Consider the following 121896-nt stretch of genomic DNA (forward strand, 5'->3'; position numbering starts at 1 on the left):
CAAGTGCATTCTTATTTTGCAACACTTCACTTAAGCTAATGGATGTTTGCTCTCAATTTGCCAGAGACAACTTATGCTGGGCTGTCAGTGCACGGTGGATTTTTGGCTCCACAAACCACTGACTGCTTCATTTTTGAAATCTGTAAAATTACAGTACTTAATTCCCCCTGCACTTTTTCTTTTCTCCTCCTCTTCTTTTTTTGCTGACAATGAGTCCACATCCACCCCATACATTTAAAACACTGTTGTACCCCTTTAACAGTCACTTCTTTCCCCAAGGAATCATGGGAACTGTAGTTTGTTAAGGGTTTTGAGAGTTTTTAGGAGACCCCCTGTTTCCCTCCCAGAGCTACAGTTTCCTGAGAAGAACGATTGATTGTTAAATCACTTCGTTGTTTTTTGATATGACTTTGTAGTTTCCTATGTCCCTGTGTTTCTAGGGCGGCTGAGTGGTCCAGTGGACTAGAAACCTGTTGTTGTTTTTAAAAGGGAAACTGAAATCCTTGGCAATTCAAATTCTCTAGCCCATACCCCTTTTGTGAGCTTCTGTGCATTTTTAAGCAACCACTGCCCACATATTTTCAAGCATATTTTTATATCCATAAGCCAGGAACCTTCCTTTAAAAGAAAGCAAACCAACACCCTTAATTATACAAATTCTTTGCCAGGGGCTCCTCTGCAGTCCTATAGAATCATGTGAATCTTCTGGGTTTATTTTTTTATTTTATTTTAAGGAGCACAAAATTATTCAGAAAATGAAATTGCTAAGCATGCCAATTTCAAGTTTAATGCTTTTCAAAAAAAATTTGTTTTTGTTTTTTTGTTTGTTTAGACAACTTATGGCCAAAGAACCATTGGCAAAATTGGGATTTAAAGACCTAATAGAAGAAAAATCAGAAACCCAACAGGAGACATTGTGATGAAGAGAAAGAGAAAGAGAATCCTGACCTTCTCCTATAGAAAGGAGCAAATCTGCTGTGGTACATATTGTACGTTTCAGATCCTATCTTGATATGAAGTGCTCCTTGGAAGAAGCTGTTGCCAAGTAGAAGATTTACAGTGCAATCTTGTACACTTACCTACTCAGCAGTAAATCTCACTGAGTTTAATAGGGCTTACTCCCAAGTAAAGGGATCGGATTGTTTCAATGCTATCCCCACCCAGTTAGTCCCAGTGAAGTCAGTGAGTTTTTCTTCTAAGGACATGTATGTGCTGTTAGTGTGGGGAAGGAAATATTCCTTGGATATTCAAATTTGGACTACAAGCTCCCAGTACTTGCTTTGCAAAAAGCTTTGTTTTGAAGATTCTGGCAGAACTCATTGCACTGTGCATTGGGTTCAGCTTCTCTTCTTACAATTGGTATAAATAATAAATTATTATTATAAATTATTATTATTTGAGAGAAATGTTTCCTAGGATCTTAAGTGTACTTGCTTAGAAATACGGTGTGCTGAAATTATTCACCGGGACTTTTGCATCCAAGTGAAGCCTTAGGATAGGTATGTAAATAAATAATGTTTTTGAATCAGATTGTTTCTGATCATTTCATTCCTAAATCCAGTCCTCCTCTCCATCTCTTTCAGTTTCAGTTATGAAAATAGTTCTCATCAGAAGTGAGAATATTTGGCTGCCCTTTTGTCCTAGACCTCAATCTTTTGGCAACACAGAATTAATTCAGTAAAAAGGAACTCTGTTGCCGCTTTCAGAAATGCATGTACCTGTTTTGAGATTTTTTGTTGTTGCTGTCTTAAAACAGAAAGAAAATGCAGTGTGTTCTAGTACATTGGTAAATGAGGCAATGAGAAATACAGGCCCCAATCCAGGGCAAAGTGAGGCACACTTAAGCCCGTAATGCGCAGAAATGTAACTAATTGTGTGCTGAAATGTGTGCTGATATGCATGACTTTGGATGGGGTGTGTGTATGTGTGATTGTTTTTAAGAGTTTGTTTGAGGAACGGCATACCCTTTGATTTGAAGGTGATTCTCCTGCGTTCAAATTCTGCGTGGGGTGGGGAGACAGGAAGGACCTTAACTGAAACCTACAACTCACACATTGCCCTTTCCTTTCCAACTTGAAGCTGCCTTCGCAAGAGAGGGAGGATGTCTTCTTGTCCCACCCACTCTGGCACCTCAGCTGATGCTGTCTGGGTTAACCCTAAGAACGCCTTAAGTAGGACCCGGCTGGATCAGGCCAATGGCCCATCTAGTCCAGCATCCTGTCCTCACAGTGGCCAACCAAGCTTGTTCAAGAAGCAGGATTTGGTCCCCCTCCCCTCCTGCAGTTTCCAGCAACCAGTATTCCAATGCACTTTCCCCACCAACCACGATAATCTCAACAGCCCTTACTAAGATTGCCAGAGAACCATGGAGTTGGAGAGGGGTGTCAGATAGTCTAACCCTCTGCTCAATGCAGGAACGCCAGAGGCAGAAGAGCATCCTTGACAGATGGCCTCCAACCAGGGAGAGTCCATTGCCACCTTTGGGGCCACCTGGTACCACTGTCAAAGTGTTCTTGGGACAGGCTGTAGTGATGCAGGGTCTGCTTTTCATGCAAAGGGTCCCAGCTTCAAAGACCAGCAATTGCCAAGGAAGGCTGGGAGAGACCCCTCTCTGAAACCCTGGAGAGCCACTGCGATCAGTGTAGCTGATAACTACACTGCTAATGGCCTGGTTCCATAAAAAGCAGCTTCCTATTCTTCTTCAGGTTACAGTGGTACCTCGGGTTACAGACGCTTCAGGTTACAGACTCTGATAACCCAGATATAGTACTTTGGGTTAAGAAATTTACCTCAGGATGACAACAGAAATTGTGCGGCGGTGGTGGGAGGCCCCATGAGCTAAAGTGGTACCTCAGGTCAAGAACAGTTTGAGGTTAAGAATGGACCGCCGGAACGAATTAAGTTCATAACCCGAGGTACCACTGTACCTTATTTTACAAGGCGTATTATACTGTGTATAAACTGCATTATACTGATTTACTGTAAATTTTGTTCCATTTAATCCCTGCAAGATGGCCACAAATATAGCTTGGCTTATACAGCGGCCAATAAATAAATACAGTGGTACCTCAGGTTACAGACACTTCAGGTTACAAACTCTGCTAACCCAGAAATAGTACCTCGGGTTAGGAACTTTGCTTCAGGATGAGAACAGAAATCACACAGCAGCAGTGGGAGGCCCCATTACCTAAAGTGGTACCTCAGGTTAAGAACAGTTTCAGGTTGAGAACGGACCTCCAGAACGAATTAAGTTCTTAACCTGAGGTACACTGTATAGTCAACTCAGCTTCATTCAGTGGTAAGAACTAAAATGAATGGACCTAAGGTTCCTTCTGTACCATATATTTAAAGCAGTATCATATCACTTTCACTTCACCCCAAAGAATCGTGGGAAGCATAATTGGTTAAGAATGCTGAGAACTGTCATGTGAGTTAGCAAAAGCTTTCTGTGAAATGATTTATAATGAGTTGTGTGTGTGTGGGGGTAAATGTTGAATATCACTTTTGTGAAAAAACCAGAAGTTTTTCTTCTAGGTATAATTTTCGGAGAAGTACGCAATGAACAGGAAAAAAACTTTATGTATGCTACCACAGCTTCCCAGATGATTTACACCCAAAGATGGAAAGAAGAAGCAGTCCCAACAAAACAGGACTGGCAGTTTTAATTGATGGAGTACGCAGAAATGGCGAAACTTACCGGAAGAATTAGAAATCAAGATGACAGATTATTTAAAACCACAATAGGGGAAAATTATTGATTATTTGAAGATACATTGTAAATAAATTAAAATGTTAGCAGCATTGATATAAACATATGCAGCAAGAGATAATTAAAGGGGAAGATAAAAGAAATTTGGTAAATAGGTTTGAATTGGATATACAGTAATAAAAAGATATGAACTAAATAACTGCAGAAAGGAGGGGAGTTGAGGGAAATGCAAATTAAATTTGTAAAGATTTTGTTTTTCTCGTTAAAAATGCTTGTAAAATGTGAAAATGGAAAATATATTTTAATTCTGAAAAAGAGTGCTGAAGGAGACCCCATTCCCCTCACACAGCTACAGTCCCCATAGTTCTCTGGGAAATGGGGTGGATTACTGAGCTGTTCTGGGACTTGTAGCTCTGTGAGGGGAAAGAGGGACGACTCTCAGCATCTTTAACAAACTATACTTCCCAGGATTCTTTGGCTGCGACACTGCTCTAAATTTATAGTGCAGATGGGCCTAACTGGTCTGCTCTATAAGAAGCACAGCATTGGGTACAGCCTCGTGTTCCTGTTGGCACCAATTGTCAAACTGCTCTTGCTGTTAGGAAGTTAACCCTCATGTTTCCCTTCTGTAACTTGAGCCTCTTTGTGCTAGTTCTGCCCTCTGGGGCAGCAGGCAACAAATCTTGCAGGAGGTCATGTGATGGCCCTTCAGTTATTTAAAGAATGCGTGAAAACACAAGAAGAGGCTGCTGGATCAGGCCATTGGCCCATCTAGTCCTGCATCCTGGTCTCACAGTGGCCAACCAAATGCCTTGGGGGTGGGGGAAAGCCCGCAAGCAGGACCTGAACTCAGCACTCTCCCCTCCTATGGCTTCCAGCAACTGGTATTCAGAAGCATGACTGCATTGCAACAGTGGAGACTGAGCATAGCCATCATGGTTAGTAGCCATTGATAGTCTATACCTCCATGAAATTGTCCGATCCTCTTTTGAAGCCCTTGAAGTTAGTGGCTATACCTGTCTATTGTGGGTGCTAATTCCATAGTTTGGTGCTGGAGGAGACTCTTGAGAGTCTATGGACTGCAAGAAGATCAAACATATCCATTCTTAAGGAAATCAGCCCTGAGTGCTCACTGGAAGGACAGATCCTGAAGCTGAGGCTCCAATACTTTGGCCACCTCATGAGAAGAGAAGACTCCCTGGAAAAGACCGTGATGCTGGGAAAGATGGAGGGCACAAGGAGAAGGGGACGACAGAAGACGAGATGGTTGGACAGTGTTCTCGAAGCTACCAGCATGAGTTTGACCAAACGGCGGGAGGCAGTGGAAGACAGGAGTGCCTGGCATGCTCTGGTCCATGGGGTCACGAAGAGTCGGACACGACTAAACAACAACAACAACAATTCCATATCTGAAGAAGTGTGCATGCACACGAAAGCTCATACCAAGAACTGACTTAGTTGGTCTTTAAGGTGCTACTGGAAGGAATTTGTTTTGTTTTAACAATTCCATAGTTCAACTTTTATCTATCCTGAACCTCTCAATGTTCAGCTTCATTGGGTGCCCACTGCTACGAGAGAGGGAGAAAATATGTTCTCCACTTTCTGCTTGCCATAAATGATTTTTATGAATTTATGCACCTCCTTCTTGCCTTTTCTCTAAACTAAGAAGTCCCATCATTCCATTCTTATGGTCATTTTGGTTGCTGTTTTTTTCCTGAACCTTTTCTAACCCTACCATTTTTGAGGGGAGCGTGATCGTTTCAGATTAATAACGTAATGAAAGCGATAATGTGGTTTCATTGCCAAAACAGGTTTTGTGCCAAAACAGAGGAAGGGACATCCCTCCCTTCTCCGAAGAACGCTGTGAAAGTATGAAAACAATCTCCAGTTCCTTCCAAGAAGATAAATGGCATTTCTTGCCTCTGTGCTGTCTGGGTATTATGAAGAGAATCTGCTCAAGGCTATGAATAGAAGCCACTTACTGGCACTGCCTGCAATTGACAAACAATGGTGGCCTTTCTGAAATGGGTGTCTGCTAGATTTTTATCCTGTGTGTTAAATGGAAAGAAGCAGCTAATCTGAGGGCCCAGGTAAATCACTGGGGTGGGGAAGAGGTACATTAGTTCCAGCATTCCTAAGATAAAGCCCAAGGACAAATGTGGAGAAAAATGTTTCGTGGAAGGATCAATGTTTGCTTCTTGAAGGGCTGGTGTGGTGCTTTGCTGCTTGGGCAGTGATGGCCCATTTTGCACATCCTGCAAACCATTTGTGCAGTGCCAGCTCCCCCAAGCTGGAGCCCCTCTAAATGTTGTGGTGTTACAACTCCAGTTATCCCGGACCATTGTCCTTGCTGGCTGGGTCCGAGAAGAGGAGTGTGCTGGATCAGGACAATGGCCCGTCTAGCCTGATCTCACAGTGGCCGCCCAGATGCCTGCAGGAAACCCACAAGCAGGACCCCAACACAAGACCCCTCTCCCAGTGTGCCAGTGTGGTGTAGTGGTTAGGAGTGGTGGACTCGTAATCTGGGGAACCGGGTTCGCTTCCCCGCTCCTCCACATGCAGCTGCTGGGTGACCTTGGGCTAGTCACACTTCTCTGAAGTCTCTCAGCCCCACTCACCTCACAGAGTGTTTGTTGTGGGGGAGGAAGGGAAAGGAGAATGTTAGCCGCTTTGAGACTCCTTCGGGTAGTGATAAAGCGGGATATCAAATCCAAACTCCTCTTCTTCTTCCCCACTTGGGACTCTGGGTCATATTCAGAGCCATGCTGCCTCTGACAGTGGAGACAGAACGTAGCCATGGTGGCTCTTAGCCTTTGATAGCCTTTACCTCTAGGAATTTGGCCAATCTTCTTTCAACGTCATCCAAGATGGCAGCCATAACTGCTTCCTTTGGGGAGCAAATTCCATCATTTTTAACTACACCCTCAAGACCGCTATTTATATTTTCTTTAAAACTTTCACACACAACCCTTTATTGCCTCTAATGAGCAAAGAGAGCCTCCTAATAGGATTACGATTGTGCTGCAAAAGAGGCATGAGCAAATCTGTCCATTTTTATTTCTCTCTTTCTCCCCTGCCCTACAAAAAAATCTTAAGTTTGGTTCTGCACTTTTCTGCATCAGTCTGCATAGAGAGAAGAGAGAGAGTCCTCATGAAAATCCATCAGCATTTTAGCGCAAATTTCTTCTAAAACATTCTTAATGCCACTTTGCCCAATTTCCCCTCTCTTTGGTAAGAAAATGTTCCATTTTGTATTTTTATGTTGTGAACTGCCCTGCGGTCTTCAAGTGAAGGGCGGTATGCAAATTTAATAAATAAATAAAATAAAAATACTATAAGCAAATCTTTGTATGCTATTTCCAACAACTTGCACACATTTCATTCTTGTATATGCATTTTTCGTACACTTGGCTGGGGAACTGCAAACATTCAGGAAAGTGAAAATTTCTAAGGAGAGCTGTGATTTGGTTTGCTACTGTTTTGCCTATAACATGCATCGAAGCAAATTTCTCCCTTGCTACTTGCTGCAAAGGTAGTGGTTTCTAATTTTCCTGCAAAAACGGTATGAAAACTCCCCCTTGTGGGGAAGTTATGGAAGAGTTGGGGGGGGAATGAGGGTGCTTTTTTAAATGTTTCCCTTCCTTGAGATCCATTGAAGATCACTACGTAATTAATCAAGTAATTAATTACTTGCAAGATCACCTTACCCTATATACACCCACTGGAACACTTTGATGTGCAGAACTGGCAATGTTGCAGGAAAATTGAACACAGGAGGTGGGAGATGGAATGGAGAATTCTGAAAGGGCATGGCTGGCTGGGACCATGAACCAGGAGCACTTTGCAACTTTTTGTTGCAGGTCCTGCTTTTAAGAATGGCCTCATGCTTTGTTTTGCTCACCTTTCTTGATAGTGGGGAAGCAGTTTTGTTTACCGTGGGCTTTCGTAGATCTTGCTGGCCTGTTTCCGCCCTCTCTCATGCGCTCTCCCTGCTGCACGAGCCCACTAGATAGCGCATGATTAATCTTCCACTTTGGGAAGATGTTCTCACTGGCAGTAGAACTGGAGCAAGGGTACACGGTGCGCTCATGTGCAGATCGCTTTCCATTTGCTCATCAGCTCCCACACTGGTTCAGTGGAATGGATGACGTAATCCAAAATGAGCCAGATCAGCTGCTGGTCACGGCTAATGTCTTTTGGCTTTTCCATGCGCTGTCGTCTCTGGCAATTCAGAGAGAGCCTCTCTCTGCCCTGTGAATGGGTCAGTATTCAAACCCTCCATGTGAAATATTAAAGCGACATAGCTGGGGTTTAAGGAGTAAGAAGAGGGTGTTTTGGCAGTCACTCAGTCCTGTTTGGAAGTCAGACTCCCTAATCTGAAAATACTTCATCAGAGAAATTGACTCACCAACTTGGGGTTTCTGAGGCTGGCTTGGGTTTTTTTTAGTACACCTTATTCAACAACACATTCATACAGATGGCAAGTTCCATCCAAATATGATTTCATCTGTCACTGTTTTTGATTACATGAGTATTTTATCTGTTGTTTCTGTCTTGTCTTTAAATACTGCCATATTGCCTCTTTTGCACAAGTTTCATTTATTTATTTAATCTTTCATCTGCTTTCCTGACCATGCTCAATTGTTTGTCTTTTTTGTCTGTGAATAATTGGACATTTAACTGGGGTGGGGAAACCCCATTCTTGTCCACCACCACGTTACGTGATATGTCTGTGTTTGTTGCCTTTCCTGACTGGAGTACAAAATGCATTCTGTGCTTGTTTAGGGAAGTTTTTTAATGTTTGTTGCTTCATCACTTTATTATTATTAATATTCTGTTGGGGGCTGCCCAGAGTGGCTGGGGAAACCCCACCAGATGGGTGGGTTATAAATAAATAATAATTAATAATAATAATAATAATAATAATAATAATAATAATAATAATATTACCACTGCAATCCTCGCCCAGTTGGCAATATGCATAAATCACAAAGCTAAAGAACAAGAAAGTAAGTTAACCGCTAGATTCAGTTAATACAGAGTTTATTCATTTTCCTGACATCCTGGTTACCTTGAGATGGCATAGATCCTCCCCCTTTTTTAAAAACCTCAAAACAACCCTGGCAAGACTCAGCAAACAGTGACTTGTCTGTGACTATCCTGTGAGCTTCATGGCTGAGCAGGAATTTGAACCATGGACTGTAATGTCATGTCCTGGTCTGATGCTGGAGCCTGGAAAGGGAAAAGCATTGGTTGGGTTTCAGAACCATGGATAGCTCCAAGAGCACCTCTCTCTCTCTCTCTCTCTCTGTGTGTGTGTGTGTGTGTGTGTGTGTGTGTGTCTTGTTGAATGGTCTCTTTAAATTTGAAGGTTCATTATTGTTCCACAAGATGTGTATTTCTTTAAGGGCCAGAGCAAACAACATTACCTAGTTTTACAGCTGTGAAGCAGTATAGCAGGTGCTGTTAAGTTGTGTTGATTAAGCTGTGTCAGCAATTGGGATAGTATAGAGAGCAGCACATAGCTCTCTCAGTACCTTGGTGAATGGGTTGCTGGTTGGATCATGCTTATTCATATATTATAATTAATGTAAAAGGAGTTTTTGTTATTGTTATTAAAACCTAGCTAAAGTTATTTTGCGTTCCTTGTAATGTGTGGTCTCCCCAGCAAGCTCTCCTCAGCGCAACTAATCTGCAAATAGCCAACATCTTTATCTGTCTGTCTTTCTCTCCACCTCCTGGGGCAGGCATTTGGTTCCTCAAGCTCAGGGGAAAGTGCCAATGAGGGTCCAGGTTCTGACCTGACATTTCCAGGAGGTACCCATGTTTCTATGTTATTGTGTGTTGCTGCCGTTTTTCTTAAAAATGGGCTGCATCCAACAAAGCTTTACTTAGAACAAACCCATTGAAATTAATGGACCTCATTTGGTCATACTGAAGGAGGACTAGCTTTGGGTACAACCCAATCTTTTTAAAAAAACAACAACAATGTAGGTTTAACAGGAAGAAAAGATGGAAGCATCATCAGTTGACATTTAAGAATGTCTGATCAATGTCCCATCAATGCTGACTTCAACATATAAGTTACTATAAGCAGACTATATGTGGTGTAGAGTGGTTAGAAGATTGTTGGGCCAGGGTTCAAATCTCCACTCAGCTATGAAGCTCACTTGGGGGTGGGGAGCATTCACTGCTTGTATGCCTGACCTACCTCACAGGGTTGTTGTGGGGGTTAAATGTGGATCGGAAGAGCCATGTATACCTCCTTGAGCTCCTTGAAGAAGAGGCGGGATATAGATGCAATAAAATAAAAATAACAGGCTTCTAAATGAGATGGTTGAGTATATGCTGTATCTTCAGACATAGGATGAGCAGTGAGACATAAGATGAGCAGACCACTGAGTAAGTCATAGATGGTGGGTGTTTCTTTGCCACCAAAAGGACCGGTAGGGTCCACTTTCCTTGCCCATCTGTTAGTCCCCACATCACAGGAAAGTAATTTCAAAGTGCATGAACATGAAGGATTTTCTTTCCAGAACTAAGTTAATGCCCGCATCATATGCCTCAGAGAGGCGTTTTCAGCATGACATTGCCAGCATCTATCCAAACAAGCCAATTCCAATATAATATGCCTGAAAGAGAATGCTGTTCTCAATATTCTCTATCTTTTTAATATATATATATACTTTTTATTTATTTTCCTTTTTAATAATATACATTCACATCATTATTATCCACTTTACCACCCTGGCTCTTTAGAGCCTATCAACTTCCCTCCCACCTCCCACTTTCAAAACTAACCTTTGTATCATTGCATTTTGACCATTTTCAAATTCTAGTTGCATTCATTACAAAATAGCTCAAATTTTAAATAAACATAGAAAGGTAGAAAAATTCTCCTTACAAGACTCCAGGCAAGCCTGCTAGTGATGTTAATCGCTTACACTAACCTTTCAGATATCATATAAATTTACTCCAGTCCTTTTGGAATATTTGGTCATGCTGGTTTCAGATTTTTCCTGTCAGCTTTGCCAGTTCTGCAAAGTCGATCGTCTTCATCTGCCACTCTTCTTTTGTTGGTACTTGTTTCCATTTTGGGGCTAAAAGAATTCTTGCCTCTGTTCTCAATACTCTCAATACTGTATTCACTTAACAGTGACCACAAATAATGCAGACATCCTCATAGAGAATCTGAGGATGAGGGATGTGTTGAGCAGGATGCAGAATGCCATCAATAATGCAGGATAATGAGGCAGGAGGAAAAACACCCATAATTCATGACTGAAGACTGAGGTCATCGTTAATCGATCGCAATAGGAGATGTTGCGGAAATGAATTAGGGAACATAATGGAGCTTTTACCTGCTGGCTGCTTCCATTTACCTGTGTTAATAATATATATATATATATATTATTTGGAACTGCACAGGGGTCCAGTTCAGATATCCATGGTAAATGCAACATCTACATCAAGCAAATTAAAACGAAAAGGCTTCACCACAGTAGTAAAGCCATGAAGCTCACTGCCTTTCAGCCTAACCTACCTCATGGGGTTGTTGTGGGGATTATATGAAGAGGGGGAAGAGAGATGTGTGTCACCTTGAACTCCTTCAGAGAAAAAAATGGTGTGATATAAATGCAACAACAAAATAAACAATAGGCAAGCCTCTCTAGAAATGCAGAATGTTGACGTGCGTTTTGATTTCTTTTTAATGGAAAGTGCATGTTGTCACTTGGAAGGGGAACAATGTTGTATGGGCGATGTGAAGAATTTGGAAACATGGGACGTGCCAAATCCCCTTTAAGCTGCTGCAGATACACAGCCTCTGTGACTTACTGGCCAACTCAGGCTACATTATTTTCATTGATTGGGAAAGTCTTGCATTTCCTTCAAAAGACTGAATGTTTTGAAATAAAGAAAGTGGTCCTACAATGCTCTGGAAGGAGTGCAACAGCACTCGTCCCCCCCCCCCTTAAAATTATTTTTTATTGATTTTTCAATAAATACATCCTTTATGAAATACCTCTCTAACAATTTTCCATTTTTTCCTGCCACCCTCCCTTGGACTTCCCTCATGCTTCCACTTTGTTTTACTTTCAATATATTCATCCTGCATATTATTTCCCCAATTAAATCCTAATACATTTACATCTATTTATTATTATTATATACATTTGTGAATGTTTACTCAAACTTTGCCAATGAGTCCAACTCCTCATGTTGTCTCTTCATGTATATTGTAAGTGGTTCCCATTCTCTTTTGAAGTCTTTGTTGTCCCTTTCATGTAATTTATCTGTTAATTTTGCTAATTCTGCATATTCCATAAGTTTCTGCTGCATTGTTCTTTCGTTGGGATTTCTTCTGTCTTCCATGCTTGTGCTAGTACAATTCTTGCCGCTGTTGTTGCATACATAAATAATTTCCAGTTGTCTTTTCTTATTTCTTGATCTAAAATACCTAGGAGGAATGCTTCTGGTTTCTTAACCATTATATATCATTTCCCAATAGTTTCTGACCTTTTTGTATTCCCAGGAACCACAGTCGTTCTAACACAATGCCATCTCATCTCCCTGTGAGGGAAACAGAATGAATTCAAAGTGTTGGTGCTGACCTTTAAAGCCCTAAACGGCCTCAGTCCAGTATACCTGATAGAGCATCTCCACCCCCATCGTTCTGCAGGGACACTGAGGTCCAGTACCGAGGGCCTTCTGGCGGTTCCCTCACTGCGAGAAGCCAAGTTACAGGGAACCAGGCAGAGGGCCTTCTCAGTAGTGGCACCCACCCTGGGGAATGCCCTCCCACCAGATGTCAAAGAGAACAACAACTACCAGACTTTTAGAAGACATCTGAAGGCAGCCCTGTTTATGGAAGCTTTTAATGTTTGAGGCATTACTGTATTTTAATATTGTGTTGGAAGCTGTGCAGAATGGCTGGGGAAGCCCAGCCAGTTGGGCAGGGTATAAATAATAAATTATTATTATTATTATTATTATTATTATTATTATTATTTAGCCAGCATCATCTGATTCCTTGCAAAACAAATCAAGCTGAATGCTCCATCAACAGGTCATCTGGCAATGCCCCCTGCCTCCACCCACTGACAATTATGACTTTGCCAATCACCAGCAAATGACCCCGACAGACTACCCCCAAGGGAATCCGTTCCTCAGCAGAAGAAAAGGCTGCTCATCCCTAGTAACAGACTGACCCCGTGTTGTTCACAACTTTTGCAAGTTGATGGCTCCATTTCCTTGCTTTTCAGTGAGTTGGCAAGCTGTTGCCGCAGATGGCACAGGCCATTCTAGACCCCTTGGCACTTGTTTTCGCTCCGGTTCCCTGACACAAAGCCATGACGCCACGCAGCGGGATCGATCTGCTTGAATGACTCCGGGAGCGGTTCCTGGAAGGATCCACCTCAGAACGGGAAAAGTTCAAATGACTGGAAACGGAGCAAAATGAGAAAGTGATTTCCAGGACAAAGGGCTGATTTGCCGCTGTGCTTTGTGCAGCTTGTCTCTTATCTGGCTCTGTCACATGCAAGAAAGTGTGTGTGTGGCAGAGAGAGAAGTAGGGGGAAGAGGAGGAGGAGGAGAGGCAGCCTCGTCTGTGGGTCACCTTTAGCAGCAGCGGCACAAGTATCACAAGGAGAATAATTCAGTCGTCGCTGTTATCAATAGTGTTTGCTTCTAAGTAGGGATGGGGAAGATGGGCAAGAGATTCAATTCATTTCACCCTACTTAATTCACACTTTCAAGAATGATACATGGACCATAATACAGCCATCCTTCTAAACTCCTACTTCTCTGAATTTTGCAATGCACTTCTCTGGCCAAGTGGCATGGACAGAAATGCACATCCTAGGGTAAATGTGCATAAAAATGCACACATTAGAGAAAATAACATACAGTAAGCAATTGTATTAGGGAAGCTTGCTTTGCAAAAATTTGTATATTAGCAAAATAGCATAAAAAGAAGTATATTAGTGCTAAATATGTAGTGACAAATGTTTATGGGCTTTTTAAAAAATAAAAAAAATGCTAACTGATGAGGAAATGTGGAGGACTGAATTTAAGAAATGAAAAACGAAAAACTCAGAGAAACTGGAACTGACGGATTCTCCTAGCACTACAATAGAGTAGTCCTGTGTTGGATTGCACTGCTAACAAATGAAGGAACTTTTACAGGGCAATCGTTTGACTGTCTTAAGTCTTATGAAGTTCAATAGGACTTACTACCAGCGAAGTGTGTATGGTCTTGAAGCCTTAATTGAGTAACTACAACAATAGTTTTATTGAATTTAAAAATGAATATATATCATTTTAAAGAAAGAAATACAAGAGCAAAACACAAACTCTTAAAAGATTACAATGCAGTTGGCTACACAGGGTAAAGTATATTGCAAATCACACTTTAAGCTACAAAATGAATTCTTCATCTTCCGCTTTCATATAGGTACAGGGTATACAGGACCAAGAACAAAGAAAACTTGGAGATTTCAGAAAAGCAAACAACCCATTTTACACTATCTGCAAAGGCTCATAGGCAGGAGTCAAAGGACAGCCATGTTTTCATTTCATTTCATTTATTCAAACTATTTACTCACAACTTCATTGCGACTGTCCCTGAATGGTATACAAGAAATGCAATGCAATCAGTGCCGGATTTGCCTACTGTATTTTTCGTCCCATAGGACACACCGGCCCATAGGACACACCTAGTTTTTTTGGGGGGGAAATAAAGGGGGGGAAATTCCCTTTATTCCGCCCCCAAAACCAGGTCGGGGAATCCAAACCAGGTCGCGGAACAGCGGGATGGCGGTGCTGCGCCTCCCCGCTGTCCCCCAAGCTTGTGGGGCTGCCCGATGTCTGCCTGAAGTGCGGGGCGCTCTGCTTCAGCGCTCCCCGCGCTCCATGCAGCAGGCTGCTATCCGCAGCCTAGGGAGAGCTGCGGGAACTCCCGTGGGCTCCCCAGGCTTGCTGATAGCTTCCTGAAGCCCGGAGAGTGAGAGGGGTCGGTGCGTACCGACCCCTCTTGCTCTCCAAGCTTCAGCGAAAGCCTGCATTCGCCCCATAGGACGCACACAGATTTCCCCTTCATTTTTGGAGGGGGGAAAGTGCATCCTATAGGACGAAAAATACGGTATAAGCTAAACAAGCTATAGCTTAGGGCCCCACTCTCTTGGGGGCCCCCAAAAAAATTTAAAGAGAAAAAAACTGGATGTACATTTCAACAACAGTATTTTGTGTTGTGTAGGCTCCTATGATGTAAGTAATGGGCCCCGCCTGCTAGCCTGCTCCCTAAAACATCACTGGTTTGCTCATTTCTATATATAGGGTGCCTACATTCTGCATGGACTGGTTGCAGGGCAACATGTGCAAATGGCTTTAGATACCTATTAGGCCTATAAATTACCATATAGCATATATTCAACAGGAAAAAACAGCGACTATTTGTTGTTGACAAAGTACAGCTGAACACATAAAGGGCCCCATTACCTTCAGTAGCTTAGGGCCTCATCAAACCTAAATCTGGCCCTGAATACAATAAAAATCAGTTAAAGCAGGATTCAGTTTAAATTGGCTGCTGGAACAAAACGAAACACAACAAAAAGTCTTCGGTAGGCACCAGAAGTGCAACAGGGAGGGGGCCTGTCTGGCATCAACTGGAAGGGAATTCAATAAAATGGGGCCCATGATACTGAGGTCCACTAACAGTGACTTCTCCCAAAGACCTCAATGATTGGGCAGGGATGGAAAGGATCAGGTGGTCCTTGCAGTATCATAGACTAGTTAGGGCTTTGTAAATTAATGTTATAACCTTGAACCTGGCCTGGGAGTGTGCCGGCAGCCAATGCAGACTTTTGAGCATCAGAGTTATGTGCTAGCGATAGCCTGCCCCCATCAGCCATCTTGTTGCGACCATTTGCACCACACCAGGCCCAAAGAGAGCACCCCACATACCCCCCAACATTTCTCCGACGAAAATATGGACGTCCGAATTTTACTATTTGTACCCCTCCGATCTGACTGGGTTGCCCCAGCCACTCTGGGCTGCTTCCAACATATATGAAAACATAATAAAATGTTACACATTAAAATACTTCCCTATATAAGGCTGCCGTCAGGCAGCTCTGGGGACAGAGAACTCCACAGCTTCCAACATTTCTCCGATGAAAATAGGAGAAGCGGGACATTCTGGGGTCAAATCAGAAACCGAGACGGCTTCTGCACCTGGGACTGTCCCTGGAAAATAGGGACACTTGGAGGGTCTGACCCCATCTTGTTTGTGTGATCATTAAAACCCCACCCAATAGCTGTAGAAGAATCACACCTGTACTGCTCCCTTGGATAATTATTTCAGCGTCTGTGTGAATTTCTTGTAGGAGTCCGACATACCATACCCTCCCGTCCCCCAGATCAAAATTGACTTCTGATTTCTTCTGTGCATATGGCACAAATGACAATGAGAACATAAGAGCATAATCTGAGCCTGCGGGATCTGGCCAATGATCCACCTAGTCCAACACCCTGTTTTCACAGTGGCCCACTGGATACCTGTGGGAAGCCACCAAGCTGGATGTGAGCATAGCAGCATTCTGCTCCTTTATGTTTCCTGATGGTGGAGGTGGAACATTGCTCTTGTGGCCAGCAGCTGCTGATTGCCTTCTCTCCCGTGAATTTGATCAGACTTGAAAGACTCATTATCCCCACATTCATTTGCTAGAGCCATCAATTACCCTGACACTCAGGCATCATTGCACCTGAAAACGTCTCCAAGCCACACTCCTTTAGTATCCTTCCATTCTGTCACCAGGTTCTGCTGACTTCAATCCTATTTCCTGCAACTGAAGCAATCCTTTGGGTCCCCACCCCCATTTTAATTTTTTTGGACATCCTTCATTTTGTGAAATCTGCTTTGATCTCTCTCCATCTGCTATTCCTGACAACAGGCAAATAGATTTCTGGTTTTTAAAATAACTTCATTGAGCTGTCGATGGCTGCAGACGGAAGGAGAGGTATTTTTTATGGCCATTCTGAGCCAGAAAGCAGTCTTTCAGGGTGGAAAATGCCGCTACCATCAGCTTTAGCTATAAGGACTAAAAAATAATTTGCCCATCATCTAACGCAAGCAATTTTAAAAGCAGAAGGCGTTGTGGCTGGAAGAAAAAGACATCAGGATCTGCCTTGTCATCTTTTGATATACCTTCTTAAAGTCGTGTCTACAATCTGCTAGGAGGAAGAGTTGCCAGTTCTGCACATCTCCACATCAACTTTTCATGATTTTTTTTTTAAATAAAAAGGGTCTTTATGAAAAGTCATCAGCATTTTTAGTGTGGATTTCTTCTAATGCACATTTTTGTGTGTGATTTTTGCCTAACTGAATGCATTTCTGCAAGGCAGATTTCCCCCAAAGGATGCATTTTGGTGTATCATTTTAATAAATCAATGCATTATTATGCACCCTTTAACACAGTAACTGCATTTGGACATCCAAGCGGTATAAAAAATTAATAAATGCTGTAACAGCAACAATAGCAGCAATGTGTTTTCTGCACATGACTTGACTGGAGAACCTCATTGCAAATCTATATTCAGAAAGTGCAAATTTTGAAGGAAAGTGCAAATTTTGAACTATATTCAGAAAGTGCAAATGTTTTTCAGTAGACATATTACATTGGTACATAGCAAGAGGCCTTATGCTGTGTCATCATACCGGTGGTCCATCTAGGCAAATATTGTCTACACTGGCTGGCAGCAGCTCTCTGGGAAGATTTGTTTCAGAAAGTGTGAATGAAGTAAGGTAAAGGTAAAGGGACCCCTGATCATTAGGTCCAGTCATGACCGACTCTGGGGTTGCGGCACTCATCTCGCTTTATTGGCCGAGGGAGCCGGCGTACAGCTTCCGGGTCATGTGGCCAGCATGACTAAGCCGCTTCTGGCGAACCAGAGCAGCTCACGGAAACGCCATTTACCTTCCCGCCAGAATGGTACCTATTTATCTACTTGCACTTTGACGTGCTTTCGAACTGCTAGGTTGGCAGGAGCTGGACCGAGCAACGGGAGCTCACCCCATCGTGGGGATTTGAACCGCCGACCTTCTAATCGGCAAGTCCTAGGCTCTGTGGTTTAACCCACAGCGCCACCCGTGTCCCTTTGTGAATGAAGTAGGTTTGCCTTTAAATGAGAAATGAATCAAATTCCATCCCTTTTAATGAGACCCTGGCCTCCTACCTAACTTGATTGCCTTCTATGCCTCACCTTTGCCAACCTGGGACCCTCCAGATTTTTCGGACTACAACTCCCATCAGCCCCTGCCACCACACGCTGATGGGAGTTGTAGTCCAAAGTGTCTGGACAGGCACCAGGTTGGCAAAGGCCAGGTTAGACTTTGGTTAGGCGGAAGCAGAGCTTCTAACTTTGCTTTATCTGAGCTGCCCTGCTGGTTCTGGGCCTGGCGATAGCAGCCGCCGAGTGAATCATTGCTGCCATGTAAGGACAATGCTGTCTTTAAACCGAACTGTTCTTTTCGCTGAAATGATGCTTGTTAATATTGACTGATCTTCGCGTCCTCCCCGCCCCCTCCATGTCAGGTTTCCGAAGGTAGGAAATGTTCCCATCTCCTTATTTGATTTTATTGCAAGATATAAATTTCTCCTTGGGCCCCCCCCCTTCCCCTGTTCCCGTTGCGGAGGGAGGAGAGAGGGATTGCTTAGCAACCAGATTTAAAATAAAATAAAGAAAATCGATAAACTTCCACAGAAAAGCAACAAGCCAAAATTTGATTTGTGTGCTTATTTATTAATTTAATATTAAAAAGCCCTTTCCTCTTCGTTGCCCTCCCTGACGAGAACTCGGCACATCACATTCTTATGAGACTGCAACCGTTTCACAGGACCGAGAACATTTTGATGTAGTGTGTTTTTAATCAGGGTTACCATATATTCACACGTGCGAAGCTATGCTGATTTAAACTGACTTGCATTTTAAAACCCCAGGGCTGCATTATGACGAAACAGGTATAGCCATTCCAGCAAACATCAGCAGGCTTAGGAGCCGTTCTAACAACAGTGGTTTTCTCTGCCCATCAGTTGAACCTGGACCATTCGGGTGAGTGTGGCCCCAGCAACATCAGCTCTGCCCTTAGCCACTCCCCACCTACTTCCCTACTTACAACCAGTCAAGCAGGCTGGCACTGGCTGCCAGCTTCCACCTCCTAAGACCTGGAGGAGATGGGCATCTATTTATGCTTTAAGTGAGATTCTTGCATTGCAGAGGGTTGGACTAGAATCTAGATGACCCTCAGGGTGCCTTCCAACTCTGCAACTCTAGGATTCTAGGAGCTGGCTCTGCCTTTCACTGCTTCTGGCGCCACCTAGTGTTGACCTCCCTGCCTTCCATCCCACCAAAGGAACCCAGCCGACACCGGGTTGTGATCCCCTTTTATTCTCCCAAGGAAGTGTGAATTACAGTGGTACCTTGGGTTACAGATGCTTCAGGTTACATACGCTTCAGGTTACAGACTCCACTAACCCAGAAATAGTACCTCGGGTTAAGAACTTTGCTTCAGGATGAGAACAGAAATTGTGCGGCGGCAGCAGGAGTCCCCATTAGCTAAAGTGGCTCTTCAGGTTAAGAACAGTTTCAGGTTAAGAACGGACCTCCAGAACGAATTAAGTTCTTAACCAGAGGTACCACTGTATTGCATAATTCTGTGTGTGTGTGTGTGTGTGTGTGTGTGTGTTAAAAAAAAAACACAATTAACCAGGGCTTAATTATATCCATTTTTTTAAATTAAAAAAGTCATACAGTGGTACCTCGGGTTATAGATGCTTCAGGTTACAGACTCTGCTAACCCAGAAATAGTACCCCGGGTTAAGAACTTTGCTTCAGGATGAGAACAGAAATCTCGTGGTGGCAGTGGGAGGCCCCATTAGCTAAAGTGGTACCTCAGGTTAAGAAGAGTTTCAGGTTAAGAACGGACCTCCAGAACGAATTAAGTTCTTAACCCAAGGTACCACTGTACTAGAATAAAAGACTGGGAAGGGACCCAAGGGTCATCTAGTCCCACCCCCTGCGACGCCCGCATCCCAGCTCAAGTCACCATGCAGCAGCCTTGCCCGAAGAGAAAGAAACAAAGAAAACTAGTCTGAGCAACCTTAAGCCTAAAACTCCTTGCTATATCGGGGACCCCCATCTCTCTCTCTCTCAGGGTCAGGGTGTAGGAAGGCGCCGCGGCCGCGAGGGGTCGCCGTCGGGCAACGCTCTGTCCTTGCGGGAGGTGGGGTGGAGCGCGGGGTGGGGTAGAGGGGGGGGGGAAGAGTTGGATTAATTTTCTCTTTTCCCTCCCTTATTAAAGGCAGAATGCTCTCTCCGGCTGGAGGAATGCGGAACCTTCTCCCGTGCAAAGCAGACGGGCTGCTACTGCTTGCAGAAGAGATGCTGAAAGGGCAGGAAGGACGGGGAGGGACGCCGCGCTCCCCTCGCCCCCACCCCTAAGGGCTGCTGCCAGCCGCGCAGGGGGGGGGGTCCTACATGAAGCAGCCCCCTCCCCGAAATCGACAACCCTGCCCTCTCCTCCCCCTCCCTCCCTCCTTCCCGCCACCCCCCACCCCGGCTTGCAAGCCTCTCCCTCGCTGGCAGCTGAGCTCTATGAAGATCGCTTAGGGCAGAGTGGGCGCTGCTTATCTCTCCCCCCCCCCACAACACCTGCCCCCCACCCGCAACGAGCGCCCCCATGGCGAAGGAAAAATATAAGAAGGCTCTGCTGGAACTGCTCCGGAGGGAGGGCAACGACGTGTGTGCGGACTGCGATGCGCCCGGTAAGGCGGAAAGGTGGGGTGGTGATGGGGGGGGGTCCTTTCTTGGGCTGAGCTGCGAGGTGGGAGACAAGGGAGGGACACCCCGGAGGGAGGTGGTTTTTGGGGGGCACGCACCTGCTCCTCGCAGCAGTCCAGCCCCTACCCCTCCCGCACCCCAACTTTCCTTTAACCGCCCCCCCTCCAGCCTCCCAATCAAATTGCTCCCGGGGCTAAGGGTGGGGCGCTAAATGGGTCTCCCTCCCGGACCCTGTTCCTCAGCCTTATCTTGGAGGGTGGTAGATGACTGGGTGAAGCGCCTTCCTATCTTTCTTAACCCGCCCCCCCCACCCCGGTTTCCCCATCCTCTTTCTCCTCCTCTTCTCGGTCTCTGCTAGGCTGTTGCAAGACTCAGGAAAGAGGAACCGGTAGCCGGTGGAAGGGAAGAGCATCCTCGTTCTGCTGAGAAAGCGGGGGGGGGGGGGATGGATATCTGTAAGCTGAGTATATGGGAAACCCCCCTCCCCAAAAAAATAAACTTCCAGAGAGGAACCTTAAGTCATCCCATTATTCATTCTTAGAGAAAGTGTGTGCTCTGTCCAAGACTAGTCCTACTCCGAGTAGACCTATTGAGATGAATGACCCTGAGCCAGTTACAGCAATTGAAACACAATATGAAAAGCAGTTTGACTTACTATTGCAGAAATAAGGTTAGCCATGCCCTTTTCATTTCAGTGAGTAGGATTTGCACTGGAGATATAGATGATAGATACAGCTTTGGTGTGAGTGTGATCCAATGCCAACTTAAATGACAAAGGGAATCGAAGCATTGGGTGGAGAGATGAATCTCTGAAATATGCTGGGAGTCCTACATAACCATCTCTTTCTCTCTGGTTTTGTTGGGAGTCAATAGCCACCTTTCTTGGGGTGGGAGGTGCAGTCTGTTTTCCCACCTAAAGAGGGTGTTTGGTGTCAGCTAAGGATGCCAAATTATCTGGGCTATCCTGTGCCTGTCATTGATCTGAATGTGCCGAAATCAGCAGGTTAGGCATCTCACAGCACAGAAAGGTTGCCCTTATTGGCTGTGGAGGACTGACAGCAAAGTCTGCATGGAAGCTGCAGGAGTGTGTGTGTGTGTTTTGGTGGCAACCTTACAGCCCGTGGAAGAGATCAGGCACTCCCCCCCCCCCCGCCCAACATAGTATGAGAAGAGGCAGGGAGATGTCTCTCTTGACTCAGGCGACCCCTCCCCATCCTCTCTCGCTTTCTCCCTGGCTTGAGTTGGAAGTGTTGATGTCATACCAAATGCTACTTTGGGACTCAAGCTGTACGTCTGCTTCGAACTGCAGTGCAGACTGCAATTCCTAAAAGAAGCAGGAGGCAAGCATGCCTGTTTAAACGGGCAGTGACAAGGCAGGAGCTGATAGGCTGGAGGGGTGGAAAGTTGCACAAAAGACAGGAGGGGGGTTACAGAAATGGACCCGAGTAAAACTAATAAGCTTATTTTATATCTTCCAATCTGTGGAGTCTGGTTGACGGGACGCTGCCCCAGCAACCTCAGACTGACCTTAGGGTGTGTTTGAATTAACACCTTAGAGTGTAGTGAAGTTGCTGGTTCCCTCTGCCCCTTGGTTGTTCACATCAGCATGGCTTTGTTAGTGTCAGATTCATATGCAGTGGTACCTCGGGTTACAGATGCTTCAGGTTACAGACTCCGCTAACCCAGAAATAGTACCTTGGGTTAAGAACTTTGCTTCAGGATGAAAACAGAAATCGAGCTCCGGTGGGGCAGTGGCAGTGGGAGGTCCCATTAGCTAAAGTGGTACCTCAGGTTAAGAACAGTTTCAGGTTAAGAACGGACCTCCAAAATGAATTAAGTTCTCAACCCGAGGTACCACTGTATGTTTGCATACAAACTAGGGGGGCGTAGATGGGCGGGGATGACTTCACCCTACACAGAATTGCTCATGCCTTGGCAGGAAACAAATCAAGGCTTCCCAATCATTGTAAAGCTGGTTTGAGAAACGACACATCCAACAGTAGTCACAGAATCATGGAGCTTGAAGGGAGCCCGGGGCCATCTAGTCCAGCCCCCTGCAATGCAGGAATCGTGGCCATCCAGTCTCTGTTTACATACCTCCGATGAAGGAGAGTCCACCTCCTTTGCTAATCTTTTATTGCAAGGATCCGTAGGCCCTTTTGGAGAACGGTTGTGTGTCAGCATGGATTGGAACTCGGTGCTTGAAACTCAGTGAGTGCACAATAAACAGGAGGGTGCACAGGAGGGGCAGATGGGGGCCTGTCAATTTGGAAGGGGAGCCCGTCCAGGAGAAGGAAAACTGGTCCTAAGTCTTGCAGCCATCCTCATTCATGAGAAAGGCTTGGGAAGTAAACCCCGAGGCGCAATCTGTACCCGCTATCTTTCAGGACACCTTTGGGAGAAGAAAAGGCTTAATAATAATAATAATAATAATAATAATAATAATAATAATAATATTTGTACCCCACCCATCTGGCTTCCAACAAGCTTCCAACAAGATTAAAAATACATTAAAATGTCACACATTAAAAACTTCCCTGAACAGGGCTGCCTTCAGATGTCTTCTAAATTTCAGGTAGGTGTTTATAATAATAAAAATAATAATTTATTATTTATACCCTGCCCATCTGACTGGGTCTCCCCAGCCACTCCGGGTGCTTTCCAACCAAATATTAAAAACAATACAGCGTCAGACAGTAAAAGCTTCCCTACACAGGGTGTCTTTTAAAAGTAAAATAGTTGTTTATCTCTTTGACATCTGATGGGAGGGCACTCTACAGGGCGGGTGCCACTACCGAGAAGGCCCTCTGCCTGGTTCCATGTAACCTCACTTCTCACAATGAGGGAACTGCCAGAAGGCCCTCAGCACTGGACCTCAGCGTCCTGGCTGAACAATGGGGGTGGAGACGCTCCTTCAGGTATACTGGACCGAGGCTGTTTAGGGCTTTAAAGGTCAGCACCAACACTTTGAATTGTGCTCAGAAATGTACTGGGAGCCAGTGTAGGTGCAAACCCTACACAAATTTGGAGTGGAGTCCCTAAGACATCTTGTATACCTCCTTCTGGCAACTCCTGCAGCTAAGCTGGTGCCCAGCATATTGCCCTGCTTTCCTTTGGACCATAACTGCGAGGCTGAGAGGGGTGGTCTTGACATCTGGGCAGCCCAGGATCTCCAGACGCTCTGCCCAGGACTGTGCTCCAAGGAGGTCACTTCAGTGCTGCCAACACTGCAAAAATAGCATGGGAGGCAGCAGAGAACACAGCCTTAGCCAGTCCTCAGCTGTCTGCCTTCCTACTTAAACCCAGTCCAGGGGGTGACACTGGTTTTCAGCTTCCTCCTCCTTAGTCTCAGTGTTGCCAGCACAGAACTCAGCAGAGAGGAGGTGGATGGGGACCGAACTGCAGTTAGATTGCTCTGCCTGTCGTTGGTTTTTGTTGTTGTCCTCCCTGCCTTCTGCCCTCTTGGCACCAGCCTCCACTGGGTTAAATCCCTGGCATCTCCATATACGGCTCCATATACTTTTGACTAAAACCCAGGAGAGCCCTTGCAAGCCTGCATAGGCAATAGATGGGTCTGACTCAGTAGAAGGCATTTTTCAGTGCCCGCTCTGACTGGCAGAGGCATCTGCAGGGTTTCATGCAGAGATGGGCCCTTTCCAGCTCAGCTGCCTTGCCCTTTTAGCTGGAAGTCTGGGGAACTGAACCTAGGAGCCCTTTTTACTGGTCCTTCACTGTGTGGCTGCTCCCGTCTTTTCATTGCCGTGCCTTGCCTAGGAGAAGGCCTCCTGCCCTTCCAACTTTGCTGCCAGGCACTCCTTCTCCAGCAAAGAAAAGATAATAAACACACAACACTGCTCTGCGACTGTTGGCAGTGACCTCCGAGAGGCACATGGCACGCTGCACTTTGCTCCACAACTTGAATGTGTACCTGTGTTTTTTTAAAAAATAAAGGCAAACAAGAACCCATCTGCTCCTGACTGCATTGCCGGGTTGCCTTTTTTAAATAAGAAAAAAATCTGCAACTCACTAATTTTAAAAACAACAACACAATTTGTTAAAAAAAAATTGTGGATTACAGTGGTACCTCGGGTTACATGCGCTTCAGGTTACAGACTCCGCTAACCCAGAAATAGCGCTTCAGGTTAAGAACTTTGCTTCAGGATAAGAACAGAAATCGTGCTCCGGTGGCGAGGCGGCAGCAGGAGGCCCCATTAGCTAAAGTGGTGCTGCAGGTTAAGAACAGTTTCAGGTTAAGAACGGACCTCTGGAACGAATTAAGTACTTAACCTGAGGTACCACTGTATACAGTCTGATGAACAGTAGAATAACACAAACTTGTTTCTTTAGGGCAAGGAGTAGGGGATGCTTTGAGTCGAAGGGCCACTTTTTGTTCTGGGCAACCTCCTGAGGGCCACCTCTCAGTGGTGGGCGGGGCCAGGGCAAAAGTGGGTAGAGCAACCAGATTAACTGTATAGGCTAGTTCCTACCCATACCCAATGCACCTGGCTTTTTCCTCCATCCAGGCAAACAAGAGCCATTCTCAGAGTTCAAGGACACATTCTAGGCAGGCAAAAGTCGTGGAGGAAGGTGTGAAGCAAGGCTAGTGAGAGACATGGGCTTGGGAGGGTCCCAAGGGCCTGGTAAGGATGCCTGGAGGGCTACATTTGATCCTAGGGCCTGAGGCTCCTCCATGCCAACCAAGGGAAAGGACTGATCTCAATGGCTGAGCAAATGTTCTGTGTTCAGAAGGTTCTTTGCTCCCTGGCATCTCCAGGGACAGCTGCAAAAGTCGTCCTTCTCAAAAACCTGGTGAGTCGCTGTCAGTCTGTGTAGATAGCATGGACCTAAATGGGCCAATGCGCTAACTTTTTATAAGGCAGTCTGTCCATCCTTAGAGAAAAGGAGGGATAAAAACATGGCCAGCCCTATCATTAGGCAGAGTGAGGTAACGTCCTCAGACACCACATGCCTGAGGAAGAGCAAGGAGCTACAAACACCTAACTCATAAAACACGTGCCACTAGGGGAATGTGGACTCCTCCGCCTTTGCTTCTGATTAGGGGCGTTTTGTGATTTCGATGACTGAACAATCTCATGTTTGGCACAATCCCACTAAATATGACTTTATTTGGCAATGCTCGTGATCATTTGGCATGTTTGCTGCAAATATGGACGTTGTGGGATATATTTTACGCCACTCATTCTTTTTAAAGATGGTGATGATTTTATTCTTCCTGCTTTTATGGCTGTTGTTTTTTTTTAATTACTTTTAGCTTGATGTTTTGTTTGTTTGAATAAATTGGGGCAACCCAGCAGTGGTGTAATGTGGTTTGCCGGCGCCCGGGGAAGCTTGGCTGAATGACATGGCCCTTGTGGGCAAATACCCCTGAGGAGGATGCAGCAGCCATGTGCCCTTTGACCCCAGCCTTGCAAAGTGAGGCCGATGCTGGGTTTGCATCCTTCCCACACTGCCCTGCCAGCCCTGCACCACTTTGCAAGGCTGGGAGCTGATCTGAATGATTTACCTGGGGAGATGGAGAGTGTTGTGTTCATCCTGGACCCCTTAGAGGAAAGGAGTAATGAAAATGAAAAAGCAATTGAGAATACATATGTGTGTGAACCAGATCTCTGGGACCACTCTCAACTGTGGATCCCTGACATTGACATGTTGCATTCTCAGTTGGACAATTGTAGACTTCTCTAGATTTCCCTAGATTGATAGGACCTGTGTGATGCAGTGGCAAAGGTCCCAGGAGACCAGGGTTCAAATCCTGACTCAGTTTTGAAACTCAATGGGTGACCTTAGGCCAGTCTCATTGTTTCTCTGCCTAGCCTACCTCACAGGGTTGTTGTGAGCGTAAAATGGTGTTTGAGAGAACTGTGTGCCGCTTTGAATTCCTGGGAAGAAAAGCAGGATATGAATGTAGCAGTAATACTTGGCATACTCCCAAATGTGGTCAGGCTCATTCTGTGGCATTTGCTGCCCATTCTGCTGAGTGGGATCCTGGGCTTCTGCTTTTGATGGCACTGCTGGCCAGCTCCGATGAGCCCTGGCAAATACGTCCAGCCACTTTCCCTGAATTCTTGCATTGCGGCTCTATAAGCCTGCTGCCTCCCTCTGCTTCTGCCAGCTGATGCTTCCATGTAACCTTATTAACCTGACACGAATGACATCTTGCTGGGCCCGGCTTGAATCTGACTGCAGTGATGACCTTGTTGAGCTTTGCCTTGCCTTTCTTGATCAAGAACTTGTGCAATTCCCAAACCATGTGCTGTGAAAGAACTGGGAGCGTGCCGTGAAAATGTGATGTGGCTCCAGGTTTAGAAGGCTCCCCTGAGCCCCAAAGGCCTGCCAACAGAGGGGCCTGTCTCTGTGACTACCTGCTCTTGCCCTGCCTCCTTCCAGCTACGTAGCTGTTCCTGGGGGACAGGCTCCTTCTGTTGCATCTCTGTTGTGGGCGATTGGCTTGCTCTGAATGTGGAGGTGCAGCAGAATGGGTGCTCCTGCTTGTTTTCCATCCTGTAGTAACCTTGGGGAAGCATCACAGAACAACTAAGAAAGCACAACATTGTGTGGATGGCCTCAAATGCACTATTATTGTATCAGTAACATTGTGCAGAATACTCACATGTCTGCACCCCATATTTAACCATATTTCCCCCGGGTGCAAAATTGTTAGGGGTACAAAATTTCAGCACCCGATGCTGCCTCAATACAACTGCACGCTTCTGTCACTGGGCTCCGATGAAAACAGCTTCTCCAAGTGAACCAGGAAGTGACCTCTCCAGACAATGGAACGACTCTCCTTTTCTTATCTCTGCAGCTGTGATCTCCTGGGTGGTGCAGATGCCATTAGGGAGTTGAATGCACATGTGTACTCCTTCTGTTTCCCTCCCTCCCATCCCACATCCGCCCGGCCACCCGGGCACTGGCAACCTATGCTACACCACTGATCCTGGGAACTGTAGGTTGCTGAGGGTGTTGACCTCACAGAGCTGCAGTTCCCAGCTCCCTAAACAAAGTACAGTTCCCAGGATTCTCCATGACTGTAAAAGCAATATCATAGTGCTTTATTTGGGTGTTGTGGGTGTGGCCATATATCCACAAAAAGCAAACGAACGAAACCCACCCATCCAGAGGGGCCCTAAATAGTAAATGCCTTCTCTGATGTAGTTGCTTATGTAGCCAAAAGGACACCACATGTTCTCTCTCTCTCTCTCTCTCTCTCTCACACACACACACACACACTGGGGGGGGGGGTACCAGCAGCCTTGGAGGAAGCCCAAGAAGTACCAAAAAGGGGATTCTAAAAACAGTCCAGTGAAAAGTGCACGTGCTTAGTGGGGATTGAATGCTAGCTGGCAGATTTGCTAGGAAAGAAATGGGAAAACTGGGGAGGGGTGAAATGGAGTACTCTGCCAAAGGGCATCAGGATGGCTGGCTGGAATCCTGGACAAGAGCACACCCCACACTACAATAGTAGTAGTAGTAGTTGACATTCGGGTAGAATGGGATATTAGAGCAGATCTCTCCTGTTGTGTTTTGTGGTTTCAGGAGTGGAACGGACTCCTGGAACAGATTAAGTTCAAGAACCAAGGTACCACTGTCTCTCTTTTGCAACACTCTGAAATTCCAGTCCAAAACAGGGATTCAAGGTCCACGAAATCAACGTTTGTGTATGCACGATGCATTTAAAGAACATCATGCCCCGCCCCAAGAATCCTGAGAACTTTAGTTTGCTAAGGGTGCTGGGAATTGTAGCTCTGAGGGGTAAACTCCAGTTCCCAAGATTCTTTGGGGGAGAAACTATGTGCTTTAATTGTATGCTGTGTATACAGCAAAAATGGCACTTGTCCAGACAGGTATTTGTAAGCTCTGAAGTTGGAATTCTGTTCAGTGGTGGGAACTAACCTGGTTCAGATGCCTGTTCTTCTGAGTTAATTACCTCCATTGGTGATTCCTCTTGCATTGGCTTATTAGCATTTTTCTAGGGATAATAATGTTTTATGGCGTATTAATTATCTTCTGTGTTCTGAAACTGCTTGAATTCTGCCAGGGGAGGTGGTGGCACCCATTAACCCATGAGCCTCAAGAGCTGAGTGCCTCCTTTTCATAAACAGTCACTGGAAAATTGGGGTCTTGAACTTGAAAATGTTTTAGGCACATAGATACATGATCATGTTGGCATGGTGATCTTGAGGTGGAAGAAGGGCCATTAAGCTGATTAACCGCGTGTAGAAGTGACAAGGACCAGCAATTTCCATGCACACTCTTGACAACTTGGAAATGCAATAGGATGGCCTTTTTGATAGGTCTATCAAAAACCCACAGTGGCGCTGTGGGTTAAACCACAGAGCCTAGGACTTGCCGATCAGAAGGTGGGCAGTTTGAATCCCCGCGACAGGGTGAGCTCCCATTGCTCGGTCCCTGCTCCTGCCAACCTAGCCGTTCGATAGCATGTCAAAGTGCAAGTAGATAAATAGGTACCACTCCGGCGGGAAGGTAAACGGCGTTTCCGTGCGCTGCTCTGGTTCGCCAGAAGCGGCTTAGTCATGCTGGCCACATGACCCGGAAGCTGTATGCCGGCTCCCTCGGCCAGTAAAGCGAGATGAGTGCCACAACCCCAGAGTCGGCCATGACTGGACTTAATGGTCAGGGGTCCCTTTACTTCTACCTTATTTTGTATAGAAAGATTTTACTTAAAACTCTCTATGTGCTGGCACACAAACAAATTCCTTAGCAGTTTCTGTCAGCTGGGGCCTTTTTCCAGAGCAAGACAGCGGCTAACAGTGCAACCATATCTTTCTTTACTTGGAAGTAAGTCCCATTGAGTTGCCAGCCCATGCAGTTATTTAAGAACCGGTGCAATATGGCTCCAACAAGCTGCTCCATTTAAAAGCCAAGTCACTGTATCTTGTACTAGTTCATAGTTCATAGGCATCAATTCCTATGGGCTGAGGTGTGGGTTTGTTTGTTTTTTAAATTCTTATTATTTCCTTTATATCTTCCAGATCCAGACTGGGCATCTCATACTTTAGGAGTGTTCATCTGCTTAAATTGTTCGGGAATCCACCGCAACATCCCACATGTCAGCAAAGTGAAATCTGTCCGTTTAGATGAATGGGACAATGTGCAAGTTGAGGTATGTACAAAGGAAAGGATGTTGTGTCTTTTGGGGGGGGGGACAGACCAGGACTTGTAACAGAATGGACTGACATGCTTTCTTTTCAGAAATCCAGCCACTTGGTTTCATTTCCCCTCCTACCTGATTCTCCATTAGTTTGCACATTACAGTGGTACCTCGGGTTACATACGCTTTGGGTTACAGACTCCGCTAACCCAGAAATAGTACCTTGGGTTAAGAACTTTGCTTCAGGATAAGAACAGAAATCGTGCTCCAGCAGCACAGCGGCAGCGGGAGGCCCCATTAGCTAAAGTGGTGCTTCAGGTTAAGAACAGTTTCAGGTTAATTACGGACCTCCGGAACAAATTAAGTACTTCACCCGAGGTACCACTGTTTGCTAAAACAGCACACGCAAGAATCTTGGTTTAATCATGCTTACGATCACATCAAAGCTGCTTTATTTAGGGGCAGGGGAGTGATTACTATCTCATCTACTCACATCTTTGTTTAAGTTTTCGAGGCCCTATCCCATGCTCCTTTTAAGTAAATATAAAATGTCACGAGATCTGACCATAGATCTCCCACAACACTAGGCAAGGAAGGATCTGTCCCTTTAGGTACTCTCAGTTTCATTTTCTCTTGGGTTGCCATACACCCAGATTTTCCCAGACATTACTTGTGTATGTGTTTTCAAAAAACAACAGCTTTGGGAACTTAAAAAAAATCTCAATTTATTGGTGTCCGAATTATCACTTCTTGAAATATGGCAGCTCTAGTTTCTCATTTTCCCATTCTTAAATTCAGTTCTCTACACTTTGCAGCACTTTGAAGATTTTCTTCTTCTTAATTTATCATGAGCAGCACTTTGCAGATTTTCTTCTTCTTAATTTATCATGAAAATTCAACAGCATTTTAATGTGAATTTCTCCTAATAAACAGACTTTTTGTATGCAGTTTTGACTGATGTGCACATTTGTGCAAACAATTTTCCCCAATACCATACATTTTGGTTTGTTATTTCATCAACATAGTAATTTTAATGTAATATGTACATTTTTAGAAGCTTTGGGTGGAGATCTCCATTGCAAAATTCAGATGAGTGCGAATTTTGAGCTGTACTGTTTCCGAATGTGCAGATTCCATAAATTTGGCTTTCATAGAACTACATGACAACAGCAGCTGAAAAAGCAGTGAGGGTTATGCCATTGCAAACACAATATTCCAGTAGTCTTCTCATCAAAACACTGAAAATCCATATATCACACGTGGAGGTAATTCCTATAAACTCCAAGAATCAGTGAATAGATTCCACTTTAACAACAACATCTCTGTAACTGTCATTATATTCTCTAAATCTGATTTAATAACTTAATTTAGCTGTTACTATATAATCTCTTGGGACGCGGGTGGCGCTGTGGGTAAAAGCCTCAGCGCCTAGGGCTTGCCGATCGAAAGGTCGGCGGTTCGAATCCCCGCAGCGGGGTGCGCTCCCGCTGCTCGGTCCCAGCGACTGCCAACCTAGCAGTTCGAAAGCACCCTGGGTGCAAGTAGATAAATAGGGACCGCTTACTTGCGGGAAGGTAAACGGCGTTTCCGTGTGCTGCGCTGGCTCGCCAGATGCAGCTTTGCCACGCTGGCCACGTGACCCGGAAGTGTCTCCGGACAGCGCTGGCCCCCAGCCTCTTGAGTGAGATGGCCGCACCAACCCCAGAGTCTGTCAAGACAGGCCTGTACGGGCAGGGATACCTTTACCTTTACCTTATATAATCTCTTATTTTGTAGTACCATTCTTTAATTGCTGAAATTAAAGCCCTTCTCTAATTGTTTGCATACAAGGTACTGGCAACCTCTAGCATATAGATTCAACTTTATATGCAAACTAAATCAAATTTCTCCATGGTTTGGCTGTGGGTAATCCTGAATTCTCATATACAGTGGTACCTCGGGTTACAGATGCTTCAGGTTACAGAGTCCGCTAACTCAGAAATAGTACCTCAGGTTAAAAACTTTGCTTCAGGCTGTCAACTTTCCCCTTTTCTTGCAAGGAATCCTATTCGGAAGAAGGGAATTTCCCTTAAAAAAAGGGAAACGTTGACAGCTATAGTGGTACCTCGGGTTACAGACACTTCAGGTTACAGACACTTCAGGTTACAGACTCCACTAACCCAGAAATATTACCTCAGGTTAAGAACTTTGCTTCAGCATGAGAACAGAAATCGTGCTCCGGCGGCGCAGCAGCAGTGGGAGGCCCAATTAGCTAAAGTGGTGCCTCAGGTTAAGAACAGTTTCAGATTAAGAACCGACCTCCGGAATGAATTAAGTTCTTAACCCGAGGTACCACTGTAATTGTGTGTAAAAAGCTGCAAAAGTCATTGTACCGGGAAGCTTGCATGGTGTTTTATATCCCTAATCCCCCCCTACCGTTTACTTACATACTTAAGTATATGTAAACTACTTTATAAAATAAACTTTGCATCTGTGTTCATTCAGATCAAGAATTATAGCAACCTATCTTGTTGTGAGGAGGGCTTTTTGTTCAAATGAACACACTTGGCAGTAAAAAAAAACCTTTGTTGATTCTCTGGAAATATATATCAGTTGACCTTTTGCCCATCCCTGATGTAGCAGCCCTTAAAACTGCGGGAGGAATGATTAAAATACACCCTGTTGAACAGGACTGGGGCAATTTTGGTTCCCCCAGATTTTTGTTGGACTACAACTCCCATCATCCTCAACCCCACTGGTTAGGGATGGTGGGAGTTGTAGTCCGGTAACATCTGGAGGGCCAAAGCTGCTCCAGCCCTGATAAGGTACAAGGGCAGGGAACCTGCAGCCCTCCATGTTGGGCTGGGGAGGTAGATTCCATCATCACCTGTATGGTCTTAGGCTTCCCATCCCTGCTATAGAATTAAAGAAATCGGATGGCAAATTTTCATCTCTCTCTCTTAAACCAAACTTTTCTCTTGCAGCTGATGGCTTCTAGCGGAAACAGCGTGTCGAAAGCAAAATACGAATCGAAAATCCCACCATTTTATTACAAGCCAACATTTTCAGACTGCCCGTAAGTAGCCCCCCCCCAAATGTAATTTTGCAGCGGTGGGAAAAGCAGCTGCACCATCTGCAATTTGTATTTTGCTTGTTTCTGATGAGTTTTTAATCCCTCGGTGGGGCTTGACTTAATAAAAAGGCCCTGAGAATCTCTGGCCTCTGCAGATGCTTGGGGGGGCTCAGCATATCACAGTGCCTCTTCAGCAAATAACTTCTCTTATGCCTGGATGTTTCAGGAGAAATCAAGGGCTTTGTTTTCCTTTCCTTATTTTGGACTGTCTTGGGTTATGAAAATGCCAGCTGTGAGCAAGTTTAAAAACAAAGCACTGGTTGTTGTTGCTTTTTAAAAAATCACCTCTTTGAGTTTTACAGTGGTACCTCGGGTTACATACGCTTGAGGTTACATACGCTTCAGGTTACAGACTCTGCTAACCCAGAAATAGTACTTCGGGTTAAGAACTTTGCTTCAGGATGAGAACAGAAATCGTGCTCCGGTGGCATGGCGGCAGCAGGAGGCCCCATTAGCTAAAGTGGTGCTTCAGGTTAAGAACAGTGTCAAGTTAAGAACAGACCTCCAGAATGAATTAAGTACTTAACCCAAGGTACCACTGTATTTATTTAGAAAGATATATTCCACTTTATAAAATAATCTCAATGACCCAGTTCGTACATAACACCAAGCCACACTTTGCAATGAGCCCCATGGAGATGTCTTGGCAGAGCTGGTCAAAATGGCATGAATCCTGGGAAGGGATCCAGTGGACAGAGAGGAGCTAATTTAGATATTGGGGAGGACTCTTTTGCCTTTGATTACTCCTAATAATAATAATAATAATAATAATAATAATTTATCTATACCCTGCCCATCTGGCTGGGTTTCCCCAGCCACTCTAGGCGGCTCCCAGTAAAATATTAAAAACACGATAAAACATCAAACATTAAAAACTTCCCTAAACAGGGCTGCCTTCAGATGTCTTCTAAAAGTCAGATAGTTGCTTATTTCTTTGACATCTGATGGGAGGGTGTTTCACAGGGCAGGCGCCACTACCAAGAAGGCCCTCTGCCTGGTTCCCTGTAGCTTTGCTTCTTGCAGTGAGGGAACCGCCAGAAGGCCTCAGTGTCTGGGCTGAACGATGGGGGTGGAGACGCTCCTTCAGGTATACTGGGCCAAGGCCATTTAGGACTTTAAAGGTCAGCACCAACACTTTGAATTGTGCTCGGAAACGTACTAGGAACCAATGTAGGTCTTTCAGGACCGGTGTTATATGGTCTCAGCAGCCACTCCCGGTCACCAGTCTAGCTGCTGCATTCTGGATTAGTTGCAGTTTCCAGGTCACCTTCGAAGGTAGCCCCATGTAGAGCGCATTGCAGTAGTCCAAGCGGGAGATAACCAGAGCCTGCACCACTCTGGCGAGGCAGTCCGTAGGCAGATAGGGTCTCAGCCTGCGTCCCAGATGGAGCTGGTAGACAGCTGCCCTGGACACAGAACTGACCTGTGCCTCCATGGACAGCTGTGAGTCCAGAATGACTCCCAGGCTGTGCACCTGGTCCTTCAGGGGCACAGTTACCCCATTCAGGACCAGGGAGTCCTCTGCCCCCACCTCCCCCTGTCCCCCCAAAACAATACTTCTGTCTTGTCAGGATTCAACCTCAATCTGTTAGCCGCCATCCATCCTCCAACCACCTCCTTAGCAATATACCTGTCTAGTTGCCTGGCCCGAGTAAGAATTCATGCAGGAGAGTAAACAAGGGTTTGCTTCTGAGCTTGCCCAGGTCATTCATTCCTGCAGGGCCATAGTTTGCCACCTCTCGCTTCCAGCGGGCCTTTCTCAAGCCTCTCTAGCTCCCTGCTTTCCCTCTCTCTGCACAACCCTGTCAGTCTCTGAGTGGAAAACGCAGCAAAAATTCCTTTCCCGCTTTTGGATTGAACCCAACGAGCTATTTGTAGCTTCTTGGAAGCCTCCGGACATAACATTATTTATGTTCCTTTCTTAACCGCACCCCCATCCCTACTTAGCTTCTCCCGGGATAGAAAGGAGAGGGAGAGGAATGGACTGATACCCAGCTGAGCTGCTTGAGTCCTGAGCTTTGAGTCAACAGGCACCTCTGTTGAGGTCTAGTGGCTTGTAGGGCCAATTTGGTTAGCAGCATAAATGTGGGGCTTGCTGTCAATCCTGGTGATGTAGTGATTGACACAGGTAGGAAGGCTCTGGCCCCTGGGGTCTCCCTTCCAGCCCCCAGCCTTGCCTCCTCAGCACTTGCCCCTACTTTAAAAAAATGCTTTAAGAATTTTTTTTTAAAAGCTGATAATGGTGCCGAAGGATGGAGAAGGGGAGAGAGGAGCTATTCTGCCTTGATCAGACCACATCTGGAATGTTGTGGCCAATTCTGGGCACTGCAATTTAAGAAGGATATTGAGAAGCTGGAACATGTGTGGAGGAGGGCAACCTTATGATGAATGGTTGAAGGAGCTGGGTATGTTTGGCCTGGAAAATAGATGGAGAGGAGATATGATAGCCATCTTCAAATAGCCTAAGGCAGGGGTCAGCAAACCTTTTCAGCAGGGGGCCGGTCCACTGTCCCTCAGACCTTGGGGGGGTGTACTATATTTTTTGGGGGAAGTGAACAAATTTCTATGCCCCACAAGCAGTGGCGTAGCGTGGGGGGTGCAGGGGGGCCGGGCGCAACATCTGGGGCGCGCGCGCTCGCACTCGCAGCTCTCTGCCCCTACTAAAATCCATGGGTTAGGGGGCGCAAATTACTTGCCTTGCCCCGGGTACTGACAACCCACGCTACGCCACTGCCCACAAATAACCCAGAGATGCATTTTAAATAAAAGCACACATTCTACTCATGTAAAAACATGCTGATTCCTGGACTATCCGCGGGCCGGATTTAGAAGGCGATTGGGCCTGACCCGGCCCCCGGGCCTTAGTTTGCCTACCCATGGCCTAAAGGCTGTCACATGGAAGATGGAGCAAGGCTGTTGCTCTGGAGAGTAGGACTCGAACCAATGGCTTCAAGCTACAAGGAAGGAGAATCCAACTGTACATCAGGATGAACTTTCTGGCAATAAGAGCTGTTTGATAGTGGAACGGACTTTCTCAGGAGGTGTTGGACTCTCCTTCATTGGAGGTTTGAAAAGCAGAGGTTGGATGGATGCTTTAGTTGAGATTCCTGCATTGCAGGGGGGGGAGGAGGAGGAGGAGGAGTTTGGATTTGATATCCCGCTTTATCACTACCCAAAGGAGTCTCAAAGCGGCTAACAATCTCCTTTCCCTTCCTCCCCCACAACAAACACTCTGTGAGGTGAGTGGGGCTGAGAGACTTCAGAGAAGTGTGACTAGCCCAAGGTCACCCAGCAGCTGCATGTGGAGGAGCGGAGACGCGAACCTGGTTCCCCAGATTACGAGTCTACCGCTCTTAACCACTACGCCACACTGGCTCTCAGGGGGTTGGACTAGATGGCCCCTAGGTTTTTAAAAATCTGAGTTCATACAGCACTATCCAAAAACATACACATCCTGTACTCCATTATTGAATACTTCTGTTTGACGTGTTCTCAAGCCAGTTTAAGACGGACTAGAGCCTTTAAGCTGCTCCTAATTCGTCTCTACTCAAGGCATGAATGCCTTTGCATAGGGCAGAGACATCCCTGCTGCATCAATGCCTGCTGGCGTATACATAAACAGAAACGAATCTGACGCTAATGAAGCCATGTTGATGTGAACAGTGGCAGTTTGGGGGGGAGCTGTGAAACACAGGGGCGTGGGGAGGACAGACACCACTGTGCTCCAAGGCGATGGTTTGAACACACACACAGTTTCCAGTGGATTGCTCTTGGTTAAATGAAGTAAAAAAATTGCAGACTGCTGCATTCTCAGGGTGAGCGTGAAAGGAAGCGGCCGAGTTAAAATTATATTTGTTGAAATATTTTGCTGTGCTGCAGGAGCCCTCGTAAAGGGCTTTTTCAGGAAGCCTGTGGTGAGCCAAAGAGGGAAGCAGAGGAGGGTGGAGGATATACTGCATAAAACTTGGGGTGTTAGCAGCCGGGGAGCAGGAAGGCACCATGTTTTGTGATCAAGACTGACTAGCATAGCTCAGTGGCAGAGCCCTTCCTTTGCATAATAATAATAATAAATAAATAAATAAATAAATAAATAAATAAATAAATAAATTATACCCTGCCCATCTGGCTGGGTTTCCCCAGCCACTCTGGGTGGCTTCCAACAGAATATTAAAATAAACTAACCTATTAAACATTAAAAGCTTTCCTAAACAGGGCTGCCTTCAGATGTCTTCTAAAAGTCTGGTAGTTGTTCTTCTCTTTGACGGTGGGAGGGTGTTCCACAGGGCGGGTGCCACTACCGAGAAGGCCCTCTGCCGGGTTCCCTGTAACTTGGCTTCTCGCGGTGAGGGAACTGCCAGAAGGCCCTTGGCGCTGGACCTCAGTATCCAGGCAGAACGATGGGGGTGGAGACGCTCCTTCAGGTATACTGGACCGAGGCCTTCAGGTATACTGTATTCAGACCAGAAGAAGATGTTGAACATAGAAAGTTGTCTTACTATCTGAGGAAAGCAGTGCTGTGCCTCTTTAAACAGTCATGGCTTACTCCAAAGAATCCTGGGAGCTGAAGGGTTTTATTTTATTTTGGGGTGTTGAAAGTTGTTAAGAGACTTTTCTGCTCCCTCACAGAGCTACATTTCTCAGAGTGGTTTCATAAACAACCCCTTTTCCTAGGGAACCCTGGGAATTGTAGCTCTGTGAGGTGAAATTACTCAACTCCGGTTTGCAAAACAACACATGAACTGTCGTTCAGCAGTTCCTTGAAATTTGTGCGCCTCCGAATTTTGAGTGCGGTTCTCCAGCCAAGTAATTTGCCCCAGAACCAATGTAGTAGGGTAATGTGTACATAAAAGAAGGGAAAATATCACACAAAAATCCATCATTTTAAAAGAAAGTGCCTTGCAAAGATGTGTATGTTGGGTAATATTGCGAACAAAAAATATGTTGCCTTAGTAAAAGGGACTCCCTCAATAAATGGTGGACTCTCATCCTTCTTTAGTTGCATTGCAGGGGGTTGGACTAGATGGGCCCTGGGATCCCTTCCAACTCTACAGTTCTAGGAGAAATTCTCACTGAAATGCTGATGTCTACATGAAGAATTGGGTTGGTGTTTTTTTTAAGCAAACTGATGTGGAAATGTAGAGAACTGAATTAACGACTGGAAAAATGAGAAACTCAGAGAAGCCGAAACTGGCAGGTTTGCCCATCCTTGTCTTTAACCTGCACTTTCCAAAGCATTTTCCCTTCACCTTCCTTATCACACAAAGTCCGGCCTTTCGGGGAAGTGGGTTTGTTGGGCAATGCCTGTCAAGCAACAATAATGGCCCAATCTGCATTTGCCAGCATGCGATTCAATCCTACCCAAAATGAGCGCCAGTCTGGAAGCATCGGCAGCCTGAGAAAGACATTGCCTCCTGGGCCAGCATTTCAAAATCTAAACAGTGTGCGATGCTTGCAAAGTTTTATTGTTGTAGCTGGGGAGCCGACTTCTATTTCTTTCTCTTTTTTAAAATCAATTTTGTATTCAGAGAGGGGATCTGTTATATTCCCCCCTTTTTTTCTCTTCAAGATGTTAAGAGAAGAAACAGAAATGGAACCAGGATTCCAGTCTGTGTTTTAACTTAAACAGTGCTGCTTTCAATGCAGAATTAATACATTCCTGGCTGATTCCCGACTATATATCTGATTCCCCCCACTTCTTCCTTTATTTCATTTTTCACAGGCTGCTACGGGAACAATGGATCAGAGCCAAATATGAAAGGAAAGAGTTCATTTACATTGAGAAGCAGGAGCCTTACTCTGCAGGTAGTTGGGTGAAGTTTTCTGAGTTCAAATGTTTCTATTTATTGTTCAAAGGTATCATTTAGCGGAATTTGTTTAAAGGCTTGGTTCAGATGCAGTGGGAAGCCATGGTGGTGACAACAAAAATTAGTACTGGTAAGCATCTAGCTTATGCAGCCCCCCTCATCTCGCCCTCCTTTTTCAGTCCCCAAAGAATGAGACTGGAAGCCATAGTTTCCCATGGTGTCACACTTCCTCAAAAGGAAAATGTGGTTTGTTTAAACCAGGGTTTCCCAAACTTGGCTCTTCAGCTCTTCAGCCCCGTTTTGGGGCTACAATTCCCATCATCCATAGCTAGCAGAGCCAGCGGTTAGGGATGGTGGGAATTGTAGCCCAAAAACAGTTGGAAATCCAAGTTTGGGAAACCCTGGCTTAAACTACGAGGCTGTTTCCCTCAAATCATGCCCACCTACCAATGTACAACTATGAGCCTTAAATTGCTCTACCACTCGTGCATTGGCAAGAGAAAGCAGGCTTTGACTGTAAACTGCTGGATCGGATGTGATGTTGTCATTGTGACGCCAAGTGATTGACAGGTGGGTAGCTCCACCCCTGGCAAATTTGACCCACAATGCTAGATCTGAATAAATATCTGGTCCATGGAACCAAAAAGCTTCCCCCATCCCTGGTTTAAACCACATTTTGATCTGGACTTGTTTTCACCAACCATTATTTAAGTTAGGGGTAGCCAATATGGTGCCTTCTAAATGTTGCAGAACTACAACTTCCACAATCCCTGACTATTGTCCATGCTGTCTAGGGTTGATGGGGGTTGGAGTCCAGCAGCATCTGGAGGGGCCCACATGGACTGTCCTTGGTTTTAACTAACCACAGTTTGCACAGCTTGGATATCACAAGGAAGAAGCTTCTCATCTCCTCAAGCGTACCAAAGAGGAGGGAAGAGAAAGGAGGAGCACCGGAACACAGAGCTTACAGCGGCTTGTGTTTTAAGGCAAGGGCCTAGCTCAGGGGTAGAGCATCTGCTTTGCATGCAGAAGGTCGCAGGTTCAATTCCTGGCATCTCCTATTAGGGCTGGAAGGGTCCCTCTGCCTGAAGCCCAGGAGAGAGGCTGCCCCTTGCTCTCATGGCCTGGCAGAATGGCTGCTGTAGATGACAGTTGAGGGTTGGGCTTGATGTTGCAGGCTTTAAGCTAGAATACAATCCCGGGCCATTGGCCCATCTAGTCCAGCATCCTCTTCTCTCATTGGTCAACCAGATGTCTTGGGGGAGCCTTCAAGCAGGAGATGAGCTCAGCAGCACTCTCCTCGCTTGCAATTCCCAGCAAAAGGTGTGCAGCAGAGGCATAGTGCATATGTAAAAAAGAAAACGAAAAAAGGTAAAGGACCCCTGGGTGGTTAAGTCCAGTCAAAGGCGACTATGGGGTTGCGGTGCTCATCTCGCTTTCAGGCCGAGGGAGCCGGCTTTCGTCCACAGACAGCTTTCCGGGTCACGTGGCCAGCAAGAGTAAATTGCTTCTGGTGCTTCTGGAACACCGTGACGGAAACCAGAGTGCATGGAAACACTGTTTACCTTCCCGCCAGAGCGGTACCTATTTATCTACTCACATTGGTGTGTTTTCAAACTGCTAGGTTGGCAGAAGCTGGGACAGGGCAATGGGAGCGGGGATTCAAACCACCGACCTTCTGATCGGCAAGCCCAAAAGGCTCAGTGGTTTTAGACCACAGCACCAGCTGCTAATATCCCTTGTCAGCCTTATCCTCTGTGAACTAATCCCATCCCAAGCCATTCAACTTGGTGGCCATCTCTGTCTCTTGTGGGAGAAAATCCCATAGCGTAATGATGTACCGTCTGAAAGAGCACTTCCTTTTTATCTGCCCCAACATTCAACTTCATCAGTCTGGAAGGAGGCCTGCCATGGAGGAGGCTTCTGAATGCAAACATTCGGCTGCAAATCCAGACAGCGTCTTACGTGCGCCGGGGACGATCTCTTTTTGGTTGTGGCCGCCAGTGTGGGAACGTATTGGGTCTGACGTTTGGCTTCCCCTTCTGTGAGTGCTGGGAAGTCCGGGGTTGCCTTTGTCGAGTCAGCTTCCCTTGTCAGAAGGAGCATTTGAGGCTTGTGGGCTTTGGTAGAAGAAGAAGAGATCTGCTTGCAAATGTGTTTTACCTTGGAACAGTGGTTCTCAAAGGATGTAGCGCACCACATTGGTGTGGCAGGAGAGGAGGGCAAGCATGGCAGGAAGACTCGAAGACAATATTATATTTGGGGAATGGTTTGTGTTCTTATGTTGCTGCATTGGTTTATACTTTCGGACGTCCCATGATCATATTATAAAGTAGTTGTGTTTTATATTATAAATCAGGCACTGCTAGGAGTTGCTTCACCCTGCCCCAATATATTTCATATCAATTAAAACTTTTGTGTGGTGCGACCAAATTTTTATTCAGAAAGTGTGGCCCAGAGGAAAAAAGTTTGAGAAAATAACTTAATCTCAAAAAGCAGCTTGGTGGTTCCTGCACTGCAAGAAGTGAGGCTACAGGGAACCAGGCAGAGGGCCTTCTCGGTAGTGGCGCCCGCCCTGTGGAACACCCTCCCATCAGATGTCAAAGAGATAAACAACTACCTGATATTCAGAAGACATCTTAAGGCAGCCCTGTTCAGGGAAGTTTTTAATATGTAACACTGTACTGTTTTTAACACTTGATTGGAAGCCGCCCAGTGTGGCTGGGGAAACTCAATTTGACCCCTCTGTGAGTGTCCTTGCCTGGCTGGAATGTGCCCTTGAATCCTGATCTCGCTTGCCTAGATGCTGGGTAGTGAGGGCCTACTGTATAAAGGCAACATTTGCATCCATTGCCCCGACCATCTCTGCCTCTGGCCTCGCCCATCGCTCTTGAAGGTTGCTCAGGTGGGAATATGACCCTTGATCTGAAGAAGCTCCTGTCTTGCCTTGAAGCAACCCTAGTCTGCCTTCAGCCTGCCCCCACTTGCCAGCCTGGGCCTGGCTGTCAGCTTCCTCCACCTCAGCCTTGCCCTTGCAGAACTCGGCAAGGAGGAGGATGGGGTCAGAAGAAATGGGTTTGTTGCACAAGACCTTCCTGTCCACTGTAATTGTTCAGCCTGAATTTGTGCTGGCAAATGTGATTGAATCCCATCTGAAAATAGTGACAGCCTGGAAACATCTTAAGAAGTTTTATTTACAATGGAGCTTGACATTTTTGCTACCCTTCTGTCTCAAGAGACAATGGAGTGTGCCTCCAGGGGTGAAGCCAAACCAGTGTCAGTAGCACCAAAGCGACCTCCCTGGGACACAAGCCTGGGCAGTGTGCATGGAGGTCCTGGGCTGCCCACCTGAGAAGACACCTCTGTTGGCCGGGCTGATGTGGTCCAAAGGAAAGCAGAGCAATACCTTTGGCTGCAGGAGTTGCCAGAAGGAGGCATACAAGATTGCAGAGGTTTGGGATCAGAGTTTTCCTTCTCCTAGATGGGTTACCATCCCAGGTTGATTGGCCCCATCTGCCTTTCACTTCATTCTACAGCATATGCAGGAACCACCTTCTTGACTGTTGGACCCACTATTGGTCTCATTCGCTCAAACCGCCAGAGCCTATCTTTGCATGCAAGGGAAACTTGAAATATGTGTGTACAGTGGTACCTCTGGAAGCGAACAGGATCCATTCTGGACCCCCGTTTGCATCCTGAAGTGAACGCAACCCGTGTCTGTGTGTCCGTGGGTCGTGATTCATCGCTTCCGCACATGCGCGTGACATCATTTGAGTGTCTGCGCATGTGTGAACGGCGAAACCCGGAAGTAACGCATTCCGTTACTTCCGGGTCGCCATGGAGCGCAACCCGAAAATGCTCAACCCGAAGCTACTTCAACCTGAGGTATGACTGTATGTGCATGCATGTGTGTGTATCTAAAAAGTCTTTTGGGGATAGACTGTCAAGTGTTTGCAAATGCCAAAGCAATGCCGTTGCAGCTCAACTGACAGTTGTATCTTAGTAGAGTCTTGGGTGAGAAAGGTCTTCGCTCATCTCTGAGGCTCCAAAGCCCATATGTGCTGGGATGCTTGAAGGGAGAGGGAGAATATGAATAAGCACCAAGGCTATCCCAGGGGTGAGCGAGAAACAACCTTGATCTGGGGACCACGCCAGAAAGAGAAGTTTGGAAGCCTTGCAGAGTTCCCTGGACAGCTGTCAAAAAACCCTCTCTCCCGCTTCGCTGATCCTCACAGCAACCCCAGACTTGTGTTTCTGGAGGGATACGCAGAGCAACAGTCACAGCATTCCCAATGGTTGAGAGTTGACTTGGGACCAGATGACACAGGGTAGTTTGACCCAGACATTTTATAATATTCTAAAAATCCAGCTGGAGAAGCTACAAACTAAAGTGGAAAACAAGCACTGGGCCGGTTGCTCCTTTCGCATTGCTTTTGCTAAGAATTGGCCTTCAGAGCTTTTTTTCTGTTTCCCCTGTCATCACGGGGGGGGGGGGATAATAAAACAGTTGCAATGAAAATATATGCAACTGAGGGTTTGTTGCAGAGGCAGGCAGCTGTCATGGGTGCTCCATATCTTGCATTTTTTGGGCTAGATGACCTCCAGCGCCATTTATGATTTATGGGTTTGTATCCAGCCAAGTTAGAAATTGAGTAAAGGTAAAAGGTAAAGGGACCCCTGACCATTAGGTCCAGTCATGGCCGACTCTGGGGTTGCGGTGCTCATCTCGTTTTATTGGCCGAGGGAGCTAGCGTACAGCTTCCGGGTCATGTGGCCAGCATGACTAAGCCGCTTCTGGCGAACCAGAGCAGCGCACGGAAACGCCGTTTACCTTCCTGCCGGAGCGGTACCTAGTTATCTACTTGCACTTTGAGGTGCTTTCGAACTGCTAGGTGGGCAGGAGCAGGGACCGAGCAAGTCCTAGGCTCTGTGGTTTAACCCACAGGGTTGGAATAAAGCTTTCAATTTTGGTTCCTCTTATTGTCACATCTTTCCAATCTTAAGCTTGGTCCATCCCATTTCCACATCAGTCTGCAATTCTCTCTCTCTCTCTCTCTCTCTCTCTGTGTGTGTGTGTGTGTGTGTGTGATTTTTTTAAGTTCTCATGAAAATTCATCAGCATTTTAATGTGCATTTCTCTGAATAGTCACATCATCATGTGCAATTTTGTCTAATACACATATTTTTGCAAAGCAATTCCCCCCAGTATAATGCACCTTGGTATGTTGTTTTCCGTAACAAACGCATTCATATGCACCATTTAGCTTAGCATTTTTGTACATATAACTTGGACCAAGCAACTGCTTTGCAAAATTCAGAGAAGTGCATTTTTTAAAAAATGGATTTCTGTGTTTCGGTTGACGTATTGTTTCGGAAAACACAAATGGGGTAGGTTTGCCTTTAACCGTGAACTGAATCAAATTCCTCCCCCATCCCATACTTAGAGTAGACTCCTTGAAGTATATGGGCCTAAATTAGTCCTGTCCGTTATTTCTACTGGGTCTATTCTGAGTGCTGGCTCCGCCCCCCTTTTAAGCTACCAGAGTGGACCTGAGTGAAGCCTGCTTACTCTCAGTCCACTCCTGTAGCCCCGCCCCTGACACCACCACGGATTGGCTCATTTAAGCGGGTTTGGGCAGGAACCCTCAATGCGGCACCAGGAAGGCGGGCTGGCTAGGGCAACCCGGTGTGTCTCCAAGAAGATCAGGAGTGCGGGCCGCAAATAATCCACCTTGGATTATTCTGAGTTCACTGAGCATTGGCTTCTTATGAATTTTGTAGGGGCTGCAAAATCCCCCCTCGCACAACTCATTTGGCTCATACTCCTCTGACAATGGTTGGCTTCAGTGACTGGGGGCTTTGTTTGTTTTTTCCTTTTAATAGAATAAGCCCTGCTGCTTCCATTCTTCCCAAAGCCCCCAAATTAATGGATGTATTAGGCTCATTGATTCTGGTGTGAGGAGCCGGTTCCCGCTAGCTAAGTAACAGAGTGATTAAATGCTTCAATGCCCTGCTATTGATCCCAAAGTTATGACTTTTTTCATCCAAGTGAGCTGTTTTCATTTTAAACGTGGTGTATTAAAGCCAAATAATGTGTTCATGCTGTCCAAACCTTATGAAACGGAGTGTTATTTACACCGTATAAGCCATTTTTAAAGCATTAGGAGTGTTCACTGCCATTGGATGTGTTGGATGCAATGGCAACAAGCAATTTTCCTCCTCTTAAAGCTAGTTATTGAGCCCTCCAGACATTATTCTGCGCCGTTCTTTCACCAACAGTGCAACTCTGCATTTGTCTACTCAGAAGTAAGCCTCATTGAGTTCAATGGCAATGGCAATTTTACCCAAGGAAGTGTTTATAGGATCCCATCCTGAGAACCTTTGTGGTTATGAAGTGTTGGATCACAGAGTTCTGGGTTCAAATCCCCAGTGGGTTGGGAAAGTCCTATACAACACACCATTCTATGGGTTTAGAACTGCAGATACAGTGGTACCTCAGGTTAAGTACTTAATTCGTTCCGGAGGTCCGTTCTTAACCTGAAACTGTTCTTAACCTGAAGCACCACTTTAGCTAATGGGGCCTCCCGCTGCTGCCGTGCCACCAGAGCACGATTTCTGTTCTCATCCTGAAGCAAAGTTCTTAACCTGAAGCACTATTTCTGGGTTAGCGGATGTAACCTGAAGCGTATGTAACCTGAAGCGTATGTAACCTGAGGTACCACTGTATATTCTGAGCACAATAACCTTTTTAAATGATTGAGTGAACACTGTCCCTAAAGGGTTTTTTATTTTTTACATGTATTATTTTTCTATTCTGTCAGTTGCTGGTTTTCTAGAGAGTGCCCATTTCTGCAGTGGTGTTAAACCTTTGTGTTGCTGAACTTCTCTCCAAAACAATATTTTGGTGACCTCAACTTTAAACATATGCTTGCTCTAGAATGCTTTTACATTTGGGATAGGGAATCTGGTTCCTTGCAGATGCTGCTGAACTAAAAATCTCATCACTCCTAGCCATTGCCTATCCTAGCTCAGGTTGATGGAAGTTGGAGCCCAACAGAACTTGAAGGGGGTAAATAGAGCAATTGTAAGTGCTGGATGAAATAACTATAGACTTGCAGCCATTAAGCAATGAATATTTTATTGGGTTTATTGCTGTGTTTTCCTTCCTATTCTCCAAGGAACTCAATATAGCATTCATGTGCCACTCATTTTTATTCTCACAAACAACCATGTGAGGTAGGTTAGGCTCAGAGTTATTGACTGGGCCAAAGTCACCCAGCGATACCACATTTGCACTATAAATCTTAAGCGATATAATACCACTTTAGACAGTCATAGCTGCCCCCCAATTAATCCTGGGAACTGTAGTGTGTTAAGGGTGTTGAGAGTTGTTCCCCTCATGGACCCCTGCTACAATTCTCAGAGTGGTTTAACAGCCAAGCCCTCTTCCCAGGGAACTCTGGGAATTGTAGCTCTGTGAGGGGAACAGAAGTTCTCCTTGCAACTCTTAGCATCATTGACAAACTACACGTCCCTGGAGTCTTTGGGGGAATCCATAACTGTTGAAAGTGGTATTATAGTGTTTCATAGAGTGTAGATGGGGCCTGAGTTTCAGGGTTGAGTTGGACTGAGGCCTCCTTGCCCTAGTCCAACATTCAAACCCCTATACCACACTGTCTGTTGCCTAACAACACTGTGGCCTTTTGCATTTTTCATGTAGCATTTAATACAGCAAGACCTGACGTTTGCTTGTGCAAAGTACAGATCTGAATCTTCAAATCCCATTAAGTCCTCTATCAGATGATGGAAGTGCAATCTGCATTAGGAGAAGAATAAGATACGTTACCATTAAAGTTCTCCCAACAGGATAAAATAACACTTTTCTTTCATCACCTTAACTTTTAATCCTCAAAGCACTCTGATTCTCGGAAACAACTTTTCTTCATGCCCACTGATAACTGCTGTTATGAGAGGTGGGTTTGCGCATTAGCTTAGATGGCTTTAGAAAAGGGAATTGGACTAATCCCTGGTGTAGGAGATTGGTCTATCTATGATACTAATGGCAAACTCACTTCCAAATTGGCTCCAAATGGGAGATTGCATTCACATTTAAAGGCAAACCTTACTGAAGATATTAATATCACACAGTTTGAAGTGACTGGAAGCATAGGAACTGACTCCTTTTGGAAGAAAACATTGTCCAGAACCATAAAAACATTATTACATTATTCAAAGTTTTCTTGAAGAACTCTTCAAAATAACAACAACAACAACAACAACAACAACAACAACAACAACAACAGACATAACATGATACATCCATACAATGTTTTGCGCTGTCCAGCACAGTCTTAGCATTTTAGAAATAAAAGATCACTCCAGAAATCAAACAGTATCTCTCTCCCCTATTGGCGAGCCATTAACATCCTCTTTCTCTCTGTGGCATTCAGAGAAAGACTAAAGTCACCACCCTTTCAAGATGGTGATTTGCAACTCAATACCTTTGTCACCTGACCTAAGGTTACTATGAGGCCAATAGGAGGTGGGGACAGAGAAAGTATCAGGCAGGAGCCATCCCCTGACTAGTTGCAAGTACATAATAAAAATAATAAAAAATACAGGTCTGTGTAAGCTTTTCTGGACAAAAAGGTTTGAGGTCAGGTGTTGAAAACAGTGCAGTGAAGGTGCCTGCCGCATATCATAAAATATAAATCCCCTTCAGACGCCCTGCAAATCTTGCTGATGTCACTGCTGCAAAGACTCTTTTTTTCTTAGGAAGGTCATGGACTGCAGTCTTTCTTCCTCACGCTGAGGTTCCAATAAGTATATAAAAACCAGAAAGTGTGTGCACCATAAATAGTCTTGCCTTTACTTCGAGGCCATATATTTCTGTTGACATACCACAGTGTCGTCGCTCTAGACCGTTTTATTTTTGTCTCAAGCAGACAAAGCGGTGAGCAAAGAAAACCACAAGAGCACTATTTGTGTAGGGGAGGCTTCTCCCAGTCTGAGCTATAGAACCTTGAACACTGGGCAGAAGAAGACAATCAAAACCTTAAATTTATTTGGAGTACCTTCCCTATTTTGGGCTGTTTAACATATGGGGTGAGGCAAGGCCTGTGTGTGTGTGTGTGTGTGTGTGTGTGTGTGTGTGGAAAAAGATGGCAACCATGGAGGAAGGCTGTTGTGCTCATGTTCCAGGCTTCCCGAAGGTATATGAATGGCAACTTTGAGAAGACCTTTGATCTGATCCAACAATGTTCTACTAAAATTCTTAACCATAAAACTGGAGGCCATGGAGGGGCATAGATGCTCCCTATGCATAAAGGGTTTTTGTTTGTTTCTTTAGGTGTTTCGAGAACAGAAGTGAAAAAGCTTCACCCATTTGCCTAGGGTCACACCCATGCCCTACATTTGAAGCTCTCATATATGACTTCATCGGTCATAATGGCTTTCCCCCCCAAACATCATGGGAACTGTAGTTTGTGAAGGGTGCTGGGAATTGCTGGCCCGTGAGACCAGCCCCTTCACAAACTACAGTTCCCAGGATGCTTTCGGGGAAGCCATGACTGTTGAGGTGCTGCAAGAGTGCTTCAGACGCATAGTGTGGATGTTCCCAGGTGGCCCTCTGATGGCAGGGAACTGCGACTTGGGAAAAATCACAGTTTGTTCTTCAGAGAGCTGAAGTGCTTCAAAAGAAGGCTGCTTGTTTCACCAGAGGACAAAATAAATCTGTGTCACAGTCAGTGAGGCTTTTGTTGTCCTACTTTCAACTCCTTTTTAAAAAATCCAGAGGGGCAGCTGTTTTTAGTCTCCAGCAGCAAAAGCCATCAAAGTATCTTTGATATATTAGAACATAAACTTTATTTATTATGCCACAAGCCCATAAAAAGCTGGTGCTGTAAGCTTGTTAGTCTTTAAGGTGCCATGAGGCTCTTTGACACTGTTCCAGTTCTGTAGCTCAGGGGTAGAACATTTGCTTTGTGTGTGTACTGTAACAAACTACAATTCCCAGGATTCGGGGGGGGGGCGAAGCCTGTGGCTATTTAAAGCGATATGATGCAGCTCTAAATGTACCATGCAGTGCTGGATTTACGTATAAGCTAAACAAGCTATAGCTTAGGGCCCCATTCTCATGGGGGCCCCCAAAAAAATTAAAGGGAAAAAAACACTGGATGTACATTTCCAAAATATAAGATAAAAAAACAAATAAAATAAAACCTACATATAGCAACAGTGTTTTGTGTTATGTAGGCTCCTATGATGTAAATAATTGGCCCCACCTGTTGGTTGCTCCCTAAAATATCCCTGGTTTGCTCATTTCTATATATAGGGTGCCTACATTCTGCACGGACCGGTTGCAGGGCAACATGTGCAAATGGCTTGAGATACCTATTAGGTCCATAAATTACCATATAGCATATACTCAGCACAAACATCAGCGACAATTTGTTGTTGACAAAGTACAGCTGGACATATAAAGGGCCCCATTACCTTCAGTAGCTTAGGGCCTCATGAAACCTAAATCCGGCCCTGACTGTGCTGGTGGGCCCAATCTGAACAAACCCTGATCCAAAATGCTAGAAGGAGGTCAAGATGGGGCTGAAGATTCCAGGCACCCAACACACTTATTGCTTTGCTATGGGCACAAAACATGCAATAGAACCCGCTGTCTTTGCTGCAGTTTCAGTCTTCCTTTTTAATCATTTTTATTAGTTTTTGCATATATTTTCCAAACAAAACTTCACATCACATCATCCTCATTTTGGCTATTATAGCCTGAGACTTCCATCAATCCTGTCTAGTGATTTTCAAATTTGTTATCTGATCTTGCATTTTATTGTTATAATTAATGCTTTTAAACTTCGTTTCCTAATTATTTCCTTCCTAAATCATTTTACAATAATTTCTATAGTCCTCCTTACAAACTTCTTGCAAACCTACAAGCGATGTTACATTAATGCAATTGCCTTTCAAATAAATCATATATTTATTCCAATCCTTAACGAAGTCCTGGTCTTTCTGGTTCTGAATTCTCCCAGTCAACTTTGCCAGTTCTGCATACTCCATCAGTTTTATTTGCCACTCCTCCTTAGTTGGTAATTCTTCCTGTTTCCATCATTGGGCTCATAGTACTCTCGCTGCTGTAGTTGCGTATAAAAACAAATTTTTATCCTGTCTATTAATTTCTGTACCTACAATGCCAAGTAAAAATGTTTCTGGTTTTTTCCACAAATGTATATTTCAACATTTTCTTCATCTCATTATATATAATTTGCCAGAAGCATTTTACTTTCTTACAAGCCCACCACATATGATAAAAGGTACCTTCTTTTTCTTTACATTTCCAACATTTATTGCTTACTTTATACATTTTGGCTAACTTTACTGGAGTTATGTACCATCTGTACATCATTTTCATTATGTTTTCTTTCAAAGCATTACATGCTGTAAAGTTTATACCTTCTTTCCATAGCTTTCCCCAATCTTCTAATTGTATATTGTAACCAAAGTCTTTAGCCCAATGTATCATTGCTGACTTAACCTCTTCATCTTTCGCATGCCATTCCAATACATGCAGTTTCAGTCTTCCATCCCGCTGACAGACGGAACAGTAATACTATTGTTAACAAAGTGGTGGGCGCAGGACTGGAAATGGCGCAGCTGGGTACATGGTGGCTGGTGGCATTCAGGGTCTCGAGGGTTGTGTTGGGAAACACACAACATCTTTCACGGCGTGCGGCTCAACAAGAACTTTGGCATTTACGGTTTCCCATTGTGTCCGTATGATCTAGTGCACAGACCCTTGTTTCATTCCTTGGCTGTGCAAAGCTGGGCCAGGCCTCGGCGGTTCTGTCCGCCCTTTGTTCTAAAGGACAACAACAACAAACAAGAAGGGAGCTTGTGGGAATATTAAGCAGCTAGCGTAGGATGAGGGAGCATTTTTATTGCCGCTGGAGCCCTTGCCCCGAGTCGTGTCTGCTTTCAGAAAAGCAAACCCCCGACGTGTTGCGCCAAAACCCCTCTGTTCCCACTAATGCTGAACTCAGCTGCTAACGTGCCGACAGGATTGGAACCGTACCAGGGCCAGTGGGAAGCAAGAGGAAGGGGTCAACTTTCTCGAACGGATCTTGAGACAGGCAGAAGTTTAGGAAACAGAAACGTTCAATTGGGCATCACCCAGCCAGCCTAATAAGGGCAGAGCATGCACAGATGTCTTCAGGAGCCTCTGAATGTTGAGTTTCAGTTGGGAAAGCAAAATGGAGAAGGGGAGAGGGGATCTCTGTGCTTGATCCTGTAGCAGTTCATAAAATCCTGGCTGGCTGAAGCCATGTACAGGAGTAAAGAAAGGGGGGGTCTCATCTCCCCCACTTTCAATCAAGTCCAGCTGAACAATTAGCCTCTCCCAGGCCATGACATTAAGAATAGCAGAAGCAGTCGAGAAGGGAGAAGAGGAGTTCAGGGATTATTTTTTTTAAAAAAACCCCCAATATTTTAAAAATAAGTATATAAGTTGTCTGTCTTTGATCCTTTTACATGGTTTTTCAATGTGTTGCAGTACTTTATGCATTGTGATTTGCCCTTATTTTTATTGATCATAGCTTAGCAATTATTTATTGTAATTGTTAATAGGGAATTTCTGTTTCATTATTACTTGCTGGTGTTTTATGAGATAGTTTTATTGTGTACTATTATATTCTAATAGATTATTGAATATTGTTATTATTTAGTCATTTAGTCGTGTCCGACTCTTCGTGACCCCATGAAAGAGTCGGACATGACTAAATGACTAAACAATAACAACAATATTCAATAATCTATTGAATATTACTTTATTTAATATAAGTCGTTCATTTTAAAGTTATGTTTTATTATGATTTTTTGTATTGGATCAGGTTATTATAAGGTGTGTGTTGTTTGTTGTATATTTTGATGCTGTAAACCTGCCCTGTCTATAGTAATATAGAATGGCGGTATACAAATTAAAAGTGAAAATAACTTGAAAAATTCCTGCCAATGTGGTGCCCTCTCAATGTACTCCCATTGCCCCCTGTCATTGGTCATTCTGGGTGGGGGCTGATGGGAGTTGTAGTCCAAAACGTCTGGCAGGCATTGGCTCGCCCTGTGCTAGGGTGCAAGGATGTAGTGCAGCATTTTGCTGAAAGTCACACATTAGGCAGATCCGTAATGTGCATTTAGAGCACAGGACCTCCTTCAAAGAAAACTAGGAACTGTAGTTTCACCCTCACAGAGCTACAATTCCCAGCCCCCTTAACACACTGCAGTTCTGGGGATTCTTTGTGTGGGGTCGAGTCATGTGTTTGAAATGCACATTGAACGGTGTAAACCATGGGTAGGTAAACTAAAGCCCAAGGGCTGGATCCGACCCAATTGCCTTCTCAATCTGGCCCATGGACGGTCCGGGAATCAGCGAGTTTTTACATGAGTAGAATGTGGTCCTTTTATTTAAAATGCATCTCTGGGTTATTTGTGGGGCATAGGAATTCGTTCTATTTTTTTCTCTTCCAAAATATAGTCCGGCCCCCCACAAGGTCTGAGGAACAGTGGACCGGACCCCTGCTGAAAAAGTTTGCTGACCCCTGGTGTAAACCCAGCAGTTGCTTAGCATGTGTTTCTGAATATCAGCATTCTCACATTAGAGCAATCGCTGTTGTTTCCCGCATTGTACAAAAGGGTACAATCTAAGGTGTGTGTGTGCATCTGCACCTGTCTTTTCTTTCAAAGGGCACATTTCTATATTGCACCATTCAGAAAAGAGCAAAATCCAAAGGATAACTATATTCCGATCTGCACAACAGGCCAGAAATTTTGCACTCCGTCAGTTTGCATTGGAAATTGCAAATTCCTCCATCATCCCTGCTCACTGTGTATCTTTTGTGGACGAGGAGAAACAGTGCTGTTCAGGCTGACATTTTTGTCAGGCTGCCTGCACTGCATTCTTGTTCCAGCACTGTACAGTGGTGTGTGTGTGTGTGTGTTTTAAATTTATAGATGTATATGTATGCTGGTCTATGACCGCAATAAAGATTTGGAGGTGTATATCTTTATGACATAATCTTAGCCTCTGCAATGTGTCCCATTTGGATGGGAAAAGCTGGGTAGAAATGGAGGCAATAAATAAAACTTATCTACGCACCAGGGGATGAAATCGCTGACGGAAATAAAATGTATACACAGGCAGCAGTCGTGCATGGACTATATCCTTCAGCGTTTGGTTTAAATATCTTTAGTTCCTTCCTCTATATCATTTTTCTTGTTTAATGTTAAGTTTTATGGGGGGACATGGAGCTGAAAAGATCAGCGCAGTCGGGATTGGCACTCAGGGCCGAAATTACCCTTCTGGGCAATGCAGAAGTAAAATCACATCGCTGGTGAGGGGAGGGTGCCTTTTTCCCAGGCAGCAGGGGAGCTTGCCACAAAGCGGACTCATGGCTCCTCGATCAATTACATCATCCTGTCTTGCAGGGGGAATGAGTCATTCAGAGAGGCTGCTGAGTTTCTCGTCCCTGGGCACCAGGGAGCTGGCTCTAATGCCCAGCGCACGCTTCCCAGGGGGAGGCCTGGTGCCTGGAGGCGTTTGTTATTTTGCCGTCAAAGAGCAGTGTGTGTGTCAATGCAGAACACACTTCCTCAGATAATAGCTGCAGCCTCTGTCTGCGGCTCCGGTTAGCAACTCACGTAAATATGGTGCAGTGGAAGGGATCAGAGGAGCCACTGCCATCTTCAACCTGGTGCCCTCCAGATGTTTCCTCCCCCCTTTTTTTATTACAGGTCCCATCCTCCCTGACCATTGGGCATTGTGGCTGGGGCTGATGGGAGTCTGAGTTAGAGGCAGGCAAATCTGCCAGTTTGGGTTTCTCATGTTTTTCTAAACATAAGTTCAGTTCTACACATTAGTTTGCAATTTAAAACACACACACACACACACACACACACACACACACACACACGTCCTCATGAAAATTCACCAGCCTTTTAATGTGAATTTTCCCAAATATACACATTTTTGTGTGCATTTTTGTACAGAGCTTTCCTCAAATAGAATGCATTTTGCATGTTAATGTCACTTATTATATGCACTCCTATGCACAATTTACATCTTTATACACATTACCTGGCTGGAGAATTAATTTTGAAGGGAATGCCCATTAGGTGGATTCACCTTTAAATTCAAGCTGGATCTAGGTTCTTCCCCAATCCCTACTGTAGTACAAAACATCAAGAAGGGATCAGACTGGGAAAGGCTGAACCAAACCTTATGTAGCACTTTCACCAACATGGGAAAGATCGTAGCTCAGTGGGGGTGCATCTTTCAGCATGCAGAAGGTCTTGGGTGTGATCGTCAGCATCTCCAGGTACAGCTGGGAGAGACCCCTGCCCAAAACCCTGCTGCCAGTCAGTGTAGAGTAGACTGTACTAAGCTAGATGAATCACTGGTCTGATTCAGTCTGATTCGGTATAAGCCAGTTTCCTTGTTGTTGTTGTTTAGTCGTTTAGTTGTGTCCGACTCTTTGTGACCCCATGGACCAGAGCACGCCAGGCACTCCTGTCTTCCACTGCCTCCCGCAGTTTGGTCAAACTCATGCTGGTAACTTCGAGAACACTATCCAACCATCTCGTCCTCTGTCGTCCCCTTCTCCTTGTGCCCTCCATCTTTCCCAACATAAGGGTCTTTTCCAGGGAGTCTTCTCTTCTCATGAGGTGGCCAAAGTATTGGAGCCTCAGCTTCAGGATCTGTCCTTCCAGTGAGCACTCAGGGCTGATTTCCTTCAGAATGGAGAGGTTTGATCTTCTTGCAGTCCATGGGACTCTCAAGAGTTCTCCTCCAGCACCATAGCCAGTTTCCTAGGTTCCTATATATTCAGAATCATGAGGACTGGACCCTTACTTCCCTTTTAAAGAGAGTGCCATAAGCTCAAACTAAATACTACTACTACTAATAATACCCTGCCCTCCCCAGCCAAGACTGGGCTCAGGGTGGCTAACAACCAATAATAAAAACAAGTTGATTAAAATACAACATTAAAACATTAAAATGCAGCCTCTTCACAGGAGGAGAAAGGAAAAAAGAAAGGGGGGGGAGGAATCAAATTGATTCTAAGCCAAAGGCCAGGCGGAACAACTGTGTGCTGCATTGAGACCTAAGTATGTCCAGGTGTCCTGATCCACCGGCTTCTGGGAGTGGTTTGGTGCAGGTATCTCCTTCTTCTTCTTTCGCAATCCCTCGTAGCTGAATAAGACTGTCTTCCATAAACACGGTTTTAACAATGAGTCCGTAAGTGACTGTGGAGGCCAATTCTGGATCCACACATCCTTCCACAGTGGGGACATAGGTTTCCGGGTGGGAGTTGATCACGGTGTGGATTTGTCAAGCATGCCTTCCTCTTAGCACGTTTCTCCCTTGCATCCTGAGTTCAAGCTTCTTCAAAGCTCATGACACTTTTGGTAAAGGCTGTTCTCCAAGTGGAGCACTCACAGGCCAGTGTTTCCCAGTTGTCAGATTTTATGCCACATTTTTTTAGATTTGCCTTGAGAAAGTCTTTAAACCTCTTTTGTCGATCACCAGCATTACGAGGATGCAGGAATACAAAAAAGGATGCTTTATTAAAGAAAGGTGTAGACTTACAGCAAAGCAGCCTGCCTTTGCAGATGCCAGACGAACACTGTAGCAAGGTGATGGCTTGTCCACACCCAAGCAAGCATGCAGACATTATATATACACAAAGCAGCATACTTTGTGCAGAACTGCCCATCAATTCACTTGGCCAGTTGAGAGCATAGGTGGCAAATAGCCAAATCTTACAGGTAGCTCCCCTTTCTGGACTCACAGTCCAAGGATAACATCACAACAAGCCAATTGCTTTATATCAAAGAAAGTGAATATAAGCACACCTGAGCTCATTGCTGCTACAACAACTGCCAGTTAATTGGGAGGCTATCTCGATTATAAAGATGACATCAGCAAAGCTTTTGGAACAGATTATCTTCGGTTCAACACAGTAGGCAAGAATGTCCTGCCTTTCCATGAGCCAGCTGGACCATCCGTAGCCTCCGGCGCACAAATTATCTGGTGGTCTCCTTTTGCAGGTGGGAAAGGAACTTAAGGAAGAGGGGGAAAGCAACCCAGGTGTTTGAGCTGGAGGCTGCTGAAGAGATAAAGTCAAGGGAATTAGGTCAGCCTCTAAGGGCAGGCAAGGCTGTATATGTTTCAGCGCTGCAGATGACAAAGCAGAGTTTCAGACAGGGCGCTGCAGAAAGGGCGCTTCTGCCAGGGATGCTAATGAGAGCCTGAAAAAAAAATATATAGGGCAGAAATCTGTACGGTATTCGCCTTTCCCCACTCCTCTACCCCGCTGCTCACAGACAGTTTTCACCTTGAAATCCTTGGTGCACCAGATAGCATCTATCCCTGCAATTTCGCCTGCAGAGGAAAACTATTTGCATTATTTAACAAGACGCTGGATGAGGGAGCAAGTCAGCACTTAACATCAGAAGAGTCCTTCTGGGTCATGCTGAAGCCCATTTGGTCCAGCATTCTGTTCTCACAGTGGCCAGCCTGATGCCCATGGGGAGCCCACAAGGAGAGCATGAGCGCAACATCGCTCTCCCTGCATGTGGTCCTCAGTAACCGGTAGTCAGAGGCTACTGCCGAAACATAGCTGAGTCTAACCTACCTTGCAAGGCTGTTCTGAGTGCAAAACGGGAAGGGAGAGAACAACATACACCGTGTTTTTCGCTCCATAAGACGCACCTGACCATAAGACGCACCTAGTTTTTAGAGGGGGAATGCAAGAAAAAAAATATTCTTTAAAGGGAGCGCTGAGTAGAGCCTGTATGCATCGCAGGCTTTGCTCAGTGCTTCCTTTCACGAGCCGTGTGGAGCGTGTGTGTGGCTCTTGGGGGCTTTTCCCTGAGGAGGGAGAAGGACAGCCCATCACTGACGGGCTGCCCTTCTCACTCCTCAAGGAAAAGCCCCCAAGAGCCGCACAAACATTCCGCGCAGCTCTTTAAAGGGAGCGCAGCTCTTGGGGGCTTTTCCGGGAGGTGGGGGAAGGGACTGAGGGGCTATCCCAGAAGCCAGAACAGCAAGAGGGAGCGCTGCGCAGCGATCCCTCTTGCTGTCCTGGCTTCTGGGATAGCTGCACAGCCTGCATTCACTCCATAAGATGCACACACATTTCCCCTTACTTTTTAGGAGGGGAAAAGTGTGTCTTATAGAGCGAAAAATAAGGTACATGGCCTTGAGACCTGTGAAGAGAAACTGGGAAACTGGAGTATCGTAAGTATGGATGACTAGTTGATCAATGAACAAGCCACGGGGCAGAGTGGACTTATGCATGCTCCACTCTCATGCACAATGACCCAGAAAGCATCCCGTGCAAATCAGGGGTTGCCTGTTTTGGTTTACAGACGTTGAACAACTTAGGTCCAAGGTACCTTAGGGACCACCCAGTCACTGAGATCATCCCCTGAGCTGGCAAGGCTTATCAGCAGACACCTTCTGCTGCAACCTATAAATACCGGCTGGAAACTTCTCTTTTTTGCCAAGCTTATACAGGCTGTTAAGATAACATCTATCTGCCGACCCACCACCCATGTCCCTGTTTTCCAGGGACAGTCCCAAATTTGCAGAAGCTATCACGGTTTCTGATCTGATCCCAGAATGTCATGCTTTTCCTTAAGGCATCCCTATTTTCATTGGAAAAATGTTGGAGGGTATGGAGACATCTGATCCCCGAGCCATTTGAAGACAGCCCTGCATAGGGAAGTTTTTCAATGTTTAATGTTTAATATTTTGTTATTTTGTTATGTATGTTGGAAGTCACCAAGAGTGGCTGGGACAATCCAGTCAGATGGCTGCGGCATAAATAGTAAAATAATAATAATAATAATAATAATAATAATAATAATAATGCAATAAAAGGTAAAGGGACCCCTGACCATTAGGTCCAGTCGTGGCCGACTCTGGGGTTGCGGCGCTCATCTCACTTTATTGGCCAAGGGAGCCGGCGTACAGGTCATGTGGCCAGCATGACTAAGCTGCTTCTGGTGAAACCAGAGCAATGCACGGAAACACCGTTTACCTTCCCGCCAGAGTGGTACCTGTTTATCTACTTGCACTTTGCCATGCTTTCAAACTGCTAAGTTGGCAGGAGCAGGGACCAAGGAACAGGAGCTCATCCCGTCATGGGGATTCGAACCGCCGACCTTCTGATCGGCAAGTCCTAGGCTCTGTGGTTTAACCCAAAGCGCCAACCCGCGTTTAATGAGCAGTGGCACACCAATATTTCCAGAAATAAAAATAAATAAAATCCAGCACTTGAATGCGGGAGATGCTTGCTTCTTTTTGACAAGAGAGGCCGTGAGCATTTTACCAAGCTTTTGTCTGATAGTTTAGCGAGAAAGACACTTTGGTTGCTGGCTGTATTTCACTGTATTGATTTCCAGTGCCTGGGAAGCAAAAGCTATCAATCCTTCCTTTCAAAATGTTCCTTTGGCTGTGATGCAAAGGGAAACAATTCTATAAGGGCTGGAAATTTGTTACAGATCTCTCTCTCCCCCCCCCCCAATCATTTTCTCCTTTAAGCCTTAAAAGGAGATGTCTTCCACAAGCTATTACTTGGACCAAGGGTCTTTTTTTTAATTGTGCAATTGGACACAAAATGTGCAGTTGGGAAGTTGATAATGTGCAGCTTGAAGAATGATGGCAAGGGGAATTAGACGTGCTAGGCGTTAGCGTTTATTAAGCCCTTAAATGGCAGGCAGTGCCAGAGACAGCAGGTACACAAATTAGATGAAGGTAGAATGTGCCCAATTTCTACAGTTAAATTACTCAAACCATGTTAAAACACTGTTTTCTTTGTGGCCAGAACCTCCTCTTCTACACCTTCACCTCCAGGCACGTAATGTTTTGTCACACATTGAAAATCTTCTTAAAAGTGTTCCCTGGGTGTTTTTTTAATTTTTGCAGCTGGGGTGGTGGGCATTCATAAATGAACATTCGCTGTGCAGTAGATAAGAACTACCAACTTCTATGGAGAAACCACCCTTGGAAAAGAGTGTGAGCTAGGAGCCCAAAATGCTTTGTGTCCATTCAGCTTCTTGCTTCCTCTAGGGTTTGATGTGTGGTGGGGAATTTGCTTTTTCGGAACAAAAACAAAAAACGCACCTGACTCGCACCTGGCTCCATCCCAATGACATCATCTTGAAAGCCTTCCTAGTCTGCTTTCCAAACCTGTCAACATGCTTCCCTCAGCTCCAATTGGATGAGATTTCGGAGCTGAAGTAGTGGGTTGCTTCCTTCTGAGAAGCAGAGCGCCGAAGTTGTTGAAAGCTAAATATGGTGCATGGGTTTTAAAATGATTCACACACCTTCCCCTCCTTCTTTGGCCCCTTGTCTAGTTGTGTTGTATATGTGATAAAGGGTGAAGGTAACCTCCTTTGCTTGCCCCTCTGCTAGTTTGAGTTTGTTGGTTAGCTTTTCTAATAGGGTGGTTCCCCATACATTTTGGTCCCGTATTCACTCCTTTTTTTTGTTACACAAAAGAAAATCTTTAATATTATTATTAGTAGTATTAGTATTATTACAGTCATACCTTGTGTTATGTTTGCTTCATGTTACGTTTTTTCAGGTTGTGTCCCGCGATGACCCAGAAGTACCAGAAAGGGTTACTTCTGGGTTTTGCCGCTTGCGCATGCGCAGATGTGCAAAATGACATTGCACGCATGCACAGAAGTGGCGAATTGCAACCTGTGTGTGCGCAGATGCGCCGCTGCAGGTTGCGTTCCTTTCATGTTGTGAATGGGCCTCCGGTTCGCAACCAGAGGTACCACTATATTATTATTATTATTATTATTATTATTATTATTATTATTATTATTATTATCACCCTTCCCATCAAAAGGAGTGGTTTTGATTTGGGACAACACCGCAACAAAGTACACAGCAGGATCTAGCAAATGCATTTTTGCACCTATTACTTGGAGAACTGCGCCACAAAACTGGGAGGAGGGTGAATGTTTGTTTTAAAAAATGTGAACTGAATTGAATGTCTCCTCCGCCCACTAATCCATATTTATGATGGCTTTCTTTGAGAATCCGAGAAGAAAATGATTCTTTCTTCTTCTTTTAATGAAATGTCTCCTTCTGAATGAACATTTCCCAGCATTTGAGATCTATCACTCCAGCACTCTACAGAATGACAGTGTTGGAAGGGAACCCCAGGGCTCATCCAGTCCACCCCCTGGCAATGCAGGAATCACAGCTAATATGTGAAGCTAAAACAGGAAGTGACTCCTCCTTCCACACATGTCATATACAAAACAGGTCATATTTTCTTGTCTTTTGAGGGGCCCAAACTATTATCGGTGGCCTCCTTCTCACTTTACCTGCCAAGCCTCTGTGATTCGAGTGTTGAATACTGCTTAATTCCATGTTGCATCGTACATGATAGATCACAAGGAGGTTGATGAAGTTCTCCCTCGGGAAGGCTGACAGAAAACAGACAGGTACACAAGCGATGCCTGGAGGATATGGTTGATTAAACCATCAGGCTTGCTCAAGAGCTGACAGTCACGCTTCCTGAGCTTTGACAGTTTTGGAGTCTTTTAACAGTTCACTTCCTCGAATAACAAAACAGCAAGCAGTTTTTTCTCCTGGAAGTATTCAGCCAGGTTGCTCAACGAGTCTTTTACTGACGTATGCCATATTTTAAAGAGCCTATTCTGATAAATGTCAGTGTCGTGTGGTGGGTAGAGGGTTGGACTCGGGTTCAAATCCCCACCCATGAAGCTCACTGTGTGACCTTGGGCCAGTCACAGAACCACAGAAAAACAGAATTGTGGTGTTGGAAAGGACCACAATCTTTTTGCCCAATGTGGGACTCGAACCCACAACTCTGTTAACCCAGGTGCTCATGCCCTCTTAGCCTTACTTACCCCACAAGGTTGTTGCGAGGGTAAAATTGGAGTGTCTGGGAGAACCAAATGAAGAGTGGGACCATCAAAATGTTGCTAAGGGCCTCATCTGCACTATGCATTTAAAGCAGGACTGCTCCACTTTAAGCAGCCATGGTTCCCCCCCCCCAAAGAATCCTGGGAACTGTAGTTGTGTGTGCATGTGGGTGTGTGAGAGGAGATGTGTCACTGGCCTAAGATTTCCCAGGGTGCTTCACGGATGGAGCTGGATTTGAACCTAGGTCTTCCCAGTCCAGCACCCAAACCCAGGGCGGCCCAACTTTTCCTACTAAGTGGGCCACAAGAGTACATCAACACAGAACCCGCGGGCCGCACACTGCCTTGTTGAATGGGTGTGGGAGGGAGGCCAAAATTTCTCTCTCTCTCTCTCTCACACACACACACACAGTGCTCATGCTGCTTTCCCAAAACCAGATAAGTGAGGTGCAGGCTTTGGGAAGGAGGTGTGAGGCTCTGGCAAAGTCCTAGAGCCCTCCCACCACCTTCCCAAAGCTGGGGAAGTGCTAATTTTCTGAGCTGAGCTTTGCCATTTTCTGTGAGAAAAACATGGAATGGAGTTGAGAGATGACCTAACCTGGGGAGAAAACAGCAAAGACCTGATGAAGAGAGCACAGCAGAGGTTATATTTTCTGAGAATCCTCTGGAAAAACAATCTCTCAAAGGACCTGTTGATTTTACTATTGTACTGTGGAGAGTGTATTGACTTATGGTCTGCGTGTGTGGTTTGGGAGCTGCATGGTCAGGGAAAGAACAATGCTATCCAGGGTTGTAAAGACTGCGGAGAGAATAATTGGGTGCACTCTTCCCACCTTGGATCAAATGCTTCCAGGAGCCATAAGAAAGCTGCAGAGATAGTGCAGGATAGTGCACACCCCGGAAACGATCTCTTCCAGCTTCTGCCTTCTGGAAGAAGGTACAGGGTTATAAAGACTAGGACTAGCCGCCTGAGAAACAGTTTCTACCCAAATGTGATTTTTGTTTTAAATGCAGTGTAAGGAGTCTCTATGGGAGTATATTGTATTTAAAAATGGGGTATCAGAGTTCTTAGGGGGCTAACCAGGTTGGGATAGCTGGGCTGGCAGGCTTGTTGGTTTTTGAATGTCTTATATAAATTTTTCAATTTTGTTGTTCTGTATGGTATGGTATCGTATCATAAGCTGCCTTACACAGAGTCAGTGCATTGGTCCACCTAGATCAGTATTGTCAACATTGGCTGGCAGCAGCTCTCCAGGATTGCTGGCAGGGTCTGGAGAAGCCAGGGATTGGATCTGGGACCTTGTGCAAGCAAAACAGTTGCTCTTCTGTTGAGCTGCAGCTCTTTCCCAAAGCAGGCTATGGATAGTTTCCCCACCACCACCCTGATATTTACAAATGAAATGTGACAAGCTAAACTGTTAACATACTTATGGAAATGACCAGAATACAATTTGCTTAATGGCTTTGTTGCGGCCATTCCAGTTAAAGCTAGTGGAAGGAGCGAAAGCTTCATCCTGGATATGTCTGCTGTTGCCTTGGCTACCTCTAACTGAAACTGCACAGATTCCTAAGACTCTAGTCCTGTGGTCTAAATCACTGAGCCTCTTGGGCTTGCCGATCAGAAGGTCAGCGGTTTGAATCCCCACGATGGGGTGAGCTCCCATTGCTCTGTCCCAGCTCCTGCCAACCTAGCAGTTCAAAAGCATGCCAGTGCAAGTAGATAAATAGGTACCACTGTGGTGGGAAGGTAAACAGCATTTCCGTGAGCTCTGGTTTCTGTCACGGTGTTCCGTTGCACCAGAAGCGGCTTAGTCATGCTGGCCACATGACCTGGAAAGCTGTCTGTGGACAAACGCTGGCTCCCTCAGCCTGAAAGCAAGATGAGCACCACAACCCCTTAGTCGCCTTTGACTGGATTTAACCTATGCATACTATCTTAAGTAGACTCCTGCTTCCTCCTAGGGATGTTCCTCTCAGGCTCTCCTTTTCCTGTTCCTAAGTTCGGGTCTCCACATTTGCCCAGCAGCCAAAAGATCAGACCAGCAAATGATGATCTGACATCTAGCTGGAGGGAGACACTGTGGCAACCACCTCAGTGCCAAAAAAGGCTAATAATAATAATAATAATAATAATAATTCATTTATATGTCGCCCATCTGACTGGGTTGCCCCAGCTACTCTAGGCGGCTTCTAAAAAATTTAAACATCAAACTATTCCCCTTCCCTCTGTTTTTCCTTTCAAAAAGTTGCCATGGGAAGAATATATTTCTCTGTCGTTGTTCTGTTCCTCCATAGGGTACCGGGAAGGATTTCTCTGGAAGAGGGGCCGTGACAATGGGCAGTTCTTGAGCAGGAAATTCGTGCTTTCAGAACGGGAAGGTGCCCTGAAGTATTACAACAAAAATGACGTAAGAGAACGGGGGTTGGTTCCAAGGGGCTGGTCCTTTTTTCAGTTTTGAATAGCTAGCAGGTCACGTAATGGGGCCACAAGGCTCCCGTTGCTGCTTCTTTTTCTGAAATCATTTTTATTGGTTTTACAAATACAAAGTATAAATAAACACAAACTAGTAAAAACGTATCTGTATAAGGAGATTCTCCGAATCTCAAGACTTCCCCTCATCCCCTTCATGGGGTCTCAATTTAAACATCTACAACTGCATCTTCATCCATACTCCAGTTTTTATATCAAACCATATTGTCCATAATAAGTTTTACACTACAAGTGAGTCAAAATTCTGCTCTTGTTTCCATCTGCTTACAGTGGTCTCCTGTTATTATTTTTTATGAAAAAATTATTGGATTATACATTTTTATCATATTACAACGCATCAGATCATCAAACTCAACAAGATACATTTCCCCAGTCCCCTCTCCCCAACTTCCCTCATCTTCCTCTTCTGGTCCTCCCCCCATAATAACTCCCCCTGCTTGCTTTCAAATATCTTCATATGGTATCTCTATATTAATTGCCTACAGTGGTCTCCTAATTAAATTATAATTCCCGCCCCCATTTTTTTATAAAGTTTTTATCCTCTTGGTTTCTGAGTTTTCCAGTCAGCTTTGCCATCTCAGCATAGTCCAACAGCTTGGTTTGCCACTCCTCTCTGGTAGGGACGAGGCTCATGATGCTTATTCGCCAACACCTTGCTACTTCATTTTTATCCCTTATGTAGCACCATCAGGGGCTGTGCCATTGTACGGAACACGCCAAGGAAGGTCTCAGCCCCAAGGAACTTCCAATCTAAAACCCAACATGGGGAAGCAGCAGTGAAAGGCAGGGGGGAGGAACCTTCCTTGGATCGAGGGCCAGACCCCCACCTGGTCCACCTTCTGGGGTACGTGTGCTGGTGATGGGAGGGGCGAGAGGCAAAAGTGTGCAGGGGAGGGGAACTTGTCACTGCAGGAAGAGGAGACACCCATGCCTCTTCACCAGCCTGACTCAACTCTGCCTCTTGGCTCCGCTCCTCTCCTGCTCCTGCCTCTGTTTCTGGACTGCTCTCTGCCACACTCTCCCAGCTCACTAAGCCCTGTCACCCTTTCTGACACCTCCTTCTCCCAGCCTGCTCCCTCTTCTCCCTCTGACCAATCATCATTGTCCCACCACCACTGCCCAGACTCTGAGTCTTCTTCCCTTGGGGGTTCCCCAGCTGGTTCCTCCCGCCACTCCTCTGTGCCCAGCCAGTCTGTGACGCTTGTGGACTTCCTGGAAAAGCAGGGACAGATCCACAGCATGCATTGAAACACATCCAGCACACATTTGAAGCACACAGCTCCCCTCCAGGAATCCTGGAAACTGTAGCTTGCTGAGAATTGGATCTCTGTGAGGGTGAAACTACAGTTCCCATGATGCTGGATTAGGTATGCCTTTGGTCTAATCCAGCAGGGTCTCCTACCTGGGCTTGGTCATGGGTGTAGTTGCACAGGCTGGGTGAGTCAAGTCTTGTTTCTGGCCCTTCTGACTTCCACATGGGTTCGCCCACAAGTTTGTTCTGCCCAAGGGACTCCTGGAATCTGGAGTCATCATCACTACCAAGAATCAGAACGCAACTTCTCCAAAAAGCCCCTCCTTAAGAAAGCCATGTGTTGGCCATGCCCTGGAAAATGGAGGTGTGGTTGCACCAGGGTTCCATAGAAGTTGTGTTGCAAGCCGTCCTCTTTTCCCAGGAAGCCAGTTTTAGATACAATCACCTTTTCTGACCTTTCTCCAGGGCATTTCCAGGCTGCACTATTGCACCCACCTATTTAGGAGTAAGCCCCATTGAAATCAGTGCTGTTTGCTTTCAAGTAGACATGATTTGGATTACTTTGTCAAAGGGGATTTCCCAGTGAGTGGGCTAAGATGTTGCTGCTCTTTCTTTCGTATGGGTCTGAAGCCGTCTTGACCCTTGGGGAACTGAGAGTCCACAGCACTCGATCATGAACCACTGCTATCTAACTGGGTGTGGAAGATGGGTGGAATCCCCCTACCCCTGGCTATTTCAAAAGACTGGTCATGGTGTTGATCTCATCCATCATAATAAAGGGAACTGTTCCGTGTAGATAGATAAATAAAACTTGATTCGCATTAGCCAATGGCCATAGCAACAGTAAAACATTACAGTATACGCAGAAAAGGAAATTTGATATAAAAGCACAATTAAAAGTTCCATATTGGTGAATCCTATTTCATTTAACTGATTGTTGGCCTAGCCTACTTATTTGCATTTTTTAATTGACTTAGGCGTTTGAGCTGGTGCCCCAGGCTGCACTCGTGTCATACATCTAACACATACATCACTTTCCCCAAAGAATCCTGGAAACTGTAGTTAGTTAAAGGTGCTGGGAACTGTAATTCTGAGGAGTAAACTACAGTTCCCAGGATTCTTTAGGTGGAAGTCATATATTCTAAATGTATGCCATGTATGCAACCACAGACCAAATATCTAGGAAACTCCCAGGGGAAAGGACCATAGATCACTGATAAGTATTGTATGCCTTTTGCATGTAGAAGATTCAACTCGTGGCTTCTCCTGTGAAGCAGAACAGAGTTTCAGGTTATATTGAGTGTTTTTCAATAGAATAATAGAATGTATTGCAGGGGGTTGGACTAGATGACCCTCAGAGTCCCTTCAAACTCTATAATTCTGTGATTTTACATCTTTACCACTGTACATTATCAAGCTAATTTTGGGGGGGGGGCAGAGCACTTTTTTGCACATTTCTCTGGGGTGTATGTGTGTGGTCAGGCCCCCTTTGCCCTTCCTGGAGCTACTGGATCAAGGCTGCACTCTCAGTAAAAGTGCTCTTTTGTTTTGAATGCCTGAGTTTTGCAGAGCATGCTTGCTGCCTTCGCCTTGGCTTCTTATTGCTTTCGGTTTCCTTTCTCCCTCCCCCCCACCCTCCCAGGCAAAAGAACCCAAAGCAATCATGAAGATTGAGCACCTGAACGCCACTTTCCAGCCTGCCAAAATCGGGAACCCGCACGGGCTGCAAATCACATACTTGAAAGACAACAGCACAAGGAACATCTTTGTTTACCATGAAGATGGCAAGGTGGGAGCTCTGAAGTAAGAAAGGAGGCTGCTGTAAGAGCCGCCTTGCACGTGTCATAAGGAAAGGGCAGTGGAGAGCACCCAGGGGTGGGACTTGCACATTCCCCAAGAAACTACAACATCTCTCCCAGCTTTGTACCATCTGGGCAGAGAATAAATAATTATATTGTGATGGTGGTGATTTCTTACCTGCTTTTCAATGACTAGGATAAAGAGGTGCATCTTCAGCATATGAAGGTCCCAGATGTACCTCTATCAGACAAGAGTCCTGCATTCTGGGGCTGCCACAGAGGAGGCCCTCCCTCTGGCTGCCATTCCCTGAATTTCTGAGGGTGCGGGACCTACCAAGAGGGCCATCCATTCTGTAGATCTTAAAACTTAGATATTGAATGGAGATCTGCTGGAGCTGTCCAGCACCTGACAGTGGAGATTAGGCAACAGACTGTAGGTTTCAAGAAAGTGGATGTAGAGGGCAGAAAAAGGTTTGAAATCTTCAGGACCTTGGAGAGCTCCTAGGCAAGTTAGATGTTGTCTTGACAGGAGTTGTATGGCATGATGTGTGGAGGAACAAAGAAGCTGCTTTAATACCAGCTCAGACTGTTTGCCCATCTGCAGACAAAGCAGATGCTCTTCTGTTGAGTCATAGACCTTCCTTGCCATCACGTTGACTACCAGGAGCATTAAATATCGCTTAATTTGTTTTTGTGTCGCACCTGTTCCTGTTGCAAGTGCAAAATACCAGATGCATTGTGAGACCAAAATATACATAGGAGGCTTAGTTTGGTCAGAATTGAGTAAACACTTCCAGAGTTAATGCTAAATACATTACTTCTGGTAAATGAGCCACCATAGCCGGTAAAGCGTCGTGAAAATTTGTTTCCAGGGCTTTCTGCTACCCATGTACTATCTGAAACCCAAGGGGTGCATTGGTTGCCAACTGTTAAATATATTGGCATTATTTTTAGCTCTTCTACCCCACTAATAACCCTGGAGAGCTCCTGCCAGCCAGTGTAGACAGTACTGAACTAGATGGACCAATGGTCTGAGTTGGTATAAGGCAACCTCCTATGTCCCTTTGTGGGGCTGATGGGAGTTGGAGTTCAACAACATCTGGAAAGGGCCACAAGTCCCCCACCACTGCTGTACAGTATCATTTAGTACAGTGGTACCTCGGGTCACATACGCTTCAGGTTACATACACTTCAGGTTACACACTCCACTAAGCCAGAAATAGTGCTTCAGGTTAAGAACTTTGCTTCAGGATAAGAACAGAAATCGTGCTCTGGCAGCACGGCAGCAGCAGGAGGCTCCATTAGCTAAAGTGGTGATTCAGGTTAAGAACAGTTTCAGGTTAAGTACGGACCTCCAGAACGAATTAAGTACTTAACCCGAGGTACCACTGTACTGCAGTATAATGGCTCTGGATTGGCTGTCTAGGAGGAGGAGAAGGATTCTGCTCTGGGTTACCTGGAGTCAGGAGATGCTGACTGATCACAAATGGTTTGAGATCCACCTTGCCAGTCCTCAGTTCCTTTTATTTTCTTCTTGCAGTTTTCAGATGCAGATAGGTCGATAGATATTTGCACCAGCCATTGCAATGTGCATATATGCAACTAAGCAGATCAGATTCCCATACTAAATTAGTGATACGGCTTAAAGCTCAGAGAGCATCACTGCGGCCCCTACTTTAGTGCCTGTCGCTAGGAATATGTTTGCTAGGAATAGTTAGTCCATGCTGTCACCAGCTTATCTTGATCTGCAAGGAGAAAAGTCGCATCGTCATCATCAGCTGAGTTCCCTGGGTGAGGTAATATTAATAAAGGTGATTAACTCCTTACACAGATCTCTTTACAAAGAGCTCCACAGCAGTGCCCAAAGCAATGTTCCAGCATTACCATCCCTGTGTGTGGACAGATGCTGTTTGTTTTGAGACAGTTGTCCTTTCACTGACTTGCAGAAAATGTGCATATGCTGCTTTTATCAGGGTGGATGCAATTTTTTTTCCACTATAATTTAAAGAGAGATATCATAGTGAGGAAAGCTGTGACGGGTTCATCTGCTGCACAGCTGCTAACTATTGATGGGCAATGTCAAGGGCCCCTCCTGCTCTCCCTTCTTAAGGTCATAGAATCAAGTGAAGCATAGAATTTGTTTTGAATCCTAGACTTCTAGACCTGTGGAGTTGGAAAAGGACCTTGAGGATTATCCAACCCAACCCCCACAATGCAGGATTATGCAGCTGTCTCATACAGGGATGGAACCTGCAACCTTAGCATTGTCAGCACTGTGTTCTAACCAACTGAGCTATCCTTTTATTCAGGGCCGTCTTACCCATAGGCACTAGGGGTGCAGGGCACCCAGGCGCTGGGCTCTCAGGGGCGCTAGGCCAAGAGTCCAGGACCCGAGAGTTGAGTCCGAGGAAGAGCCCGCCCGTTGGTCGGAGTGCTGCAGCGGGCTCTTCTGCTGTGCGCCGCGAGTTCGGGGGCAACTGAGCCAGCAAGATGCTGAGGTGGCTGGCCGGCTTTGCCCTCCTGCGCGCCTGGGACTGGGCAACCGGGGGGGGGGCTGCGCCGGGCAGATCTTTGCAGCCCGGCGCCACATATGCTTAAGACAGCCCTGCTTTTATTTACACTGAACTTGAACCACACAGCGCTTCAAGGATGCCTTCAAACAGAGGGCTACCCTGTGTAAAGCTGTTTGCTTTTCTGAATTTGACACCTCCCAGTGACTTGCAAAGTGTGCCTTCTATGATCTGATGTGCTTATTATTATTATTATTATTGGAGATAAACCTGTGCTCCAGTAAGGTAGAAGAAGCAAGCAAGGCAGCGTTAGGTTTCCCCATTTTTGCACCCCATTTTTTGACAGGGCTGGCAAGCCTTGATGGGCTCTGATCCCCGCGAAAGCATACAAAGCTGAACTTAATTTACTAGACCTTGGGGACACAGCACTACAGACCTGCCTCTGCCTCTGCCTCTGCCTGCCCTTTCTCTGTCATCAGGGCACCTCTTTGTAGCTGAAGCACACTCTGCAGGCTGTCCCCCAGCCTTGCAGCAAATCTCAGCAGCAAGCTCTGGCCAGCAGGAGATTTCTTTAAATGGTGCTGCATTGATAATATACTGTGAAAGGTTGTTGCTACCATTACGCTTGTGGGCTTGCCTTCGAAATGAAATCCTCCAAGGTGGTGATCCAAAGGCTGTAGGTTTGCTAATGCAGTCAAACCTTGATTCCCGAATGGCTTAGTTGCCGAGCAAATCGGCTCCCAAACTCCGCAAACCCGGAAGTAAGTGTTCTGGTCTGTGGACGTTTTTTGGAAGCTGAACGTCCAACGCGGCTTTCCGCTTGAGTGCAGGAAGCTCCTGCAGCCAATTGGAAGCCACGCCTTGGTTTTAGAATGTTTTCAGGAGTCAAATGCACTCCCGGAATGGTACCACTGTAATATATAACAGATTTATAATAATTATCATTTTATGTTATATGCATTCTCAGGGCCCCTGCAGACATCCTTTCCATTGCCCATTCATGAGGATTTGTGCTCCTGAGGGAATGGGGGCAATGATACGTGTTCCCGTTTTCAGTACAGTGGTACCTCGGGTTACATACGCTTCAGGTTATAGACTCCGCTAACCCAGAAATAGTATCTCGGGTTAAGAACTTTGCTTCAGTATGAGAACAGAAATCGCGCAGCAGCGGCGTGGCAGCAGCGGGAGGCCCCATTAGCTAAAGTGGTGCATCAGATTAAGACAAGAACAGTTTCAGGTTAAGAATGGACCTCCGGAACAAATTAAGTACTTAACCTGAGGTACCACTGTACTGTTTATGACTGTAAAGATTTTGTGGCAGACGTAATGTTTTGTTTCCATTCGGTGCCTGTCCTGTAGCTCCCTGCTGAAATCCTGTAACTTTTTACATCGCAAATAATCCAGGGGTGTTGTTTTCGTTGCACTGTAGTGCAAGAGTGATTCTCCAGAGCCCTATCTGGACTATAGTTCTTTGCAGTGGACTCTAGAAATTGTAGCTCTGTAAGGAAAATAGAGAGCCTCCTCTCAGCACCCTTAACTAGCTACAGTTCCCAGGATTATTTAGGTGAAGCCATGGCTGTTTAAAGTGAAATGACTCTGCTTTAAATGGAAAGCACCCAGACTTTCCTTGACCGGGAGTACGGTGACAAGTTCAAATGTGGGCAAAGGAGGGTGACTGAGATGATCAAGGGTCTGGAAACAGTCTTTTGAGGAATGGTTGAGGGAGTTGGGGACTAAGAGAGGATATGATAGCCATCTTCAAATATCTGTCACACAGAAGATGGAGCAAGCTTGATTTCTCTTGCTCTGGAGGGTAAGATTCAAAGCAGTGGGTTCAAGTTACAAGAAAGGAGATTTCGGCTAAACATTAGGAAGAAGTGCTTGACAGTGGAACGAATGACTTCAGAAAGTGCTGGGCTGTCCTTTTTTGGAGGTTTTTAAACAGAGGTTAGACAGCCATCTGTTGGGGGTTCCTTAGCTGTGATTCTTGCATTGTTGGGGGTTAGGCTAGGTGATCCTTGAGTCCCCTTCAAACTCCACAATTCTATGATGGGATTGGACTCTGTTATTACTAGAGTTCTGTTTTTAATCTCTGTTTTTATTACACACACACCCCGTTTGTATTTTTATGTGTTGCTTAGAGATCTTAAAGGTTTAGAAATTATTTTAAAACATATGTATTAGTAATAGATAAAATACACGAGGCAGCTTACAAAAATATCAGTGAAATGCAAAATGATTAACCTACCCCCCCCCCCGCCCCCGCCCCGCAAGAAGTCTAATGCAAGAAATTTTGCCTGGAAGCCATCTAGCTTAGGCAGGTCCCCATTATGCCAGACATTTGCAGCGTACAGGAGTTGGGAAATGGATTTTGTGTTGAAAACCCTTAAGGCTGCTGGAACATATTTGCCGCCCTTTGTGAAAAAGAATCTGAGTATGGCTAGCTTTGTAATCTCCACCTTTTGAAGGGAGGTTTGCCAGTGGTGCTTCCAAGATCTTGTATGATGGAATGTGATAACTGAAGTATTTAATCTGTTCAAGGTTATGGCCATCCAGCACCCATTTAGAAGCTTCTTTCGAATACTAAAATTTTAGATTTTTCATAATTAATGGATAAACCATTTCCAGAACAGTAATCAGAAAACTTCCTCAGCAGATATTTCAAACCCGGTCTGGAACGTGAGATGATTGCCGCGTCATCCGCATATAACAACAAGGGGGTCCTTCTCAATGCAAGCAATGAGTTGCCACGGAATAGGCGATTCCTAAGCTTATTAAGGACTGAGCCCCCGCAAACACAGTGGGACTTTGAAGGAAGCACGTATAAGAGTCGTGGCGAAGACCAGAATGCTACAAAAGCCTGCAGAAGTAACCACTGGCAAATTTAAATTGCATTTGAATTCAGATCAAATCAGAGTTGACCTGAGGCTGGTGCAACTTCTATGGATGTGCCCGTTGCTATCACTTCTGCCTCTTTCCCCTCAAATGCTGTTTTCTTCCTCCTCCCAGGAAATGGTGGACTGGTTCAACGCCATTCGTGCCGCTCGATTCCATTACTTACAAGTGGCATTCCCTGGAGCGAGCGACCTTGATGTGAGTTCCTCTTTCTCTCTTGCCTTTTCTCTTTCTTTCTTCATTGCTTGATGTGTTGCTGTCAGTGCCTGGGGAGAGTCCCATCGGTGCCGTTCTGCACAAGGGGTGACCCACAATGCACCACCAGCTGCGTATTAGGAGCAGCATTCAACTTGTACAACGATTTCTTTTCCCCTCCCTCTCCTTTCCCCATGCATGCCCCGTATCCCCTAAATCTCTTCTGGGGTTTTTCTCCCAATCCCTGTAGAGCCGATTTGGGGAGCCGATTTGCATAACCGGAAGTCCTTGTGGCTGAGAGATCTATTTAGTTGAATATTTCCCTGTATTGCAGAAACAACAGAAGGAAATGGTCTCGCTGGCAGGATTTAAATAAACATCTACAATTTTATTTACAGAGAACAAGAAGCACAACAATGTGATAACATAATATTGTAATAATAATAAGAATTTTTTATTTATACCCCGGCCAAGACTGGGCTCAGGGCGGCTAACACCGAATAGAAATACAGTAAAAACATTAAAAACAAAACAAAACAAAACAAACAAACAAACAAATAAACAGTTGATTAAAATATAAGTTAGAATACAGTTTAAAATGCAACTTAAAATGCAGCCTCGTTTTAGTGGCAGCCTATAGATCAAAGCCATAAGGGGAGAAAACGTGAAATATTCACCGGGGCCAACTATCCATGCTGCTCCTACATGGGCCAGCAAAAAGAGCCGAGGGAAAATTTATATACAAAATCCCATATAAGGGGTTCCATCAAAAAAAAAAAAAAAAATATGAGAGGGGGGGGATGTATCAGCTGACGTACTAAACCAGAAATGGTAGTTGAGGGAAGTCAACAGAGAGGGGGCAAAATGGAAAATGTATGTTTAGCAGTGATATTGGACACTTGTTTTGAGGGGAAAAAAATAATAAAAAATATTTTTTTAAAAAAAAGAATTATATTTCCCTATAGGCTGCCTGGTATCCTGCCTGAAAAACCAAACAGCCCCTGCCAATCAGCGTAGACAATACTGAACTAGATGCTCTGATTCCCCCTGGTCCTAGGTGTTTCTAGTTGAGTGGTCAGGGAGGGGCCATTACGTTTCTGAGCACAAATGGAAGTGTTGGTGCTGACCTTTAAAGTCCTAAACTGTCTCGGCCCAGTATACCTGAAGGAGCGTCTCCACTGCCATTGTTCAGCCCGGACACTGAGGTCCAGCTCTGAGGGCCTTCTGGCAGTTCCCTCACTGTGAGAAGTGAGGTTACAGGGAACCAGGCAGAGGACCTTCTCGGTAGTGGCACTCGCCCTGTGGAACGCCCTCCCATCAGATGTCAAGGAGATGAGTAATTATATAACATTTAGGAAACATCTGAAGGCAGCCCTGTATAGGGAGGCTTTTTAAGGTTCAATGTTTTGCTGTGTTTTTATATATGCTGGAAGCAGCCCAGAATGTCTGGGGCAACCCATCCAGATAGGTAGGGTACAAATAAATGATTATTATTATTAATAGCAGGACTGAATCTCCCAGTATTTGGAGACGGCAGCCAGAGATGGCTTTTAATCATGCAACTGCACTGCTTAAGTAGTGGGAGAAAAAAATGGCATTGTCTTCTCTCTTGCCCTTGGCCAAAAGAAATGGTTGATCAGCATTTCGGCTTGGCTGAATGTCCTCCTTTGGATTATAAAATCATTGCAGTACATTTTGTGCTGATGGGGGTCCTTTGGAGTGACTTGTTCTTCCTCCCACTCTGAGGCTCTGTTTGTAGCAGAAATCAGGCCCTGTCGTGGATCCCCATAATTATTTCAACACGATACAGTCCTAGCTTACTCACCCCAATGGCCCAGATGGCTGCAGCCTGGATGGCTTGCTGTTTGCACATGTCTGTGATCAGCTGGTTAGTGCTGAGAATGCCCAGGTTGCAGGTTCGATCCCTGTATGGGGCAGTCACATATTCCTGCATTGCAGGGGGTTGGACTAGATGATCCTCAGGGTCCCTTCCAACTCTACAATTCTGTGATTCTATGGTTCTATCAGGCTTCCTGAGTCAGACTAGTGGTGCACTAAACCCAGATGTTCTCCAGCCCTTTTCAGCCCTGCAAACAGGGAGATGCTGTGGACCTGACCTTCAGAGCAGGTGTTCTGTCCCTGAGCTACACCCTCTTTGTGACATCTGGACAAGTGGGAATGTTTCTTTGGCAGGGTTATTATTCAGAAGACTCAGGGCAGGCGAAAGGGAAAAAAACCACTTTTCGCACATTGCAGAATTAATTTTATTCATTTATGTCCATTGCTTCCCAATACTCTGCCCTTCGTCCCACCAGAGCCCAGGGCAGCTAACAGCTATCTCAAAAATATGGCCTATGGAACTACCTGCCTCAAGGTACGGTGTTGACTCCTTTGAAGAGGGAGTAGAGAAATTCATGGAGAAGCCTTGAATGGCTAGAGAATAGCTAAATAGGAGCTTTTGGTTCAGAAGAATAGTGTCTCTTGATGCCAGGGTGTTATGTACTGAGTTGAATAGGATTCAGAATGCAGCAGTCTGATTGGTCCACAGGAGCCACCCAATCCAGCTCCAGGTGGAAGTGAATCCGCAACCTGACTGGCCTACAGGCGAATCCCGGAATTAGCCAATCATGTGGGGCCCATTGTGTAAATAATGTATATAAAGCAGACATTCTAGGGGAACTTCCATTCCTCCTCACCACTATGAGCTGAATAAAGAGCATGAAATCCACCTTCGACTCCGAGTATATTTCACAGGGTGTTGTTGCTTTTTAATGGGAGGCAGAGAGGGAGAGAGCTGCTGCCTTTGTGCACAGGGACGGGGAACTTGTTGATTTCCAGATGCTTGCTAGACTGCAACAACAACCTATATCCTGCTCGTGGCGGCAAACAGGCAGACAATTAGAACATCCAGAAACCAATTCAGTCTAAATGCAGGATGGGGAAAAGATCTCTACTTAAAAGGCTTGCTGAAAGAGAAGGGGTTTCAGTAGGCATTGAAAAGACAGCAGAGAAGATGCCTGTCAAGAGGCAGGGATTCCAAGGGACAGGTCCTCCCTATAAGATGGTATCTGCAAGAAGCCCTTGGTGCACGGTGAGTGGTTGGGTAAATAAGGGGTGAGATGATTTTTCAGGAAGCCTGATCTCAAGCTGTTTATTTTTTTATACACCAAAACCAGTACCTTGAACTGAGGTCAATAGTTAATTAGAATAATTAGAATCATAGAAATAAGCACAAATATACATACTTACAAAACAGATGTTAAAGGGTTCCTGTATACAGACAGACAGACCCACACCAGAACTGTAAAGTTGGAAGGGACCCCCAGTGACATCTAGTCCAACCCCTTGCAATGCAGTAAGGTAAAGGTAAAGGTACCCCTGCCCGTACGGGCCAGTCTTGCCAGACTCTAGGATTGTGCGCTCATCTCACTCTAGAGGCCGGGAGCCAGCACTGTCCGCAGACACTTCCGGGTCACGTGGCCAGCGTGACAAGCTGCATCTGGCGAGCCAGCGCAGCACACGGAACACCGTTTACCTTCCCGCTGGTAAGCGGTCACTATTTATCTACTTGCACCCGGGGGTGCTTTCGAACTGCTAGGTTGGCAGGCGCTGAGACTGAGCAGCGGGAGCGCACCCCGCCACGGGGATTCGAACCGCCGACCTTCTGATCGGCAAGCCCTAGGCACTGAGCTTTTACCCACAGCGCCACCCGCGTCCCGCAATGCAGTAATCACAGCTAAATAAATCACAAATTGTTGCTGAAATATGGAGAAGTGAATTTAAGATTGGAAAAATGAGAGACAGAGACAACTGGAATTGCCAGACCCCTGATTCTGTGACATTTATAAAAATGAACTTTTGAAACTTCTTGCAACAGACTTTCAGCACTGACAAGTTCACATAGAAGGGTCTCAATCTAAATGTGAGGGTTTCTTTTAAAGCGGCTATTTTTTATGTGCATTCACCTAAAGAGGGACCTTGAGTTCATGTATCAGCTGAAAGAGATTCTGGCAGCAGAAAGGATTGATCGATCATGTCTCTCCTGATTCTTCAGTTTGAATGATGGATTTGTTAATTCTGGGTGCATTGCAATGGATTGGTACATAGATGAATCTTATGGGCAGTGAATAATGGTGTTTCTGATCATTTGTTTGTTAGCAATAAGTGTTTTGTTGATTAAACCAGCTGCAGATTGATGCAATTGCTGCTGAAAGCTGTATCTCCTTTTTTCTGGATTGCTTTGACCTAACCAACTATTGGAGCATTGCCTTAAAATTTACAAAGTTCAGTTTTCAATGCTCAAGTCCCTTATTCAAATGAACCATGCGTTTCAGTGCATGACCTGTGCTTCCTTTAAATCTGACATCCAGGCAGGTGGGTGAAGTTAGCTAAAAAGGCCCCCATGGGCCAAAAGGTGAGGCTTCAGTGAGGAGCTGCAGACAAGTGGTTCCCCACTAAGACTTTATAAAAATGACAACATCCATTTCCCGTATTGAAAATGCTCTTTGTTTCAGTGATTTGTGCTCTCCTTCTTGATTTAAGTGCTCCCTTTTGCATTTCAAGGTCCCCAGAGCTCCCAGATCTTCACCAGTGTTTTGGCATCTCATTTGCTTCAAGAGTTTTGCTTGAGAATGCACTCTGTTTAGCTATGTCTAGGGGCAATTTGTTCTCTCTGTTGTGCTTTTGGGAATGCACTGTAAATGTTCAAGCACTGTCAGGTGCTGGGGGGAACTGTGGTAATGACTGAAGCCCCCTGATTTTTCCAGTTCTTTCTACTCAGAAGTAAGTCCTACTGAGTTGGGTAGGAATGATTCCCAGCTACATGCATACAGCATAAGTGGGGGAACGTTTTCAGTTTGTGGCTGACATTTCTCTATGGGCACATTCCAGCAGTGTTGGGGCACGAGGCAGAGCAATGGAAGCACCTCTCAGCTTTGCATAAAGGTAAAGGTAAAGGGACCCCTGACCATTAGGTCCAGTCATGGCCGACTCTGGGGTTGCAGCACTCATCTTGCTTTATTGGCCGAGGGAGCCGGCGTACAGCTTCCAGGTCATGTGGCCAGCATGACTAAGCCGCTTCTGGAGAACCAGAGCAGTGCATGGAAACACTGTTTACCTTCCCACTGGAGCGGTACCTATTTATCTACTTGCACTTTGATGTGCTTTTGAACTGCTAGGTTGGCAGGAGCAGGGATCGAGCAACGGGAGCTCACCCCATCACGGGGATTCGAACAGCTGACCTTCTGATTGGCAAGTCCTAGGCTCTGTGGTTTAACCCACAGCACCACCCGCGTCCCTTCAGCTTTGCATATTAGGTGGATAAAGGGTTGTGTCAAAACCTCTGGCTTTTTGCAGCCTAATATTAGCCCTCTATCTGCCCAGGCAATCAAGAGGCATTGCCACAGTTCAAGGAGACATTTCAAAAGGGCTGGAGGAGGGGGCGGAGCTGGGCTTGGAAGGGGCATGACCTGGGAGAGTGTGGAGCCGAGGGCCAGAGAGAAAGGACTGCAGGGCCACATTGGATCCCTGGGCTCTGAGGATTCTCACCTGCAGGGGTGCAGCCTATATCTTGGGGGGATCAAACCCTCGACTAGCGCAGAGCAACGGATGGGAAGACCATGTGGGAATTGTGTGCCAGCTGTCGGACTGTGTCGTGTCTGCTAAATCTCATCTGACTTCTGTTTTCCCCTAGAAGCTCTGGCTAAAATGGTCACCCAAATCTGTACTGAGTCCATTAACACCCAAGTTTTTCCTCATGCATAATTTTTTTTTTACCCAATATCTACTACCTGCAGTATCACTGTCCCTTATTTCTCACCAACTCTAGCTGGTGCCAAAGCTTTCTAGGAACTACTTGAAGGAAGGATACATGGAAAAAACAGGGCCAAAGGTAGGGGGCATGTTATGTTTTCTGTCTATGCTAAAAGGAAGAATATTCTTATTTGTGCTGTTTAGAAACTTCGGGGTGGGTTGAAGTGTTTTGTCAATGTTCTGCCTCACGTTACCTGCCAACCATGGTGCTTCTGACTTACTATTTTATATTTATTTATTATTGCAATCACATCCCACTTGTCCTCTTGAGGAGCTCAAGGGAGCCTGCATAGCTCTCCTTCCCTCCATTTTATCCTCACAACAACCCTGTGAGGGACATTAGGCTGAGGGACAGTGACTGTTCCAGGATCACCCAGGGAGCTTTATGGCTGAGGAGTTGAGACTTGGTCTCCCAGGTTCTAGTCGGACACTCGCAACACTGTGTATCTTGTGCATCATTGCTCTGTGCTCAAGCCCTATATATAGCCATGTTTTCCACATTGCCCCGTCTACTACGCACTATGTTGTAAACTGGAAATAGACGGCTTAAAAATCCACATCGTGTTTGCATTTTATGGCTGGAAGCCACGGCATCACATCAGCTCTAAAATGAAGCGGCCGTCACATCCAAAGATAAATAAATGTTTGGGGTATTTCTCCATGAGCTAGAAAGCTGACATATACTAGTATACTTTGTAGTACAAGCAAATTCCGGAGGCCATGATGTGAAACCCCCAAATGGCTACGATATTTTTACACTAGCTAGACAGCTGAAACCTCGTAATAGTTCGCTCCGTAATAGCAGGGCAAAGCAGCAGCTGTTTGGGGCTGACTGACTCAAGTAGCTCTGGATGGGGTCAGTCATAAACAGTGCCTTAAACTGGCCTAGATTTGGGGTGTGTTTGGAGGCCTGAAGCACCAAAGCCAAAAAAGCTTTGCACCCCAAATTCTGCTTAAAGAAAAGCTGAATTATTCAAACACAGCCACCATTGGTCAAATTGAGCTGTTTTGCATACAATCTTTTTATTTTTGCATTATTTATTTATTTATTCCACTTATATACCATATTTTGTCCTCCAAGGCACTCAAATTGGCATCCATTGCTTCCTGCAAAGAACTATGGGCACTGTATAACAAACTTTGTGCCGGGAAGGCAAGTCACTATGCCGCCTGCACTCGCATCATAAACCTAGCTGTCTAGGCCCCTAATGATCAAATGGCCCACTATTGGGAGTATCTCCATCCCTTGCGAGAGTATCCTTGGCATGAGAGAACAGTTCCTCGTTCCCCAGGAAACAGGGCCCTTTCTAAGGGATAATAATCTCCCTCAGAGTGACGCCATCTTTCCTGGAGACCCTCCTTCTCCATGACAGCAGGGAGCTGTCACCATGGAGTGGGACACAGATATCATGTCCCTAAAGGCTTTGTCCACCAACGTCTCAGCCTCTTTCATCTTCTCCAAGTCAGCCATCTTGGCCTCAAGGGAACAAACTCATTCCATGGGGCGTAGGAGCTCATTGCGCCAGCCACACACCCATGACATCTGCCTGACTGGCAGATACGTGTGACATTCTGTGCAACAGACAAGACAGCCCTGCATATCTGTGTTTATAGTTTATTTGAAAGCTTGGGATTTGTTCAGTCCCTAAGGTGAGGGGCAAAGCAGTTCCTCCTTAGTCTCCATGCCCTGCTATCCAACTCCCTCAACTCACATTGGACCATGGCGTTCTGTCACTGGAGCCAAGAGGCCTCACATAGCCCCTCTCAACTGACATATCAACATTATCAAAACAAAATAAAAAAATTCCTTCCAGTAGCACCTTAAAGACCAACTAAGTTAGTTCTTGGTATGAGCTTTTGTGTGCATGCACACTTCTTCAGATACACTGAAACAGAAGTCACCAGACCCTTCTATATAGTGAGAAGGTGGGGAGGGGTATTACTCAGAAGGGTGGTGGGAATGGGTGATTGGCAGATGGCTGTGATGAGCCTGTTGACGACTCTTAACGACTGCAATAGGTCTTACAGGAAAAAGCAAGGGGTGAAAAGGTGAAAAATGGCTTTGTCATGTATAATGAGATAAGAATCCAATGTCTTTGTTCAGACCAGGTCTCTCCATGGTTTTAAGTTTGGTAATAAGTTGCAATTCAGCAGCTTCTCTTTCCAGTCTATTTCTGAAATTCCTTTGTAATAGAACAGCTACTTTGAGATCTTGTATAGAATGTCCTGGGAGATTGAAGTGTTCTCCTACTGGTTTCTCTGTCTTGTGATTCCTGATGTCCGATTTATGTCCGTTTATTCTTTGGCGTAAGGTTTGGCCTGTTTGTCCAATATAGAGAGCTGAAGGACACTGTTGGCATTTGATGGCATACACAATGTTAGACGATGAGCAATTAAATAGTCCCGAGATAGTATGTGTGATGTTGTTGGGGCCAGTAATGGTGTTGTCCGGGTGTATGTGGCAGCAAAGTTGGCATCTGGGTTTATTGCAGGCTCTGGTGCCAGTGTCCGTGTTAAGTCTGGTAACAAAGACATTGGATTCTTATCTCATTATACATGACAAAGCCATTTTTCACCTTTTCACCCCTTGCTTTTTCCTGTAAGACCTATTGCAGTCGTTAAGAGTCGTCAACAGGCTCATCACAGCCATCTGCCAATCACCCATTCCCACCACCCTTCTGAGTAATACCCCTCCCCACCTTCTCACTATATAGAAGGGTCTGGTGACTTCTGTTTCAGTGTATCTGAAGAAGTGTGCATGCACACAAAAGCTCATACCAAGAACTAACTTAGTTGGTCTTTAAGGTGCTACTGGAAGGAATTTTTTTATTTTGTTTTGACTATGGCAGACCAACACGGCTACCTACCTGTAATATCAACATTATGATATCAACTGACATATCAAGTCCCAGAAGCTCAAAGGTCTTGATCAGGCTGTATTTGGGTTAATTTTTGTTAATTTTCAAACTTGTATATTCTGCATAGCTAGAGAGTGCCCTGAATAAGTAAGAAATCACTATCTTATTTTTGAGAGGCGCCATTTTCCTCTTACAAACTGGTGGGCACTTAACCCTCCAAGTTTGCATCCCAAGCTGGGATGAAGAGTCTTGAGCTTCAGAAAGCTGCCCTTATCGTGTGTATACCTTGAACCTGGCGATTATCTCCAGACGCCACATCCTAGGTAGTTTCTTGGGTCATCTGTTCCTAAATCTAGCCTCAAAGGCAAGCACACCAGTCTTGCTCACTATTCACACTTCACCATCTCTATCCTAATTAAGAAGACGTGCAGAGAGATTAATTATTTTCTTGTTGCCGTGAGCCAATAGCGTTTTAATCAAGCTGTCTCTGTGGCTAACCAATTCATTAGCTGCAAATTAAATAAATCTAGGCTTTTCACCATACTTTAATTGACACTGTCCCTTTGTAGGGGGGAAGAAAGTTGTTCAAGCATAAGTAGCATTGTTGGAAATAATTTGATTTAATTGTCATATCTACATTTTGGCATTTCAACATGCTCTATTCACACCCGAAGAAATAAATTAATTGCCCATGGCTGCCCTCCTAAGCAAACTGATTGGAAATAAGTCCCACTGAATTCCATGTAATACAAATGTTTCCCCCCACTGTTTATTTCCTCTTTCCCACTCTTTAGCAAACTGAAGGCTTCAAGAAGCGGTGGTTCACCATGGATGACAGAAGACTAATGTATTTCAAAGATCCCCTGGTAAGGCCCATGTTTGCTAATGATTTCAGGCTGGTCCAGGGACTAGCAACCGCAGAACTTCATGGCAAGATTTCAAAACATTCCACTTTCCCAAAGGATTTTTATCTTTGCTTTTAATGATAACGGTTCTATGCATATTTGTTTTCAAACAGATTTGTTTTCAGTGGTGGCCGTTTCATATATATATTTGTATATTTTTTGATCAAGTAGCTTAAAATGTTCCAAATGAGTGGGGGGTGGGAATTAATAAGGGCCAGCAAAGAACTAGAGATAAGGTTGGATTCTGTTCAGTTCACATTTTTAAGTCAGTCAACCCGATTTGCACCTCCTTAGTTAATACACATATCAGAACAGGAGTATCCTTTGAATTTCACTATTCTCTGAATTTTGTGATCCAGTTTGTTTGTTTGTTCGTTCATTCATTCATTCATTCATTCATTTTTGTCCCACTGGTCCCAGAAATAGGATTGGACAGACTTATGAATGAACATGTGCAAAACTGTCATGGAATTGGAATGAAACTAAATTGATCTATCCAGTTTTGGGGAACTGCAAGTGGGGGGAAATTGTGGTTTGCTCATGTCCCGCTTATGGGCTTCCTATGGGCATCTGGTTGTCCACTGTGAGAACAGAACAAATCTATTCTGCCTTGGTGAAACCACACCTGGAGTCCTGTGTCCAGTTCTGAGCACCACAATTTAAGAAGGATATTGACAAACTGAAACGTGTGCAGAGGAGGGGGACTGAAGGACCTGGGCCAAAGGCCAAGGGCCTGGAAACCAAGCCTTTTGAGGAATGGTTGAGGGAGTTGGGTGTGATAAGCCTGGTAAAGAGAAGACTGAGAGGTGATAGGATAGCCATCTTCAAATATCTCAAGGGCTGTCACGTGGAAGATGGAGAAAGCTTGCTTTCTGCTGCTCCACATGGTAGGACCTGAATCAATGGATTCAAATGACAAGAAAGATTATTCCAACTCAACATTCAAAAGAACTTCCTGATAGAATCATAGAATTGGAAGGGACCCTGAGGATCATCTAGTCCAACCCCCTGCAATGCAGCTGTCCCATATGGGGATCAAACCTGCGACCTTGGGTTATCAGCACCATGCTCTAACCTACTGAGCAAGGTGATGGGAAGAGCTCTTTGATAGTCTTAGGATGTGGACTCTCCTTCCTTGGAGGTTTTTAAGCAGAGTTTGGATGACACCTGTCAGGTTTTCTTTAGCTGCAATTCCTGCATTGCATGAGGTTTGACTAGATGACCCTTGGGATCCCTTCTAACTCCACAGTTCCATGATTCTAAGATGATGGACAAGACGGGCCACTGGCCTGATCCAGTAGGGGTCCTCTTATCTTCTTGCCCTTTCACAGAAAAGCTAGGACAAAATTTTATTAGCCTTAAGTAGGAGATGCGCAGACTGATTGAGATGAATGGGGGAGATAAAGAAACTGAGAACAGATGGGCAGCTACTGTCTGAAGCTGCAACATCTCCCTGCAGTTTTTGTGTGGAGTTGTTTCTGTCAAGGATGCTGGAGATCAGTTGGGATGCTGGAAAAAATGGGAGAGACTTCCTGTTCATTTTGAAATGACTTCCTTGAAAGGTTGGGGTTTTGTTTTTTTGTATACAGCTTGGAAGCCTCTGTTGAGAAAGGATGGTAGAATTATAGTTTCCAGTTGCCTGAAATAAACCTTAACCTTAACCCTTAACCCTTACCAGTGGCGTAGCGTGGGGGGTGCCAGGGGTGCCGGCCGCACCGGGCGCAACTTCTGGGGGGGCGCGAGTCCAGAGGGAAGGGACAAGTTCCTTCCTCCGCCGGGCTCCCCGCCGCCACCGCCAGCCTTGCGCCATAGTGCGCGCGCGCCCCCCGCCGCCGCTGCTGCGGCTGCGCTCCACTCACTGCTCGCAGGAGGAGCAGCCGCTGCAGCAGCGCCGGCGCCGCCACCAACGCCTGGCCGGCACGGGCACCCTCTGCACCCCGCCGCCGCCATCCCCTCGGCCCAGCCACAGGCGGCGGCTGCTTCTGCCGACTGGGAGGGAGGAGAGCTCCGAGGGGCCTCGCCGCGCCCTGCTCTCCCCAAAACCCTCCGAGAGGAAGCCGGCGGGCGGGCGAGGGTCTCCCGGCGGAAGGGGGCGCCGCTGGCTCCGGCTCTCAGCGCAACTCTCAGCTGCGGGGGGTGGGGGTGGGGCGAGGACGGAGCGCGGCTGGAAGCCCCCGGTCCAGGCCGGGGGGAGGAGAGGCGCTCGCCAAGCCCCGATCTGGAGCGCCTCAGAGCGCGGGCTCCACCTACAGCCCAAGGAGAGGAGGGGGCGGGGAGGCGCCCGAGGGGAGGGGGCTTCGGCTGCCTCGGCCCGCAGGGGCGCCGCAAATAATAAATTTAATAAATTCCTGCTGATCCTTAAGGGGGGGGTCCTTGGCTCCTTCGCTCGCCCCCAGCCCCAGTGGCGTAGCGTGGGGGGTGTAGGGGGGGCCGGCCGCAACATCTGGGGGGGGCGCGCTCGAGTGCTAAAATCCAGGGGTTAGGGGGCGCAAATTACTTGCCTTGCCCCGGGTGCTGACAACCCACGCTACGCCACTGACCCTTACCCCCAAAAACCAACTTGCTGCAGAAATCTTTGAAGCCAAGAAGACAGGGACATTACGTCAGCTGATCTGCAATAATTCTGTTTGTTATCTCATGCACTGCCTTCATCATAGGAGATATATAGCAACAGTACTTTGTCATAAGCCCCGGAGCCATTTTGAACAGGGACAACAGTGCCAGGCCTTTGGAATCTAGGGGACATGGATGAATTTTTGGAAGAAAAAAATGCCAGTGCCTCCTTGATCTTCTGAGATCCTATGCTATGTCGCCCGCACAGGATGCCTTCGCCAGGGGGGAAGTTTTTATTGGAAGCAAAGAAAACAGCTACAAGGTCTTGGAAGGGCTCCCGCCATCCATACAGGGAAACCACTGGCAACATGGAATCACCATCGTGACTCCAGACAGGAAGTTCCTTTTTGCCTGCGAGACGGAAAGCGACCAGCTGGAGTGGATTGCAGCTTTCCAGAAAGTGATCAGTAGGCCAATGCTGCCGCAGGAATATGCAGGTGAGGTGAGGGGTGGGACATGACTGGCAATGATGGCGGGTCATCATGGCTCGGTGGCACAGCTTGTGTTTTGAAGATTCGGTTCCCAGCACCCGCTGCTGAAAGGAAGACCTAAGCCCTGTAAGGGAGGAAAAAATGGATTTCCTCATTCGCCATTTAGAAGGTGGAGAGACAGAGGAAGCTCTCTTAGGCCACATTCACACCATTTAAAGCACTATCATACCACAGGCATGGCTCACCCTAAAGATTTATGGGAGCTGCAGTTTGTTAAGGGTCCTGAGAGTTGTTAGGAGGCCCCTATGACACTCCTGGGGCCACAATTCCCAGAATTTCCTAGGAAAAGGGACTGACTGTTAAACCACTCTGGGAATTGAAGCTCTGGGAGTGGAAGACTGGTCTCTTAACAACTCTTAGCACCCTTAGCAAACTACAATTCCCAGGATCCTTGGGGGGAACTCATGACTGTTTCAAGTGTCATGGTCCTGCCTTAAATGTGCAGCGGAGATGGGGTTTTCGAATGTATGCCCAGGAATTAAATCAGTTGACTGACTTTTCATCAATCAAGCTATTAATTAATTGATTCACTCTGCATAGGGAATAAAACAAAGAAGTATACAGTACTTCTTTTGTTTTAGCATATACATCATATTTTAAAAGATGCACTTTGTACTGTACTTTTTGGAGAGTGATTCCTGTGTAGTTTTTACTCTGCCTGCTGGTCTGATTTTTTTATTTTTTAAGTTAACCCTCTTTGTTAAGTTTCTATGGAATCTATCTATCTATCATCTATCTATCTATCATCTATCTATCTATCTATCTATCTAATCTATCTATCTATCTATCTATCTATCTATCTATCTATCTATCTATCTATCTATCATCTATCTATCTATCTATCTATCTATCTATCTATCATCTATCTATCTATCATCTATCTATCTATCTATCTATCATCTATCTCTATCTATCTATCTATCTATCTATCTATCTATCTATCTATCTATCTATCTATCTATTTGATGTTCCCTCCAAAACTATTATGTACCTGCCATCTGTGGTTTTTTATTAGTAGTTTTGTAATCAATCAAAAACATTTAAATCAATCAACTAAGCGGCTGAACTTTAAGACACTGGGTTGCATCCTGTTTTGTACAGAGAGCAGACCTACTGGAATTAAAAGACACAACTAACCTGGGTTCATTAAGTCCAATACGTCTGCTGTGAGGAGAACTTACATTGGATGCAACCTAATGGTTGCATCTGGACTTAATGGTCAGGCGTGGTTTAGCCACTAACCACTTAAGATTGCAGCTATCCTTTACATGTCAGTGTTTTAATGCTGTTGTTTCCCCCCTCCTCACAGTGGAAGCCCATTTCAAGCATAAACCATAGTAGTATCATGCTGGACAGAACCAAGGAAGGAGAATCTGTTTACAACCCAATAACATTGTTTGTTCCTTGCAATGTGAGCAACGACAACATATTCAGCGAATCACGTCGGACTAGCAAGGTGGGAGGTGCTATAACAGGGGCCTCTGGGCCGGCGACAACAGTGTTGTGGGGCCAAAGCAGACACTTTTTTTAAATACATATGAAAAATTGCATTTCCTAAGCTGGAGGTGATGATGCGTCTGAAGCACTTCCCTTGGGGACATTGTCCTTGAACATGTGACATTTGGCAAGAGGCTCACTGCAGGAGATTTGGGAAAATACCTGCACAGTCCACTCCCTCCTTAAGCAGCAATGTTGCCCAAACACTTTCTTAAAGGGTCTAAACATCTCCAGCGACCAAGGATGTCTTTTTCAGAGGATGGCAGCAGTTTGCTTGACATATACCGAGAAAACACCCAGGAAAGGGTGTCCTTCGTTATGCTTAAACCCACTAGGAAGAATCATCACGAAGCCCAAAGCACTGTGCACAATGCTGACATTTCAGCAAAAGACAACCGTTGGCTGGTCACTGCATCCTGCGAAGCATCACTTCATACAACTGTTTGACGAAACGTTTATGCACATTGGTCTGGGGTTCGCCTATCGCCTTGTGATGCTATAGGTCTAAGCAGCAGGTCCACCTCTGTTGGACGAGATGGCTTTGGTCATGGCGTGTGGCAGCGGCGGCTCGTGAGGGGGAAGGCAGAGGAAGTGGTGCTCCCCCGCCGGTGTGCTTGTCATGAGAGGGTGAAGCACTGGCAGTGAGGTCACCACCAATCTGAAGCTCTTTTAATAGTGAGCACACCACCACTCAGATGCCACTGCCTCTGTCCCTCCTCACTCTCTGAGCAACCACTGGTGTTTAGGCATTGGGACCTGTTCAGAGAGCATTCAAATGGAAGATGGTTATTCCAAGCCATGCAGTGGTTCTGGGCTGAGGTAGGCAACTTGGTGGCCGAGTTAAAAAGTCCCTTCCCTAATTTCACCCCCCACCCAATATGCAAAGAGGGGGCAGTGTTTACCTGTCGTGGCAATTATGCTTGCAGCTCCAAGTGTGTGTCTTTTTCTTTGCTCTTTTTTACCTACTGGGCTTCAGCGCGATGACCGAAAATCTAGTCCCTGTTCTGATGACGATTCCATTTGTTGACATGATCCTGACCTCACCCTTGATGGACTCCCGGGAGTGCAACTGAGAATGCTGGCACCATCACCAGAAAAGTGGTGAAAGCCGTGGAAAAGGTAGAGAAAGCCTTTCATATATGTAACTTTTCACACACTCCTCCTCAGCTCCAACAAAACTGGTCCACCAGAGAGGCTCTTTAGAATCTGTTTTGCTACCTCTCTGAGGTTATTGATGTAGGCCAAAAAATGTGGCTATGTATATTTAATTTTTACTTGGGAAGCCACAGATTGAGCAGGCCCAGCCTGAAGTGTGCTAATCAGACATACCTTTCCTTTCTGAGCCCAGAGAGTGTTGTGACTTACTTTCTTCTGATTTTCATTAACAAAGGGAGCCATTCCTTGTAAAAATTAACAGGAAAACTTCTTAACATCATGGGATTCTCAGCTGCACTCTTGCTACCGAACTGAAATATATTCAGTCCTTTGGAAGTGTGCCCACATACACACTTTATTCCCGAAAATGGTTGAATGGCTTTGTGTGACTGGTGTGGTTTTGAGATAAAAATTAGTATGTGGGAAACTGGGCACAAATCGGCAAGCTAAGCACTTTTAAGGCTGCAATCCTGTGCGCTGCTTGGGAATGGGAGTATCTCAGTGGGCAGAACACCTTTTGTACATGCAGAAGGTCTCAGGTTCAATCCCCACATCTCCAATTAGGGCTGGGAAAAACTCTTACCTGAAACTCTGGAGATCCATTGCTGGTCAGTGAAGCCAGTACTGAGTGAGGTACCTTTGGTCTGACTTGGTATAAGCCAGCTTCCTATCAGTGCAGTGGGATTTTCTGGGATTGGCCTGCATCACCCGTTCATTTCATCGAGGGTTAAGCACATGCTTAAATCTCTCCCACTGGATTCTATAGGTCTTGAAACTGGCTGGGCCGTACCTATGCATTGGTATGGCCAGGTGGCTATTGCACTTGTCCCCTCCATGGAAGAGAATGGGGAAACCTTGTGTGCACAAGTGTCCGCACAGGGCTCTCTGGACAAGGGTGACTTGCAAAGTTCCTTCTGTGCTGCTAAATTGTAACTTGAGAAGTGACCTTAAAAAAAAAAAAGCACACTGCTCTGAGAAAACGGTGGGGGAATCGAGCCCCGAAACTTCCTGAAGGATGGGGAATCTGTCTGTGATGTTAATAACAGATGGACACTTTGACGAAACAAAGGGTCTTCATATGGCCAATCTGAGACCATTCCAGGCTAAGCAAAAGCCCTTGCAGAAAGTTTCATGTCACACCATAATCCTGCAACCTTGGCATTATCAGGAGGTAGACTCGAGTCCCTGAAACTCATGCCACAATAAGATGTGGCACAAAGCAAATACCTTTGCTGATTTCGCTGCAACTGACTCCTCCCCCTGCAACTACTCCTCCCCCTGTAAATTGATCTGGCTCTAATTATGCGCAGCTTGTCACATAGCCAGGGTCCTCTGGTGGGGATGTCTGTCTGTATAGCCCGAACCCCCCACCCAACCCTCCCCAACACAAGTTCAATAGGCCCAGCTGATCATTGCAATATGGATGAATTCAGAATGAACATCACATGAGCTTCCAGAGACAGACTTCCCTTGCTGGATCAGGGTGAAAGCGTGTGACTTGCTCAAGAGTGCATCTCTGCAATCTTACCCCGGGCCAGCCCTACTATTTGACAAAGTGGGCAGCAAAAGCTGGGAGGACACAGCTGGGTGGGTCTCAAGCAGCCTTCCTTGCACCCCACAAACTAGCCTGCTGCCTTCAGGTATGGTGGAGGAAGCTCTCTTTGCTGCCAGTGTTGAATTAACGTTCACTTCCCAATCAGTTCAGTTTCTGTACGTGAATAGCGGGGCGGGAACACACCACTGCATCCTTTGTCTCGGGCAGCAAAACGTCTTGGTCCAGCACCGATCTACACATTCCTGCACTGATTCTTGTCCCAGTCTTGTACTGGGTTTGTATCCTTTTCACGCTGATGAGCAGAATGGAGCTGGTCCTCAGGGCATGACTTGTTTTGGGCCTAGACTCTGCAATGCCACTGCCTCATTCAGGGAAAGCCAGAAAAATCCCACAGGGTGTCCATTGAAACGAGCAGCACGTGGGCAAGAGCAATGGACAGAACATCCCTGTTGGTTTCCACCCAGGGCTGACTTAACAGCAGCTTGCTGGCGGCTGGGTGGGAGGTGTGGAAGTGAAATGGTTCTGTACCCAAGAGATTCCTATAGAAGACTGAAAGGGCCATTTCCCAGGCTCAGCATGCAGCTTCTTTGGGTAGCTGCTGGTGGTCCCACTGTCCCATCCAAAAGCATTGCTGGTGCCTGTTCTGGCTACCACCCACCGCCTTCGGGGAACAAAAAAAAGAAGTTGGGGTTGGGAACTGCTGTGTTCGTTTTGCACAATGTTCTGCAGTGATGCTACATCAGGGGCATTGTGGGAAATTGCAACAGTGGTATCAGGACCTTGGCGTCTTCTGCTGCTGCCTCTTTCAGGTGCACACTCACAAGGGCCCTCTAACACAGAAAGGGGGCGCTCTGGAGGGCTTTCTGCTAAGACCACCCCCCTCTAACCCAAAGCGAGCCCTATAAGCCTCCCCCCCTCTCAACAAAACCCCAGTTTACACAACAGTGGTAATATTTATTGTTCCAAAAAACCCCCAAACAAACCACTATGCACTGTACGAGTGGAATGCATCGGAAACATGTCAGGAAGCAAAGTTCATATAGATTTGGTGAAAGACCCATTAGCTGCAACGGTTGTCCTGCAGAGGTTGTTGGACTACGGCTCCCATCATGCCTTACCATTCACCAGGGTGGCTAGGACTGATGGGAGGAAGAGTCCAACAATATCTGGAGGCACTGTGCTGGCTATTTTTGGCCGAGGGCATGAGATCATAGGTCTTTCTTGCTCCTTTTTTACCCCTGCTCTGGTTCACCAGAAGTGGCTTGGTCATGCTAGCCACATGACCCGGAAGCTGTCTGCGGACAAATGCTGGCTCCCTTGGCCAGTAAAGCAAGATAAGCGCCGCAACCCCAGAGTCGTTCGCGACTGGACTTAATTGCCAGGGGTCCCTTTACCTTCACCTTTAAGTGGCTGTTGCAGAAGTTCATAGATTTTGCTGCTGCCAGATAATCACCCCCAACTAACAAACCTTCGCTGGGACTCTTGAAGTTAGCAAACAAGTTACAATATGGTAAATATTTCTGCCTTACGCTATTATAAGCCACACGCCCCCTCTTATGGTTCTAGCCGTGTTTACCTTTCTATTATAGTAATACTGACAGATTTAGCCAGCCTTCATGCTTTGCCAACATCTGCTTGCTCTATCACTTGGTTGGCGCTTCATCTCTCTCCCCCCCCCCCGCTGAATTATATTAATTCTCGCTCCCCCACAGGCTCAACAATAATCTCCACCAATTTCTCAAATTATGCAAGAGAGAGCACACCCACAGCAGTATCAGTGCCACACACAATACAGCCTTGGTTTCCCCCTGAAATGATTGCTCAACTTCAGTAAAAGGGGGAAAGGGTGAAGCTGGTATGTTTCAAGTCTCAGAACAGAATGCATTTCTTTCTTAAGTCAGTGTTTGTGAGATAAATGCCCTCTTATCCATTGCATACATGTGTTAAGTCGCTGGTTATAAAAAAAAAAAAATTGGTACTAAATGTCATCCATGCCAATAAATTATTATTCTGTCTGATCAATGGAGACAAATGTCTGGTTAAATTTGTGGAGCAAATAAATTGGTGATGCAGGCAACATGATAAAGAGTTTTCAAAATATCCAGTATCAAAAGCAGTTTTAAAAGTGAAGACGGCATTATTGCATCTCAGTAAGTTTTACTTATAGCACACAAGAGCAATAAATGCTTGCCCACAAAGGAGCCCAACTCATGCAGAGACATGATGGCAAACCTCATCTGACCAGGTTATTCTGCACCTGGAGAGACTGGATGATGCCTGATACAGAGACATGTGGCAGCAGAATCGCCTGCCTTGCAGCAGAGGTTGATATACTGCAAATCCAGAGCAGTATATCATGCAGAGGTACACCAGGCAGCCTCCTCAAAAGTCGGCAGCCTCCCTGAAATAGGATGATCCAGTGATGTGAGGGGGAGAGATGCAGCAGAGTGACATTGGCCCATCTCCTCCCTCATGGAGGTTGATTAAAAGGCAGTGAAGCCATAGCCACAGAGATGTACGTACATCAGGCAGGCTCTATAGTTAAGCTGTTTGATGCTTAACTATTCTTCATAGAACACTAGGCCTCCAGAGGTTGGAAATTCCCAGTACAGAAGATCAGTATGTTGAGGCGAAGGGCTCTCTGAAGAGACAATGCAGGCATGCCATTAGCTATACAAAACAAGTCGCACCGGGTTTTCCACCTTTGCCAGGTGACGCTTTCATACCTTTCAGAGGTGCTCCTGCAATAACAGCTGCCTCCAAACCAGCCAGGAGGAGCTCTACACCTGTGGAAGCAGGCTCTCCTGCATCTTATAAGGTACAGTTGGTAGTAATACAAGAAGGAGCTTTCTTCCAGGGCAGCACCTCATACATGGAACTCACTGCCCCAAGATCTTAAATGAGCTCCCCCTTTACTTATGTGCTATCAGTGGCTGAAGAGTTTTTTCCAGCAAATCATTGAGATTCTGGTGCAGTTTAGCAGTGCTATCCCTCTTGGTGTATATTCAGCCAACTATTCACTTTCAGAGGGACTCACTTCTAAGTGTGAATAGGACTGGTCTTAGCTATTCCATGTTTGTTCTGCCTCTGGGGGTTCCTTTAGTTGCCTTTAAGGCTGGTTCTGTGCTTGCTTTCTTCTCCTTTTAATATTACATGTGAATTGCCTTCCAGTACTGTATTGTGAAAGGTATATGCGAAGGGTTGAGCTTTGGAAGGCAGGATACAATTACCGAGATAAATAAATAAGCATCTACAGCCGAATTTGGAGCTTCGTGTGCTGGAATACACTGGACAGACAAAAGGAAGTACTGATTCGCACAGCACATAGTTAAGACTATGGAATTAGCTCCCATAAAATGCAGCGGTGGCCACCAAATTGGATGCCTTTAAAACAGGCATGGCCAAACTTGGCCCTTCAGCTGCTTTGGGACTATAATTCCCATCATCCCTGATCGCTGGTCCTGTTAGCTAGGGATGATGGGAGCTGTAGTCCCAAAACAGCTGGAGGGCCAAGTTTGGCTATGCCTGCTTTAAAAGAAGATGAGACAAGTTTATGGAGAGGACTAACTAGGCACAATGGATATGATCTTCCTGTGTGTGGGGGGGGGGGGGGCTTCTGAATATCAGTTCCTGGAAGCCACAGGTGGAGAGAGTGCTGTCATGCTCAGGTCCTGCTTACGGGCTTCTCATAGGCATCTGGTTGGCCACTGTGAGAAGAGGATGCTGGAGTAGATGGACCATTGGCTTGATCCAGCAGGGCTCTTAGGTTCCTAATGGGTGTTACATTTGCAGTTCCCCTTCATGATCCAAGAGCTGAGACTACATGTATGCAGAGTAGACAGAAAAGGACAGTGCAGAGCAATGTCTACTGCTAGTCATGAGTGTATAGTTCATATCGGTTTCACCACAATCTGTATAGCTAAAGAAGGAGCTTTCCCTAGTGCCCAGGAGCAACCTCTTCTCAATGTACTCCTGCAGTACTTTGCATCGAGGTCAGCTGTTCTCATACTCTTTGCAGTTTCATAACATTCAGCTTGCTTCACAAGGGGCCTCGCTACCCAGGAAGCATTTCCCAACTTGCACGGGGCGTGTTATTTCTGCAAATGCCTTTAAAGGCCAACACCTATTTCACAACCGAATTTCAGAGAAAAATGGCCTTTCGAGCTTAACAGAGGAAGGATTGGCAAAAGAACGCGGCACAGCAGTGGGACTGTTCCAGGATTGCTCAAAACACCAGGTTTGGGTGCTCAATCCATTATTTGGAAGCTGCAAATAGGAGGTCAGTTCTGGGCATCGCGCATGAAGGTGGATGTTAAAGTGGAGGAGGGCTCAGAGAAAAGTTGTGCTGATGAAAGGTCCTGAATGCAAACCCTATGAGAGGGGCTGAAGGAAGTAGGTATTTTTAGCCAAGCGAAAAAGAGGATTACAGACAAGAGATGTTGACAGTTTTGAAGTATTTAGGAGTATCTCAAGAGAGAAGGGACAACCGTTTATCCTACTTGCCAAGGCTGGGAGGGAAAAGGCCTGGTTTATGATACTGTACTGGGATGTGTATTTTGGCTAAACAGCAGGAAGTACATGCTGACTGCAAGGAGCCTAACCAGAGGAGGCTGTGAAAACCTGGAGCTGTCAAGCAAAAGATGCTTGATTGAGCACCTGACAAGGATGCTCTTGGTGCTCTGCCTGAGGGATGGGGAGGTGGACTAGGATAGATACTCCACAGAGCCCAGTTTTATTCTGTGAGACTAAAGCAAGCTAGTGAAGCGCAGAAGCACAAAAACCCAAGGTGTGGAACAGAAAAGCCCTGGGTTCAATCTTACTTCTATTATGAGCTCACCTGAAACAAAGAATCTTGAAGACCTTATAATGGCATAAGCTTTCTGCATCAGATATATGAAGAGCTCTCAGCTGTCATAGTCACATAATAATAATAATAATAATAATAATAATAATAATAGTAATAATAATAATAATAATAATAATGTTGTATTATAACAGGGGCTACCACTCCTGCTCGTTCTGCTTGCCAACCACATACCCATCCATCCACACACTGGTGCTGAGAGAGTAAATTGCAAACTGTGAGGGTCAAATGGCAATGAGATGCAAAACATAGTCTACAACACGACAATTAAAGCTTAAAACAAGCACTGTGATTATAGACAAGGGCAGCAACTGGAGATTACCCTATGAACCTATAATTGGTAGGCAAGCTGTTCTTTTAATATATGTAATACAGGGATAAGGTCTGCCTTAAAAGGTTGGTTGGGAGGATGTGATGGGTTACAGAGGAGCCTGTCTGATTAGCTGGAGAGATCTGGCATACTTGCTTTCTTATTCAGAGGTCCATGAACACTCCAACACACCATTTTGCTAGGACAACCACACAAAGCAAACACGAAACCCTTGCAGATAGCGAAACTCTTGGGAATGCATTGGAGATTTTAGGCTTACTATGAATTATGGAGTATACAAGAAGTGAGAAGAAGGAAATGAAGGGCAGGTGGGGTTCGTCAACTTGGGAAGGTAACCCAACTAGGGAAAGGAAGACACTGATTCTAACCTCGGCTGCCTTGCAGCTACACTCATTCATGAGAAAGGCTTTGGGAGTAAACCCTGTTTTGCAGGACATCTTCGCGAGAAGAAAAGGCTAAGCCGAGGCGTAAACCTACACAAATCCACAGTGGAGTCTGTAAGATCATTGGATGGCGCCTTTTACTCCTCCTTCTGGCAACTCCTGAAGCCAAGCTGGTGCCAAGCATCTTACTCTGCTTTCCTTTGGGCCAAATCAACACAGCTGAGGGAGGTCTTGTCATCTGGGCAGCCCAGGACCTCCATACACATTGCCCAGGCTTGCATCCTGGGGAGGCCACTATGCAGTTTGTCTTCACCTCCAGAGGTGTACTCCATTGTCTCCCAAGACAGACAGATGCCAACAAGGAGAACCAAGGAAGGTGACTTATCTTGCCAAGGCAACAACTCTCTAGGGTCTTTCTTCTCACCAGTTACTTGATTCTATTTGAACTGCAGATGCCAAGGACTGAGCCTGCCACTTCCTGCATGCAGGGCAGTGGTTCTGCTATGGCGTTGCGATTCCCTACCCCACCCAGTGTTAGAAATTCAGATATATAAGCTAGGTGCCAAATGGCTTTGTAAACCAAGGTTATAGTCTGGCCTAGTTGCCATTTTTGGGCCAGATGGCTCAAAAACCACATTTTTCAATATGACTTTTTGGTTGCTGGAATTCATTCTGATTGTGCAGATAAACTGTAACAGATAGAATTCTACAAGATGTGTTGCTAGTATGTTAAAACAGTCCAGATCCAAGGATCCCCAGACATGCGCCTTCAGATGGTGATGTCAGACACCATCCTGGCACCCAGGCATCTTCACTTGGTCGCAAGTGGCTGGCAGCCAGGTGCAAAATGGGCCTGGCACCTGGCGAATTTCAAACACTGACCATCACCTGAAACCAGCTGGGGTCTTGCACAGGGCTCCTCTCATCTCCCTCACTTCCTTGGGCAAGCAATTCTGAATTCCTGGAAACTGCACAGTTGCTGTGGATTAAATCATGTCAGTCATGCTTACTATTATCACAGGAACCACTTGGTACAAGCTTTTGGTCTGCACATGGATGCATGCAATCATACCTGTCCCAGCTGATTTGGAGAGAACCTTGCATGCAGTTCGACCAAACAATATGGTGGGCGTAGGGATGAAGAGGGAGAATTGTTTCCTAACACTCCACACTATGCATTTGCTGCTGTTAAAAGCAATTCAACATTGGGGAGGGGTGTTGGACTCAGAGATAAGAGCCCCTTTTGTTTCTGAAAACAGCAAGAAGCCAAGAATGAAGGCTCTGGTGCCACCTAGTGATTCAAAATAAAATACAAAAGCATCCCCATGTGACAGGTTTTCAAATTAGGGATTTGGATTTAGCTTGGCTGTTGGCGTCTCTCTCCATGTGGGTTTTTCTTTTAAGGAAAAAACCCAGCAACAACCCACACAAGCTGCTAAATGTCAGCAAGACATTGGGAGGAGAAAAATGAATTTTAATCAGCGTAAGAACCTTGAAATAGGCTACCGATTGCAATTTAGGCAAAGCATGTACAAAAATCATGAGCGCCATTCATCAAAATGCTTTGTTTCACAGCATGAACCTGCTCATTCTCAGCAGTGGGTTGTACAGTACAGGTGCATATTCCAAGTTACCTTTGTGCAGATTCTCGAATCCTTAAACACTTTTGCCAAAACTGTGCTTTGGGAAAACTTGAAGCTTCTCACTGAAATTAGTGGTGGCAGATGAAACATTTTGCCCTCCCTAATAATCTTCCCTTACAATGTCCAACTGTATTACTACTACTACTACTACTACTACACCTAGATTTAAAATATATATATAAAGGCCCCACCCTTCAGATTACAATCTAAGAGACATGACACATAAGGAAAAAAGGGATGAGAAGGGAAGAGGAAAACAAGCCAATGAAAGAACCAAAAACTTTCCCCTTAGCTTAATGAACAGTTAAAACAGCCACTAAGCCTAGGGACAAGTCTAAGGAGGCAAATCTAGCCAAATCAATGGGAGTGGGGCCTGTTGCCTTACCTCTCTGAAGGTCAACCATAGCTAAAGAACTTGGTTTATGTTCAGGCTTGAATAGGGCCAACAATGGACTTCCCAGTGCTCCATATGAAGAGAGGATGTGCCATAAAATGTGTCACCAAACGGCAGACTTTGTGAGGGCTCCACAGAAAAAGAGGCAAGAAAAAGGGTTCTCTAGAAAGCACGGAAACTGCAACCTTCACGACGCCATTTTCCCCAGCTGCAGAATACTCCCCCCACCCCCACCCCGCTTTTACGATTAATGCTGTCAAAGAGATTCAAAGCCAGAGGAGGCAGCTTGTCACATAGAACCTGCAGCATGGTTTTGCTATATAGAAGTAGCAACATACGACATTGTGTGCCAACTACAAAAGGCAGCCTCTCCCAAGGTGGTGCACTCCAAAGGTTGTTGGACCAGAATTCCCATCAGTGGAAGCCAGCATGGCCAATGGGAGTTGTTGTCCCACATCAGCTGGAAGGCACGAGGCTGGGGAGGTCTGGTTCAAGGGTTCATTTAGTAAAGGTAAAGGGATCCCTGACCATTAGGTCCAGTCGTGACCAACTCTGGGGTTGCGGCGCTCATCTCGCTTTATTGGCCGAGGGAGTTGGTGTACAGCTTCCGGGTCATGCGGCCAGCATGACTAAGCCGCTTCTGGCAAACCAGAGCAGCGCACGGTTTACCTTCCCGCCGGAGCAGTACCTATTTATCTACTTGCACTTTGACGTGCTTTCGAACTGCTAGGTTAGCAGGAATAGGGACCGAGCAACGGGAGCTCACCCCGTCATGGGGATTCGAACCGCCGACCTTCTGATTGGCAAGTCCTAGGCTCTGTGATTTAAGCCACAGCACCACCCGCGTCCCTTAAGGGTTCATTTAGACAACTCTTAATTTTAGGCGTGATTCTGCTTTTCTACATGGAACAGTATCAAAGCTGCCTGCCTGAGAATTCGTATTACGTGCTGCCTGAGCAGGCAATCTTCCTCAATACACCTTGTTTCCCATGAAAACTATTTGCGGATGGGTAACAGATGCTGCCAACTTTCTACATCTCACTAGTTCTTACCTAGAGCAGGCTCACAACAGCAGCCACATATATAGTATTCTGGGAATTTGCCTCCAGGAACTGGAAAAGCCCTTTGCAATGAACAAGAGCCAATTTTTGTGGAAAGAAGGGATGTAAAGTATGAAAATGATTTTGTTTTATATTGTCAGGAAACAAAGGGTGTGTGGCATACCAAAAAGGATTACAAAAGTTATTAAACCTGTAAGAAAGATGGAAGATGCAGATGCAGAAAGGCATGAAAAGCAAACACCCTCTAGATGGACTGAATGAAAGGACTTGAAAGTATCTGACAACCCAGGATTGGAGCAGCTGCATTTCTCAAGCCAGAAGAACCAGTTTGCCTACTGCAGAAACAGCAAACCCTGCAAAATCATTGCTCAAAGATCTCATCAGAGACCTATAAAACAGCTGATCCACAACCATGTTCAAAAGCCAAGAGCAGTAGAGATCCCAGTATAAAGTATTTATTTAATACTCAACAATTAACACAAATTCATCCTTTTATTTTTATTTTTACAGTAAATAAAAATGTATTATTCCCCCTCATGCATGATCACTGTATTAATCTAAGCCTTTTTAAAATTTTAAATGTGAAAAAATAAAGTGTTTCCCCCATTTCATCTTTTAATCATACCGCTAACATCTGGTGTTGTGCATTAATGGAGACAAGATGTAGAATTATATTAAGCCTAACATGTGGTTTGCAGTTACTTGTAATTTTGTTCTTTTCTTTTTTTACATAAAGTGTTAAAATGAATCAATAAATCATCCCATAAAAATAAATATTGAACAAGAAAGAACCAAGAGGTCTGCAGCTTCCCCTTCTCCAAGGATCACCCTGTTTCAAATATTTGCATGCTCTGTTTCGTTTGCCAAAATGCAGGGTTTTGGCTGGGTTGTAGCAAGATCACTGAATGGGTGCAGGGGGGGGGGGGAATCTGTCTCTCGGGGAATGAAAAGTATTTCAGCCACAGTACATATACATACAGTGTTAACTGGACTCAGAGAGGGTCTACTTTGATTAAGCCTTCGGATTCAAGTGATCCACTCGCATTAAATCACATATATTAAGAGTGGAGCAAGACCTTAAAGATGATTTGGTCAGTTCACAGCCCACACGCTATATTCAAAATCACCCTGGGTTTCCAAATCATATAATTTTCTACAATGGAAATTAATTTGGTATTTCTGCTTGGGGTTTTGATTTCTTTGGCTCATCTTGAAACGCTTTTGGCACCGGGTCTACCCATCATCCGCTACAGCAATTACAACTCTGCATTTTACGGGGTCCCTTGGTGACAGTTAAGCGCTTAATTTATTAGTTTACTGAAACAAAAGTATAGTTTTTTAAAAAATGTAAAGCAACAAATGTGTGTTTCAGCTTTATTTAGTGTGACTGTGAAAAGAGGGAATACTGCTCATGGAATCACAGAGAAGGCTACATCTCAGTCCATCACCAGCCAGCGTTATCAGAGGTCCACTAATGATCACACCAAATCAGCTCTCTTGGCTACCCCATTGCATTTTTACATAAATAATATAGACCAAAACATTATGAACATCTCAGCAACCTTCTTTTAAATAGAACAGAGGAGCCCTTTGACCTGTTGAGAAACGACTGCAGGACTCGTTCTCAAAGTGTCTTTTCTTTCTTTTATCCCCCAGTGAGTACATGGTCAGATTCCAAGCTGCTCTGGAAGGTCTCAATCCAGTTCAATGGGGCTGCTGTCTTCCTGTCCATCTTCCGTGTCATCCTCCTCCCCAGCTACCATCAGGCTGTTTAAAAGATTGCCTAGGATGGAAGTACAGGACAAGGGGAAAGTATCAAGAAGCGGCCATTTTCGAATGCCCAGTGGAAGGGCAAGTTCCCACATTCTGTTTGAGAGATATGCTGAAATGACAGCTGTCACTTGGTTGTCTGCCAGGGTTGAGTAACCTGGTGACGAGACACTAGTGTTGTGTCAAACATGCAGCAGGAAACATTGGATTAGCTGACAGGTAGCTTTCTAGATTGAGGGACACTGTGCTATTTTTCTGACAAAATGCAGACTGCTGTAAGTAGGAAAACTGGTGTCAGTACACACAAGCCCTAAGCCCTGTAAGCTACTGTACTTCAGATGACAATGAGTGACAAGCATCCAGCAGTCTCTTTTCATTTAGATTATCTTGTTTATCTATGGTGTTAAACTCACCTAATAGTCCTCCATAGGATGATGTTTGTTTGGGTGGGACACCAAAGAAGAGCTGTCCTATTCTGTCTAGATACTAAAAAAGCACAAGAAAGAGGGAATGTTATATTAATAATAATTATTTATACCCCGCCCATCTGGCTGGGTTTCCCCAGCCACTCTGGAAAGCTCCCAACAGAATATTAAAAACGCGATCAAACATTAAAAACTTCCCTAAACAGGGCTGCCTTCAGATTTCTAAAAGTCAGATAGTTGTTTATTTCCTTGACATTTGATGGGAGGGCGTTCCACAGGGCGGGTGCCACTACCGAGAAGGCCCTTTGCCTGGTTCCCTGTAACCTCACTTCTTGCAGAGAGGGAACCACTAGAAGACCCTTGGAGCTGGAGCTCAGTGTCTGAACGACAGGGGTGGAGACGCTCCTTCAGGTATATTGGGCTGAGGCCGTTTAGGGCTTTAAAGGTCAGCACCAACACTTTGAATTGTGCTCGGAAATGTACTGGGAGTCAATGTAGGTCTTTCAGGACCGGTGTTATACGGTCTCAGCAGCCACTTCCAGTCACCAGTCTAGCTGCCGCATTCTGGATTAGTTGTAGTTATTATTGTCGTTATTGCTGTCTCAATTCAGACACCACACAAAGCCATGGTTTGCATTTGTAGATTAGAATCCAAACCACAGCTCAATCCTCCAAATGTACTACATATTAACCACTGTGGAAAGCTATTTTCAGTTTCCCACCACTCAGCTCCATTAAGTCCATTCCTTAGTCTATGACAATTCCCTAAAGGAGAATTAACGGCCATAACTATGGTGTATCAGTTTTGATACGCTGCCAAACTATTATTAAAGATCCTTAACCATGGTTTGATGTTCGACTGAACCACAATTATTCCTTCACAGGGAAAACCAATTAATTTATAGCAACAGAATTACACCTGGTTTGCCTCTCCCCACCCCATTCCCTCCATTCTCACTCTCACAGATCGCATTACTACTTTTTGGGTGCAGCATTGCAGGTGTGAGGCTTAACTGCCAATGTCAAATACATGCAGTGCAGCCATGAACTTGCCAGATGACTTCAAGGCACACTGCTATTCTCTCAGCTTCAGCACCTCTATCTGCAATCTGGGGGATAGTAATATCAGCAGAGGCAGATTTAGGGGAGCACAACTGATTCGCCGCAATGGGTGCCACAACAATGACTTAGAAAGCAAGAGGTGGAGGACACTGAGATTTGGCATCATACAGGACACCACTGAAATTTGAAAGCCCAAAGTCTGCCACTGATATCAGCCTACTTTACAGTATTAGTGATATGTGAGGTGCTTTGAACACTTGAAAGTCCCATGTAAGTATCACCCCCTCCTGAATTAGTCTCTACACACACACAGTGCTTTGTAACCCTGATTTAGAGGACACTGAAAGCAAGGTTGATCTGCATGCTATCCTTTAAGGTAGCCTCTCTAAATAGCAATCATCACCATCATAAAAACCACCTGTGGCCCTGCAGATGTTACCTACTGGCCATGCTGGCTGGGACTAATGGGATTACAGTGGTACCTCAGGTTACAGGCACTTCAGGTTACAGACTCCGCTAACTCAGAAATGGTACCTCGGGTTAAGAACTTTATTTCAGGATGAGAACAGAAATCGCACGGTGGTGCTGCAGTGGCAGGAGAAGGCCCATTAGCTAAAGTGGTACCTCGGGTTAAGAACAGTTTCAGGTTAAGAACAGACCTCCAGAATGAATTAAGTTCTTAACCCAAGGTACCACTGTATTTAGAACATCTGTAAATCTCAGGGTGGTTCATAAGATTAATAACATGGTTTTATTTCAAAGTGCTTTTACGCTGTCTGATTCCTAGAGTTTATGATGCGGCTGGTTTTTTTTTAATAAACTAAGGTAAGTTGTTTCTGAATCCAATTTAATTGCACTGTTGCTGCTTTATTGTGTTGTGAAGTGCTCTGGGGGGGGGGCACATATGGGACTGAAAAGCACAGAAGCAAAATGAAAGTTTATAAAGGTGACCGTAAAGGAATTAAATTCCACCAATTTAAAAGTTAACTTACTTCATTATACATAGGATCCCTCTTCAATGAAGGTTGATACTGTTCACACAATACTGTAAATACTGTTAGTTTTCCTCTAAAAAAGAAGCAACAGAGAATGTAAAACCAGGCACAAGGGCAAAAAAAGACAGCATTGTGCTTTGCGGCTAAAACAAAACCATACCCATCAACTGCCAGCAGCAGAAACCAAATGAAATTGAGCAATGGCTGTACAAAGGGAGGTCCTCTTTCTATGGAAGGATGCTTCTGTGTATAGGTCGTAAAAACCACTAATGCACTGCTTTTGTTCTTCAAGCACAGGAATCTGAAAAAAAGGAAACAGAATTTTTGAAGTTATGAATAACGTCAAAAGGTTTAGAGAGGAGCTATGTACAATATCAGTGCTAGGACAAGAAGAGCTCAATGAGCTTAACACTCTTTAATGTTTCGTGCTCAGAGCATACCTGAAAATTTGCATATTAAGCAGGTCACCTTCACAGTAACCTCTGGCGTCACCGCTATTAATGTATTAGAGAAGGGAAATTAAGGTCGAGAGTGGAGTCTTGCGTTGGTGGTAGAATGCTGTCGCTTGGAGGACAAGACTGGGTGCTTGTGGTTTAAAGTCCACCTCAGCTACATTCTCACTATTCTCTCATCTCAAGAGATACAGAGGGTAATAAAATTGACCTACCTCATGGGTTTGCCCATGAGCACAGGGTTCACAGTCCTGCTCTCTGTCCCTGCTGGGGAATGTGTTGGTGAAGCAGCAGCAAGCAGGATTGAACCTTGCACATCTATGGGTGTCACACAGTGATGTCAGCTGACAAGTAGGTGTGTTTCTGGGCCAGGTGGGTGTGTTTCTGGGGAAATGGCTTTGTGGGCCAATTTGGAACCCTTGGTGGGCCAAGATTAGTCTGTGGCACAGAGCTTGTATACCTTTCTGCTCCTTTATTTATTTAATGGCTCACATTTGTATCCTGCCCTTCATCTAAAGATCACAGGGCGGTTCACAACATAAAAAAAAAAAAATGAGAACACCATATACAAAACAAAAGAAAACCAATAACCCATCCTTCCCTTATGGCTAAAAAAAGTTATCTGAGCAACCACACAAAGCATGTAAACAAATTAAGAACAAAACACATACTGTAACACTGCCTGAGCGACAAACATGTCCACTTCGCTGCGATAACCCCTGGATGAGGAATATTCTACCAACATGTTTGCACATCCTTCACCGTCTGTGGAGTGCAAGAAGTGATACCGAGATTCACAATAGTTTTGCTCTGGAAAAGAAGTTGAAAAAGAAAATCAGTTTGCTGTATATCTCTCTCTCTCCCTGTGTGTGTGTGTGAAATATGTATATAACAGTCTCAGTTTATATTGGCAAGGTGGAAGCCATTTTACTTTTCGAGAATATTGCAAGATTTGAACAAGCCAATAAAGAAAGTACATTATAGCATGCAACATGAAGGTTGGAATCCCAAGATATGAGTGAGGTTTATTATTATTTTACAGTGGTGCCTCGCAAGACGAAAATAATCTTCGTCTTGCGGTTTTTTCGTCTTGCAAAGCACCCCTATTAGCGGCTTAGCGCTATTAGCGGCTTAGCGGCTATTAGCGGCTTAGAGGCTAAACGGCTTAGCGGCTATTAGCGGCTTAGAAAAAGGGGGGGGAGAGCGAAAAAAGTCGCAAGACTCGCAAGACGTTTTCGTCTTGCGAAGCAAGCCCATAGGGAAATTCGTCTTGTGAAGCACCTCAAAAAACAGAAAACCCTTTCGTCTAGCGGGTATTTCGTCTTGCGAGGCACTCGTCTTGCGGGGCACGACTGTAATTCAATATTCTAACGCAAAATATTCCATATTTTAAAAATGTTGCAAGAAACTGATAAGACAATAATGCAGTGGTAAGTTACTTCCTTGCACATTCAGAACAATAATAAAATAAAAGGTATCTTAAGAAATAGATGCAGATTTCAGCTGTTTTTGCTGTTGATGACATTGCCCTGATGGTCTTTGACCCAGAGACAAACCTGTTGGAGGTCATCAGGGAAATTGAAGCATTTGTTAAAATAGCCAGATTGACCATCAATAAAACTAATTCAGAGCTGCTATGTTTGAACGTCCCCTCAGAATTGCAAATAAGGTTACAATTCAAAACAGGCTTTAAACTTTGCCCACATCATATTAACTACCTGGAAATTAATATCACAAAATCCTATAGTACAGAGCCAACTTTCTGTCAATGGTGAAGAGTATTAAAAAAAAAGGGGGGGGAGACTTTAAAACGTGGTCCAAGACATCCGTGTTGTGGATGGAGAGGGTAGCATCAGCCAAGATTATGATATTGCCAACGATTTTATTTCTGTTCCAAACTTTGCCTATATGTACTGATACTCTTAAGAAATGGCAAAAAATGATTGTAAACTTTGCATACGACAGCAAAAGACCCAGACTGCGCTTAACAGTGTTGTATCAATAATCTCAGAGGGAAGGGGCAGGGGCCTACCAAATCTGCAAAGATACCACGATGCTGCCCACATACAAAATGCCTTTGGCATGATGCACAACATAAAAGGAAAGGCATGGGTGCAAATGGAATTTGATAAAGCTATGCAACACAGAATCCCAAGCATACATTTTAAAATCCATAATAAAATTATTCTAGAAATGACTAATTGCAAAAGGCATTTGCAAAAGCAGAAAATATGGCAGTCTTGGGTCTCCAAATTAGCCCCACCTATATCACCACTAATCCCATCCACATTGCACTTTTACTCACCTGAAGGAAACCTATTTGATGTAAAATGGAAAGGAAAGGGCTTATACAGACCAGGTAATCTCTACGAAAATGATAACATTCTTGGAGCAGAATAAACTATGGAAAGTTTGGGTGAGGTCAACAAATTTATTTCAAATCCAGAAGTTAATTCCCAAGCACCATTGAGACTTTTAGAAAAATTAGTTTTAAATGTGGCTGAGCATTCTAAAAAAACATTATATACTCAATGATCTTGCTGTTGGGCAACATTCAGCCACCAAACAACTTTGGGAAACAGACTTAGGTACTGAAATTGAAGAAGCTGACTAGAACAACCAAGGGGCAAAAAGCCCTTTAAAATCGGTATCAACATGTGTAAGAGAAAACTCCTTTAAGTTCATTGACAAGTGGCATATGACTCTCTTAAGACATACATAGAACATCTTCATCTACATGCTGGGCAACTGGTAGAACATTCCACATTCCATGTGGAGGACATATGAACTAGTACAACCATTCTTGGAATCAGTATTTGCTGAAATAAGTAACAATCAGAAAGTATTGGGTAATGAAAGTTTGGGTCAATTAACAATGCTTAAGGAAGGGCAACTTGCTTCATTATATAACGAACTTACTACTTTTCTTCTGGTGGCGGCACAATTACTAATAGTGCAGAATTAGAAAGGACTTGAATATCTGCGTATCACATAATGGAGATAGGGCATACATTTTATTCGGATAAAAACTTAAGAAGAAGGTATATGCCTTGAACAATATGTATGATGTGGATGATTTTATTGAAGTTTGGCAATCCTTCATAAAATACTCCAACCACGCATGTATCCATGGCAAAATCTTATACATTAATCTTCTGTTCCAGGGGAGGAGGGTAAAAATGGGAAAAACATCTTGTTCTGCCTATAAATTGTTGAAAACTAGTAAAATTTTATTTATTTAAGAAAGTTTATTCCTTGCAGATCATAACAGGCTGGTGAAAGCAGACACTTTAAAATTATTAGCAACCACCATCAAGATAAGGACCACAAGAATGCCCTAGTTTTTAGAATTGTATGATTTTAAAATTCTAATTGATTTTGGTGGTTTTATCTGCTTAGCATCATTCTTGTGTTCATATTTTGTATACAAATTGCAATGGCTGGTGCTTTTATTTGGTCTGATAATTTTCCCTGCTTAGTTTTTTGCATTTTATACTCTGACTGCAAAGGCCTGTGACTGGTGAAAATAGAATACCTATCTCTCAATTATAAGTTAATAATTAGTTCGCTATTTTAGATTTCCTAAAATTAATAGATGAATAAATAATTTTAAAATAATTCTTCTGAATTTTCCAGGTATCATTAAGAAGGAAATTAAAAAACCTAAAAAAAGGAAAGTCATTAATTAGATTGTTCCTAGCTAAGTATGTTTTTAATCGAGGATGCCTAATGGTCTTTGTTAATGAATTAACAAATGCCACTCTCTTGTCATTCTCATGTCTTCCCTTTCTTTTTCTTATGAAATCAATAAATTTAACCATATAGGCTACATCCCAGATTCTTAAAAGGCGTTTTTCAAAGGATGTTGGGTTGACCTTTCTCGAGTTGACAATTTGGCCACTGTCAGTAAATGTATTAACTATTATGTCTTTCAGGTAGCCTAGATCAGTGTTTCCCAACCGGTGTTCCGCGGCACACTAGTGTGCCGCGAGACGTTGCCTGGTGTGCCGTGGGAGGGAGGCGGGCGAGTCGGGCGGCGAGAGGCGGGGCGGCGGCGGCGAGCACACGCGGGGCGGCGAGCGAGCTCCCTCCCACATCCCATCGCCGCTCGCTTCGGTCGGCCGCCCCGTGCTCCGCGCTGGTGTTGGCCAGCCTTGCGCACCCGGGGGATCTCCCCCCGAGAGCGCAAGGCTTGCGGGCGGCAGCTGGCAGCGCGGAGCACGGGGCGCCCTTCGGAGGACGCCCCGTGCTCCGCGCTGGTGTTGGCCAGCCTTGCGCACCCGGGGGATCTCCCCCCGAGAGCGCAAGGCTTGCGGGCGGCAGCTGGCAGTGCGGAGCACGGGGCGCCCTTTGGAGGACGCCCCGTGCTCGGCGCTGGTGTTGGCCAGCCTTGCGCACCCGGGGGATCTCCCCCCGAGAGCGCAAGGCTTGCGGGCGGAAGCCGGCAGCACGGAGCACGGGGCGCCCTTCGGAGGCCGCCCCGTGCTCCGCGCTGGTGTTGGCCAGCCTTGCGCACCCAGGGGATCTCCCCCCGAGAGTGCAAGGCTTGCGGGCGGCAGCTGGCAGCGCGGAGCACGGGGTGCCCTTCGGAGGCCATTCCGTGTTCCGCGCTGGTGTTGGCAAGTCTTGCGCACCGGGGGATCTCCCCCCGGGAGCGCAAAGCTTGCGGGCGGCAGCTGGCAGCGCGGAGCACGGGGCGCCCTTCGGAGGACGCCCCGTGCTCCGCGCTGGTGTTGGCCAGCCTTGCGCACCCGGGGGATCTCCCCCCAGGAGCGCAAGGCTTGCGGGCGGCAGCTGGCAGCGCGGAGCACGGGGCGCCCTTCGGAGGCCATTCCGTGCTCCGCGCTGGTGTTGGCAAGTCTTGCGCACCGGGGGATCTCCCCCCGGGAGCGCAAGGCTTGCGGGCGGCAGCTGGTAGCGCGGAGCACGGGGCGCCCTTCGGAGGACGCCCCGTGCTCCGCGCTCGTGTTGGCAAGCCTTGCGCACCCGGGGGGCGCATGGGGCGCCCTGAAACAGAGGGTTCCCCATGCTGCGGACTGTAGCCTGCCGCCCGACGCGCGGGGCGCCCTGAAGCAGAGCGCCCCTCGCGCCAGGCAGACATGGGCCAGCCCCACAAGCTCGGGGACAGCGGGGAGGCGCAGCACCGCCATCCCACTGTTCCCCGACCTGGTTTTGGGTGGGGGGGGGGGAAATAAAGGAAAAAAATTTTTCCTTTATTTCCCCCCCCCCCAAAAAAGTAGGTGCGTCCTATGGGACGGAACGTCCTATGGGACGAAAAATACGGTACTTACTATTTCATAATAAAGTAATTATAAAATACTTTCTTTGTGTTTATTTGATGCCTATTAAAGAGAGTTACTTTATATATAGTCAATATAGGCACAGAGTTAATTTTTTAAACATTTTCTAATGGTGGTGTGCCTCGAGATTTTTTTCATGAAACAAGTGTGCCTTTGCCCAAAAAAGGTTGGGAAACACTGGCCTAGATGAATGATTAAGAGATCAACAGACGTCTCTTAACTGGTGTTATTTTCCATTTCGCTTATTATCAGAACCAAATTTCTAATTTGAGGGCAAGCCCAAAATATAGTTTAAAAATGGGCATGATATCAGTTACATCTCCAACATTTATCTGTTGTGTTTTTGTATATTCTGCTTAGTTTTCATAAAGTTAAATATTTCCTGAAGAATAATTTATAAAGAAAAAAAAGATTCAAACAGAGTGTGAAATGTGGATTTTATTTCCATTTCCATGCTGTATGTGGAATATTGTCATTAACCTCACCTTCCCATCTACCTAGGAAGGGATGACTAATAGTATCTAAATTTGCTGAGATTTTACATAGCTGACCTATAGTGTCTTTGATTGTTAGTTAGTTAGTTAGTGCAGTCACTCAATGAGTTATGCTTAGCACTTATGGAGGTCACTACCTAACTTATTTGTAGAGACTAAAAATAATGCGAGGCGAGAGTTGCCAGTATCAGCAACTCTGTGTTAATACATTTTTCAACATATTTGCAATCTCAAATTAGACCATAGTCCTCTAATATTTTAAAATTCCCTAATACTTGTTTATCTGTCAGTTTCTCATTACAATAAACTGCAGTGTAAGGTGATGAGCCAGGTCTTGATCTATTTTTATAAGTATAGGAAATTTTAAATAGAGTGCTAAAGCACGGATTAGATTGGATTTGAGCCAGATCTTCTCTAGTACATGTAGAAAGGTGTTTAATAGGTGTGGAAAATCTTTGTGCCGCCAGCCTGGTAGCTTTATCTAAAGTAAACCATGAGGTTAAGTGGTGCCACACAGCTCTGTAATCTTTCACAAAACACAGTAAGGTGCTACCCTATTTTCATTTAACTGGCATAATGTTCTACTTTGTTTTTAAAGTTTCTAGTCCATATGAATGCACAGAAAGCCTGAGAGTCATTTCGGAGGGTTATCAGAGGTCAGACATATGCAAGATCCCTTATCCGCCCTCCCTCTACATGCTCCACTCTACCCACCTGCCCCCTTCTCCCCACTCCCTTCATATTTCTAACAGGTCAAACAGTGGCTGATAAAATTTTGTTAGCGACAAACTATGAACCGAGTAAAAAAGAATTACGAATTTCCTTGAAATGCAGCTTGAATTTGTGTGGAGGGTGGAGACAGCAGCATAGAATATGAACAAACTTTGGTGAAGGGCTGCAGCTCAACAAAAGGACATCTGCTTTGTATGCAGAAGGTCCCAGGATATATCTCTGGCAGTTTAAGGGAGGGCTGGGAATGTCCCCTGCCTGAAATCCAGGACAACTGCTGCTAGTCAGTGTAGACAATACTGAGCTAGCTGGACCAATGGCCTGACTCAGTATATAAGGCAGCCTCCTACGTTCCTAAAGCTGAATATTCTTTAAAATAGAATATATGCTGTATTTTATAACATATGTACTACAATGTAGTAAGATACTGAAATACATTCATGTTAAAAGAAGTCTATTGAGCAGGTGTCAATACTGTATGGATATGAGGGATCGGAGGCCTAAAAAAATCTAGAGACATGCTGCCAAGTTCTAATTTATCTCTGTTGTGTTCATCCCAGATTTAAAAATAAAGCAGACACTGAACACACACTAATCCAAGTTGCCATAATCTCAAGCAATCGGGCCAGACCAGGTTTAGTATTTTACAAGCCAAGATCTTTCACTCCAGTCTGATAGGCTTCAAGGCTGAGCATTAAAACAAGACATTTAAAAGATGCAAGCTATGCTATGCTCTTGAGAGAGCTATTTTAAGTATTCCCACCAGTCTGCATGTGCCAGTTGGGACATATAGACCCACCCTCAATTCGATAGCCCAGATCACTTTGGAGATCCCTCTCAGTTTCAGAAGTGATTGGAAGTGCAGTATGGGAGCTGCTCTTCAAAGTCCCTTTTAGGGCATAGAACTCTTTTTAGATCTAGGCCACAGTGGCCTGGTACACCAGTCACAGTAAATCACAGTTCATGAACTTGCCTTTCCTGTTTGTCTCATTAGAGCACAGCGGAAGCAAACCACAATCCCTGGTCTCACATTATGTCCAAACCAGGTACTGTGGTCTGTTTCGCCCACTACAGATTGTGGTGCGTTGGGAGCAAAACAAATGATTACCCTGAGCTTGTATGTAACGCTAAGCCATGGATCATGGTTTGTTTCTTCCTGGCATGAGCAGGGAGGAATAAATTGACTGGGTTCAGCATATTCATGGTAGAACATTACATGCAAACAAAGCCAGTATCTGGATCTTTTGAAGAGCAAGCAGCCAACCAACTTAACGGCTACTTACATTAACTGTTCCTACCTTTCCACAGCGTGATGGCTAGCAACTGATGTAATTTTGGATGCCCAAGTTTTCCTGATCCGCCACTAGACCATTTCAGCGCCCTGGAAACAAAGGCCACTCTTTCAGGTGAATTTGGATCCATCAGGCTGAAGACTTTGGCCAGGTTCTCTAGAAGCAACCACAACAAGCAACACTTAGCTGAACATTCTTTTAACGGCAACTGCATCCTTTTTGTTTAAACACAAAGGTCGTGTAAAATTACCAGAATATACTCAGTTAAAACGTCTTTAAAGCGTGAGTTTCTTTAGATAGAAATCAGCAAGGAACACCTAATTGACCTCTCCGCTGCAGTGCAAGGAGCCACACCCTTTCCTAATATGTGATGGCATGTCAGGGGGCAAGTTCCCTTGTTGAATGGCTTAACACAGATGTTCTGAATCTACCATAATTTCAGGCAGGTGAAGAGAAGTCTATCTTCCATCAGAGGATGCTGTCAAGGACCAAAGCCTGAAGATAGAGTTGGGTTGCAGGACACCAGGTAAGTTGCCAGGTTGGCAAGCTACAAAGCTCTTTCTCTCCCGGCCTTCATTCTGTCCACAAACCCCTGGATCAGTGGTCAACGTGGAAAAGACTCTCCAAAAGATTTCCAGACGGGCAGCTTGTGTGAAGAGCTATATCAACTGCATGCTTACCGAATCAGGCAGTCTGATAAGTAAAGGGCAAAAAGGTCGACCCGCAAGCAGTGAGCGCATCGCCAAGCAGACTGGAGAAGTGGCTGTCCATCAAAACGGCAGAGAGGTCAATTATTGTGCAGACATTACAGGTTGTGCCTGTGTTGGGGAGAGGAGAGTGCCAAAGATCACGCTCCACCTACAAACAACTCTAGTTTACTCAGAACCATGGTCAGTTCATTATAATAGTTTATTTTTCAGTAACTTGGCATCAGTCGACGATAGGTCTGGCAGAGGCTTCTAGCCATGGTAGCTCATGTTTGGTGTTCAGAAGCAGCATCTCTCAGGTAAGTAAGGCAAAACAACAAAAAGCGAAGGATAGCTATCACCTTCACACACAGTTTGTAAGTTGTCAGAGCCACCTGGCTGGCCACTGATGGAAATAGTGATGGACTAGATCAGAACTGTTCTGGTCCAGGAAGACAATTCTTAAGTTCTCCCAACTCAGGATGACAGAGGACCAAAACAAACAAAAAAAGGAATCAAAGCACTTGACGCTACTGCTTACACCTCAGAACTCTAGGTGCACAACTATGAAACAAAAACCAAAGAAGCTCTTACCTAATAGCTCATCTGTAACTTTTGCATCTGATTTCTCTAGCGTCTCTAGAACTAGCATGGACAAATCAGCAGCGCTGTTTTGCTAGAAGATACAAAAGAAACAATACTGAATAGATTCAATAAACCATCAACATTAAGAGGGCAGGGTGGGGGGTGTATATTGTATATAAATTGTACATAATTGTATATAAAAACCCCCCACTTGGATTGTGTCATTAATGTTGCTTGGACTAATTTCCCCAAGAATTCTGAATGGTTTTATTCAAACCAGCACAAAAATGCTAGTGAAGGCTATCTTTATATTCTATTTGTAGAGAGCTTTTGCAATATTCTAAGAATCAATTATTTAGGGTGTGCTTATGTCTTACTTAGGCTGCTGCTACCACTCATTCAACAATGCAACCATGAAGCCAGGCAGCTCCCCATTTTTCTAAACTTAAAAGGTTTCTCTCTAAGGCAGTAGTGTAAGAGCTGAGGCTGTGCACACTGTTGTATCAGATACTCTCTTCCAGCCTTCAAAGATTTGGGGGGGGGGAGGAAAGAGGGGCAATCTGAGCAGCTGTTCCAGAGTTGCCCTGTGCTATATATTAAAATACTTATTGTTTGGGCAATAATGATCCTCTCTCTTTCCTAACTTCAAAGGGCCACTAAGAGAGAGACATAAGCACAGCAGATGCATTTGCCACCTCAGTGCTTTCCCAGAGTAACTGCTCATGCACCAGGTAAGCGCATAAGTAGCAGATTGTTAGGCTGCTTTAAAACTGCTGCAGTTGGCCACAACCCAGCATTTATCAGGGCATTCCCACCGCTATCTTTCAGTGTTCAATATTTATTACATTTACACCATTTTGAATGGGTCTTACTTGATTGTGACTGAAGAACAAGAGGGCCCCCGAATACATGAGTTCTCTAGCTTCCACATGTTTGCCTTGTGACATGTACCTGCACATGGAGAGAGAAAAAAAGAGTGAAAGGTATTCAGAATACAGCAGAAAGAGACAAGCTAGCATATGTTTGAAAATGCTTTGTACTGAATGGATTTTTATCTTTTAAATCATGAGATGCCGCAGACTGCAGGAACAAACAAAAACTCATGGAAGGTGTTCACGAGAAATGTATTTTGAATTGCCCCTCAATCTTAGGGGGCCAATTTACACAGGTACCCACCTAATGAGAGAATGTATGCATATGAGCATTCCTTGTTCTCAAAGAAGAAAGCAAACTTCCACCCCACTCAACCCTCCAAAAAACCAGACTGCTGCACACAGTGTTCTTGGCATCCCATTGCGCATCCATATATTCCTGGCGAGGAGAGATGCTCCTCTTGCCCACCAACCGAGAAGACAAGAAAACCGACAGAGAGAAGACTGCGAAAATCGAAACAAAAAGCCAAACAACACCTAGTATGTAAATGAAGATTCACCACATGAATAAGACAGCATTATTTAAGAGCTATTTTCCCACTGAGCTGCCACTCAGCTGTCTTTGGCAGCAGCACCAAGCCTTAAAAAGAAATATCTCATTTATTTTCTCTCCACAGTGCAGAAAGCCCCCTCCAGCCATGGCTTGTCAGTATTAGCCTCCGAGGAAATAGAACCTGCTCTCTTCTTCTGCAGGTCAATGTCTGCAGGAGGATGGAGGCGGCTATCTCTAATCCTGACCGAGTGGCCCCCACAATCCCCTGTAGCCTTTTCCTTGCACTTTCAAAACCCACCACACCCTGCCACTGGTTCCAGCTTTCCTGAATTTGCCAAGCCCCTGCTGATTTCTAGACACCAGTGTTATGTGCACTGCATTTACAATGAAGGGGTCCTTCAGGCTGCTGCTTTCCCATCTAAAATCCCCAAGCAGGGTGTGGCATATGGCAAAGCAGCAGTTAACAGCAGCTGAAATAGACAGCCTCGGTAAATTTGGACAGGCAGTAAAAGTGTGACCAGATGGCAACGTGGGTTTGATACTTGCATGCCAAACCAGAATCTCAGGAAGATGGCATAGCAGGCAACCTCAAAATGCAGACACTTTTTTTGGGGGGGGGCACATGTTCACTGTGTAGTAGCCCTTGTCATATGGGCTGCATGACCAAACAGATCCTATGCTCACTAACACCTGCATCATGGATGGGATGGAAATAGCAAATGATTAGCACCACATAGAGCAGCTGAAGCATGCAGACTGCAGGTGTTTACAGTGCACACATCTGTCTATCTTCGAAATTGCTGCACCCTAGGAAAGCTTCAGTACCAATGCTCCTGCCCTCAAAGATCAAAATCATATACCATATTAGCTCAAGCTATTCCATACATTCTAGAAAGTACCTTATTTCAGAACCTTTTCATTCAGTGTAGAGATTCACCCCAACTCCTTATAGCCTGCAAAATCGTTACCTAATGCCTACAGAAAGACAGTTTCCTTCCAAAAGCCACCATCTTCTTCCAGCACACAATTCTGCTTTGCTGATTATATGAGATTCCCCATTTCAAAGCACTTCTCAACTGCCCCCATTCAAAGTGATTTTGCCCCTTTCTACATACTAGGATAAGGCAGAGGTACAGAAAAGGGTTTTTTGCTCATGGGAACTTTAGGATTCATGGTCACTATTTCAAAGTATCTGTGAGAAACCAAACAAGCATAGCTCTATATGAAACAACTGCTTCCAAGCACAAGAACATAATGAAGCTTCCATAGAAAAGGGCAGTTTCCCAGATGAAGCACATACCGTAGTTTGCTAGAGGGCAGACAAAAAATTATGGGTATTTTCGGTGTAAAAAAGGGAGTTTTAGCAACCCTAAACATTCTCCAAAATATCCTGGGGTTGCGTTTGTGATTTGCACTTTTTCTTACTGCCATTCTCTGCAATTGCTCAGCCACACTGTTGTTTTTTAAAGCCATTTTAAAACCACATTCTTCCTGCTGATCTCTGAACTAGTCAATTAAGGAACATGCATTCAGAATTATAACATCAGGGCACCATATAGTCAATCCTGAGATCACAAAGACAAATCAGAGAGGGTGATATTTACTCTGTTTTGCAGCCCCTGATTTATTGCCAAGATTGGGGATACAATTCACAAGGGGTAAATTGATTTGCAGTTCTACTCTAGTTTTGGTTCAGTCCGAATCAGATACAGTTCTCCCGAGTGCATCAAATTTTCTTTCTTTTTTTCTTTTGCAAAAACATAGGTTTCTAAATGGTACAGCTATATGTGAAAATAGGCCAGGAAATGGGCAATACTTAATGAAATCACAAAACCAGAAAAAGGCTCCTTGATTCCTTCCATAATTATCCGACAGTATTATGCAAAAATGGAAACAGATTTGTTTAATATGCTTACCTTGCAGAGGTCACCAAATCCCATTTTTCTTGGCACCGAATTTGTGCAGTGCCCAGTATCACAGCTCTGATCATGGTTTAATCATAACCTTGACTGTTTTACTAAGAGTCCAGAACATTATTTTCCACTGCTCTGGAGTATCGGCATAACTAAGAACATCAAGCTGATGTTATGCTCCAATTACAGTAATAGCTCCCAGACTTTTTGTTTCATCAGTTATGTTTACAGAAATGACACAACATAAAACAAATGGATGAACTATAGAAGGAAAAGCCTGCACCTCTCAGGTTTTCTGGAATTATAAATAATATAGCAGAACTGTAATTAACTTTGCAACCATGCAGTTTGGAGAAGATACCATCCACAAGTTTGCTATGCAGCACCTGAAAGCACCCCAAACCACAGTGGTACAAAGAGGGCTGGTACTGCCCAAATCATCACAAGTACCACATCAACATATTTCCAAACTTGTCACAATGAGATCTACTTTTTATCAATTTATCGTCGGCACAAACTCAAGGACATCCTTGAGACCTAACGTTCAGATGTTTATAATCTAACAAATCCAACAGCTTAGGTAAATATGCAGTGATAGGGGTGAGGAGGTACAGAAAACAAAACAAAAAACAATTTCACACTCTTAACAGTTCACAGATGATTCTATGACGTCCTTACAATATGTACAATTGCCATTTCCTCTACAGTAGTTTTCACTAGCGTTTGAACTACTTAAACAGATACCCTTACACAACATCTGGGACATGAGCTTCTTTTGTGATCGTTCAAGCACTCTTGAGCCTTGCCCCACACTGCTGGCTTTCAACAGAATTCAAACTGTGCACTCAATGCCATCTAAAGCATCCTAAAACCTACCACTTCAGACCAGTTCACAAAGGACATTTCAAAGGTTTCTTGTATTTGCTTGTCTGTAAATAGAATTTAAAAGTGAACTAAGTACTTTTAACAAGCTCATTCAACTGCCTTGATCCAAATAAAAAGACTTGTGTGCCAAATAAATTTTGGCGTGTGTATCTCAATCTTGATCAGAAAATGGAAGGCTATGCCTAGCATCAGTTGTCTATGCTCTGGTTAGATTACACGAAGACAGTTAGGCTACCTTTGAATACAGTTTGGAAACTACAGGTAATGCAGAATTCAGCAGTCAGATTGCTGTCTGAGACCCAAAGGTCTGAGAATATTACACAGAAACTGGCCCAAATGCACTAGCTACCAATTAATTTCCATGCTCAATTCAAACTGCCATATGTGGCCAAGGACCCCAGTACCACAAAGACCACCTTTCCCCACATGAACCAACCCTGACCCCTATAGTCTTCATCAGCAAAAACCTTTACTCAGGCCTTTAGTTGTTAAGCTAGCCTCTAGTGTGGTGTCATCTTGTGCATGTGGGGAGGAGTAGGGCTTGTCCTCATTCTAATGTGGGATGAAGATTTTAGGAATGTTGTATTGTACATTGGTTTCAATATTCTTGGCTTTTAATTGACTGTATTTAACTCTTTTATTTTATCTCATTAAATCACTTTATACTTTTTTGTTGTATAAAGCAGCTAACAAACAACTTTAAATGTTATTGCAACTTGTTTGCTGAAAATCTCTTTATACCCAGGCTTCAGCTTCCATTTTCTATAAAAATCATGTTATATATCCCCATATTTCTACAAGCTGCTCTCAGTGACAAATGATATATCAACCTTTTAAGGAATCCAACCTCATTTTATTTTCCATTTCAAATGAGCGGTTCAGTTGACTTAATGTACTGCAGCATGGATCTATGTTTCAGAAATGACTTGATCAAGTGTCCCAATTTCTCAAATCTGCAAAAAGCTTTGTATTTGCAGGGTAAGAGAAATGGGCCCGAGGAAGAAAAAGACAAAAGCTGAGACATGCAATTATCAACCTTAACCTGAGAGAAGTAAAAACTTACACCATAATAAAATAAAAAGGTAAAGGACCCCTGACAGTTAAGTCCAGCCGCGGATAACTCTGGGGTTGGGGCGCTCATCTCGCTTTACTGGCCGAGGGAGCCGACGTTTGTCCACAGACAGTTTTTCCAGGTCATATGGCCAGCATGACCAAGCTGCTTCTGGCGAAACCAGAGCAGCGCACAGAAACAACGTTTACCTTCCCGCCGAAGCGGTACTTATTTATCTACTTGCACTTTGACATGCTTTCGAACTGCTAGGTTGGCAGGAGCTGGGACTGAGCAATAGGAGCTCACCCTGTCACAGAGATTTGAACCACCTACCTTCCAATCGGCAAGCCCTAGGCTCAGTGGTTTAGACCACAGCGCCACCCACTTAAATATTGAAATACTGTAGTTAATATTTAAGGTTCTACAACAGTCCAATGTTTTTGCTACAACAGAGTAGCACAACCAACCTCTCCAGAAGCTGTAACCTCAGAGAAAGGAACTAGCAGATAGTACAAACCCCTGTTCAACCATGATGTTCACTAGGCAGCCTTGGGCCAGCTACTCTCTCAATGAAACCTCTCATGGGTTGTTTGTGGGGATTTAACTCAGGGATAGACAATGTGGGGTGCTCCAGACGTTCTGGACTATACAACTCCCACGGATAATGCTCACAACTGGCTTTTTGCAGACAAGAAAGATAATTTCTGCAATAGCTGGTGATTTGTGATTGTAATGGAAGCATAAATGCCCATGTTCCCAATATGCCTTGAATATATTTCCAAGTGCCATAGAAATATTTTCCCAATGCAAGTTATGCCTTAATATAAATACTTCAATTTCTCTGATCTATACTGTATAAGGATTTGTATCAAATGGGTAAGGAAATGAGACAAGAGGAAGGTAAAGAGGGAAACTGAGCTGCAATTATCAACTCCAACCTGAAAGTACAAAATACCAACTCAGTTAGCTTGAGTCAATGACACCTTTGCCATTTTTCTACCCATCAATGCATTTACCATTGCCTCAAACTACTGCAATTACAACCAGACCTCTGGGGAAATATTTGATCTATGATAGTGCTTGACTCAGCTCACACATTAAAATATTTTCCCTCTTCTAGCTGCAAGACTCAAGGCAGCAATAACAATTTCCAATATGGCCAGAAATTGAATCCCTTCTCCCACTCCTGATAAAGAACAAGGTTTCTTCTACTCTATACCTCTTGTCTGAAGTAATGGAACTTGGATGTAAATGCTTCCACCTTAACCTGTTTTACACCCTGACCTCAAATGCATCTGCTTATAATCCCAAATATCCTCTCCATTATCCCAGTACTTCAGGTTGACTGGGATACTGGCTGCATGTTAAAGATAACTAATCAAAAGATTATACTTACTCATTAACACTTTAGCTATCCTGTCATACACACTACAATGAATTTGTTCCAAGACTTTCTGTACAGGTAAAATGATTTCTCCTGTACAGAATGCCTTATTTTAACTGTGCATCTTTACTTGCTGGCTTTGTTTAAATATGTTGCCATCTGCTGCAAGTTCTAAAGGTAAAGAGGTTAAGTAGTTCAACCATAGCTGTCAACTTTTCCCTTTTCTTGCGAGGAATCCTATTCAGAATAAGGGAATTTCCCTTTAAAAAAGGGAAACGTTGACAGCTATGAGTTCAATTGAAAAGAAAAAAAACTATAATCATGCTTATAATGAGAACCAAGTGTCGTGAAAAACCAATACCATTTATTTCCAACCAATACCAAGTGACTTACCTCCCTGCACCCTGCATTGCTAGTCTTTTCCACCTGGTCTGGGAGGTTGGGGTCCTGACTGACTCAAGCTACCAAAGCTGAGGTTGCTGAACAGATTCCTGAGTTGCAGTATTGTTTAGGGGTTTTTGTTGCTGTTATTGATAATAATTTTTTGTATCTTTCTTCTTAGATCTTATAATGATTTATGTGGAAAGTCTTCAATTACGGTTGTGTATTTTTCAATGTATTTTATTTATCTGTTGTGGTTTATGTATCCTTTTGTTATGTTTGTAATTTTTTTAATCTTTTCATGTTGGTAAGCTGCCTTGACTATGGTTTTAACTATGGAAAGGAGGCATACAATTAAATGATGATGATTATGAAGTAGGTATACAAAGTATACAAAGTAAGTATACTTTGAAGGCTCCCAGAGTAAGAGTTACATTGTGTCATAGATTTTGTCAAGCTGACGCCTGCTTGGTCAGATACATCTGATGAAGCAAGATCCAGCCTACAATAGCTTATGAAACAAGGCATTTCTGAATCTTAAAATAAACATAGCTTTCCCTTCTCAAATATCACTAAGATGCCTATCCACTTGCTGGATATAAAAGGTGGTTGTAAAATAACCAATGCCTTGCTAGATCAAAGAAGTCTATCTAGTTCAGCAATGTGTGAGCAGCACACTTTGTGCTCTCCCCACAGAGTTCTCAGTGGTCGACTGCTTCTGAAAAATGGAAGCTCTATTTAGCAGTCAAGATTAGTGACTGAGAGCAACTACTTCCTACGAATTTGTTTAAGCCTTGTCAGAGCTACCCAAGTTGGTGGCTGTCCCAAAATTCTGTGGAATAGATTCTACTCATTAAGTGATGAATGAAGCAGCAATAGTTCCTTAATAACCTACTGCTAATTAAAATCACTGGCTGACAGTGAGTGTTGTACTAAGCAAGATTAAAGAGAAGTAGCTGCACCACTTTGACTGATGATGGTGACTGCAGATGGTGAAAGCAGCCACGAAATTAAAAGACGCCTGCTTCTTGGGAGAAGGGCAATGACAGGCCTAGACAGCATCTTGAGAAGTAGAGACATCACCTTGCCAACAAAGGTTCGTATAGTTAAAGCTATGGTTTTCCCAGTAGTGATGTATGGAAGTGAGAGCTGGACCATAAAGAAGGCTGATCACCAAAGAATTGATGCTTTTGAATTATGGTGCTGGAGGAGACTCTTGAGAGTCCCATGGACTGCAAGAAGATCAAACCTCTTCATTCTGAAGGAAATCAACCCTGAGTGCTCACTGGAAGGACAGATCGTGAAGCTGAGGCTCCAGTACTTTGGCCACCTCATGAGAAGAGAAGACTCCCTGGAAAAGACCCTGATGTTGGGAAAGATGGAGGGCACAAGGAGAAGGGGACGGCAGAGGACGAGATGGTTGGATAGTGTTTTCGAGGTTACCAGCATGAGTTTGACCAAACTGCGGGAGGCAGTGGAGGACAGAGGTGCCTGGCGTTCTCTGGTCCATGGGGTCACGAGGAGTCGGACACGACTGAATGACTAAACAACAACAAAGCTGCATCACTTTGCTACAACAGAAGAAAATGCTAAAAAGACTGCTATTCCCAGTTACTGGTACTGCAAATGCTTACTGCACTTACCAGGTCTACATTTCAGCTTTGAACAGAAATGTCACGCAATGTATAACTCTTGCATTCCATGGTCTTTTCAACCCATTGTTTACTGTCCTTGCCGCCTCACCCCCAAAGCATGCCAAAATATATCTGCCAACTAAGGATAACCATGCATCTGACAAAGTGGGCACCAACTTACACATGAAAGCATTGGCACAATAAACCTATTAATCACTCTCTCACTGAATATATTACACAGGGCAATTTAAAATGCATTGAACAGCCCTTCTGACCAGTTTGCACCGGATCTTGGAAGGCTGCAATTAAAGCACTACAGCCACATTTCCATTGCAGTAATTTAACACATATATTAAAACTCATAAAGCAAGATGAGCTGGCTTCCGCCCTTTTCAGCTGCTCTGACGTGAACCACATTGCATCAGGGCAGCAGAGGGTGGATAGCAAAGCTGTTTGCTTTAAGCCTTTAACATCTCTGTTTCGTAAGTATGTGTATTTGTTTTGTGGGTCTCTGCTTGCGTGCAGGAGACAGTGAGAGCAGTTCACTAGTGGAACGTTCTCCCTCGGGAGATCCTGGACTCTCCTTCCTTCGAGGCTTTTAAGCAAAGGTTGGATGGCCATCTGTCATTGATGCTTTAGTTGTGATTCCTGCATTGCAGGGGGCTGGACTAGATGGACCCTGGGGACCCCTTCCAACTCTACAATTCTCTGTTTCTATGGTGTGTGTGTCTGTATATAGCAAGCTTCAACATCTGTTTTCTAAGTATGCGTATATGCGGGGTTTGTGTGCGTGTATATAGGAGCATCCACCCACCCACCCACCTACCTACCTACCTACCTACCTACCTACAGGTACGTATACACATACAGACGACTCTAAATGCCTCACTCATTAACTCTGCCCCCCCTTACTCTCCCTCCAGCTCTCTTCTGATCCGGAGTTTCGCATAGATGGGGAGACACACCGAGAGCCCCCTCCTCCCTCCCGCGAACCCCGCCCCTTTTCTCGACCAATAGAGCTTCGGCGAATCGAGAAAGGCAAGAGGCTCAGCCAATCGTATTGGGGAAAGGGCGGGGGCGTGCGCGCGGAGGACTACTGGTGCGCAATTAGAAGCGTCTGGAAAGAGGCGGGGCGAAGCCAGGAGTATATTCACGGCGGCGCGAGGGGGGAGGGGGGCCTATGTGTGAAACGAGGCGCGAGCGGCGCCCCGGCGTACCTGAAGAACAGCGTCCGGTACATCTGGTGTGCCTCGTAATAGTCCCCTTTCTCCACGCTGGCGCGGAGTTTGCCCTCGACGCGTTGGACGCCGCCCCGGTTCCGGCCGCTGACGGCGCTGCCGCCCTTCAAGGCCTCTTGCTCCGCCGCCATGACTGCGGGGCGGGGAGAAACGCCACACAAGACGGCCCGAGTTGCCTCACGCAGCGTGGCGCATGCGCGGCGGCGGCGGCGGCGGCCTTGCCGGCTTCCGTCGGCTCCGCCTAGTCAACAATGGGGAGGGTGGCGGCCGCCGAGAGACATGCGCACGCAAACGAGCCCCGCCCCCGGCGTCTCCGAGAGTGTGACGCCCGACGTGGCTCGGCGCGCGCTTCAGATGAGGGGGTGTAGGACGCAGGGGGCGTTTCCAGCGGCGTCTCCATGACGACGTTTCCTGCAAAGGGGGTTGGACGAGATGACCCTCGTGGTTCCTTCGAGTTCTATGATTCAGTTCTCTCGCATGTCCCTCGAGGGGCTCTTCGGATTCCTGGAGGAGGTGGTAGATCAAGGTGGACCCGCTACCACCTTTTGTGGGACTGATCTGGGGTGCAGCGATTTTGGCGGAAGGCTTCTGGTAACATAAATAAGATCCTAAAAGAAAACATTTTACTCTTGCCAAAATTGGTTTTTGGTTTTTTTCCGAAGGAAAGAATATCAAGATAGAAAAATTAAAAGATTTGTTACATTGCCTTTTTTTCCTGCACGCCGACCGATTACCCAAAGATGGAAAACATTTTTAATTTAACACCACGTTAATGTGAAATAATATTTAGAAAATTGCATTACATGAGAAATTTACCTAATCCTCGTTTTTGGAAAGGAACCTCTTTTGTCTGCTTGTTGGGATTTCATTGAATACATAAAGAAAATTTACACTTTTCTCTTCCACAGCTCATGACATAGTAGCCT

The 121896-nt window shown here is 45.1% G+C and overlaps 3 protein-coding genes and 2 long non-coding RNA genes across 6 annotated transcripts in view; 2 read left to right on the forward strand and 3 right to left on the reverse strand.

Annotated features, from left to right (window-relative positions):
* COX19 (cytochrome c oxidase assembly factor COX19) overlaps positions 1-1528 on the forward strand; it is a 2934-nt gene extending 1406 nt beyond the window's left edge. Inside the window, exon 3 of the mRNA XM_081840155.1 lies at positions 833-1528. Coding sequence (XP_081696281.1) covers positions 833-920 — 88 coding nt within the window. The 3' untranslated portion in view covers positions 921-1528. The remainder of the gene's footprint in view (positions 1-832) is intronic.
* Positions 1529-20022: 18494 nt separating this feature from the next.
* Positions 20023-85957, forward strand: ADAP1 (ArfGAP with dual PH domains 1). Its single transcript, XM_081839969.1, has 11 exons — positions 20023-20529; positions 29557-29687; positions 32639-32730; positions 38507-38589; positions 62862-62974; positions 65952-66098; positions 71628-71711; positions 77536-77598; positions 81172-81243; positions 84104-84332; positions 85696-85957. Exons 1-11 carry the CDS (start codon positions 20445-20447, stop codon positions 85722-85724), a joined length of 1128 nt encoding a protein of 375 aa, XP_081696095.1. The 5' UTR covers positions 20023-20444; the 3' UTR covers positions 85725-85957.
* Positions 85958-89526: 3569 nt separating this feature from the next.
* Positions 89527-91513, reverse strand: LOC309329364. Its single transcript, XR_014151078.1, has 2 exons — positions 89994-91513; positions 89527-89834 (listed from the first exon to the last, which is right to left on the reverse strand). It is a non-coding gene; the product is annotated as an uncharacterized lncRNA (long non-coding RNA).
* Positions 91514-98629: 7116 nt separating this feature from the next.
* On the reverse strand, positions 98630-121179 carry GET4 (guided entry of tail-anchored proteins factor 4). 2 transcript variants are annotated; one of them, XM_081840004.1, is made up of 9 exons: positions 120950-121179; positions 111932-112010; positions 111069-111150; positions 109795-109944; positions 102645-102783; positions 101682-101822; positions 101519-101594; positions 99453-99525; positions 98630-99052 (listed from the first exon to the last, which is right to left on the reverse strand). In XM_081840004.1, the coding sequence occupies exons 1-9, from the start codon at positions 121099-121101 to the stop codon at positions 98964-98966; spliced, it is 981 nt and encodes a 326-aa protein (XP_081696130.1). In that variant the 5' UTR covers positions 121102-121179; the 3' UTR covers positions 98630-98963. The 2 variants fall into 2 exon arrangements, with proteins under 2 accessions (XP_081696130.1, XP_081696131.1); XM_081840005.1 differs by lacking the exon at positions 120950-121179 and adding an exon at positions 120579-120613.
* Positions 103329-109788, reverse strand: LOC309329421. Its single transcript, XR_014151151.1, has 2 exons — positions 107456-109788; positions 103329-105913 (listed from the first exon to the last, which is right to left on the reverse strand). It is a non-coding gene; the product is annotated as an uncharacterized lncRNA (long non-coding RNA).
* Positions 121180-121896: the final 717 nt, after the last annotated feature.

This window comes from Podarcis erhardii, assembly GCF_964252035.2.
Source record: "Podarcis erhardii genome assembly, chromosome: 14".
In the NCBI taxonomy this organism is placed as follows: Eukaryota; Metazoa; Chordata; class Lepidosauria; order Squamata; family Lacertidae; genus Podarcis; species Podarcis erhardii.

What these genes read in the sequence shown, in the direction of transcription:
- ADAP1 (XM_081839969.1), top strand. Translation starts at nt 20,445, where the DNA reads ATGGCGAAGGAAAAATATAAGAAGGCTCTGCTGGAACTGCTCCGGAGG. An exon ending in CTGGAGCGAGCGACCTTGAT is followed by an intron (nt 71,712 to 77,535) that starts GTGAGTTCCTCT and finishes CACCAACTCTAG; the next exon opens with CTGGTGCCAAAGCTTTCTAG. An exon ending in GCTGCCGCAGGAATATGCAG is followed by an intron (nt 84,333 to 85,695) that starts GTGAGGTGAGGG and finishes CCCTCCTCACAG; the next exon opens with TGGAAGCCCATTTCAAGCAT.
- GET4 (XM_081840004.1), bottom strand. Translation starts at nt 121,101, where the DNA reads ATGGCGGCGGAGCAAGAGGCCTTGAAGGGCGGCAGCGCCGTCAGCGGC. An exon ending in TGTTCTTCAGTCACAATCAA is followed by an intron (nt 111,151 to 111,931) that starts GTAAGACCCATT and finishes TGTATCTTCTAG; the next exon opens with CAAAACAGCGCTGCTGATTT. An exon ending in AGCCATCACGCTGTGGAAAG is followed by an intron (nt 102,784 to 109,794) that starts GTAGGAACAGTT and finishes CTTCTTTTCCAG; the next exon opens with AGCAAAACTATTGTGAATCT.